Below are 144179 nucleotides of genomic sequence, written 5' to 3'. Positions count from 1 at the left end.
TCCCAGCTGCTATAATGAAGATACAGGGGAGTTAACAACACAATTTTTAGCTTCTTACTCTATAAGTATCTGCTGCATTGCCTTGGTGTTGCAACACTTCCTCTCTCTCCTCCCTGTTTGGAGCTTGATTCTGCAAGGTATTGAGTACCTTCAGCTCCCACTGACTTCAGTGTTTGGTGAGAGATCTCAGCACCTCACAGGATTGAACTTTTCTTTGCTGTAAAACTTCAGCCATTGCTTCCTTTCTGAAAATGGTCGTCCTATTATTGCACAGCTGGCTAGAGTTGAAATGTGGGTACAAAGCACTACAAAAATCAGAGGCAGATCCTCAGGTGTTGTCAATGGTCTATTGGATTCAATGGCATGACACCAACTGAGCCCAGCTGAGGACCCTTCAGTTGAATGGTAACATTTTACACCTACTTTGCACTTGTGTAAAGGTGGTGGGTAACGGCAAATCAGGTCCTCAGAGAGAGATGTACGCATGGGATCAGACAGTGTAAACTGGCGATTTATGGAAGCTGTGCATCTGGCAGGTAGCCTGATTTGCTTCTCCTTTGCACCAGTTTTACACCAGTGGAACTTCTGGTGAAGTTCCACTGGTGTCAATGGAATGTTGCCCTGATTTACCCCCAGTGTGAATCAGGCCTTGTAACCATGAAAGCAACTGACAGACAGAGAGAGGTGCAGAGAGAGGATTTCTCTATTTTTGGCACGTGTGACTTTCCAAATGAAATCGGGATGGAAGTGCATCGTCCTGCATAGGGGGGAAACATAGCCAAAGCTTGTGACAAGCAAGGAGAAAAAGGTGACTGGAGTCCAGCGCCTATTTAATAGCACAACAAAAATGCTACCGTACCACCTCGTTTTCTTGCAACCTCGCAGCTCAGGCAAGCACAGCTGGTGCATTTTCCAACTTTCCGTGGCGAGGGTCGCACCCTGCGGCGTATTGCTTTCCACGCCACACGCCTGTGTCAGTTATTTTGCTTTCACTTGATCTTGCTTTTGTTATTTCTGGGATGTTCCTATTCCAATTTTCTGAGACTGAAAATGGTGCAATCTCTCTCTCTCTCTCCTGGCTAATTGGTTTAATGCAGCCTGAATATATCTGGACTGCCTCCCTCTAACCAGTGGGTCATCATTTATTCACAGGGCTGAAGTCCCTTAAGCAGTCTCCCACTGGCCATCACGCTGCAGGGGACTGATGCTGTATGGCTAGCCAGCCACCGAGAAAGATGACATCATTTTCATGTCAGGACTGAGGCGTGCAGGGGAACAGTGGGGGGAGGGAGGGACTTAGCCCACTTATCATTAGATGTACACCTGCAATTTTCCCTTTCAATCTCATTCCAATCTGGTTACTCCCACATGAGTTACTAATATAGGACACACAACGGGGCTTCTTCCCGTCTGTCCTCATCTCATATAGTCAGCTAATTAGCTTGTTTTCACAAGGGGGATGGTATCCAAACTCCACCCTCCGCCCCTGGCATTTGGAGCCCTGGACACACAGGACCGGATCGGCAGCTGGCGTAAATCAACTTAGCGCCACTGAAGTCAATGGAGCTAGACCAATTTACACCCTCGACGGATATGATACTATCAGTCTATCACAGGGCCGGATTCAATGCCCGTTGAAATGAATGGCAACACCGCCACTGACTTCAATGGGTGTTGGATCAGCCCCTCCACGCTGTGAGGAGGGTTCTTACTCTCGCTCTGTCATAAACTTCACAGCTCTAGTGAGGAAAAAAGTGTGGGGGTGGAAGGGAGATGAAGTGACTGACAGGTTCCATTCGCTCTTGAATGTTTTCGTTCATTGTGAATGAAACCGGAATAGAAATCAGACCTCACTCTGGAGACTCAACCAATGAAGGGAGAGAGGTCAATCGCTGAACGATGGCTTTGCTCAAACGGGGGGGGGTCCAAAATCAAGTTTAGGGGCCAGATTCTCAGCTGGGGTCAACTGGTGAAGCTCCATTGATTTTGGCGCCACCTGGCTTCACGCCAGCGAAGATCTGGGCCTAGGTTTGTGCTCGACCCTGCGTCCCTCAAATCCTTGACAAAATCCAAATCCTGATTCCGTACTGAGGCTGCCCAGATACACGGCACTGGATCTGAAAGTAGGCGGATTAGTTACTGTTTGTTTGCAACGGTGCCTGAGATGTGCTAGGTGTTTTCCATAGGGGATGGTTCTGGCCCTGAGGTGCTTAGGGCAGTCAGCCAGCCCAGGTAGGCTGGGTTTAGGGGAAGAAGAACTAACAATAGGGAATTCTGTAGACAGGTCAGTTAAAATAACTGTAAGCAGCACAGTGGCAGTGGGTGTTAAAGGGTGTGTCTACACTGCAGCTGGGAGAGAGCCTCCCAGCCCAGGGCAGACAGATTCACGCTAGCTCTGCTTGAGCAAGCGTGCTGAAAATAGCCCTGTGGACGCTGCAGCATGGTCAGAGGTAGTTAAATGTGGACAAGCAGAAATCTAGGGAGGAAGCTTGGTCAGTGCTTGAATGAGGTGGTGAGAGAGATGAGAAGCCAATAATAGATCAGAACAAGCTGACTTTCCTCTGTACTCATCATGGGTGTGTGTGTGTGTGTGTTTCAGACCCTGCTGTGTTATTACAGTTCTCTCTTCAGCACTGCAAGGAATTTTATTTTTCCTCAGGAAGTGTCAACACTTGTCTTTCAAAAGCAAAGGGGGCCGAGGGAGGGGAGGGGAGAGAAGAGGATTGTGAAAACAAGTGTTGTGCAGCCCAATTTCACACCCTTACAGCAGATGAGGAGGTAAGAAAGAGGAGAGCTGCTAATGTATACACCAGCTGTGTATCGAAAATTGGCCAAGACCAGCCCTCTGGGCTCTCCTTTTGCCAATTGGATCCTTAGCTCAGGCTGCCTGAGAGCATCATCTGATAGTGCCTCAAAACCAACGAGAAGCGGCAGCAAGGCTAATACATTTGACATCAAACAGGTGCAGGGATAATGCCCTGACACAAGCCTTCTCTTGCTCTGGCCGGCCCCAGGACCACATTCTCAACAGCCAGTCTGGCAAGACGCAAAAGGTGAAACCCTGACTCCATTGAACTCAGTGAGAATCTTTCCGCAGACTTCAATGGGGCCAGGATTTCACCCCCAGTGTTTACTGAATGATAAACTGCAAGAGAAGAAACAAAAAAAACCCCCATAGAACTAGCAAGACAAGCGCTCGATATCACAGCTCAACCACCTGCTTTCACTCTGTCCCCAGCACTAACCTATGTACCTTCAGATGGTCATTTCTTTGGGGCAGGGAACAGGTTGCCTTACTACCACATCGAACTCCTGGGCGTTTCTTGGTTTTTAACAATAATAAATCTCCCTCACAGCAAATCCTTGGATTGGCAGATCTAATCAGCCCTTTTAATAATGATAATACTTTTCATCCATAGATCTCAATATTCATAGAATATCAGGGTTGGAAGGGACCTCAGGAGGTCATCTAGTCCAGCCCCCTGCTCAAGGCAGGACTAATCCCCAACTAAATCCTCAATGGCCCCCCTCAAGGATTGAATTTACAACCTTGGGTTTAGCAGACCAATGCTCAAACCACTGAGCTATCCCTCCCCCTATGCTGAGAGGCAAGAACTTATTAACCCTATTTTACAAACAGAGCAGTTGAGTTACTGAAAGGGGAAGGGACTAGCACACAGGTCTGCTGATTATGAGCCCCGGCCCCCAACATACTGGACCATGCTGCTTTTCCCTAGTCTCTTTATTTTGATTCAAATCAAAATGCCTTGGGACACATTGTTTGTGGAGCAGCGTGATGCACTCAGTGCAAGACAAGTGTCCACAAGCCATCCATTCCCCTTGCCTCTCTGCACCAGGGGCCAGTCACAATCCTACTACTTGCACCCCGGGACTGTCAAGACCATTTGAGGCTAGTCGTGCCAGACTGGCAGGGACGGACAGGGCTGGGAGTTGGTCTGATTTGCACAGACAGGACAGAGAAGTTGAAACTGGAGAGGGGGGCATATGCCGCATCGTCTGAAGGCTCCTACTAGCGCAATGTGTCTATGCTCAATCCCCATCATTGCCAATGGATTATATACCACTATGCAACAAGCCAGTAGCAGAGGATTGGCAGCAATTTAAATCTTTCACTCACCCAGCCACATAGGGATAAATCAACCACCTCACTCATTGTTAAGGGAATCTTTATTCTGCAGGCAGGTATGCAATAAAATCTGCAGCCGGACATGTGTCATATGAGAAGATTTATGATTCCTTAGGCAGGGAATGAGTGGTTAATTACCATGTGCCACTGCTGTTAACCTCTGCAAATATGTCTAATTATCACAGATTAATGAACAGAGCTTAGGCACATCTAAAGAGGCTTCGCTGAGGGTTTTTCATACCCACATTTCATTATCTTCATAAGCACCACTGTTCCCCATGCACGCTATTATACGCATTTTATTATGATTTTAGCTGTGCCCTGTGAAATATCAACAGCAGGGCCCGTGCACTAATGGGAAAATTCCCATTATTGTCAATGGGTGTTAAATCAGGCCCTTGTACAAGGCATCAGTTTCCCAGAATCCTCGAGGACACCTGGCAGCTCAAACCCAGGTCATGCAATCAGATCTGTTAGCACAGCTTTCCCATTGATTTCACAACAGGGACTCACATGGGCACAGGGGGCTGTGCTAGCAGATCTGACTGCAGGATCAGGGGGCAAGATGCTTTTTACTCTTCATTTTATTGATAATTTAGCTGAATATAAGAATTCAGCAAAATATTAGCTGAAAGACTGGGGAGAGGGATTGAGTTTGCAAAACTCCCAGAATTGGAGCAATGTGATGTCATTTTTAATAGCGTTTTTTCCCACTCTCTGGATATTTGTGAAGCTTGAAAAGCCACTTATAGTTGAAAATTCATACTTGTGAAATAAAGGAAAAGAGATGGCAGTGGAGGTGTTTTTTGCTTTTAATGACCTGATTTGCATATTCAAATATTGCTCACATGCACACACACACATCTGAATTTTTGTATGTGTGAAAACGGCTGAAAATTGCATACACACACAAAAAATCTTGCAAGAGCAAAACGGTGGGAAGAGCCTTAGGCTTCACTCCTGCAAACACACATGTGGGCAGGACTATTCAGCGTGGCCCGCTCTTGGGATTTTATCTCACGCAATTTGGTGTTTTTCTTAGCCCCTTGTCTCCTGGAGGCCAGTGATTATATGAGAATCTCAGCTTTCATTTTTTTAAAGTACATTTCTAGTTCTCATGGTTGCAGAGTGCCTGCTACAGGCTCAGAAACCAGATAACAAAGAAGAGGAACCTCACTCGTTCTTTTTTTAAATCTCATGATTTTTAAACCACTCACAATTTGTTTTAAGCCTAACTCATGATTTTTGAACATTTGACATTGGTCGTCTTGCATGCGCACAATGACTCATGCATACGCGTTTGCAGGATGAAGGCCTAAGAGGCCAGAATGAGGACATTTTGCAAATGTGGACCAGAAATGGCAGAGACACAAGAAAGATACTAGGTGCCATTTTCCAAGCTAATGGCATTAATAAATTATAGGACTTTGAGATCATGTCAGGAAAGCTTGCTCTTCCAGCATTAAATAATGAAACATTGTTAGCGACTCTGGCTTATTTTCAACACTGCTGAAGCTTTGTTAGGGTTGCTAATATTGTCATCATTACCTTCCTTTTAACTGTCTTAGATTCAGATAGATTATCTTCATATGCAAAGTGTATTCTCATGCTTAACTTTTGGTTTAACTTGTATTGTACACCCACAGTTTCACTCTTAAGATCTGCAGAGAGAATTTCCCACAGCTGTGCGGGTTCTTTCAATATTGTGCCCAGACTAGAAAAGTTTGTTGAGTTACATTCACAAGCTGCATGGATCACAAGAGACCACAGATTTGCTAGCAAATAAGCGATATTCAGATACAATTCTGTGCTTCCTTTGAAACCGACATCTAACGGCCTCTTTGCAGCAGTGTTTTTGGTGGCCTCAGCTGTGTCTGGCTTAAACATCTCCTATTGTTTCCCTCATGGTGATTTTGCTGCTTAACAGCACAAAATCTCTGTGTCGTTGCTTTCATGGAACACATTTCAAGATTCTAGACAGTATGGAAAAAATCAACAGATGTAGAGGAAGCTGACTGGGCAAATTAATGGTAAAATAATTGGAGCCACAATTTCAGACTTGATTAGTATGTTGTTCAAATTACAGCTCTGTCTCAAAAAAAAAAAAAGCAACAGTGATTTAATAATAATGAAACTTGTAAATAATGTAACACTCATTTAAATTGTTCCTCATACAAGATCTCTTGAGAGCTAGTGTAAGGGGCGTCTTAATTTTTGGGACAGGATTGCACATGTGCTGTAAGATGCAATGTATTATTAATCACCTCCCTGATGAATTTCACTGTTTGTCAGCTATTCTGTATCACTCCTCTGTGATATTTCCAAAAGCTGTATGGTCCAAAAACGACATTCACAATCAGCTGCCGTTTCAATATATGACAGGTGTCACTCCTTAGATAGGGTCCGGTTAGATCAGGGTTAAGTACAGAGTTTATGTCAGGGTTGAGCAGCTGTGCTGTACCTATTCTATGGATAAACAGGGCAGTTTATTTTTTATGGCTGTCGATCTGGCAAGCTTTTACAAGTCTGGGACACAATTTCCCTGCCCTCTGTCCTATGCAGAGTTAAGGAAACACCTTTCTGTTTTATTTATGATTCTCAATAAGCCAAGAACACTTTACTTGCTTAAATGAAAACATATTTAACCTATACAGAACATTCTCTTCCATTCAAAAATTATGACACTGTCACACTGAAATTGCCTCATTCTATTTACTTAATTATGTGTTGACATCAAAGCTGTTCTGCTTTGTGCACTAGAAATCTCACACCTCGCATGCAAAATTATCATAGTATGCAAATATCGGTGGGGTTATTTTTAAAGGCCAGCACCTAGATTATCTGTTTGAATCAATACCTTACAGCTGCTATGAGAATGACTGTTGCTATGGGTTACTGCAAGGCACATGGCAACGATGGCCTGAAACGTCACATCCTCCACTGAGTTAGTGTCTCTCTGGAGGGATGACCTTTCCTTTCCTTTCCTTTTTTGTCCCCTGTTTGTGTATTGTGTGTTAAAGAGAATTTATGTTGAGAGAAGAAAGAGAAAGGAAATGCAACACTACTCTTAAATGCATTAGCAGGCTTCCTAGGGTATCCTCGCATCTGTCCTGTCCTAGTGTTCTCCTGAAATGTGACCATCACCTGCGGTACCTGCACCTGAATGCAGCACTCCCATTCAAGCTCCCAGAATCTGCACCACAGCACTACACCCTGGCTCTACAAATAGGGCAGAGCCATGGGAAATGTCGAATGTGATTTTTGTTTTCCTTACTCCATTTGCCTGGCTATTTATCTAACCATTTCTAGTGTTCCCTTTGTCATGACAGCAAATGGAACCCACAGGGAAAAAAAATACAACCAAAAAGCCTGACCAGCAGTTGCCATCAAACGCAATAAAAACCAGAACGACCAGAAGTCTAGTTTAGACCCTTTGTTTTCCTTATTTTTTTATTGCTTTAACATCCTGTTGCCAGAGTTTACAACCTCAAAGGTCCTCTGGATTTTCTTCTGCCTGCCTCCTTGGCTTTATTTATTGATATATTCAATAATTCAGAGAAATTCTATTTTAAACCCAAAGGGCAGAATTTGCCCCCAGGTTTAAAAACAAATCCCATCCCATCTGGTAAACTGATGGACAAGGAGGCAGACATAAAGCCCAGACACACTAAAGATATACAATTGCATATTAAAATAATATCTACAGACATAAATATTCCTTATGATTATTTTCTCATCTGGAAATAAAAGCATGCTTGTAATGTTGCTGTATTGATTTCATTGGTCCTGAAAATCCTGTCATTGGAGCAATCCTTAATCACACACTTAGACCTTTAAGCAGTGAAAATACTTCCTATGTCTACTTGGCGTTCAGTTAGACCCCAATTCAGGAAAGCACTTAAGCATATGCTTAATTTTAAGCAGGTGGATAAGTCCCATCGTGCTTAGATGCTTTCCTGAATTGTGGTCTTAAAGGGACTGGAATAGAAACACATGGTGCCAAAGTCAATAGAATTGCACCAGGGATTAATTTGGCCCGTGGTTTCTATTGACTATATGCAGTAAATGTATTGTGTTCCAATATGATGCTAGTTAGGGCAGCTATATAGATATATTTTTAAAGGAGCTTTGTATAACCCCACGTATATTTATTTTTCTTTTCTCCTGTCCCCATTCACGACACAATCTCACACTTGACCAATTCTCCCTCGCCATCACCTGCTATGTAATTGTTATGGTTTGTTTACATATAATTGAGAAAGAAATGTAAACTCGCGGAGATGATTAAGATATACACAGCTGGTGTCAACAGAAACTGAGAAAAATGAGACAGTATTGAGTATGTATGAAAGAAGTGCCTGTGCTGGTTCATAATGACTCATCTATGACCCTTATCCCCCAAATTATGCCAAAGGCAAGTGAGCTGCATTTCAAACCCATGGATCCATGCCTTGTGGGATTTTTCATACATTATCATTTTCATCTCATTGCTGCCAGTGCTAAAATAAATGTGTACATCAATACAGTAACTACAAAGAAGAGCCTGTTTTGAAAAGATGTGGCATTGCCTTATAAATGTCACCAGCTGAGCAGCGGAGTGCGAAGTCAGATGCTATTGCTTCTATTATTTACCTTTTATTAAAATTACATCTCACAAATAAATATTCCAACTCAAAAACAAACGACCAACAAAAACCAACCTCATCCTGTATTTCTGGCAAATCTTTAAAGATCTGTCTAGAAAATTGAAGTTATATGTATTTTTACATCATGTAAATGTAATTTAAATTTGCTTTTTAAGTAAGATAGTAAAAAGTGAGGATCTTTGTAAATATTTAATATCAGTGTTTATTAAATCCACTGCATGATGTACATTTTTAGCATTCTGGAGTATTTGATTATGGAAAAACACCAGGGGACTGATCCAAAGAGTATTGAAGTCAATTGGGCAGCGGGAGGGGGGAAATCTTTCCATTGACATCAGTGATTCGGATCAGGCCATATATTTTGTTTGTGTAGCATATATAATACACCTGCATGCAACTGAATGGTTGTGCCCTTCAAGGTCAGTCCTATAACAGGCATGACTATCCTGTGAATGTACTGATCGCACGTACACATAAATAAATGAAAAGCCATGGCCTGATGTGGATTACCCACTGCTCCCAATGACATCTATGGGAGTGGAAGGCCAGGTGCTCAGCTACTCTCAGGGTATACAAATAGTTTTTTTATAAATAGTTTGAGAGCCTGATCTTGCAGTCTATACTTGGCAAGATTCTCATTAACTTCTCTGGAAGCATTAGGTTAAATAAGGGTTTGGGCTCAAATTCCATACACGTTTTAAGTGACTCTTGTCTTTAGATACCATACTAGACTGCTAATGGCCTAATCCTGAACACTGAAGTTAGTGGCAATTTTTACTCTGATATCAATGACAGCAGGATCAGACAGTAGGTAGGGTGAAATGCAAGGCACGGGAATAATTTGAATCATAAATCTCAGTCTCTATGGGCTTGATCCTGCAAGGTGTTTAGCACCTGCTATGCAGCGCTGAGCTCACTCAGCTGCTATTGCAACCAAAAGCAGGTTGCAAGAGTGCTCTGCACCTTGCAAGAGCATGCCCTGTATGGCCTATCATTAGACCTGGCTGAACATAAAAACATTTTTTTCCCCAACCGAAAATGGCTTTGCAACAAAAAAGGAAAATGTTCATGTTGCCCACAATTTTCTTGTTTGTTGATGAAAAATGGAGCAAAAAATCAGATTCAGTACGAAGTTAAAATTTTAATTGTTCCGTGTTTTTGTTTTTGCTGCTTTTGTTTTACCGAGGATGGTTTTGTTTTACTGAGGATGGTTTTCAAAAATGATAAAAATCCCTTTTGGTTTTTCCTCTTAAATTTTATTTTTCTGCAGGAAATTTAGGAAAAAATTGAATTGTTTAAAAATTTCCTGTGAAAACTAATTGCTATTTTTCATCCAGCTCTACATACAAGCTCTCAATTTGAGTATTTCTCTTCCCTTTTACTTATCTTTTCTATTGCTGCTTTATTACTTCAGTCCTTTACAAGGAGTCTTGGGAATAAAATACTTGTAATGTTTTAGGAGGTAAGCGTACTGCATGCAGTTTACTGTACAATTTAGAATGTCATTGATACTATGACCACATCATCTGAGATGCTCTTAAACAGCAAATTCCCATGCTTTCAGCTGTTTACATTTACTTCCACTTATGCACCAATAAAAAACTTTACTACCACATCTTTTATAGAAATTCAAAAGGAAATTGTCACCCATACGCACAGAAACACCAAATGCTGCAACACAAATGCCAGTCCTATTAAATCCTAAACACCAGACATTTATAAAATATCCTGTTGCAAATCAAATTGTTTTATGGTTAGAAGAGCATTTAATGCATGATGAACAGTTTAAAATTAACATTTTGCATTCAGAGTGATTAATGGCACCATATTGTATTTCAATTACTACAAGATACTTCTCAGTAATAAACAATGGCAATAATATTCACATTAAGTCAATAAAAAGCATCTTCAAAGTGTGATGTATAAGAGCCATTAACTTGGCATAATTTGATGGCATCATCCAATGAATTATCAGCATGGTTACAAAAACTGGGGCACTGTTGCTTCTGAGCGGTATTTACATGCACAGCTTATAAGCATTATAGGTTATCCAGGTGATTCCTGTGAGTGTCAACAGGTATCAGACTCCTTCAGTCTCCTCCTGAGCAACATAGACGACAACATCCACACTACAGGCCACACAAGCGTCTTTCCTCCCATCTTCCATTTTGCCCAGCAATTTTTGACTGAAGTTTTATTGGACTCTCAGATGTGGCCTCAGTGATAGATACAGAGAGGTAACATTTCTTAATTTCGTCTAATATTTTTCAACTTCAGTCCAGAATGACCCAGTGGCACAGCCAGAAGCTAGGAATGACCAAAAAGGTCCTTAGTTCTATTGAATAAACAGAGGGTTCCACAGAAATGTAGAGATGTTCTGTAGCTACTACTCTAAAAACCTATAGGATTTTATCATAGGAGCAGAAGCTATGAGAGGGGCAGGGACAGGGGAAGGAACAGAGCGGGGGGTGGGAGGGAGAGGGTTAAAGAGAAGAGAGGATAGGAACAAGTGAGAAGGGACATGAGTAGGAGCCAGGAATGGGAGACAATAGGAGCAGGGGTGGAGAATATTGGGCAGGAGTTGGTGACAGAGAGAGGAACCAGGAAAGTTAGGGGACAGGGCAGGAGTAGGGAGTGGGAAATAGAAGCAGAAGAGAACAGAGAGAGGTGGATGTGAATAGTACAGAAGGATCTGTAATATTCTTCTCTAGAACTTGGATTTTTAAACCCATTATTCCCAAGTCACGACAATCCTTTGCTGTGTAGCTAATAGCTGTGAAACCCACATGCCCCTCTACACAGATCTATGTAGAAGATAACAGCCTTCTACTGCTACCAGTTACTTTGTTAGCTCAAGTGGTAGAGGACTATTCTGTGGAGCTAAAGATTCCAACTCTCCTAAGGACCAATGGGGGTGGGGGAGCAACAAGGTTCGACATGATGAATTTTTTCCCCAAATATTTAAGGTTAAAAAAAACCTTACAAATATACATTAAAAATGACACTTAAAGCTGCCAAGTCAGAAGTTAGGAAATGTGGGGGGAAAAACACTATGTGATCATATAATTAAAAAGATGCATGAGGCTGCCAAATTAAGATTGCACAGGCACCATAAGGGGAGAACGCTGCCCACCTATGTGGCTTGCAGACTTTCTTGTGGATGAGGAAATGGCCATGTGAGGCAGCGAGTAGTGTGGATGTTATGCATAAACTACAGGCTCAGAAAGGCAGTGAGGAGAGGAGCAAGAAGTAAAGGGGAGACATAGCTAATATGGAAGATGGTTAAAGGTGATCTGCAATGAAGCAAAAAACAGGGTCTGTGTCCTATTTTACTTCTTTATGACTGAGAGGAGTTTTCCAGGAACGTTTTTCATGATTATTGTCTTATATTAGAAATTCTGGTCTCTTGTCTACCCTCTTTTTCCTGAAAGACCCTATAGACCAGAGAACTAGTTTCGTGCCACTGTACAAATGAAGCCTGATCAACTGAGAGGGAAAGTTATTTTTGTTCAGACTGCTTTTTTTTTTAAATTGTTAGCACCAATTTAACTCAAGTGCCTGAGAGAAGACATGGTGAGAAAATGGAATTACCATTCCGGGGGAAATTTCATCATTTTAAAATTTGTTTTCATTCCAAATTAGGATAAAGAGTCAAAATTTACCATGGAATGGAAATTATAAAAAAAAATTCAGTTTGAAACACAAAACTTTTTGTTTCAATAATATCAAATCATTCCTTTTGATAGTGTCAAAATGTTTCATTTCAATAAGGTGAAACGTTTACAATATAATATAGACTTAAATATAATATTAAAATTATAATTTAATATGTGAAAACAAAATGAAATAAAATGTGACAGTCGAAACGAAACATTTTTACCTTACTGAAATGAAACACTTTGACATTACAGAGACAAAATGAGAAAGTCGAAATGATTCATTTTGACAATTTTCCCATTGAAAACTTTTCCAAATCAACATGTTCCCACAAAACATTTCAATTTCAGTGAAAATGCATTTTCCCACCAAAAGTTTGTTTTGGTGGGAAAATGCATTTGGGAGAAAGATGCCTTTGTTGAAGTTTCAGCACCTCTATCCCTTCATTTACATAACCTCACCTGAGACCTCCAAGTCCTCTGACAAAAACCAGTGAAGACCAGACTTGACATTGCTGATATTTCTAAGGTAAAAAAATAAGCAGCACCTCCCCCAATTTACACCCTTTGAAAAATCCTTCCATGCCACCTTGCACATCACAAAGCAGCAAAATAAAACAAGGGCACAAACCCATTTTTTAAAATAATTTTTCTAGCTGATCAGTTTTACCGAATCCGCTGCTTGACAACCTCTCAGTGAGCCTTATCTGTAGATCACTGACACAGCAGACCATAAAGGCCTCTTCTGAACCATTAAAGTCTATCGGGTTAATGTGCATTTAGGGAGTTCTTCATCCTCCCGTCACTGGCAGGAAAAGGGATAATGCTCCTTTGGAGTTACTGCAGTCTAACCATGGGTAGGGTGTCAAAATTATTCTATGAGAGGAGATGAAGGGCCTGTTTTGCTAGGGTTCAAAGGCTAGGTCTGTAGGGCCACAAAGGAACCTCCTTCCACAGTGGAATTCTCCCTGGTGTCAACGGGAGATTTGCTGTAAAGATCAAGGGTAGAACATGGCCCTGAGGTAGCCGCTACATCTTTAGGGCCTGTTCCAACTCCAAGTGAAGTCAATGGGAGTCTTATGGCAGAGTACGAATGGGCCCTTGGTGAACATTAGGCATCAGTGATGAACAAAAGTGCTGACAGGGCCCATTTGGGCCAGCTGTGTCTGTCCTTTGATTCTCTTCCTTCCCTATCTCTTCCCACTCCCAACCCCCAACCCCGCAGTTTTGGTTTCTAGTCAGCCCCCTCTTTCTGTACATCTCTTTCTTTCTTCCCTACATTTCTCTTCTCTGGGCTCACTTTCCTCCATTGTTCTTGTCTATCTGTTCTTTCCAAAGGCAGAGCTGACTTCATATCATTGTGGGGCTCGAATTCTTTCTCCTGCTCTCAACTTCACTCCCACACTCTTCCCCATCTCACTCGTCCCTCTGGGCTGGTGCCCAAGACCAAGCCTCCTTAGGGACATCAGGTGGTAGAGTCTCTTGTCCCCATTCTTTGGGCCACTAATGTATACCACTGCCTGTGGGTTCGCTGTGCCTCCCACCCAGCTCCCTGTGGTGGCTGGCTCACTGAGTGGGGAAAGAGCAAAGAGGTTGAAGAAGGAGGGGAGGCATCTAGCAGTCCTAGGTGAAAAAAGCACAGCAAAATCAGCTCTTCCACTCCCTCCTGACCACCTGTCCTGAGCACAGCAGTGGGGGAAGCCCAACAGTGGCTCATTTCTCCTTCCTTGGCTCCTGCTCTCAGGCAGAGGACGGGGCAGACAAAGCAGCACTGCAGAGTTTGGAAAAGTGAACTCCTTTAATCTGATTGGGATGGCGAGTGGCCGCTCCTGATAACCACCTCCCGCCTCCTGGGATAAACACATTAGCTGGATGTGATCAGCAGCCAGCGCGTGCCCACACTGGGGATTTACCTTGTTTCCTGCCATCTGCAACTGGTGTAGCTGCACCCAGGCAAACCCCTACTGCATGAAGACAGGCAAAGTCGCTCCACCAGTGCAAAGAGAAGTTCCACCAGTGCAAAGAGCAGCTTTGCCTGCCCACACTAGAGATTTTCACTGGTGCAGATACACTGGCTTCTGGCTGGAATCTGAGCAACCCTCCAGTATACACAAGGCCTTTGACAGCTACCAATCTTGCTATTTAAAGTGACTTAGCATCAATATCCCATTGAGATGAAAGAGGCAACTCACGGCTCTCTTAGAGCCATAGTCCCATTTGGGCTGCCTACAGCACTGTACTGTGCCACATCCAGAAGATTTTCTTCCCAATCATAAGGTCTGAACACGTAAATAGATGTACATATATGTTAATATTACATTCCACACATTCTTCATCTTCCAGGGAGGCCAGATTAATACAAGCAGGACAGATCCTTTGACTCCCATGGTCTAATTCATCAGTGCATGCCGCTAAGGATCCACTGTACTAGCCGCACCTTCAGAATGGTTATGGGTTTACTGCCAAGACGGGGCATTTTAACCTTAAAAATTGAGAGGCAACGTGACTTACTGGATAGAGCACTAGACTGCGACTCAGGAGTCTATTCCTGAGTCCCGCACTGGCCTGCTGTGTGACTTTGGGCAAGTCACTTCCCCCCTCCAGACCTTCCCCATCTGTAATACAGAGATAATGATACCGAGCTTCATATAGTGCTTTGAGATCTATTGATGAAAAATGGTATATGAGAGGTAGGTATAATTATTACATGCAAAGAATGTGCTATCCTTACTGTGCAGTAACCATATGGACTAAAAACTCTATACGGAAAGTATTCTGTATGTTTGATAGCAAACGTTTTTAGAAACCTGGACATCACAACCATTCCTTTTTATTAAAACAAATACTCAGAGGAATCAGACTGAGCTAGAAACCTGAACTGCCTCCTGGCAAATCAAGATAACCCATATTATACCCCGACAGAAAGCACTTTATGCTCTGAGACATAAAAGCAAAGACTTTCTGTACATCTGGGAGTCTTTCCCGATCCACTGTTTAAGTACCCCTGAACTCAGACACTCCCCAGTGAATGTGTGACTGAGATCTATGTTAATCACTTACAGACAAATGGGAATAAACCAACATTGATTGAAAATCCTACAGCATAGTTTGTAATTTTCAGGGTTGGGCAAGATGCTAAAAAGTCTCATATGCTGAATAGGGCATTTTTTTGTACTTTAGTTAGCTTGTTGTACTCAAGTAGAGGCAAAAGCATCCAGTAAATTCTAATCTATCTCCCTGTCTTATCTGTCTTAGGTACTTCTAGGGAGTCATTCGCTAAGCGCCAAGCTACTGGAATAATGTCAATGTAATTTTATTAGCTGTCTCCTCGTTTCTGAATGCTACATAATGGCTTCTTCAGGAAGGCTGTGTTTGTGCATTTTCTTTCTGTGGGCTGCCTCATTTTACATTCCTAGAAAATTTTATAGTGAACTCATAGTGTGGAAGGGGAAAAGAAACTCTGGAACTGTTCTTTTCCATGTAATAACAATGACAATGGAAGTGGGGGAAAAGCGTTTTGTTGTTGGCTGTTTTAAAGAGGGTGATATTAACTTTTGTAAAAAGAAGAACAGGAGGACTTGTGGCACCTTAGAGACAGATGGACATCATACCAAAAGGACTAAAGGTAAAAAATCCATTACAATCTACATATCACACAGACTATGCTGAGAGACTGTGTCACACACTCTCAAAGTATAAATTTGTTAGTCTCTAAGGTGCCACAAGTCCTCCTGTTCTTCTTTTTGCGGATACAGACTAACACGGCTGATTAACTTTTGTGTGACTCTATATAACTGTTGCTGAGGATTGCAGCAGGACTCTGGGTTTGATTATTGGAAATACTGTGTTATATTCATGGATTTCCTTTGCGACACAGGGTATGTGTCCTTGATTCACTGTTGATGGATGGATGGTCACCGAAACAAAATCACCTTGTCCGATTCCAACTATGATTGACAACACTGGCTTACAACTGGTGCATCACTCCTCCTCTCCACAGGAGCCATACCACTGGGGCCAGGAAAACACCGACCTCGCAAATAGCTTCTCCAAAACAAAAACAAAGACTGCAAAAACATAAAGGGACAAAACCTGTCCTGACATACACCCTCTCCAAAGCAATAACTTGAAAATAACTGATAGATTACAAAAGCAATCCCTATAATTAATAATACCTATAGCAGCTACTATTAAAAATAGCAGTTCTGCGATAATAATAGTTCCTAGCACTTTTCAAAAGAGGTCAGCATCATTATCTACATTTTACAGATGGGGAAACTGAGGCACAGGGCAGTGACTTGACAAAGGTCAGCCAACATGCCAGTGGCAGAGCTGGGAATAGAACCCAGGTCTCCTGAGTCCCAGTCCAGTGCGCTATCTGCTAGGCAACACTGCCTCTCAATTTTAAAGTGTTATGATTGGTTTAAGGCCAGATCATAGAACCATAAGGTTTAGACGGGACCGCAATGGTCATCTAGTCTAACCCTCTGCCAAGATGCAGGATTTGTAGTGTCTAAACCATCCCAAGACAGATGGCTCTCCAGCCTCCTTTTGAAAACCTCCAGTGAAGAAGCTTCCACAACCTCCCTAGGCAATCTGTTCCATTGTCCTACTATTCTTACAGTTAGGAAGTTTTTCCTGAGATTTAATCTAAATCTGCTATAATGTAGTTTGAACCGATTGCCTCTGGTCCTGACCTCTGTGGGCAAAAGAGAACAACTTTTCTCCATCTTTTTTATGGCAGCTTTTCAAGTATTTGAAGACCGCTATCATATCTCCCCCTTAATCTCCTCTTTGCCAAGCTTAAACATACACAGTTCCTTCAGCCTTTGCTCATATGGCTTGCACTCCATCCCTTTGATCATCTTTGTTGCTCAACTCTGGACCTTTTCCAGTTTTTCTACATCCTTTCTATACATTGGTGACCAAAACTGGACACAGTACTCCAGCTTAGGCCTAACCGGTGCCAAGTTGAGCAGTACTATCACCTCCCGTGACTTGCATGCGCTACCTCTGTTAATGCAACCCAAAACTGCATTTGCTTTTTTTACAACAGCATTGCGTTGCTGACTTATGCTGAGCCTGTGATCCACCACAACTCCCAGATCCTTCTCAGCAGTACTGCTGCCAAGTCAGTTTTTCCCCATTCCACTTTTGTGCATTTGGCTTTTCTTCCCTAAGTGTAGCATTTACATGTGTCTTTGCTGAATTTCATTTTGTTGTCTCTAGTTCCAAATGATCAAGATCCCTCTGAATTTTATCTCTATCTTCCAAAGTATTGACAAACCTGCCCCCGCCACCCCACCACACCTTTGTGTCATCTGCAAACTTGATCAGTATGCTCTCTATACTGACATCCAGGTCATTAATAAAGATGTTAAACAACTGGACCCAGAACAGATCTATGTGGAACCCCACTTGAGACCTCCCTCCAATCCAACATCATTCCATTAATAGTTACTCTTTGTTTGTGGTTGTTTAACCAATTATGTATCCACTTAATGGTAGTTCTGCGGAGCCTGCATTTCTCCAGCTTACTGATCAGAATGTCATGTGGGACTGTGTCAAAAGCCTTGCTGAAGTCCTGGTATATTATGTCCCTCACATGCCTCCATCCACCAGATCAGTTACCCTGCCAAAGAAGAAAATCAAGCTGTTTTGGCCAGGGCCGGCTCCAGGCACCAGCCCACCAAGCATGTGCTTGGGGCGGCGCCTGGAGGGGGACGGCGCGGCAGGGCGCTCCGGCCCAAGAGCGGGGCCGCGACTGGGCTCGCCACCCTCCCCGCAGCGCTCCGGCCGCCAGGGAGAGCGGAGCCGCAGCAGGCTCGCCGCCCTCCCCCCGGTGCTCTGGCCGGTCGGGGAGAGCGGGGCCCCGGCCGGGCTCTCCACCCTCCTCCCGGCGCTCTGGCCGCCGGGGAGTGCGGAGCCGCGGCGGGCTCACTGCCCTCCCCCCGATGCTCCGGCCGGTCGGGGATTGCAAGGGGCAATCAGGGTGGCAAAAAAGCCAGAGCCGGCCCTGGTTTGGCATGATTTGTTCTTGGTAAATCCATGCTGGCTGTTAGTGATTACCCCTTCATCCTCCAGCTCTCCAGCTATTTGCAAACTGAATGTTTTATACATTGCTCTAGTAGCTTCCCAGGTATTGAAGTCAGGCTAACTGATCGATAACTCCCCAGCTCCCCCCCCACACACACACACACTTTTAAAGATAGGCACTACGTTAGCCCTTCTCCAGTCTTCCAGAACCTCTCCTGTCATCCATGAGTTTGTAAATGTCATTGCCAGTGGCTCCCAGAGTGCTTCAGCTAATTCCGTCAGCACCCTTAGGTGAATAGCATCCAGTCCCGCTGATCTGAATTCATTCAAATTGGTCAGAAGATCTCTGACATGTTCTTTACTTATCCCAACCCGCATCCCTTCCCCTTTAATGTCTATGGTAACTTCTCTAATCATCTGATCACACGTTATTTTTTTGAGAGAAGACTGAAGTAAAGTAGGCTTGGAGCAGCTCTGCCTTCCTATCATGTTACCAGCTCACTTTCTCCACTCAGCAGTGGACCCACACCATCCTTGATCTCTCTTTTTTGTCTACTATATTTGAAGAACCCCTTCATGTTGTCTCCAACATTTCTTGACAGCTGTAACTCATTCTTTGCCTTAGCTTTTTTGATTTTGTCCCTACATGCTCATGCTATTCCCAGGTATACTTCCTTGGTGACTTTCCTCTCCTTCCATTTCCTGTATGATCCCTTTTGGTTTTTAGATAGCTAAAAAAGCTCCTTATGCAGCCACATTGGCTTCCTGCAGATCTTCTTATCTTTTCTCTGCGTTGGAACAGCATGATGTTGAGTCTCCAGTATTACATCTTTTAAGACTTGCCAGCCCCCTTCGACTCCTTTTCTTCCTAATTAGTCTTGCCATGGGATTGCCTACCATTTCTCATGTCCTCCTTTCCATAGGATCTTGAATTCTATCAGAACATGATCACTTCCTCCCAAGTTTCCGACCACCTTCACATTTGCAACTAATTCATCCCTGTTGGTCAAAACCCAATCCAAAATGGACAACACCCTAGTTGTTTCCTCAACTGTCTGAATCAAAAAGCTGTCCCCTCTCTTGCTCCTATCCTGTTTAAGTCAATGGCAAAACTCCCACGGTCTATAATGAGAGGTGGCTCTTAAAGCAATTGTTCTTCTCAGGAGAATGAAATTGGCTCCCTATCAGATTCTGAATCCCAATGTTTCATTTCCTGGGACATTTGATAGTTCACCTTGTTTTACAGAGTTGGGGGGTTAGGGTCAGGGCCTGATCCAACTCCCATTCAAGTCAATGGGTGTCTTCCTCTCGACTTGTACAGGAGGCAGACCAGACTCTCAATGGTGTTGCATTGAGTGCAAATCAAAGTGAATCAATATATTTCTTCTCTCAGCCAGAAAGGTTTGTTTTTACCGGCTGCTTTTACCTCCAGCCCAACTGAGTGTGATATCATGATGTGTTCCCATGGAGAGTAAAGTGATGTCAGAGATAAAAACAACCACAAGGTCACCTGTTTCCAAGAATCTAGGAGAATATATGAGGTGACACGTCTCTCTCTGTTCTCTCCTGGACTCTGCCTCACTTAGTTTTATCTCTGATTTCAAAAATCAATATGAATCCACCGCGCACACTGAGATCTCTCTTTCGCTTTATAGAGCTCCAGTGGGAATGATTACACAACACGTCTAGCCTCACTTCTGTAAACTCACTCTCAAGTCAGGGAAGTGCAGAGCAAGAATCGGATCATGGCTACCACATATCACTTGCATTGCCTTTTTGTCTCTTTTCCTCTGAAAGAACAACCGTCAGGCTAACATATTTACCTCCTGTTAAAGAGCAGGAGGGAAGCTGGTGACCTTCATTTTATAAAATGATTTCCCGGCCTCCTCCCTTGTAAAATAATCTCATAACATTCCCTGTGGCTTTAATAGTAATAACCAATTACTCACTGATGGCAGCAATTGCTACTGGTAGAAAGGGCAGGGATGACAAACTGCAAGCTACCCGTCTGAGCATCGCCCCGGAGGAAACGACAGCTCAGCCGAGTTCCACCGACTGGCAAATTGACACTAGAAATCAAGAGTCTACCCCCATCCAAGAGTGAATGGGAGTCTGGGGCTCCAGGTGAAGGAGGAGCAAAACAGATGTAGTGCAATGGCTGGGGCACTGGTTAGGACTCGGTCGAGCGGGGTGCTATTCCTGGCTCTACCAGCGACCTTGGGTAAGACTCCATTTCTTCTCCCAGCGTTTGTCCATTTAGACTGCAAAGCCCTGATCCTTAAAGGAATGTAGGCACCAAACTCTCATTGATTGCCATGGCAATTGGGCTTATGCTCTTTGTGGCTAGGCCTGTCTCTTATTCTGTGTCTGGACAGTGCCCAGCACAATGAGGCCCCAATCTGAGCAGAAGCGTCTAGGTACTACTGTAGTTCTACCAATAATAACGTATCCATCAGCATAATCAGACCTGTCCCCTCCACTTTCAGAGTTAAACAGGGGCAATACACTCTCCTGAGAGTGTTTTATGCTCAAGGCAGAGTTTCTGCCTGCAGGTGCAGGGCAGTGTAAAATAAGGCACCGAACACATGAGTTTGCAAACGAGGTTGCACTAGGGGGTGTGGAGGAGCTCTGCTGCTGCTCTGTAGCTTGAAAGCGAGACAATCTCTCTCCCCGCCACATACCATTGAAGAACACCCCATTGGAGCTGAGTGCTGGGCTCTATTAGTGGGCAGAGGATAGGTGAGGACAGGTCCATCAATGGCTTTAGCCAAGATCGTCAGGGATGCAACCCCATGCTCTGGGTTTCCCTAGCCTCTGACTACCAGAAGCTGGGAATGGGCGACAGGGGATGGGTCACTTGGTGATTACCTGCTCTGTTCATTCCCTCTGGGGCACCCGCCATTGGCCACTGTTGGAAGACAGGATGCTGGGCTAGATGGACCTTTGGTCTGACCCAGTATCGCCGTTCTTATGTTCTGACCCTTCAGACAGGAGAAAATCAGAGCAAAAGAAACCATATAAACACATCATGTTCCAGCATGGGGCACTCCAGGCAGACAGACACACAGATCCATCCCCTTTTCAGTGCTGGTAATTAGCCACCTCAGTGCGGCCGGCTAGGTACAAGGGGCAGAATGCAGCTTGTGCCTTGCACTTGGAATGGCACTTGCGAAAGGCTGACATTAATGCCACCCTGTTACCCCACAGCACAGAGCCCCCAGATCCTCAGAGCAGCCAATGGAGCTGCGCTGATTTACACCAGCTGAGGATCTGGCCTGTGGCTTGAATAAAGGGATGTGGATTTCCCCTTTCCTCCTTACACATCTCCCCCTTGATACTGGGCCCGGGCGCCCTCGTCGCGGGTGCATTTTTGGCCAGGTTGGGTATTTTATTCCCCACACCTCTCCATCAGGAAGTCTGAAGAAAGACTTGCCAGGCTAGTGGCACGTCTATTAAACCTGGGTGCATCCAGCGTGACTTGCTCTGACAGACAAGCCGGGAGCCTCTACTTTCTTTGTCGCACTCGAAAATCTCCTCATTAATTCACACATCCATGCTGCACCGTGAGAGCCGTGTCTTCAGCAGCTTGTTATAAGGGACAGCAGAGAAGAGAAACCCCCCCAAGGATGTGGAAACAGCTCAGTAATAGACTCTGGCAGCTCCCGACTGGAAGGCAGGTTTTAGTCTGAACACTTTGCATAGCCTTCATCTGAGAGTTGTTTAGAAAAAACCAGCAGCATTGTTTTAACCTCTGCTTCCTTGAGAATTCCAGCCTTTCAGGAGGCAGCGAGCGGCACACGGATGCTTACTGTCTCGCTGTGGTGAGAGCCGCACACATCAAACATTGGTCGATGCGTATCCTATCTATGGAATAATGCCACCACTTTACATAAGTCCTGGGCTGATGATCAAAAAAGTGTGATCCACCAGAGGCGCTGTCCCATGACTCCATCCGCTGGGACCTGCCAATGTTCCTTGATTTTCCTGCAACGTTTCCTATAAGTTATCTGCGAGTCAACTGGCTTGGTTGTTAAATGTATGAAATCACAGGCACGCACCATGTAAACAATTCCACCTCCTCTTTGAGAACTACCTTACAGTACCTCCTGATGCATTATTTTCCACAACCTTTGCAACACGGGGGGGGGGAGGGATAGCTCAGTGGTTTGAGCATTGGCCTACTAAACCCAGGGTTGTGAGTTCAATCCTTGAGGGGGCCACTTAGGGATCTGGGGCAAAATCAGTACTTGGTCCTGCTAGTGAAGGCAGGGGGCTGGACTCAATGACCTTTCAAGGTCCCTTCCAGCTCTAGGAGATGGGATATCTCCATTTATTTATGGGAATGAGGGGCCAGGAGTGTTGCCAAGGGACTTGATCTGGCTCCCTCTGAATTCAACAGTGACCCAAACTACGAGAGCAGGGTCAGCCCAGCAGTAAGATAACTACTGTTTATGACCCTATCACGGCATTGCCATATCAGGCACCTTATGTTACCTAGTCTGTAAGCTCTTTTGGGGCAAGGACCATCTTTTCATTATGCGCCTAACACAATGGGGCCCTAATTGCTGACGGGGACTTCCAGGCACAGCCGCAATACCAATTATCACAGTGACTCTGCAGCAGGGATGGCTGAACCAGGAGAGCCAATCGGAACCATCCCTCAAAACTCAAACACAACTGTTTTCGCAGGTTATTATTATTTATTGTTCGTAGGGCAGTAGAACCTACGGGGCCTAAGGAGGTGCTCCAAGCCCCACTGTGCTTCGCACTGGACACACGTAGAACAAAGACAGCTGCTACCTCACCCAGGGAGAGCCAGAAACATTCAGATAATGTGGATAAACAGTTTTAGTTCTGACTTTTTTGCTCGCCCTTGTACTTCCTAGTTTTGTGTTGGGCTGGAGGTAGACGTACAGCAAGGAACGATGTTCTTGCAGTATTTCTGGTCTGGCGGGAATCAGGAACTATTTGATATCTCTGGAGAAAGCCTGCCCTTACCTGGTTTACAGACTGGCCTACAGACCCAAGTGGTTTGGATAGTAAGATAAGGTTCAGATAAGTGAGTGAACCTTTTAGTGGGGAAGAATGGATCAGTGGTTAAAAGCTCAGGACAGGGGACCTCAAGTAAGCCATATAAGCTCTCTGTGCTTCAGTTTCCCCAGTTGCAAAATAGGATAATGCCACGGTACCGATTGACAGATTTAATCCATCACGAATCGGTGTTGTAAAGTGCTCCGAGATGACTGGATGGTGGATGCTGTTTACTTGCAAACTATTATTATTCTAACCCATTTTTTGAATCTCATCCGTTGGTTGCCTGCATTCAATTCTAAAACCAAAATCACAGAATGCCTGTGCCAAAGCCCACTGCAGTTAATGGAAAGACCCTCACTGAATTCCATGGGCATTGGAATGAACCCATATTAAGGAGTTTATAATTTAACATAATGGATCAAATTCATTGCTAACTTACACCTCCACTGAGACAAAATGGGCAAGGTAATATCTTTTATTGGACCAACTTCTGTTGGTGGAAGAGACAAGCTTTTGAGCTCCACAGAGCTCTTCTTCACCTCTGGGAATGGTAGTCAGAGGGTATGTCTACACTGCAATTAGTCACCTGCAGCTGACCCTTGCCAGCTGATTTGGGCTCTCAGGGCTCAAGCAAAGGGCTGTTTAACTGTGGTCTAGATGTCCAGGCTTGGATGCAACCTAAGCTCTGGTGTCCTCCCACCTCACAAGGCCCTAAGTCCCAGGCTGAGCCCGAACGTCTACACTGCAATTTAAACAGCCCGAGCCCTGCGAGCCTGAGTCAGCTGGCATGGGCCAGCTGTGGGTTTTTAATTGCAGTGTAGATATATACAGAGTGTCACAGCTAAATACAAAGTGGAACAGATTGTTTAGCATAAGTAGTTAATGCATATTCTAAGGGACAATTCAAGGTGAAGTGGCCCATCAATATGTCTGCCGTCATAAGTCCAAAAAAAAAAAAAGCTTGAAATAGACAGACAAATAAACTGGTCCAATGAACCTCACCTACCTTGTCTCTCTAATATCCTGACACTAACATGGCTACAACAACATTGCAACCTCCTCTGAGGTCAGTGGGCTAATAAATCAGCATCAAATCTGGCCCAAATCAGCAAAATTCCAACTAAGAATCTGTTAAACTCAACAGGTGTTTTCCTATTGACTTTGATGTAATCAGGATCAGGCCAATCCTGAAGTCAATCCTTCCTTCCAGGATGCCACTTGGTTCACACATTTTACTTAGGAGTCAAAGTCACTGCAAGTGATTTAAAAACCCAAGAGCAAACTAAGTAGGAAACCAGCTTCAGCCTGGCTAAAAGTTTTTAAAGGGGGAGAAATCCCTTTTTTCATCCACCCCACCACAGACCCTTGTGAGAGCCTCCATCGCCCCATCTAGCTGATATAAAACATCAGGCCAGATCTCCAGCTGGTCTCAATCCATTTCAGTCAAAGCAGCTGCACCTTCACCTATATCAGTTGAGGCTCTGGCCCAAGGTGCTTTATCTGAATCTGTTATTTAATAACGCAGGCCTAAGATGCTTGCTGGTCAGTGTGGATATGTCAAATGTCTGTTAAACACGTTTTACCCAAATAGCGCAAAGCCACGCTATGGAGCAGACGCAAAATGAAGACTACTAGATCCAACTGAAGTGAGAGGGGAGAATCTTAGGGTGTAGGAACATCATTAGCTGAGCTGGAATTTGGCCAAGACACTGGGGTAGTGAAAGCAGTTCTCCAAAAGTGGCTGCATTTCAGCTTCTGCCTAGACTAAGAAATTAGAACCCATGATTCCCCAGAGGTGCAACTCCTCCATCGGTAGCCAGAGTGAAGGATGTAGCCTAGCCAGGGCTCAGTTTATTGCTACCCCCATGTCACCTAACACAATGTAAGAGCACCTGAGTCACATCGACTTTAAGCCACGTTCTGATGTCCCTGATACAAACGCAGCCACAGAGACGCAGGCTGATCTTAATATGAATAACGAGAACAACTACAATTAGATGAGCTAAAAAGCAATTATAAGACATATAAACACTTTAGGGCATATAATCCAACCATTAATAGATGGCAACGTTATTCTGTAAGAGCTCAATCCTATGAGGAGCTCAGCACCCTCCACTCCCATTGAAGACAGTGGGAGTCAAAGGAACTCACCCCCTTCCAGGATCAAGCCCACACAGTACGGTTGTTTTTAACCTTACACTGAACCACCTGTGCCTGGCCTCTGTCAGAGACAGACGGCACTGAGCTAGATGGACCCCTGCTTTGGTCTGGGCTGCACCTCCTATGGGCACACTCAGTGATTTGTGATTAGTTTGCAAAGTCTGTTAAGCTCTTTGGATGAACTGAGCTAAGATTGCCGGGTTAAGTGCGTTCAGTCTTACCTCTGAAGGGCGCTCATTTGCTGCATAGCAATTAGAGCCTTAATGTTATTTTGCCATTTCATTTTCCATGGTTCAATGATTTGAAAGGTACAGAAAACCAATTATGCCCATTTTAGGAATTAGGGAAAACATGGGAACCTCATTATGCCACAGAATAGAAGTGACCTGCAGTCTGGGAAGGATTCTGCTAACCATTCTGGTCCCTACACATCATGTGGCAGCATGGGGTTGGGAAGCAAGGCCCAGCTCAGAGGAAACACCGTAGGTGGAGCTGGGGCAGAAGAGAGTGGATTGGGGTGGGAGTGGGGCAGCTCCTGATTGCTCCAATTTATACTGAAGGTCACACTAAGTGCTAGAGCAGCCAAGCATCCCAGGGCACAAAGGTGACTGAAAGCTACCTTCCACCTTCCTTCCCTTGGGCTATGCCTTCTGGGTAGCACCTGCTGGACAGGGAGGACAGAATCCCAGCCTCTGTTTTTTAACAAGTCTCCAGCTGGGACCTGATCTCTCAGCAAAGTAGAACAGAGGGTCAACACACCAAGATTTCAACTTCACTGTCTCTCTCCCTTTCCTATCTCAGCCTTTGTTCAGAGCAGCTGAGCAGGCTTTCTCCCTGGGAGAGCGAAGGCAAAACAGCTGCGTAAGCACTGGGTCAGAACACGCACATTCGGTTAGGGAAATCAGGGGCTGGCAAAGACGAGCTTATGCAAAGTGGAACCAGTTTGTTTTCCATCGAAAGGTTGTGCCCCAGGGTGCACACTAATCCTTTTAAAGAGGTATCGCTCTGGCAATTTAGCAAAGACTGAAACAAGGATACAAAACATATCCTCAAGAAAAGAACCCCAGAGAATATGAGGAGATGAAAGTCTCCATATCCGCAGAACAATTCCAGAGATGAAACTGACTTTTTTTAAACAGAAGGGGCAACGAAAGGTACATGGAGAACACGCACACACACACAAATACATGCAAAGCAAGCAAACACCTAGAACCGAAGGAAGCCTCCCCTTTGTAGTAAAAAGCTATACAAAGGAAAAAGCTGTTTTCAAAGAGGAAAGAAGAAACTGCAGTCTCGCATCCCGTCAAATCCAGGCCCATTTGCAAGGTGAAACACCAGCGGTGTGTTGATTGAGTGAGGCTGGATGCGCCATACAAGGAAGAGGCAACGTTTACCTCCATGCTGCAAAAACACCTTCACTTATGGCTCCCAGAGACCCAGAAGGTAGCAGACTGCCAGTAGCCATAGCAACTAGCTCAGACATGAAAGGGATCTCATGCAAAAACCCAGTGGCAGTGGATGGCAGGGGGTAAATCTGGTAGAGAGGCAGTGCAAGTGAGGAAAGTGAGTGGCCAATAGGAATGCAGTCCCAAATCCCAGGGGAGATGACAACTCATTTACAAAGTGTCCTGCTCTTAGTTAAAACCGTCTGAAATTTTTCCATTAAAGCAAACAAAGCAACCCTCCCGCCCCAAATTGATAACAAAAGAATAGTTAGTCAAAAGCTTGATTAAACCTAACAGTCTGGGGCTCTACCAGGACGTGAGCTGCAAAGGTGGGATCTTTCAGCTGAAAATATCCTGCTTCTGCCATCTTCGGAATTCTAGTATCACAGGTATCTCTCTGGACTTCCACTGTGACAGCGGATCATGGAGGAACAATCCCTTTGGTAACCAGATCCCAGACCAGAGGGTTTTAAGGATTGTCACCTGCACCTTTAATTGGATCGGGAACAGAACCGGTAGCCAGCGAAGAACAAAGAACACAGGTGTTGTGTGTGCTCACGGCAACAAAACCCACTGCGTTCAGCTGTTAGAGGTTCCACGAGGGCCACCCCAAGGAAAGCACGTTCCAGTCCCCCAATCTGAAAGTGGCAAAGTAACGCTGCAAAAGATCACAGTCTGCTGGCAAGCTGCACACGAGACGAAGACACTATCAGCCACCACTGCTGTCCACCTGCGGAGCAGCAGTGAGGGACTCTCAAAAACCACCAGCCTAGACAATCCTAGAAAAGGGTAGCCATTCTACAGTGCGATTCCCCACAAAGTTGTGCCTGGAGAATAATGCTAACTGCATCCCTGGGAACCCCCCCAGATATGACATATGCCAGATGAACTCATGTGTTGTGCCCCACGATGAGCCCAATCCAGCAGACTATACTATTATTACCAAACTCAGGACCCCCTGGTGCTAGGCACAGTACAAACTCATAGTAAGAGACAGTCTCTGCTCCAAAGAGATTACAATCTACAGAGACAAGACAAAGGGCAGGAGGGAAAAAGAGAGACTTGCTCAAGGCCATACAGCAGGTCAGCACTAGGGATAGAACCAGGTCTCCCGGTTCCTACACCATGGTTCCATCCAATGGGCCCCACCACTTCCTAATTTTCCTCTGATTAGGCAAAATTCCCATTGATGTTCATTTGAGATGCTCCCCAGTCAGGAGGGATAGCTCAGTGGTTTGAGCATTGGCCTGCTAAACCCAGGGTTGTGAGTTCAATCCTTGAGGGGGCCATTTAGGGATCTGGGGCAAAAATCTGTCTGGGGATTTGTCCTGTTTTGAGCAGGGGGTTGGACTAGATGACCTCCTGAGGTCCCTTCCAACCCTGATATTCTATGACTGTGAGATCAGCCCTTCTGGGTTACAAACAAGTGAGACGACACATGTGCACAGAGATATGTCCAGCCTGCATGCTTTGTTCTTCAGAGGAGCTGTCCAACAGAAGTCTTGCATTCCCTGCGGACATCGGAGAGTTCAGGGGCCCTTTTGGACACAGAACGAGGGCCTAATCAGATTCCTCTCTCATACAATCTTGCCTTCCGCCAATCGGAATGGGGACAGGGCCATCTGAAGAGGGCACAATGGTGTTTAAAGAGCTATCCTGGAGAAATACCTTCAACTAAAAAGCAGAAGGTTAAAAATTATGGGCCAACAAGGATTTCAGTGCCCTAGAAAACCAGATTTCTCACTGTGCCCCCTCTGCCTCCACCCTACCATCTGCGCCAAAGACAAGGGTCAGAAGAGAAGAGCATGAATTCTATCCCAGCACTCAACATTGCTAACTCCCTCTTGGGGCACGTCTTCACTACCCGCCGGATTGGCGGGTAGCGATCAATCTATTGGAGATCGATTTATCGCGTCTACTGTAGACGCGATAAAATCGATCCCCGATGGCTCTGCCGTCGACTCCGGAAATCCACCGCAGCGAGAGGCGGAAGCGGAGTCGACGAGGGAGAGGCAGCAGCCAACTCGCTGCCGTCCTCACAGCCAGGGAAGTCGACCTAAAATACGCAACTTCAGCTACGCTATTCACGTAGCTGAAGTTGCGTATCTTAAGTTGACTCCCCCCCCCGCCCCGTAGTGTAGACCTTTGGTCTGGTCTAGCTTGGCCGTGCAGTCATTCAAATCAGCGCACGTTTTAAGAGAACATGTTTGGAAACTTGACATACTGAACTATCCTCCCATTCACTGAAATGCTAAGGGGTGGGGGTGGGAACTATAAAGTCCATCACCCTTCTGACAAGAAGGGGAAAGCTATCAAAACTTAGAGGAAATTAGGGACTTCAAGGGCCTGAAGAAAAATGTTTGGTTCTGGGAAAGGAAATTGTCTCTTTTATGGCTCTTTACTGTTTATTAGGATTTTGGTAAAAACTGCAGCTGTTCAGGATCAGATTTAGAGATGTGGAACACATCCGCGCTGGAATCAGATAGCACTTAATCAAAACAGCAATGCTTTCCCAGGGTCTGATCCCCCTGCAGTGCACCTTGGGCAGTCACTTATACCTGTGCAAAGAGGCTGTAAACAGCTGCCAAATCAGAATTCGCCACTCGCACTGACTGATGACAGAATTTTACACCGGCTTTGCAAAACAGGAAATGGCTGCACCAGCAGAGAATCAAGCTCACAGTGTGTACAGAGTGTTTTTTATCCTAATGGACCCCCAATGGCCCCCAAGCCTGGAAAGGCACCCACAAGTGCAGACCCATGCGAAGACTCACTGACTTCAGGGAATACGTGCCTGTGGGTCCCTTTGCAGTATCAGGGCTGATATACACACAGCATCTCTGAATTGCAGTCACTTCTGGGCTGGAGCAGGGCAGATTAATGATGCAGACAGCAGCCCTGCAGATGTGGAGGAAGGGCAAATTTTGGCCAAGACACCTGGGCAAACTCTTACGTGTGTGGAAAGTGCCATGGGATCATTTCTGGCCATGTAGAGCAGACAAGATCGCAGGCTTTAAAATCTCACCATGAAAACCCACCCAGTGTAAATGCACAGAATTCAGTTTATTTCTTAGGAATGATGCACAGCTAAGTGAGAGCGGCCAGAATTCAAAAGGGCCATCCCAATGTAATAATTAGATCTCTAAGAAACCCTGAATTGAAACCTAAACTGGTAACAAAACCAATATATCCATCCAGGAGTTTATACCATACTCAGCATAACATCCCGGCTCTTTATCCTCATGAAACAAACCACACTGTGCCCTTGCTAATCCAAAGTAATACAATATAGGTGCAAACGTAAATGCTCCGCACAAACTGGAATTTCATAGCATCTTACTGAAACATTCCCCAGCGCTGCTCCAGGGCTCAGCAAGGCCAGGCTCCAATGTGCATGAAAGATCATCCTGAACAAAACACCAGGAGCCTGAACAGAGCTACAGAAATAATCATTATTATTATGTGTGTTACAGGAGCATGTAAGGGCCCGGCCAAGCTCAGGGCACTGTTGAGGAGGCAAAATGACTTAGACCCAGATTCTCACAAGTATTTAGGTGCCCAACTCCCACTGAAATCAACGGAAGTAAGGCACCTAAATATCTGTGAGGATCAGTGAATAGGGCCCTGGGCAGGGACTCAGGGGACCTGGATTCAATGTCCAAATCTACCACTGGTTTCCTGGGCGATCTTGGGTAGTCACGTCCCCTCACTGTGCCCGAGTTTCCCCATCTGTAAAATGGGAATAATGATACTGACCTTCTTTGTAAAACGCTTAAAGCGAAAAGCACTCTAAGAGCTCGGGATTCTTATTACGGCACAAATAGTAAGAGACAGCCCATTTTTGTTATCGTGACAGAGGTTGGGGCGGGGGGAGGGGTAGTAGTCGCTGCCTGAGGTGCCAGAATGGGAGATGAGGCGTTCAAGTAGCCACCAAAAAACATTTACCTCTGTCCTTACCCAAAAAACCAGAGGCCCCAAGGAAAGACATCCCCAGGACTAAAAGCCACCATTGCTCTTGGGTGCCAAAAATGCAAATCAAAATCAGTGGCGCAAACCGCTCCCATTGCCAAAGTGGTCATCCGATTCGCTGAGGATCAGGTGGTGACTCGGATGACGCAGCTGGGCAGGGGTGTAAGGGGTCATGGGATGCGCCCCAAACTCTTGAGCAGCCTCCCTGGACATTGGGTCTCCATATAGAGGCACTGTGGTCCAGATGCTCAAATGTATTTAGGTGCCTTACTCCCATGGGAGTTAGGTACCTAAATACCTCTGGGGCTCTGGGCCTGTGAGCCCACTAATTCCACACCCACAAGCATGGCTTGTGGAGGCAGTGAGGCCTAGTGAATAGAACACTGGGCTAAGACTCGGGAGACCTGGGATCTTTCCTGGCTCTGCTACTAGACAGCTGGATGACCTTGGGCAAGTCACGTCCCCGGTCTGTGCCTCAGTTTCCCCATCTGAACACTGCCTCCTTTGTTGAGCACTTTGCGATCTACTGATGAAAACTAGTCTGTAAGAGCTCGATGTTACTCAGTGTGCTGGGAAGTGCGGCTGGGTCATGGGAGGAGGAGTTGCACTTTGCTAATGGTAGTGACCAGTAGCAGATTACCACCCCTGGAGCTAGGGTGGCGCAGGAAATGACTCCTTCCTTCACCGCTCTCTAATGACTCCTTCCTTCACTGCTCCTGACCCAGCACAGTTGCATGGTGCGTTTTGCACAGGGACGCTTGTGTAGGCGAAATGTTAGTTCCAGGTTCAGACATTTCCAACACTGTCAAAGGATAAACCCCATCCAGCTTTAAGAGAAAGGCAGAGCCTGCTTTCTGAACCAACGTCTAAGCAGAATATCCACAACGCTGCAGACAATAAAAATTAAACACCTTCCTGGAATCCATGGAGTGATGCCCTTTGAATCATTTCCAGGCAGGTGGCCAGAATCTTAGCATAGAACTTCACATCAAGGCTTAAGGCCAAATTCTGCCTTCAGCTACAAGCATGCAGTCCTTCTGAAACTAACGGGAGCTGCATGCCTATATCTAATGGCAAAGTCTGGCCTTTAGTAACCATGCAGCCTGATAACAGGATTGGGGACTTCAGCAGCAGAGTCCAGGGAAGGGGCGGGGATGGTTTTATGGCCTGCAGCGTGCAGGGGGTCAGACCAGATGATCATAATGGTCCCTTCTGACCTTAAAGTCTATGAGTCTATGATAAAAGACTGCGGGCTAGATTCTCAGCTTGTGTCCAGCAGTGTAGTGCCCTACTTGACAGCAACCTTTTCCAGGAGGACGGAGATATAGTAATTTCTCCATGTGCAGTATTAGCCAGAGAAGTTTGAAAGAAATAAAATCAAAACAAACAATGACGATCCAAAGCAGAAATCTCTGACGACAGGTAGGGCAAGAAAGTGAAATTGATCAATACCGTATCACAGGAGACTCCTATAAGGTCGTCTGTCAGTAGGGACTGACAACCTGGACCTTAGAGCAATCTATCCCCAAGCCGTAAAGGCCAAATTCTGCTCTCACTTACACCCATACAAATCTGGAGTAACTCCATTACAAATCTGCACTGGGGTAAGTGAGAATGGAAATCGCCCCTTTCTGAAATCAACGGTATTACTCCAGATGGGCATGACTGTATGTGAGAGGGGAAACTGGTCTAAACGGAGGCCTGGAATACGGAAAAGATCCTCTCTTCCTTTTAGAAATGGAAAGTGCTGAAACAAAGCCACAGGTTAATCATTGTGAAAGAGGAAGTCCTTAGCTCTGGGGGTCCAACTGCTCAGCACCTTGCTTGTTATTAAAATTGTAGATACTCACAATTATTAAAAAGCCACACCTGATTCCAGGCTAGAGGTGTGGTGTAAAGTGCTTTTTCAGCCCTGGGAAACTCTTAAATCAGTAGATAGAAATGGAGACTTAAATAGTCCAAATTGTGCAAATTCAGTAGCCTTCATCTTCTGTACCCTTAAACAGGCCAAGGACAGCTTCATTACAAGTTTCTCGCTCTGAAATCATGTTCCAAAGATGATCTGTGAAGGACAAATGCTCACTGAAAGCTTTTTCTAAAACAGGTTTTTCTTGGTACAGTAGCTGTGTAACAATTGTCTTGTCTTGTTTCCTATCATATTTGACCCTCTTGGTTTGGGATTCTCTCTTTTCTTGTCCTTTCATTAGGATCTTTACCTGACACGTCATTCCGTGTGCTCAGAAAATCTGTCACTACTCTGGGAGACCGATAAACCCTGGAAACTGATGACTTCTATACTCAGAACACTTTCAGTACAGATACAGCCAGTGCAAAGCTTCTCTTCTCCTCTGCCAAATGGGGTAGTTCTTTTACAATGGGCTAGTGAATGGAGAGAGAAAGGCAATGCTTTTTTTCCCCACACAGGCCTTTGAACTGCCAACAAACTGTAACTCACCATCACCAATGAACTGTGCAGGCTTCAGACATGAAAGACTGAGCACCCTTTGATCAAGCCCACGAACCATCCAACTATTTTTCAAACCAAACCCACACTCTAAAAGAATGTGTACTTTCGCAGTGCCAAGACATTTATTTTATAGTCCCCCCAAACCCATCGCTCCTGATGATTATTTACAGAATCCAAAGTTACATCTCCTCCAAACATAAATTTCAGCTACAGAATTATTGCATTTAATATGAAGTCAGTGCTAGAAAACAGCATTCCCCATAATTTGGCCCTGATTGTCTCTTTCTGTGCAAAAAAACTCGGAAGGGGACGAAACACGCGCAAAAATCATTACTGCCAGACAGTTTACTTTATACCTGAACATTACTGTGAGCTACACTTACGGGGCCAGATCCTCAGCTGGGGTAAATCAGTACAGCTCCACTAAAGTCAGTGGAGCTATTCCAATTTACATCAGCTGACAATCTGGCCCAGGAACTCATGTTGGGTTGCAGAAATAGATGGTGGCTAAATGTGTTCATCTTATTCACGTAGGGGCAGAAAAGTGGTGATGCAACTGTTGCAAAACCAGATGGCCTGAGAGCACATGGCAGCATCTATGGCAAAAATTGTTTATGTTGATAACCATTCCAACTCTCACACTCATGGGTCCCTAGCAAAAGGGCACTGGAGGGAGCTCTGCACGCTGACTGATGGCAGGATATGGCCCTGGCTGCGCATCTGATGGGACTCATGGGCCCTTTGAATTTAAGGGAGACAAAGAGAACGTATTTCTTCTATTACTGGAAAAAAAACATCATCTTTAAATTAGCACAGTCACACTTCTGCAATCATTCCAAAAGCAGAAATGCAACTCTGCCCAGCTCCAAGAGCAATTTGGGGAAGCTGCCATCACACTAACCATTTACGGTCAAACAGCTCACTAGCTAACCCAAACTAGTATGCAGGAGGATCAGGTAACAGCTAAGCCTGGTTAAATGCTTTGATGAATCTCTATTGACTTAATAAATACATGTACATTTATGGAGGTATTCCAGCCTTATTAACATTCAGCACTTCTTGCTTCTCAGAGGCTGCATTATCCTTGTTTGGGCTAGATACCCACAATATACACAAGTATCAGAGGGGTAGCCGTGTTAGTCTGAATCTGTAAAAAGCAACAGAGGGTCCTGTGGCACCTTTGAGACTAACAGAAGTGAGGTTCTTACCCACGAAAGCTTATGCTCCCAATACTGCTGTTAGTCTCAAAGGTGCCACAGGACCCTCTGTTGCTTTTTACAATATACACAGACACTGGGCACGTGTCTAAAACTCACTCCCAAATCCTTCATATTCCAACAGATTTCACACACCTGCTGTAACGCTATTTAGTCTTCCCCTCTCACCCCTTACAATTTACACATCAGTCTGACGTGCCCTCTCTCAATCAACTGTTGACTGGGAATCGGAATTTTTCTACAGATCCTCCCCCTTCAGTGAGCAACCTGGGAAGAAAACAAGCAGGGGCGCTCACATGGTACTCCGGGCAGAGCTGAGTTAGGGAGCTGGCGAGCAGAAGACTGGCTGTAGCTAAGTCTGCAGAACAGGGTTAAATCAGAGAGCCTGGATTTAACTATCTGCTTTCCTTCTCTGCTTACACTGAATGTCTTTCTTCCACTACCTCTGCACCACGTTCTCCCCTTGTTCCAGTCAAAGATTTTTTCCCGGTGGCACGTTCCAGAGAAGGGCTGATACTCTCCTCCTGGGGCGGAACAGACAGCTAAATGAAAGAAACCAGAAGCCAGATCCTACTTCCTTCGGAATAGGAGTTTTGCCCTCCCCTCCCGGCTGTGCCTTGTATTTTAAGAGTGGCGTTTTTCTCCTTACACTGGTAAATAACGAGCAAGCCCTTCTCCCCGAAACATTTGGCTTTTGCAATTAAGATGCCACCGGAGGCTGCAGCTTTCAGAGCCGTGGTGCACCCTTGGTGGGATAGGGAGGGGGTGATGTTGTGGGTCCTTTTGTGTGCACGCTGCTGGCCCAGCTCGGCGTGGGAGCCGGGCACGGGGAGAGCTCCTACCTGCCGTGTCTCTTTACGGGGCTCTCTTTGCAAACCTCCCCACACTGCTCGCCCACAGCCAGAGCCCGTGTCTCTCCATCACCCCCTCTCCCATCCCCAGGCAGGCGCGCGCAGCCGTGCGCCCCTTATATAGCCCTCTAAAAATAGCTCGCCTTACACTGCCTTGTAAGGCAGCGGGGAGATCAACCCCCATCCAATCCGCACGGCCCTTCCGTGCCAGGCTCCGCCTCCGACCCCTTCTCTTTGGCCCTCATTGGGCTTCAGTGACTTCATGGGCTCCCCCCACCACCCCCTCTTCGCCTTACATGGTCACGCGTTGTCTTAATGGACAGCTTCCTTCAAGAGCTGACGGCTGCGCGGAGAAAAGATGGGAGGGGGACGAAGAGAAGGGGGGGCTCTGAGCTTGCAGGATTGAGGCGGGGGGGGGGGATTGGCTTTGAAAGGGGGGGACAATGGGGGCTGAGAAAAAAAGCGATCGCGAGAAAAAAAAATGCAACCTCCCAAAAATAAAGAGCAAAGATTGCACTGAGCAGCGAGCAGCAATGCAGAAATAGATGGCAGTTTCGTGTCAGTGAGTTTGCATTCCCCCTTCCTGGTCCAAGAAGTGGAGTGATTAGAGCCCTGGAAGGGAATTGCATTTACTACAAGTGGAAGAGTCCCCCCTCTTTTGCTGGCTGCTGTTTGCACTGTACATATTGGGTGCATCTAGCCATTCTCACTGGGTTGTTTTTTTTCCCTCCCCTCTCTTTCCTGAATTGATTTTTTGGGGGGTACAGTGTGACAGAAACAAAACAAAACAAAAAAAAGGGACATTGGATCTATTGTTGTTTTTTATGCTCAAAAACAAAACCCCACAACAAACAAACAAACACAAAACAAAACAAAAGGGTTTTGTTCAGCAGCAGCATGGATGTGTTGGCTAGTTATAGTATATTCCAGGAACTACAGCTTGTCCACGACACCGGCTACTTCTCGGCTTTGCCATCCTTGGAGGAAAACTGGCAGCAGGTGAACCATTTAAATTACTCCTGTCAATCTTTTAAGTGCAGACAGTCGGTGCGTCGAGGCTGCATTTCTGATTTTATTTTATTTTTCTTTCATACTTAATTTGGAGGTTTTTTTGTGTGCGGGGCTAACACCTTAATATATTTTTTTGCAGTTAGAAACAGAGCAGTCCATTCAAAGCTGTCTGCATTCCATAGGGTGACCAGATGTCTCGATTTTATAGGGACAGTCCCGATTTTGGGGTCTTTTTCTTATACAGGATCCTATTACCCCCACTCCCTGTCCCGATTTTTCACACTTGCTGTCTGGTCACCCTAGCATTCAATCATATAAACACACCAGGCAGTATCTGAGATCCGGTGAAATTCTTTGGGTTTTGTTTTTTATTATTATTCGTAAAGCTTAGTGATTTTTTTTGTTCTTTGAAACAAGGCTGATCACTTGTTCCAGCCAGTGTTGACAACTGGCAGCTGGTGGAAACGGAATAGATCATTCTTTTTTTTTCAGGTAATTAGTATGTGTCAATAAAAATCCTACCTTAATTTAGTGATGTGGTGGGGGTGGGAATGGTATCAATAGCAAAAGACACTAAGTGAAATCTGGAATAAGAAAGATGATTTATTTTTGAATTGTTCTGGACACATGAAACTTCTTTTTGTATCTTAAACTGGCTTAAGACAATAACACTTCAGGCTGGTTTCAACCACCAGGGTGTATTGAGACACTATAGGGTTAATATGCAGAAGGAACTGGAGTACTTCTAAAGGTGGAAATCTGGTATTGTGAATGCATTAAAAATGATGGGTGACATGACTAAATAATATCAAGGGGAAGAGTAGTTTATAGAGAAATGGGCACGGTGTGTAAAAGTCATGACCAGCCCAAATACAAACTGACTATAAATAACTGTCAACTGGGATACTGGAGGAAAAAACAGGGGACTCCTCATTATAGCAGGATACAAGCTAAGCTACTGTGTTGCTTGACGTGATTACAGGTTTGTCAGATTGTCAACATTCTGTAAGTTAGTGTCTCTTAAAAAAACCGACAAGTCTATAAGAATAGTCAGGTGTGGGTAGAATGGCATGTGGCACTCATGTAACTTACATACCCCGTGACAGAAGCAGGTTAAGACTAATGAGGGCTGGATTTCATTTTGCATTGATCCAGTGCAATATTTGCCTGCGCAAGGCTAGCATGTGTTAGTTCTCTAGTAAGTGGGCGGTAGGATTTTTTGTTTTTGTTTCTGGGTGGATGATAGGACTCCAGGACAATCTGTGGCATTGTTACCTACTTGGGCTGTGCTTGGATACTTGGAGATTTACCTAGTAAAATTATATTGGCTTCAGCTTTCTTTTATGAAAGGCTTACTGGCAGCCACAGGGCAAACATTTTCAGATTTCATTTGCAACTGGACAGTCCAACTTTGCTTAATACTCCAAAGGGGGAAACACTTTTTGTTATTAATATTCAGTCTGCACCTCAGTGACGGTCACATCTGGTTTCCTTTAGACTTTTAACATGCTAAATTAAACTGAAGCGGTTAATATGATTTCATTTTAGAATCCCCATTTAATTCTGCATTGTCCTTGCTGTTGAATCAGTTGCATATTAATAACAGTCTAGACAGTTCAATGTGAGATAATCTGTTGACATAGCCAGCATGCCTAAGGCAGATACTGTATGTGATACTTTGTCTACTGCTGCCTGACTTCATACAAGAAAGGGAAGCAGTTCACTTTCTGCAATAGTGTATCAAAGCAATCCTATTGTAACAGCTACATTTTAAAGGAACACCATCACTTAAAAAATCTAGCTAATTTTTAGAAAAGGAGCTAAGACCATTTTCACAGGCTACCTCTTCCCCTCAGTCCCCTGGCCAATTCTTGTTGTTTTATAATACATCCTATTTTTATAATGTTTTTCCTCCCCTGTTGCTGTGTGAAGTCTCCACGCAAGCAACTGGGGGAAAACTGGCTGACACAGGGAACAGTAAATCTGACTGGTGCCCAAGGTGCTGTCAAATGTACAAAATAAACCAACTGAAAAAGAGAGGTGGTTTTTTCCTCCTAATCTCTTTCAGTTGTCATAAGCTTAGGTTAAAAAGCTTTCAGGGAGGTGTGTGTTTTCCATTTGTTTCCCTTTAAAAGTGGTAATCTGGAGACCATGCTTTTGGGAGACAGCTAACTAGTAGTAAAGTCTGTCTTTGCCTCTCCTCTTCCCGGGCAGTAATCCATTACATGGAGCCCCCCCCCAAGAATGTAAAGTAGCCACCTTAATTTTAAGTGAAAGCACTTGAACTGATCATTCTAACATCTCTTCAAATGAAAACCCGGTGCAATATAAATACTACAGTAATGATCCAGAATACTACCTCTTCCACCAGCAATGCAGCAGTGTTTTGGAAGATTATTCTAGTATCTTTTAAGATGGCAACAGTATAGTTGTGAGGATGAAGAGTAAGATTCTTTATCACATTGTCAGTAAAAGTTGTTTCTTGTTTAACATGCTTATAACACTCGGAGTAGAGAGGTTAGTGTATGCCACTTTAAAAACTCCTTGTGAGTGATATCTCCTTCTATACTATAAAGACACATCTGGGCTGTTGATAGTTTTACCCTAAAGCTACATGAAATTGTTGACACAACCTTCTTCCTTTTGTCCCTAGTTTGGCCTACTGTTTTGTGGCTGCTTGGTGAAGTGTGTAGTAGGGACAGTTGCATGCAACTGCTAGTGTTTCCGATTATGAAATGTGCATCACTAATTGCAGTGATGGCTCAGGCTGGTTGCTAAACACTTGCATGCACTCAACTGATCTCCCCTCCCCTCCCCCGCAACAGAAGTGAGAGGAAGTGCTCTGGTCAAGTGTAGTATCTGTTCCTATTAGTTTAATATCTGTGCTTCTCTTAATTAGTGTTGGAAGTTAAATAAGACCGTCATTAGACAGCCCAACCTGTAAGTGCAAAGTGAACAGATTTTTGGTAGGAGGAGATTAAAAATGTATTTATATGTGTGGATTTCAAGGGGGAGGGGGAGAACATAGCTTAAATTGTAAACGTGGGAAGGCTTGTGTGTTTGAAATTTAAGATGGAATCTGAAGGCACTGTGTGTTTAGATTATTTTCATGTACATTTTTATGTGGGGGTATAATCTTTGGTGCCTAATTCTTGTTAACTAATGTTGCAGTTCCTTAAGGCCTGATTTTTTGTCAGGCAAAACTCCCCTCAGATCAGTGGGAATTTTGCCTGAGCAAGGATTGGAGGATCTGAACCACAATTCACCACGATATTGCTATTTCATTGACAATAGATGTGGTAGGGACTCAGAATGTTTAAAAATCAGGCCCAGGGTGTATTTCGACTGCCCGGTAGCTCAGACAGATTCTGGAAATGGCCCTCCAGTGCATCACTGTGGCTTTCATTTGAACCATCTTCATTGGTATCCATTCCTATGAGCTGACTACATGTTAGGAGCCTGTTCAGAGGGGGAAGCCTGAGCCGGCATGAATCCTCCCTGCCTGACCTATGCTGTAAAGAACCCTGGGTTCACGTGCCCTGTTATTGTGAGGTATTCACCAGATGTGGCACTCTGGGAATATCGAACGAGACCTGTAGAGGGTGTGAAAAGTAGGTTTCAACCAATAAAAGGCCAGGAGGTCCCTTTGATCCACAGCATGTTACCCCCAGTGGAGGGAAGGGATTCGGAGGGATCTGCCTGATCCTCTGCAGACACCGGACTAGGTGAGCTGTGTGCAGAGGGGATCATCCACTTGAAGATGTGCAGCTCCATAGGAGGGAGGCATCCGCTGCCCCATGACAACCACCCCTCCCTTCGTTGGGCTTTAGGAAGGACTTCCCAGGGCGCAGGATCCACCAGGGGGAACAGGTCAGGGAACAGCCTGGGGCTGCATTCCTTTTTCTACAAGGCCCCTCATCCCCTTAAAGGAGGACCCAAGGGATAGCCTCTGGCATGGAAAACTTTGGTAGTGCGACTAAAGTGGACCCCTGCTGTCAGAGTAGGGGAGCCTGCCCTGGAGGATGGGCCAAGGCACAGGGTCTCCATGCTTATGGCCTCAGTCTTCCAGGTATCAGAGGGGTAGCTGTATTAGTCTGGATCTGTAAAAAGCAACAAAGAGTCCTGTGGCACCTTATAGACTAACAGACGTATTGGAGCATAAGCTTTCGTGGGTGAATACCCACTTCGTCAGACGCATGTGACGACGAAGTGGGTATTCACCCACAAAAGCTTATGCTCCAATACATTTGTTAGTCTTTAAGGTGCCACAGGACTCTTTGTTGCTTTTTACTCTTCCAGGGGAACTCAGAAATTAGCGGAGTTTGGGTGTCAAGCCCTTCCCATTCTCCCAAGTTTTGTCAGGGGTGGGGTCATAGGTCCTATTGGCCGGGAGGACTGGAAACAGGATCTCTTCTTCTGATAAAAAGAAATATGATTCCAAACATAGGGGCTGATGCTTATAGTTTGATTTGAATTCCTTCTCTCTGGGATGATTCATTAGTTCTTAGATGAACTAAGCTTTGGTTCCTCTTACACTAGAACAGGAAGAAAGGATGAGTTGAGACATTGAACTGGGACTCGAGAGATCGGGGTGGGGGAGGGGTTGGCTCTGCTGTAGACGCCCTTCCTCTGCCCCCCAGTGTGTCCTTGAACAAATCTTTGTGCAAATGTTTTCCTCTCTGTTAAATGAGTGATGATAATACTTAATAATACTTACTGGGGCATTGTGAGGCTAAATAGTTTAATGCCAGGAAAGTGCTTTGAGATCCTTGTGCAGTGTAAGTGCAGCATGTTATTATGATGTGACTAATCTAGAAGAACTCTGTTAGTTGATTCTGATTTATAGTTGGCAGATGGGGTCAGTTTCAGGCCTGAAGGAAAAATTTCCACTGCCACTGGAAAGGAATAAATTACATTGTAGAATGTTCCTATCTCCTCACTGTCCTCTTTGTTCTAGTTTAATGGCATACTTGGCCACAACATAAACTAAACCATCTCTTCTAATATTGCTATTTCATCTTGGTTCCAGTCACAGTGAAACACATTTCTACGTGCTTATAGTACATCAGGCCTCCTGAGGATAACGTGCAGAAATGGTTGACTTCCAAGAACAGCCACATGTGTGATTCAATGTACTGGGACTGGGAGCCATGTTCAATACCCGCATACAGGCTCGCTGTCTGCTAAAGGAACTGAAAGCAGGCTCCTGGCACCCCCCAAAAATAAATTTAAAAAAATCAAATCAGGAAACTGGAGCCACTGTTCATATCATATCATTTTACTTACAGAAAACCTTGTTTATGTTATCACTTCTTGGCACTTAGTATTGCTGGTATAAATGTGTAGACCCGAAGGAGACCTGCAAACTCCATTATAAGGGTAAAAAGCTGATTTAATGTGTGACTTGGGTGTGATCTTCAGATTGGGTACATGTATTTCTTTTAATAGTGTTGGTACTAAATGGGAAAATATTCTCTATTATTTAGTATAGTTAAAAAGAGACAATTACCAAATGCATCTTTTTTATAGTGGAAGCTCATGGTCATGAAATCAAATGGGTATTTGTGCTTTAAAAAAAAATAATATGGAGTCTATACACACACACACACACACACACACATATATAAAAACTATTCTAATGTGAGATTGTGCATGTGTGCATATATACAGCCCGCCCGCCATATACATACCTCTGTCTCTTTCTCTCTCTCTCAATACATACATGCGTGCACACACACAGAATATACACAGACTACATAGAGGTACTATCATTTTGAAATGTCAGGAGATTTTCAGTTCCATGCAGTTATAGCTTCACATTTTGGCTTATCAGGGTGGAGGTGAATTGTCTTTAATATTTTTTTGTATATTGTTGAATCCTTTGAGGCCTCATTACATGGTTCTCCATTGAGGGGAACCCTATTCTCTATTAGCACATATTTCACAGGGCATGGGGAGGAAGCAGCTTCCATTTAAATCTGTAACTATATTAAGTTATTTTTAATTCTTTGTTATAGAGAAGAAGGCAGCTTGTTCATCTTCTCAGGAGAGTATGGCATTGGGGTTCAGTAAATTAAGTGTCAGAGTAGAAGATACAGATTTTATTCCATGTTAAGCCTGTTGCACTTGGACAGTTGGCCCTCACCCACAAAGAGGGTCATTCAAAGCCAATTGGCATCCGTGAGAGTTTTTCCATTGACTGCAATGGATACTGGCTTAGGACCATAAAGCCAAACCAAGCAGGTGATAATGGAGTTTTGTAAGAATGGTGCTCTGCACTCTCTCTCTCTCATTCACACGCATCATCCGTCCCCGTTCCCCCCTCCCCCCGGTACTTTCAGGTGCCTATGACTATCATCCTATGCTACAGCTTCTTCTAGAAACCTGCAAAACTTACCCCCTCCATCCTTTCTAATAGGAGTGGGCAGGCACGGCCCAGGAATGACGAGCGTCATTTCTGTGATTTCTACCCCCTGCCTTCAAACTTCAGGTGTCCCCAGAAAGTGTCCATTTCCTAGGCCTCCATTAGTGCATTAGTGTCTGCTAATGATATCAGCCATCATCTTGGTTAGAATGAGTGCGTATTTGGGGTCAGGACTAAGGAGCTCAATTGGCCCAGTAACTAAAATCTGTTGAGGAAAGAGCTCCTTCTCTCCTCCTCCCTCTCCTGATTTTGACTTGGCTGGAGAATGTGTGTGAGAGCCTGTGTGAGGCCTGTGTTCAATTTCTGCTCCACCACGGGCTTTGTATGTGACCTTGGGCAAGTCACTTAATCTCTCTGTGGCTCAGTTCCGCATCTGTACCATGGGGATAACAGCACTGCTCTAGCGCCCAGGGGTGTTGTGAGGATAAAGACTGGGAGATGCTCAGACACTGCAGTGATGCAGACCTAAGATAGCTAGCTCCTTCTGAGACTTACTACACTATATTCCTGGTGTTTAATTTCCCACATCCGTTGGACTGATATCTGCTGAAACTGTGGGACAGCTCCCCGTCTCTGATAGCTCTCAGCAGTGCTCACACTCTTGCCTCTGGTTAAAAAATTGTTCTTACATGTAAGCTTAATCCCCCACCTTCACTGCTCCACCTCCCAGAATGTATGTAATTAGTCTAGGACATCTAGGTAGAACTAACTTGACCTAAATTTTGCAGAGAGGTAGAGGTATAAAGGAAGGTGGTGAGTAGGAAACTTATGTCAGACCCTGAAAGAAAACAATCTATTGATCTTTCAACATGCTGTGGCATTTAAAGTTTTTGATTGGGATGGGTGCTTACTTTCTCCTTTTCTGTAAATCTAAGGTACCCCCTTCTAATCCAGAACGGTTCCACACCTCGACACTCTTGTATGTAATTGTCTGTGCACTGCATATATTGCTTTAGAGCAGGGGTCAGCAACCTTTCAGAAGTGGTGTGCCAAATCTTCATTTATTCACTCTGATGTAAGGTTTCGCGTACCAGTAATACATTGTAACGTTTTTAGGTCTCCTTCTATAAATCTATAATATATAACTAAACTATTGTTGTATGTAAAGTAAATAAGGGTTAAGAAGCTTCATTTAAAATTAAATTAAAATGCAGAGTCCCCCGGACCGGTGGCCAGCACCCGGGTAGTGTGAGTGCCACTGAAAATCAGCTCGCGTGCCGCCTTTGGCACACATGCCATAGGTTGCCTACCCCTGCTTTAGAGAGAGCCATAAGGGCACATATGGCATTCTCTAAAACATGCAAAAAGATAAGGATATAATTTTCAAAAGCGCTTAAGTCACTAAATCTCATTGAAAGTCAACAGTAATTAAGCACCTAAATGCCAAAGTCGTTTTTAAAAAATAGGACTTTGGGTAAATACTTACATCACCGAAGTCAGAGATTCCGAGGCCAGAAGGGACCACTGTGATCACCTAATCTGCCCTCCTGTCTAACATAGGCCACAGAACTTCCCTGAAATAATTCCTGTTTGAATAGAGCTTCTCTCTTAGAAAAACATCCAATCTTGATGTAGAAATTCCATGCTTTGAGGAGTTTAAAGCTTCAATCCCACAGCTGAATCGCCAAAGCTCTGGGCAGCTGTGGATCTAACTGAAGAACTGGGGCCTAAAAATCATATCTATATCTATCTATCTATATGATATACAGGGGAACAGTTCCGACACAAAAACAAATTGAAGCGCAGTGGTAGAGCATAGGAAGGCATTGTGGACAAAGTGGATTTTCAGGAGGGGTCTGAAAGAAAAGGACATTGGCGAACAGAAAATTGTTCCAAGATGTTCCAATAACTATCCAGATTTATAAATTCTTCTCTTATGTACAAGTATCTCAAGGTCAGCATCAAAGGGGCAATGCCATCAAGTCTGTTTAGCCATAAATTTAGACTTTGCAAATAAGTATAGCTCTTACAAAGCCTACTATCGATAGAAATATTTCCATGGGAAGCAGAATTTTAAAGGAAAAAACAAAACAAAACAATGAACTCAGCGCAGCTGCTGTTTTCGCAGGGCCAATGTTACAGCATTCCAGCGCTGTTAACTGAAAGTGAAAGTGACTAGTAATGAAAGTGAAAGTGCCTTTGTTGGTTTTGATTGCCCTGCTGGGAGAAATGCACGGAGCATGACAAATAAATTAGATTTTCAAAAATGCTTTTGCTTCTAATAAGCTAATGCGCTGTTAGTCATTTGGTTTTAATAATGTGACATTTAAATGGACAGAGTCCCTTTCCAAGTGCAAGCAACCACTTGGAGCCCTGCTCTTTTGGGCTCCCCGTCCCTTCCAGGTTCTGCAGTTCACTGACCGTTCCTCACCCCTACGCTAGATAGCCAGGAATCAACTCCCCATCAGATTTTCTTCTGCTGGTGGGAATGAAGAGAGAGGCTGCTGATTGTCTCACTTGACCCCCTACCCCTTTTCCTGGAAGCTTGGGCCCAGTTGTCTGTTGCCCTATGAAGTGTAAGGCTTGGCTCTGCTGAGGCTTCCACTTTCGTGCCAGTTCCTTCTTGTCCCTAACTTAGGAACCTGCTGTCCCTGAATGGTTTGAGGTTACTTAGAACCTTCATGCTGGTTCCTCTTTCAACTGTATGGGGGGAGATGAAAAGCTCCCTGTTTTTGTTCTTCTCCTGCAATTGCACAGTGGTTTTACCAATGCATTGGCCAAAGCATAGCTGACCCTACAAGGCTTAATTCAGCCAATGAACTGGTTGAAACTTTTTTGTAGCCATATATTGCCTTCCTTGTCAGGCTGGAAAACGCACACTGCTCCGCAAAACCAGCCCCCTCAGCTGCAGCTACTAAGAGCTGCCATGTGAGTAAGGAAGTATGAACAAGGGTGGTTGGGGGGTGAGGGAAGGAAGATGAGCTGGTGCTTCATATGGAAAGCAACATACCAGAAACTGCTTTGTCTCTGACATGTTACCAGTGGAGAGGCTGCCTTCACTGTCTAATGGAATTCCTATGTAGTGCCTGTTTGGCAAAACCTTTTGTATTGTTGTGCGGATTGGATGGGTAGAAAGGTGTGGTGTGAGTGGCTTTTATTCTCTTTTTGTGCATTTGAAAACAAGTAATTGGGGAAGCAAAGTGCAGTGCATAAGATTGAATAAGATTGCTTCAGGGGGTATAAAAACCGAGCAAGTCAAGACAGGTTACACCACCGTCCCTGCCTAGGGCCTAGAAGAGATTAATACCAGTTTAGATAATTCTATACCCCTCTACTCTTACCAGAAACTCACCTCCCACTCCAATACTGTATCACTTGTCAGGGCCCCACAAAATCATGAGTTTAAAAATGGGAGGTTCTTCTGGTTCTGAGCCCTTTGTGTGTAACTAGGTCATGTTTGCAGGCTTTTCTGCACAGCCATGAAAGCTAGAATTGTATTCATTTCTTAGAAACATGAAAGCTGAGATTCTCACATAACCACGTACCTCTAAGAGCTGGCATTTTAAGGGAAATATCATGTATTGTGAGATTGGCAATAAAATTGCCAGCGTTGGCAATACTGCATGTCTGCTCAGTATGAGAGCAATGAGGCAGCGATGCAGCTTAGAGGTTGCCTGTGTCTCGGGGTGGGGAGAAGAGAGGTGGACGGGTATGGGGTTAGTGTGACAATGATGTATGTGCTGACTGAAATAGCTTATAAAAGCCCTTTTAATGGCTTCTGTGGCTGGGAGCTTTGGGATAAGTGGATGTCACATGGTTCTGTACAAACTAAATCTAAAGAGGAATCTACCTAGTTTCCTGTGAAAAATAGGGCATATGGGAAAGTCCTATAGAATAGGAAGTGACAAGCTTTCTATAGGTTCTCTTTAAACCATGCTGTTGAATTTAAGTGTCTCATTCTTTCTCTAGAAGTTTTTTTTTTTTTAAAGGTGATCACTCTGTAGGCTTTTCGAGTAATATCTATAGAAACCTACAGGTTTCACCTCTGTGTGGTTCTACGGGATCTTTCCATTCAGAGAAAGGCCTGGTCTACACTGGGGAGAGGGAGAGGGGGCGGGGGAATCTATCTGAAGTCTAAGTCGAAGTACTTAGATCTGTTTACCACGGTGTCTTCACTGTGGTAAGTCGATTGCTGACGCTCCCCCATCGACTCTGACTGCACTTCTTGCTCTTGTGGAGTACCGGAGAGTGCTCGGCAGTCGATTTATCGAGACTAGACGCGATAAATCGACCCCCGCTGGATCGATCGCTACCCATCAATCCAGCTCGTAATGTAGACATGCCCTCAGTCACTTAGGTACTGATCCTGCACAAAGTTAATGGCAGCTTTGCCATTGACCTCAGTGAATGTATGATCAACCCTGTAGGTCCCAATTCAGTAAAACACTTAAACATTTGCTTAACTTCACTGATGTCAGTGGGAGTTAAAGCATGTGCTTAAGTGCTTTCCTGAATAGAGATGTTTCCCTGAATTGGAGCCCCAGGAATTATGATACTTCTAGGTTAAAGAATTCTGTCCACATAGAGCCATGTGAGGAAGCTATGCTAATTGCCTCAAATTCAGTTTGGGCTATTCTACAGCAATGCTCTCTAGTCCTTCTTTGGCTAGGATGACTTATTCTCTATGTTCATTCAGCCCTGATTTTCCACTTTCACGAGACGGCTTTATGGTTTCAAAGAGTGACTCCTGTATTGATCTTTCTTGAAAGATATCAGATAGGTTTTAGGGTACCCTGATTAAATATTCTGTGTTAGATGTGCCGGCTTGCAGTAGGTTTTTCTATTTTGTTTTTATATCTGATATAAGCCCCAAGTGTTTTGAGAAAGAGCAGAGAAATCAAAATGCCAAGTTGAATCCTGAAGTGAGGAGTTCACCACTCCAAATATATAGTCTCTAGGTACTGAAGGAAAGGCAAAGCGTGCTTGCTGATCTACATAAAATGGTATTTGAAATATTTTTGTCCTACTACTGGCAAATGAAGAAGAGCATTACAAATGCCTTTTCTTTTTAAAGATAAGAATTTGGGGGGAGAATGATGGGAAGATGGGCTGAGATTTTCATCTTGAAACACCTCAAAGGTCCATTGTTTTCATAAAGGGCTGAACCACCCACCCACTTTCTGAAAGCAGGAGCCATTTTTAAGTTGTCTCCAGTTGGGTATTAACAAAAATCACTAATGTCTTTGGAAAACCACAGTCATAATATTTAGGAGCTGACTGAGTGTGGAAAGCCCATTGCAGCATTAGACAGAAATTATTGATAACTTCATTGCAAAATGTTGCTGCCTGAGCTTCTTGTCCAGTCAACCTCAACCTTGATTTGCAGGGATCCTCAACTCAAACTCCATTTACCTTTTCAGTTCATCTGTATTTTCTCCTGAATCAATCTAGAGTGTAAATCTAGCTAGTTACACAGGTGGAACCATTAAACTGAATGCATATTCGGCTTTACACTTGGCTTTTGACTACAGTGGCCCAAGGTGCAGGCTGAATGCCATGAAGCTAAATTATCTATTGAGTTACCTAACCTCCCTACTGTAATCTTGTAAACTATTCTACTGTGGTTTAGCAGGAGAGTACATCTTGTAGTAAAACTCAATTTTTTGCTATTCTTGAAAGTACATGCTTAGTGTTGAGACCATATCCTTTTCTAATGTCCACTGCCACCATTGGGACATTTCATCTTAGTGTCTTGAACACTGCTTTCAAGAGTGAATAGGACGTTGTCATTTGGAGACCCTCAACTTTGGGACACTCTTTCTTGCTGACTCTCCATCTTCATCTGGAGCTCCGCCCCAATTACACATCCTTTTGTTTGTTCAGGTTTTTGCCTCTACATACTTGTTTCAGTTTGTTCAACATTTTAGGCCAGAAGAGACTTTATTAAAGGGTGGCACATTTGCATCTCTTTTTGCCTTCTATATATTTGAGGGGAAAGTAGTCTCATGCAGTCAAGAGACCTTGGGCTGGTCAGTTATGCATCATTTCCCCCCCCTCCCCCCATAACATGAGAATAGTAATGCCTCCTCTGCAGAAGGGTGTTACTTCTAAAATGCACCAGCATGCTGCGGGTGAGCTGGCCCATGCACACCATGCTCATTGCTGCCCCACATAGACAAGCCCTGATAGACGTCTGTGACTCTACATCAATTTCCATGGGCCGAGGCTGACTTACATTAGTTGAGGATCTGGCCTAACATCTGTCAAGGCATTTGAGCCCTCTGTGTAGAAGGTTCTACAGACAAGCAAAGTATAATTAATCACAGCACAGCAACTAGGTGCTTTCATTCTACACACTATCCAAGACACAGAGTAAATAGAAACAGGACAAAAATAATATGCTCATTTTAATGATTGTTGATAAAGAATATAGCAGTTCCTGGTCTTCCATAACTATTATTTCCAGTGGCATTTTGGCAGGAAATAGAGAATAACTTAACACTGTCCCTTGACCTTTAAGTCACATCTGACTGTTTGGGCTTATTTCTAGTGAGTATGGCCTTAGGAATTCTATAAACATCATCCGCACCCTTTTAGGTAACAAATAATGGGAAGAAATACATACAAGCAAGGAATTTTCTTTCTGGGAAAAAGTGGTAGCTCTTCTTCCTGTGACGAAAATGTGTGTGGAGGGGAAGGGGCAGCGTACACACAGCCTAACCACATCCTTCTCCCACGTTGGAAGGGTGGGGAGCTATCCGGGGTGTACATTGCGTCCCTTTGGAAAGGGATACATTTTTGTGCAATCAAAACCAAACCCAAACCCCAAACTGCAGAACTTGTTTCCTCTCGCTCCCTATGGCCCTTCTAATCGGTGATACCTTTCTCCACAGTTCTCACCCAGCTCCTTTCCCAGCTGGGTTTCAACTTTATTTAAACCTGGCCCACTGTCCAGATGCGGCCAGTTAGCATAACAATATGCTAACAATGATATAGCTATAAAACCTTAACCCTTTCCTTGCCAGTGTGGGGTACACACCTCATCATGGGCCTTACTACAATTCTCCAGCAGGATATGCAGGACAGTCAGTGAGTCAGGCCCACGTGGAGGCACCTCTGCACCGCGAGTGTGGTGCAAAGGGGCCTTAGTGTAAATGAGAATCAGGATTTGGATTTATTCCAGGGTGGATAAAAATCAATGGTTAACCAAAAAAAATCCGATTTTTAAAAAAAAAATTTTTTTAAATGCATCCAGCAATCATCCCTCCTTAATGCCAACTATAATAAACTTCAGAGCTAAGGGTGAACCATTTAAGAAATATATGTTTGCTGATGATGTTTTAAAGAAAGTCACACTAGTGAACTGGTGGAAGTCACTTAAGCACTTGGATTCAGAGACTGTTGAAGTGATAATCTCACTTTTAACAGCAGTAGCTTCTTCTGCCAGTGTAGAAAGAATATTTTCTTCCTTTGGACTAATTCATTCCAAATTGAGAAATGGTTTGGGACCTGAAAAAGCAGGAACGCTTGTTTTTCTTTTCCAGATTATGAACAAACCGGAAAATGGAGATGAAGACAACTGAGTTAGCTGCAGAAGCCAATATTTTAAATTTCTTATGTTGACCTGGCTGACATAGTAAATGAAATATTTAAAAAAATTAAATCTAACTATTTTTTAGTTAAAACATTAACAAAAACAAACCTAATTTTAAAAAACTTGAATATTTAACTAAATTCAAAAATTCATATGCTTGTTTTGTTAAAATATTATATGTTTGCTGTTGAAGAAAAAAAATCCAGAATACATAACATTGTTGTTTTAGTTAAATAAAACAATTTAAATGTTTGTCTGGTGATGTTCTCCTAATACAGCATGGCAAAAAAATCCTCCAAATATTAATGATTAACTTGTTGAATTGGAGATATTTATGAAGTCATTGGGGGGTGAACTATCTGCTTCAATTACCTTTGGTCAATGAAATAACCAAACAATCATTCATTTTCTGATATAGATATAAAACTAATCTGAAAAGTTTTCAAAATAAATCACTTAAAATGTATAGTGTGTACCTTCTAAAAATGAAACCTACATCTATCTCTGAGTGGTGAAGAATATGTATTAAGGTTATAACAACCAACAAGAATGCACTTTTATGTAGAAATCTAGGATTAAATCAAGTCTTCCTGACTAGTGATTTAAATCAAATCCACCCTGATTTATTCTCAGAAGATGTAGGGGATGGTGGGTGTGTGCATGTGCGGGTCCACACACAATGTTTCAGTTATAAAATCAGTGTCAAGAGAGTACATTGTATATAGCATCTGAAGTGGATCTAGAAGAAAACCTTTTAAGGAAAGCCCACGTTTATACACAATGGGTTTTGGATTAAATCAAAATTCTTTAAAGTCAATAGGGAATCTTGCCATTGATCACAAAAACAACAAGGAGTCCGGTGGCACCTTAAAGGCTAACAGATTTATTTGGGCATAAGCTTTCGTGGGTAAAAAACCTCACTTCTTCAGATGCATGGAGTGAAAATTACAGATTCAGGCATTATATAATGACATGAGAAGGGAGTTACCTCACAAGTGGAGAATCGTTCCTTGTTGTTTTTGTGATACAAACTAACACGGCTACCCCCTGATACTGGACGCCGTTGATCACAGTGAGCTTTGGTTCAGGCCCGAGGGCCTCTTCTGCCTATGGTTAGAGTTTGGCCCAGACGACCAATAAATATCTGGAAAAGGCGAGGGTTCAGTCTGAGAATCCACCTGGCTGATTCTGAAGGCAAATGAGCTGGGAGCGTGCAATGTGAAAGTCATATTGTCCACTGCCTTCAGCCAACAATAGTGAACAGCATAACCATCCGTAGGTCATGTGTGTCAGTGCTGCAGAATTGGGCCCATAAACAGTGGTGCACATGTATAATTTTTTTATTCAGATCATAGAAATTGAACTGGAAAATCCCTGTTACAATCATCTAGTCTTCCTGCCAATGTGCCATTCCTTACTGTACACTGACAATACTTCATCCGGTCTAATAGACCTCATTGTTACAGGCTGAATATCAGAAAAGACTACTTCCCTTTCCTTAATTGAATCAAATTTCTCCTATTTATATTTCCTTTTACTTCTCTAAATAATTCCACTGCCTCCTTGCAGTTCAGACCATTCAAATGGATCTAGACTGTTCTCAGTGGTACCAGATGACAGAACAAGGAGTAATGGTCTCAAGTTGCAGTGGGGGAGGTCTAGGTTGGATATTAGGAAAAACTTTTTCACTAGGAGGGTGGTGAAGCACTGGAATGGGTTACCTAGGGAGGTGGTGGAATCTCCTTCCTTAGAGGTTTTTAAGGTCAGGCTTGACGAAGCCCGGCTGGGATGATTTAGTTGGGGATTGGTCCTGCTTTGAGCAGGGGATTTGACTATATAACCTCCTGAGGTCCCTTCCAACCCTGATATTCTATGAAATCTTTATAGACTTATGTCTCCATTCTATTAGCCGTTGCTATACATAAATTAGCTCTCTCAGAGACCATCTTCTTGTTAAAGGAGTGTGCAGTTCCTAGCACTATTGGGACCCTGATCCCTGACTGGTGAAGTAGCTATTGCAATACAAAGAATAAAGTGTTCTCCCCAGCTTCCTAATAATTCCTGTTGCACTTTTCTGGGCTCCTGCAATTTGTCTATATACTGGTCTTATAGTGAGGTTCACAGAAGTGAATCTAATATTTCTAGGTGACATTGTCCTAGAGGTGGATCCTGCTCCATAACGTGTATGAGAATGCATCCCAAAAATTAAACTGGCCTTTTTATTGCCATCTCCCATTGTAATCTCACGTCTTTTCGGTTTTTAGGTCCCTTTCAGCATCTGACTGGCTCTCTCCTTCCCCTTGAGTATGCATGGCTCAGATTCGCCGAGTCTCCTAGATGTATTAGTCTGCATTTTTCATAATTGAATCTCACCTACTCATTTTCTGCTCATGTCTCTGCTCACTCTGTGGGTCCCTTTATATAATCCTTTCACTGGCATTGTTTAAAGACAACACTTTGCCCTTTTAAGATTTTTCTCTGCTTTCTTTGTTTTCAAAGAGAGCTTTATATTACCTTCCTTGGGTTTTTAATTTGTGTTGAGTATTAGACTCACACGTGTTCTCTGTTTGTTGTTAAATTTAGTGATGTGGACTAAAGTAACTGAATTGTTTTAAAATGTCAATTGCCTCCCACCCCACCCCCCTTTTAAGACAGAAAAGATCATAAGGAGAGCAAAGTCACATCTAGTACAGATGATATCTCTTGTAACGTCCTTGCAAATAGCCAGTTCTGAATGCTGACCACTGATGGCAGACAGTGGAAAATCTCAGGGCCTAAAAATGTGACTTGTGTCTGGTTGACAGTCACAGCGTGTAGAGGAGCAGGGTTCCTGGTGCTAGAATTTTTGTTCCTTCCATACCAACATCAGCAAGTTGACACTGGACCTACCCCACTGTTTTGCATGTTTCTGCTTGGCCTTTTTGACAGGTGCAATATATATATTTAAACTAGACCATTGAGTAGGATACCTGAATCTCCCTGCCAGGATTGAGCGGATCTGCTTTTTTACTTTATCTAGAAGGTGGAGGTGGGGTGCAGTTTTTAATTTGGCTAAAGTGCTCTCCTAGCTGACCAGAGGAGAAAATCCAGACCCAGGAGTTGAGGATGTTGTATAACCCTTGCCTGAATATTAAACCTCCAGAGTCCTAGATCAGTAAGGCCCCAAGAAAGCATTGGGCTACTGTTGTTTCCGAGAGTGCTGCTCCTGCGTGGACTACTAAAGGCTCCCTGCATGGCACTGCTAAGCTTAAAATACAAACAGAATACTATAAAGATGCTGTTTCAAGCTAGCGCTCTGGATGTTATTGCCAGATGGGCACTATGGACCTGATCCAGAGGCTGCTGATAGGGTGACCAGATGTCCCGATATTTGGGGCTTTTTCTTATATAGGCTCCTATTACCCTCCATCCCCATCCCGATTTTTCACACTTGCTGTCTGGTCCCCCTAGCTGCTGAAGTCAGTGGAAATCATGGGCTTTGGATCAGGCCTGACAGAGATGAGACTAATCCTGATCCAGCAGCCCTAAGGAAACGTCTGAGCCTGCTGACAGCATAAAGTGCCAGATGTTTTGAGCTTTGAGCCACTCTTTGTTGAGGCTGGCTACTAACTGCAGGCAGAAGAATCTCCTGACACGCTCGTCTGTCTGTTTCTCTCTCTCTCTCTCTCGAGGAATTTGGGCTGGGTGCTATGGAGGCTTGCAAAAAAGATCTTCCCTGTTTTTAGGAAGACGTGTAGTACCAGTCTATCCTGTGTGAGGTGCAACCAGATAACACAGGGTTTGGCATCTTATGCTTGTAACAAAGCAGCAGGACCTCACTGGAAAATTAGTGCACACCTTTGGCTAGATCAGAGGAGCGATGCAGATTTACATTAGCTAAGAATCTGGCCCTATATAATTTGGACACACAAACTGTGGTCTGTTCCCTCTTCTCAGCAAAGCTTCGAGAGTGAGTCCTCTATTCTAGGGAGATCTCAAGGATACCGGTGTATTGGGAAGTATTATCAGAATCAAAGCTAAAGTACATCCTGCAACGGATTATCCTTTTGGGTTTGTTTTGTTTGCATTCCCCTACTAACCTGCAAACTTCAGCCCTTTTCAGTGGGTCTCCTGGTGATGAGGGCAAATTAATGCAGGTCTAATGTGAAATACTTATACTTGAGATGTTAATCTAACAGAAAGCTCTTTCAGGGAATGATCTTGTAATCACGTAGAGCATCTACATTGGATTTTTATCTGTGCCAGGCACAGGGATTCTGTGAATACACTTCATGAACGACATGCCATGTGTCGGAATTACTTAACAGTCACAGCTACCGTTCCTATAGACCAGGACCATCGTGCAAACAATGCAAAATGATTTGTTAGCATTGAGGATGCCAAACAAAGAAAGTGGCTTAAACACAGAGGGAGCATGTGTCATCCTCAGAACTGATTGGCATGACTGCCCTGGTCCAAATACTGGGTGTTTCTTACTATTTTGCTACTGACTGGGAGAGATGAAGACCCAAGGAGATGCTATAGGTCCAATAATCCAGCCAGTCAGTAACTACTAAGAAAGGCCAGATCCAAAGGTAAAATGCGAAGAACATAATTGTGGTTGAAAGTTAAGATGCACGTTGGCTTGGATAGGTAGCTTAGTTTACAGCAGTTTAGGACTAGTAGCAAAGCAGAATTTCATCATCACTGTTCCATTAGATTTATAGTTTGGTTCAACAATGCAAAGCAAGGAAATCATGTGATTGTCACATGTGACAATCTAGTACCTGATTACCACAGAGAGCACCCCGGGGTGCTGGAGCAATTTGTATAGTGGGGGTGCTGAGAGCCATTGAACCAAACTGTAAACCCTGGTCAATGATGGGATATTAAAAGTTACTACAGAGAACTTTTCCAGAGGGTCTGGCTAGAGAATCTTGCCCGCATGCTCGGGGTTCAGCTGATCACCATATTTGGGGTCGAGAAGGAATTTTCCTCCAGGGTAGATTGGCAAAGGCCCTGGAGGTTTTCCGCCTTCCTCCGCAGCATGGGGCAGGGATCGCTTGCTGGAGGATTCTCAGCGATTTGAAGTCTTTAAATCATGATTTGGGGACTTCAACAGCTGAGTCAAGGGAGGGAATTATTCCAGGAGTGGGTGGGTCAGCTTTTGTGGCCCGCATCATGCGGGAGGTCAGACTAGATGATCATAATGGTCCCTTCTGACCTTAGAGTCTATGAGTCTATGATATAATGGAAACCACTTCAAGCCAGGGGATGTGGCAGCCCCCCCAGCACCTGTAGTTCCAGCACCTATGCCTTTTATCTTGTAATCTTGCAAATCAAGCTTGGCTGGAATGCTCTTGCGGTCAGTTTTGGAATCAAACTTTGCAGGACCAGTAACAGCTGTCTCAGTAGCGAGACCCTTCCCCTCCCCGCTTCCCCCACTGCACCCACTTTTGAAAATGGCTCCTCCTCAGATGCCAGGCATTCTTGTTTGATCTAGTGGTCATGCTTAGCATTCACATCATGCCTTTTATTCATGGATCTCAAAGCATTGGGAAAGCTTCATTTTGCCTATTTTAGAGGTGGGGACACTGGGGCAACTCATGAATCTCTATGTTCTGTTGTCACACAGTGAGTCAGTGATACAGCTGGGAACAGATCAGTCTCCTGACTCCCAATTGTAATTAAATTATTTTTGTAATGGTCATTCTTGGCAATTTGGTGGCTGAAGCGTGGGTTAGCGGATGAAATTGTGGCTGCAGTTTTGGCAGTAGGTTATGGGCCAGATCCCCAGGCAGCAGAAATCAACATAGCTTCATTGACTTCCGTGGAGCTCTGCTGATTCACAGCAGCTAAGGATCCGGCCCTAATTTATAAACTGGGGGCAGCTTCGTATCATTTGTGTTTAATTTTTGTCCATCTAGACACTTCTGAAGCCCCCCCATCACTGGAGTAACCAGGTGCTAGCAGCAGCATGAAAGTACCATGCGGGTCTGGTGAAAGGTGCTTAATAAACGTGTTGCATAGAGGCAGGGCTAGGCATGTATGTGTGCACACACTAGCTAGACTTTTTACTTTCTCATTTGGGTTTTGAAAGTCTTCTCTGGGGAGGGATCTCTGGGTGTGATTCATTTGCCTCCTGTAGGGAACTGGTTATCACAGCCCCCTTGTAGTTTTTATCCAAGTTAGTCTGAAGCAAGGAGGGCAAAGGTGACCAGATGTCCCGATTTTATAGGGACAGTCCCGATTTTTGGGTCTTTTTCTTATATAGGCTCCTATTACCTCCCACCCCCTGTCCCGATTTTTCACATTTGCTGTCTGGTCACTCTAGGGCTGGTGCACAGCTAGCGATTTCAGACATCTGCCGTGATGCCTCCTTCCAGCAGCAGATGAAATACCTTTCCTGTTTTGGGCTTTAAGGCTCTTCACACCTTGCTGATCTGATAATTTACTATGTCCCTGACCCCTACCTTTACGCCACCAACAGTCTGACTACTCTCCACCTACCAGTCAGCTTCTCCTTTAAACACCATGAGTGTTTCCTCCTACCCTGACCCTTGTGTATTCGGAGAGGTGCAAGAGAAGGGAGATTCCCTGGTATAATCCGTACAGCCACTTCCTTATCCTCCTTCAGAGACTTGCCAGGGCCCTGAAGCCTACAAAACCTTTATGCCTGCTGCCGATTATGAAGGATCGTCTCTCTTCCCTTGCCATACTCTTACTAATTTCTCCATTCCTCTCCCTACCTGCAGTTACGAAGTGTAAAAACAACAAGACATGTAACTTACAAAGCTGTGCTGTTTTTCCAACATATTCATTTGCTTGTATGATGTCACCATCAGCTGTTTTGTGTCTTTTAGCTGTAAGCCCTCTCTGACAGGGCTTGTCTCTTATCTTTGTTTGTGCAGTGCCCACCACAATCCAGGCTGGCACTATTTGAGCGCTACCATAATATGCTTACTGCTAATAATAATCCCTGTTGCATTTGACCCAAGTCCTCCAGCATAATGGGAGTGGTTGCCAACTGTCATGATCTTATTGTGAGTCTAGTGATATTTGCTATGTCGTAAAGCCCCAGCTCCTGGAATCATGTGATTCCCCAAGACTCTCAGTCTTACACATTTCCTCCACACCTACAAAAAGTAAATTCTTAGCGCTCATGGTTGCAAAAAAAAAAAAAAAAAAAAAACCAGAATCCCTCCCCCCCCCCAATGTTATTATTTACAGTGTTGTGATAGCCGTGTTGGTCCCCACATATGCCGAAAGAACCTGCTTCAATATAGGAATAAAACCCTCTGCATACCCCTAGTTGCCACTTACCACCCCACACTGGAACCCATTATTCAATGGGAGCCACGTCCTGAAGGAAATCTTTCCCTCTCTGGCTTTAGAACAACCCCTCCCCCCCAACTCATTCTCAGATGCAAGCTCCCTACGGACCAAGACACACCATGTCAAAGCAGCACCAGCCTGCGCCATAACATGTAAAGCCTGCAGACATATCTTCCCTGCTACAGTGATCAATACCCCCACCCTGTCAATATCCCTGGGTCCTAAACCTGCCTGTCACACATGGGGTACCTCATCCAATGCTCTAAATGCCCAAACAACAACGATGTGAGTGGCAGACAATCACTACGCTTTTGCATGAATTCATACAGACAAGAACACCAGGTCACCCATGGGTAAACACTTTTCACAAAGCGATCACTCTGTATCTGACCTCTTAGCCCTTGTCCTCAAAGGAAACCTGCAAACCACCTTACGGTATGAGCCTGGGCGCTTACATTCATAATTTTGCTAGACATTCAAAATCAAGGACTCAAAGACACTGGATTTATGGGTTATTACACCAATCTGTATCCCACTAATCCCCCCCACCCCCTCTTTTTTTGCCCTACAACTGCAGAAGTGTTAACTGCCCATTCCACCTTGAATGGTCTTTTGCAACATGTGTTAACTCCTTATGCTAAACAGTCTGTTCCACCTTGTATTTAGCTGTGACACACTGATTAAAATCCTAGAATCATAGGACTGAAAGGGACCTTAAGAGGTTGTCTAGTCCAGTCCCCTGCACTCATGGCAGGACTAAGTATTATCTAGATCAGTGCTTCTCAAAGCCGGTCAGCCGCTTGTTCAGGGAAAGCCCTGGTGGGCCAGGCCGGTTTGTTTACCTGCCGCGTCCACGGGTTTGGCGGATCATGGCTCTCACTGGCTGCGGTTCGCTGTCCCAGGCCAATGGGGGCTGCGGGAAACGGCGCGGGCCGAGGGATGTGCTGGCCGCCCTTCCCGCAGCCCCCATTGGCCTGGAGCAGCGAGCCACGGCCAGTGGGAGCTGCGATCGGCCGAACCTGCGGACGCGGCAGGTAAACAAACCGGCCCGGCCTGCCAGGGGCTTTCCCTGAACAAGCGGCGGCCCCACTTTGAGAAGCACTGAGCTAGACCATCCCTGACATTAGTACATTTGCCAGACCTGAAGAGCTCTGTGTAGCTCAAAAGCTTGATGTTGATCCAATACAAGGTGTTACCTCTCCCAGCTTGTCTCTCTAATAATATAATTTTTAAAGCCCTGGTGATTTTTAAGCCAATGTTGTGATATTTGGTGGACCTGACTCGTGATTTCAGAACCCTTGGGGCTTAGCAGTACTGGCAAAATTGGGCTCTCTCAAAAAGGAACTTGCGTATGGAGGAGGGGAGGGAAATGTTGTCATTATGAAAAACCTAACAATTTAAAAATGCTTTTTCCTTGGAGAATAGCCATAGTAATTTTCTTCCCCTCCTCCCAGGTTCAGTAGACACCAGCAAGCACTCCTGTCCTCTCTCCTAGTATTGCAGTGTTAATGTTGCTGCTGTATTGATTGAGTCAGGCTCCGCTGCCACTGGGGACTGTTGGGGGAGGGAGGGGGGAATTGTTTTTAGTCTTAGCCCTGTGCTTCCTCAAATGCATTTTTTAGCCTTTTCTTGGTAAAGGGGCATTTTGAGCTTTTATTTTTTAATTGGCTGGGGGTGCGGAGGACTTCGGGGTGCCCCATTGCTCATTGGCCTTCTCAGCCACACTTTCAGGTAACTCCTGAGGCTGCTCCGACTTGAATTGGCCCCGTCTCAACTCGAGGAACGCTTGAAAACCAACTCGGATTCTGTGCCCTTGAGAAGCTCCTCAAGGAGCCTGTTAGCGAGCACTGTCAGCTGCTGGAATATGGATAAACACCGAGTTACGGGAACAGGAGAGGTTTCCTCTTTGTTGTTTTGCTCCCTTTCTAAGCAGTCAGAAAAGCAGAGTGCAAGAAAAACATGCCCAGGGTGGGGCTTTCCCGCCTCTCCCCAAGCTGCTATTCATGACCTTGTTAAGCAGCTTGGTCTGCCTCAGACAGCGTAAGTGGTAGTTTTAAGTGTAGGGAGAAACCAAATGTGGCTTTTATTTTTCCATATGACAAATTGCCAATCGCCGGTTTTACTTACAGTACATTTTGAGTTGTCTCTGGAGAACGCAGTCACCTTGAGGGGGTATTTATGAGGAAAAATGACACGAGAATGAAAGTTCTTAACACTCACATAAAAATAGCTTTATTGCAGATTTTTGTCTCCAGCCAGGATCTTGCTTCCAGGAATGGATGATTTTGTAAGGGGAGGCTGGCACTAAACAACTCTTGATGCTGCTTTGGCAGATGAAGTGAGGGGCGGGGGTGGAAGGGAGGAAGGGAAGGGAAAGTATGGCTGAGACATTAAAAATGAAGGCAATGCACTCTGCATGCACATTACAGCTTCCATGGCACTTCTCATATGAGCAGATGTTTGCTCTCCTACCCTTTGGCCAAAATCCTCCCCCAGACTACCTGTTTCCTTCCCGTAAAAGATACGCAACTTCCCAGCAAGGGAATGTATTTGTCCTCTGCTCATATATTAATAATTATATATTTCTGGGGTTTGCCTTAGCTAAGTACATCATGATGCTGTTTGCCTCACATTTGGTCTTAGGGAAGTCACTTAAGCCAATGTTTAAGTCTGGGCACCCAACTTGAGACACTTGGGCCCGGACTTTCATAGGTGCTGAGCACCCACCATTCCAGTTGTAATTAAGGTGCAGGTGCTCATTGCTTGTGAAAAAAATCAAGCTCTTTTGGGTGCCCCAAGCTAGCCACCTAAAACTAGAGGCACCCAAAATTAGGCTCACGCCAAACATTCAAAAAATGGCCATTACCCGTGTCTCAGTTTACCCATCTGTAAAATGGGGATAATTACAATTGTTCCACCCTGGAAAGTCCTTGATGTCTACGGAGAGACAGTGTTGTAAGTTATGGTTGCTGCGACTTTTAACGTGCTGCCTCCGGGAGCCTGAGAACAGATGTGAAGTCTCTTGTGACAGACAGGAGGGCTGATCTTTATTTCTGGCCCCTGTTATATGAGGTAGGCGAGGTTATGAGTCTAGTGACTACTGTGGCATCTCTTACCTTAGAAGAGCAGAGATAAATGGAGCAAGGCAAGCTAGTTGCAGTCCTAACTAGGCCTATGGTCTGGTTTGTGCCTCCTGCCCCTAATATGAGCTGTCAGCTGTTCCGTAGCCAATCTAACAGCTATGAACAGTGACATTCATGTTGACACGCTCTGGGTGAAATCCTGGCCCACTGCAGTCACTGGCAAAACTCCCATGGACTCAATGGGTCCCGGATTTCATGCTCTGACTCCTACTGGATTCAGTGCGGATTCAGGCTAAATTCATTGCTGATCCCTGCCGTGAGTTAGGGACAGCTTGTGCCTGGCTCTTGTGTGTGATGGCCACCATGGCTTGAACTGGGACCTCCAGAGCAGGAAGCCTGAGCCACTAAGCCAGACTCACATCCTCTGTGGATCAGGCACAAAGGGGAACATGTAACACACTGACCAGGGGGTGACATGAGGAAGGCGCAAGGAAATCTCACCTCCTTTGGATGCCTCCGTGTGATGGGGCTCGGCCTAATTACAGCCCCTGTGTTCTCTTGAGTGCAGGAACTGCGTTCTCAGAGCACCCTCTGAGTTTCTGCACTGCCCCTTACGCGGATCTGTGCCTATCAGTCCTGGTGCTTGGATCGTAAGCTCTCTTTTTGTTCTGTTTGTACAGCGCCTAACACAATGGGGTACGGCAATACAAATAAATAATTATGATGGACACCCTACATGGATTAAATAGATGGATCAGCAGGAAGCCAAGATTTTCAGCAGTGACAGGGGAAGGCTCTGTTTTCGGATGCTCAACTTGAGACACCTTAAAGAAACTGACCTTTGACGGGGTCTCAGGCTGAGCACCCAGGGTGACTCATCTCTCCTGAAAATCTTGGCCTGAGCACGTAGGACAACGATAGCTAGAGAAACAGGAACCCATGAACTCTGATCTCGGCCTTTCATTTTAAAATGCATTTATTTTATTTGCAATTCTGGGGTTTCCCACACCTCCTGTACCTAATTTGGTTACTTCATCCCTATTTGGGGAGATGAATATTTAAGAACTTTAATTCTTCCATAGTACTCCGACATTGTAATGGTGTTTTTGGAAGCTGGGCCCAGCTAATATTAAAGCATTAAGGGCTTCCAGAAATTGTACATGCAAAGGATAGGTGGTTGTCCTGTGGTCTCTGTGCTGTGCTTCTGCTGGAGTCAAGGTAACTTTTGTATGTTTATATCCAAAATAAAATTGCAGCTCTTGAAAGCTGCAATTTGTACTTGGAGAAAATAATGTTTGTGTTTAGCTACTGCAGGGGCTGTACAACAGCGCACTAGCAGGAGTCTGAAAACTTTTGTGATGACAACAGAGTCTGCTTTGGGGGCTACTAAAAATGGCTTTAATTGGGCAGTACTGGTGATAAACAGAGTGTCAGAGAAATATACCTTGCCGAAGAGGTCCCCCTCCCCAAACTATAGACTAGATCTGCTGAGAGAGAGAGAGAATGCTCTTCCACTCTTCCCCTTGTAGCCTTCTCACAACTACATCGGGGCTTCGGCCCTGTCTCAGAAAGACAAAGAGGGGAGAGGAAAGCAAAACCAAAAGAGGGAAAAGCAGGCTTCGTGTAGTGGAGGCTATACAGAAATAAACCGAGGTAAATGGAAAACTAGGGGGAAATGCAGAATTTAGATAGGAAGTTTACAACAATTGGAAGGACTAGAACTATTTAAAAAGGGTGGCTGGCAGGAGGACATCAAATCATACATTAATTCTCATAGTACAATTATAAAATCCTGCTCCTACATCTAGAGAGTATGATGTATGTATACAGGATATTAACATATACAACACACTCTCCCTCTTTCCCTTGATCGTAAGTAAGAGAAGTGGGTTGCATAGGTTTGCTTTCTGGGGAGCGGTGAGGGAGAACCGTGGACGGTAGAACAAGGCAGCCATCCCCATCTGTACAGGGTCAATGGTTAGCGACGATGCTCTTGCACATAAAAATGAATTCAGTACCAGAGGGGAAGATTTAATTGCCTAAGCAGCAAACTGCAAGATTTTGGATTCCCAAGAGCAACATGTTCAAATTCCAGCAGCATCAGCTCAGCCTTTTGTCCCTGAAAGAGACACGCTGAGTTCCAGGCCGTTTGCTGGGAGCAGGTTTCTTCGGGACCTTAGTGACCGAGAATCTTTGTGCTCTGCATGGACATTAAAGAGCCTGTGAGATTGATCTAAGAGTTGAGGTTTGCCTTTGGCCAGACCCTCCTCCCCATGCTGTCTCCGTGCTATCCAGTGGCTGCGTTTCTGTTTTCAGAGGTGTTTGGTGAAGTATTCTGGGATCCTTTGGGATGAACGGCACTATTGTGCGCAGCTATGTCGTTTTGTAATATATTTTGCAAGGATAGTCTGCAATAAGCATAAAAACAAGCAGAGGTGGCAGGGTTTAAGAGATGCAGTGACCCTCACCTACACGTACGACTTCCAGTAGAGCAGCATTTGAGATATGGTCATTCCTAGAAGTGAAGATTCATGATGGGAGCAGCAAGTGGGAAGGGGGAGGAGGTGGCAAATAAGATCAGAGAGGTAGAATGGAGCAAGACTTTTTTTTGGCGGGGGTGGGGAGGTGTCATGAAAACACGGGGGAAAAGCTTGTGACTTGGAGACAGACAGGTCCCCTCATTGACATGGCTGTGCTCATTAGGAGAGAAGTCTCTAAAATCTTAGTGTCAGAGCCAGGGCCGGTGCAAGGATGTTTCGCGCCCTAGGCAAAACTTCCACCTTGCGCCCTCCCCAAGCCCTGCATTAGCTCCCTGCCCTGAGACGCCCCCCTCCCGCGGCAGCTCCTCATCCCCGCCCCTGCCCTGAGGCACCCCCCTGTGGCAGCTCCCCACCCCAGCTCACCTCTGCACCACCTCCTCCCCGAGCATGCCGTTGCTGCTCCACTTCTCCCGACTCCCAGGCTTGCGGCGCCAATCAGCTGTTTGGCGCCGCAAGCCTCTAGGAGGGAGAGAAGCAGAGCGGGGCGGCGTGCTCAGGGGAGGAGCGGAGCAGAGGTGAGCTGGGCGGGGAGTTCCCCTGCGTGCCGCCCCCCTCCCCTTTACTTGCTGCAGGCGGCCCTCCCCGCGCCCCCCTGCCCCAGCTCCCTCCGCCTAAATGCTGACAACAACCGGGACGGCCGAAGATCTGGCCACTGTGGTTGCCGCCGAAGAAAATGCCGCCACCGCAAATGCTAGCGCCCTAGGCGACCGCCTACGTCGCCTAATAGGTTGCACCGGCCCTGGTCAGAGCTCCATTGATCCTGGATATGCCACCACCTGGCCTCTCTCCTTGGCATCCTGCTTCCAATAAACCCAAGGACTCCGTGCACTAGTCTGCTGCCTCTCATATTGTATTTCTTATAGGGGCAGAGAAAGTGGGGAGCGTTTTTGGGGAAGGCATGTAATAATGGATTTATCACAATTACACGACCTAACAAAACACCAGCACATCGAGATGTCTTGTCATAACCGTGGTAGGGTATGCAACATGGGCACCGTGAAGTGCTGGCTTCCAGCAACAAGACGTGCATCCCTTCTAGGTTTTGTTTTTACTGACTGCTGCTATTCACGTTGCACTTAAATAGCACTCACTCTTTGGTAGATCTCAAAATGCTTTATAAACCTGGGTAAGGCCCCACAGGCCCATTTCACCAATAGCAGTGTCACATGGCATATGGAGCTGCACTAATTTACATCAGCTGATGATATGGCCCAGATTGCTGAAGTGGCTTGTTCAAAGTCATCCAGAAAATGAGTGGCAGAGCTGGCAAATGGAACGTGGGTCTCCTGACTCCAAGTCCCATGCTTTAGCCACTGGCTGCAGTGCCTGCTAGACAGTACATTAACAGAATAGTGATGAGGTACAACTGAGAATTAAGCAATCCCTAGTCAAATGCTTGGCAGGCCAATCCTGCACTGTGGGTGCACCACCGCCAGGATTTAATAATTGGACTGTATTCACAGAGGGGCAAATTCTTTATAAAGCAATTTTAAAAGAGAACTACTTGAAAAACAAACCTGTACAACAACTAGCATCACATGCCATACAAAGAGAAGGAAGAATCAGTGAGACGGTGGCCATGCACAAGTGATTAAATCGATGACTGGCAAGTGACACTGTGTGATGTGCATGTGCAGGTCACCTTGTGAAATCAGGACGTGCAAACTGGTCCCTGTGCCTGTAGTAGTTGTGGGGGTGGATAGAAGGGAGCCATAACATTCAAAACCAGTGTGTGGCTGCTTTTATGGATTTCCTGTTTTCCTTTTTTGGTAACACTGGTATTAGTAAAATATGGGAGATTTATCATCAAGTAGAATCATTCTTTTACAGAACATGCCAAATTCTGCCCTCACTTAGATCCACCCAACCACAGTGACTCTGTCTGGGTCTAACCAAGGGCAGGATCTGGTTTGGAATGACTAGAGGCCAGATGCTTAGCTGGTGTAGGTGGGAGCAACTGGAGGCAGTGGGGTGTTGCCAAGTTACACCAGCTACGGATATGGCTACCTTTTCCATCCTTTAGAAAACAAAATCTGTTTTTTTTGCTCAGTGTAAGCAAGTTAGAAGCTTGAAACTAATCTGCTTTTTCTTCACTGAGATTTGTGTTTTATCCCCATGGAACACACATTGTCTTGCATTTGTGAGCTAGCTAATGGCTTTCAAAAAAATTACCACCACAAATTACCCAAAAGATAAAACAAAAAGGGCAAACAATTACCTTTTTTATTGATTTTGATCTAAGAGTTGTTGGGCTGTTTGAACCTCTCAGCTGAATTCAGACCATTGATCTTAGTGTAACTGGAGTTATAGTTTAGCTCCCATGTGTTCGTTATGATTTAGAAATGGTATAAATGCTCTTCATTCTATTTGTCCTGACTGTGTTCCACAACACATTCCTCTCCTTCCCCCTGCTTCCTGTTTCCCAGGCAGGTTCCCCCCACCTCTTCCTCTCAGCAGCCAAAAATAATACAGAAGTGAACAATTTTTTGAGCCATAAGATTTAACAGTGAATGGGCATTGTGGAAGAGAGGACTCACCTGGTGGCAAAGTTGGTGTAGCAGCTCTGTCTGCTCTAGCGCCTCCTGCTGACAGTAATGTCATCCTGCAGTAGGTTGCCTCATCTTGCGACTCAGCCCTCCAGTCGGGTCACATTTTAGTTCCGTGCCCCGTTCATGGTAACAGAAAGTCCAAACAACTCCATAAGACTTTGTGTCAGGTCTCTGGCCCCTGACTCTGGGTGCAGCAGTCCTTACACCCTTCTCTCTCCAGGCTCTGAATTGTCCTTGTTCCCATTACATCAGGGGGCTTCATACCTCCTTCCCAATGGCTGGTGAGGGAACCCAGGCCCACCTTCTGGGTTCCAGTCCAGGGACGCTAAGAAAGCAGCAAAGGTCCGCACCATCAGACACCTTGCTGCTGCCTCCCTGGACTCCTTCCTACCATTCGTCTTTCCCTAGGCGTTTCCCCTCAGTCCCTTCCAGGGTGCTTGGTAAGAAGCAGCATCTTCCAGGGTACTCCTCAGGGGTCCAGTTCCTACCCTTGCAGCAGGATCAGCCAGAGGCGCTTACTGCAATCTGAGTCTTCCAGACAGCTCCAATTTCTAGTGCTCAGAGAGGAACTGTAAAGTTCTTCCCTCTCCCTCTGCAGCCCCTCAAACTCCAGTCCAAATGCTCCTCAGGTTTTACTGTTCCTGCCTCTTTGGATTCCTCACAGTTCAGTACAACCCACCTCTAGCCCCAGGCTTCACTATTCCTAGTTTCAGACTTCTCTTAGCCTTTAGCTACCTTTTCCCTAGGCCTCCTCCCTAGCCTTTTTCATTCCACTGCCCTCTGCTTCTGCCTTTCTGAAGCCCCAGCTGGGTTTGATCACCAATTGTGCCTGACACCCCTCCAGGTGCCACCCAGTGGCCTAATTGGGCTCAGGCTCCTGTTAAATCAGAATTCAGATTGAGAAATCAAACCTTTGGGTTAGGAATTTCAATTTAATGCTGCTCCTTGTTGATACACCTAAAAACTAGAGCAGAGGAAATGATTCATAACTAATAACTTACTTCAGTAACGCTTCATATTTTGAGTTTATTCATCAAACATCTTCAGTTTTTAGTTTATGGCTTGAGTTTGACTATTCACAATTTTGAATACAGTACAGAGTGAAATCTTAATTCGCATATGTATGTCAGTTGATGGGGAGGAAATTTAAGCTACTCATGGATGTTAATTAACCAGCTCTAAATAGTACATTATGAGTCTGTGAGCCAGTCCAGAGCTATCCACCAGCATGGATTCTTGCCCCATTGCCATGCTCCATGTGGGTAAATCCTATTGTGGGATCAGGACCTGGAAGACGGTTCCACTTTCTAAAGTTCTCAGCCATCAGCACCATTTATTTAATTTATGTATTTATTTATTTGCAAATCCACTTCTGATGGCATTTTTACTGTGCTCTCTGGGAGCTCTGGCAACCTGATCCATTGAGTACAGTGGGAGCTGGATTGAGCAAGTGTTAGAAGCTAACTGTCTTTTCTGACTATTTATAACGCTAAACAAGAGATGGGCCCAAACAGGAAACAACACTGAAATCTAAAAATTAACAAAATGTAGGTGAAAGTTTGCAGCTAGGCCCAACTTTGCAGCTTAAGGCCATGTCTTCTACTGGGTCCCAACCATCCTGGTTTGTTACGCAAATAAGAGGACTCGTCATAAAAAGTCTAACACTGTATTTCCTATCTCTTATATTATCCTTATTTAGCTATCTGCAATCTATATTACCCAGTTGTGCTGGTATGTGAGATTGTGTAGGAAACTCTCGTTTGTATGATATGATATTTCTGTACTGCTATTTGATGGTTTTTCTGGCTTATGCAGAAGGATAGCATTACGTTGGAATGCTCAGGTGTAACTTTTGGAAGTTCTTTACTTCTGAATGCTTGTTGTACTAACATTACTAGTATTTTTTTGTTTAATTTTTGTTTTTTGCATGGTTGGTTTTGCATGGAATTTTTCTTGGTTTCTTTAAAAAAAAAAATCAACAAAAATACCCTCCTCTATTCTGTTTGGAGTCTGACCATTTCTTTAATCCAAAGCTGTTTATCCAGATACCTCTGGAATTCAGCCATCCTTAACCAAAGCATCTTCTATGCTTGGTCACACCCCAAATGTTATATATATTTTAATGAGCAAAACTGGCATAGCCATTTGGGACCAGGTTTGTTAGACTGAGTTAACAATGACCAGGTTTGGATATGGCTTGATTTGGGATGGTCTGCATTTGGTAGGATCTAGGTTCTGACTGGTTTCTAACTGAGACACTTGGAGCATCCCGGGTTTAGGACTCATTGGCCAGATTCTTCCCTGGTATAAGTTGGTGTAGCTCCATTGAAATCAGTGGAACTTTCCCAACTTGTGACAGCAGAATATCTGGTCCTTTCAGTTTATTAGGATCCTTGGAACCTGGGATATCCTTGGTTACATCCTGAAATTATGTCCCCACAAGAGACAGAAAAACTGTATTGTGAATGTGTAAAATGGTGACTCTCTGTGCATTAATTAAAGCTGCAGGACTGTTTTTATTACAATTTATCTTGACTGCCTTAAGTCTCAAGGAGATCTACAAAACAAGCCAAGTTTGAAGTTTCTAGTTTCAGCCTTTTTATGTTCTCATAGATGCCAAAAATTCTGTTTGTAATACCTGGGAAAAGTATAGTATTTTAATTGTGATGGGAACAGATCAGTAAAAAATGTGTTTTTGCAGTTGAATTACACAGTGGCTATTTTTGCCAAATACATTTCCTTGAAAGTTCGCCTTTGGGGTGGAGACCACGCAGGGAAAATTTTCAGCACAAAAGGAATTTATTGTGAGCAATAAGCCCTGTATCCTGTGTGACACATTAGATCTAAATTATGCAGCAGAGATCACAGACGTATGCAGCACTGCTTCCCCCCCTTTGTTCCCATCTAGCCCAGTCCAATCCAATCAGTGTCATGCACTCCGGGTAGCTTATTTTGATATTAAATTCAATTTATTTTATGCCCTCTCAAATGTTACACTTTCAATGGGCTGCAGATTTTTGCATTGATAATTAACAACTGCACTAGAGGAGCTGCCAAGCAGAAAAGCTGGAGGTTTTGGCAGCTGGGTGAGGGACAGATGATGGTTTTTGGAACCCAGGAAGTCGTGATAGCTGGTATTGGCTTATATTATTCAGGAGGTGGTGACGCCTTTTGGTAATAGGGAGGAGATGCATCTTTTTAACTCCCTCTTTTGGACAGCAGCAGAGGGAGATTTGCATTTTGGGGATGGGGGCTTTGCCTAGAATTCCTGATCCCCCACTCCACCCACTGGCTGCCCCGCTGTACTCCATTCCAATATCTACCGTTGTGGCCAAAAATGAGAGAGCTACATTAGCTCGATGCTACTGCCAATCTGATCAGCAGTGAACTAGAGTATGTGGGCACTTTATGCTGTTGTGTCAGACTGCAGGGGAGGTGGCAGGGATTTTACAGGTCTACAGATTATTGTTTCAGGCTGTCTGCAGATTCAGGCAGATGTCTCGGTTTTCACGTTCTGAAGGCTTTCTTTGCAATCATGAGACTTGTGCAGTAGTTTATAGACGAGTCCTTTTTTACATGCTACTGGAAAACAGGAATTAGAAGGAGAGTTGGAAATCGACCTTAACTAGAGCAGGTGCTACCCAGACGTGCTCTAATAAACTCCCCTACAGGAAGAATTCTTGTAACTAGTGTAAACTGAGTCTGTAGTTCAGACCTGCATATACAGCACGTTCAACATTTTCATTTTCTGTGTCAGCCTAATCCAAGTACCACATTTATTAATTAGGTTTTGGATAACTTCCAGGTTCAGTGCTTAACGTCCCATTATATGTGCAGTAAAATAGCACTTAAAAGTAGCTAACTAGCACATTCCAGATGAGAGAACTGCCCATGGTCTGCTAGAAAAATTCAAAATCAAGATGTAATAAAATATCATAGTATCAATAAAACAGAAGAATCAGCTGAACAGAGTGAGTAGGTCCCTTCTTGATTTTCTGTCCTAAATTCCTTATAGGTATTTGGGCTCTTGTTAACCCAGTACTGACCTTTTACACCCCACCTCCCTTGTGGCTCCCATTCCCAAAACAACTCAGAATTTTTTAAGTATTATGAAGATTCCACAGAGAAACTAGATGCTTCTGAACTGAGCTCACTTTCTGTGAGGGCTCACATGTATGGGCCAAATTCTAATGCGTTACCCAGCTGTAAATGTGGAGGAACTCCATTGCCTTCATTGGCATTATCTGAGATATACGCTGTTGTCACGGAGGTTGTGTCTACACATGAGAGTTAATCCGGAGTAAGAAGGGGTATGAATTTAAAGTGGACTAACTCTTCGTAATTTAACTTCAGGTGTGGTTGCTCTTATTATGGAATAAAGATGTCCACAATCAAGACTAGCTCTTCTGGAATAACTGCCCATGTAAACAAACCTGTAGAGTGCTATTGGGGCAATAGGATGGGATTTGACCGTGTTCTGTGTTGACCTTACTCTGCTCCCGTTGATGTCAGGGGTAAAACTCCCTTTAACTTCAACAGGAGCAGAGTTAGGCTGGTGTGGAGCACACTTGAAAATGGCACCCCATAATATCTCATGTAAGTTCCAACTCAGAGAGACAAGCACCATGGCTTTTCTGGCTTTGTGCTGTACAGGGCAGAGTATACTGACGTGTTTCAAGCAATAATAATTGTTCTGTACGGAATGAGAGCCAGAGGTAAGGCAGAACATAAACTAGACAGCATATGTTTCTGGATTGATATTGGATCAGTGCTAATACAGCATCTTTAGGTAGAATCACAAAATACAGGCCAGGTCCTCCGCTGGTGTAAAATGGTGTAGTGAAGTAACTGGAGCTGCATTGGTTTACACCATCTGAGGATCTAGCCCTGTACGTTTAAATTGAATTCCAAAGTATGCAACATCTGCATTCACTTGGGTGCTATATAGGCCACACAGTATTTTAGGATACGTTGTAATTTAAGAAACCAATTGGCACTGGTAGGCATCTGTGTGGGGGCACACAGGGTTCTGTCTCTGTGCGGGTTCCTAGCATGTGATGTTCAGAAAGCACTTCTCTTGCAATTGTATTTCAATGGAGAAATCGGGCTGAGGTATTTTAGGAAATGGCCACACGCAAGATTGCCATTCTCTGTTAGCCAGCTCCTTGCGTGAGTATGGAGCCTAGTACAATCACATCCTGTTTGTCGCCCATGAATCATCCTTACTTTGAGCTGGCTGAACTGTGAAGCAAGGTGCAAAGAAAATGATCCCTTGTTCATTGCGGCAGGTGGATTGAAGCCTTGGGTCACTTTTTATCCCTAGCCTGAAAAATCACTGATGGCAACCACTGGTCTCCTGTATGTTCGTATTGCATACCTGATGGGAGCTATTTTCCTTTTCGAGTGGGAATCTTCAGAGTCTTTATTGCTGTAAATCTTACAGATACTTGCTGATGTTGGCTGCTGAGGTCCAGTAGACTTCCTGCCCCTCAGAAACCTGAAGTACACCAGACAAACCTCTCAGTGGACCGTGATAATGGACTGAGTTATTCAGTCAGGACCTGAATTCCCCTCTGTCCCATAAAAGCACATTCTTGCCATTTGGAGACAGTCTGGTTGTCTTAAGGGATTGGCCATCAAAGAGAGGACACTTCACCCATATCCTGTCCAACCAAGGTTCAAAATCAGTCCAGCTTGATAGTGAATGAAAGCCGCCTCTGATGGCTCTTCAGAAGATGAGTCTGGTAGTCAGTCCAATTCTCAATGGACGGGTCAACATCACACCAGCCACCACCACAAATGACAGTAGCGGGTGCACTTGCTGGCAGGGCAGCCAAGGACTCAGTGGGCACGGAGACAGAGGTGCCTTCTGACCTCAAGAACCGGTCAATAGGATCGGAGCTCGGCATCTGACTCCCTTCAGTCCCTTGGACAATCCCACTGTGTTTCTTCAGGTCAGGGCTGAAGGCAGAGGCTGGACTTCTTGAGCCTAGCAATTAACAACAACAATGCATTGTGAGGGGAGTGAAGGAAAGTAGCTTGTTGTTTAACAATACAACAAGCGAGCCCAGCAGCCAGAGCCCTACCTCCCCCAGTGACGCGGGGTAGAGAGGAAAGTCAGGCAAGGTATTCAGCATGAGCAGAAAAGGGCGAGCGGGGGGTAAAGAAACTTTGTTCCTGCACCCAAGTGCCAGCTCTTAGCAAAGGCAACAGCAGGTAGGACTGTGGTTGGGGGTACAGGAAGGAGGGTGCTGGAGCTCTCTCTCTCCCTTTTGCTAACGGCTTTGTCTCTAATGCTGAATAGAGGGAGGCCTTTCTTGGCTCAATGTTTTTTTTCCCTATTGCCTTGGTGGAAGAATGAGGGTTGGAGTTGGGTTCCCCCCTTTCCTGCCCATTATATTGTTTCTTTTTCTTGTGGTTGTTTTCTTTCCCTCTGTGGGGAGATGGGCTCCTTCGGCTGGTTTTGGATTTCAGAGGCAGAAGGCAAGACATGACCAGCTGGTGTCTTGAACTGACACAGGTGCAAAGACGGCGGGGGGTGGGGAGCCAAGAATAATTACAGGTTTCTGAAGCGTCAGGCCTTGCCTGAAAAGGGCTCACCGAGAAACTGCTCTTTATGGAAAATTAATGGTGAAGCTGAAAATCTGTCAGGACCACTATTGTTGTCATGGGGGGGGGGAGGGGGGACTTAAAGGGACAGTGCCTCTCTGTTCCTTCTGTGGGAAATGAGGCGAGAGGACACAGCCTCTCTAATGTCAACGCAATTGAAATTTCATGTGACTGTCATTGGATTTAATGGCCTGGTGTCTCTGTCAGTGTCTCTTTGCTGGAACCTAAGATTATGCTCTGTCTCTCTCTCCGGAGCTTTTTATTTGTTAACCCCTGAATCTCTGTGTCTCTCCCAAGAGACAGTGGGTAGCTGGAAGAGAAAGAGAAAATGAAACAAGCAGCAGGCGAGCTGACAAACTTGTTTCTTTTTTTTTTTTTTCTAAGGGGGGAGATTTTCAAAGGAGCCCACCTCATTCAAAGTCAATGGGAGCTGGGTGCCTGACTCCCATGTGTGCCTTTTGAAAATCTGCCCCCACTACCTGTTATCATGCATCTGGAGAGATTTGGGATCCCAAGTTGGATCCACTGCTGGCAGTTCCAGGATCCTAGTTTAAATAGAAAACAGGTCTCTTCTTTTCTGAAGGGTGCCCTGCCTTCTTATTGTCTAGCAAATGCACGAATAGCCCAGGGACAGTGGCTTTTGTGGTCCAGTGCCGCGGATTCTCCCTGTGATTCTTGATGCCTCTGATTTCGGTTTGCTGAGAGAAGTGGCAGAGTAGGACTGTGAATGACAGGCTTATAAAATTGTTACTAGTGCCCACAACAGCAGTATCCGTGGGATCTGTAACTTGTTCAAGAACCAGTTGTTCATCTTGCAGCTGATCAATGCTCTCTCACTAGTAGCGCACATTTCTGCTGTGGCTTGTATGATTTATCAGTGAGGGGGAGGGGAAGAGTATGTGAATATCGACAGACTGGGCCTTTCCCTCAAAAGAAATCCTCAGCATTCATTTAAAGGGGGAAGGCCTCAGCAAAAAGCATGTCCGACAATCACATGTCGTCAGGGAAGTTAGGTAACAGCAACATGTGACGCTGTTACAACTTGCCCAAGTGTTTAATGCCGACTCCAGGAGTTTCAAGCTTCCTCTTCTGTGCCACAAGCAGGGAAACCTCAGAGGATGAAATGGGCGGATGTTCCAGGGGCTGATTTGCATTGTGCAGCAGGAAATGGGAACCCTTCCAAAGAAACTAACTGAAGGGGGTCGAGGAGGGGGGAAGACAAATAAGCAATTTCTCGACTCCTGAAACAGGACCGTCAGCGGAGCCACATATCAGAAAGATCTGACAGAAGTCTCAGGTTCTTAGCATCTGTTTTATACCAGATTAGCTTTCGTAACCTCATTCTTGGATTTTGCAAACTATCAAACTTGAGGGCCTGGTTTCAGCGCTTGCCGGCCACACTGTACTTGAAATGCTAACTGAAAAATAAAGGGATCAGCTGCTGGTTGCCGTCTCTTCAGTTCCCTGTGGAATATAGCACCTCCAGTGGCAATACAAACAGAGACCCCCAGTGTATGCCAGGAGCTACCCTTCCAATATCTCCAGAGACAGGTGCTCTGAGGTGAGGGCAGTAGCTTGGGACTTGGGAGATTTGGATTCAATCTTCTGCTGCACCACAAAGCCCCAGATGTGACCTTGGGCAAGTCATTTGGGGTCTCAGCTGCCCATGTGATAAATAGGGATAATAGCGCTTCCCTAACGAAGAGGATAGTTGTGAGGATAAATACATTAAAGATTATGAAGCACTCACATACTAGTGTAATGCAGGCCATGGAAGCAGATAAATAGACGTTTAGAAATAGCCTGTGTCTGCACAGGGAATTAGCCCCCGTTTCAGCAGCCAAGGTAGCTGTACCAATGTAGACAAGGAAAGCCTTTGCATGGGTGCATGAAATGATTTGTATGGGTCCAACTGCAATAGTTGCTCAGATTGGTGCTAATTCCTATAGACAAGGCCTGAGAGAGCTTTATGAATAACTGTGCTTTATCCTCTTCTTTTGACCTCTCCCCCCTTCCCATCATACCGGGTGGCAACCAAAGTCAACAGAAGTACAATCATCTCTGTGAAAAGGGCGTGTGCTCTTTTTGGAGCAATCCTATGGGATCAGACGTTTACTCGGGGTCCAGGACTCGGCTCAGGGACATGGTGTGCGCTACTCAAGCTCCACATACGATTAGCCAGGCCTCTCTGCAGTCAGCAATGAAACAATTGACAATATTGCTATCTGAACAGTCACTAGAATCAGCATCCCAGTAAGAAGACAGCACTGGGGTCAGGTCCTTGGCTCATGTAGATAAGTACACATCCATTGACTGCAGTGGAATTACACTGATTGGGGTCAGCCGAGTTTCTGGCTCAGCATTTCTGTTTATTTGCCGATTCAGTGATTGTGTCTACACTAGGCATAATTACAAAGCAGTTCCAGTCAGGGCTACTGATGGGAGCCTGACAGTGGACAAGGCTCTGGAGGGCAACCTCCTTTTTATCGTCATTTTTTGTTAGACTTTCTTCGAGGCAGGTTCTGCTAAATGGGGATGTTGACTAGAAATGTATCCAGCTGCGAGAGCCTCATTATGCCAGGGTCCTGTTGGTGCCAAAACCAATTGAAATATTTTGTTGTAAACCTTGCCCAATATAGACAGGGCTGTAAAGACAGCATTGGATTAGATTCCCTTTGGAAGATGTGATTTTGACCCATTAGACTCTAAACTGTTTGGGCCAGTGCCCAGCACCAGGGGATCCTGGTTCATGACCAGGCTTCTAGGCACTATGATAATACAAATAATAATAATAAGATAGCTGAAAACCCACATTTTAAAAAATGGAAGCTCTACCTTGTGCCAAAGCCCCTGATGGGGCTGCAGGGAAAGTGTTAGATACTGGCTCAAACCTTCCTCTATCCTGTTGTACACGGCCACTACAAAATACAGAGTAAGGCCAAGATTTTCAAAAGCAACTAGTGATTCTGGGGTGTCTCAGTTTTTGGGTGCCCAGCTTGACACAAGGATCCCAATTTGCAGATAGGACTGAGCACCCGGCTTTTCTGACGTGTCTCAAAATCATTAGTCACTTCTGAAAATCCTGGTCCTCTGTTATTAGTGGCGGACCACACCGTGTTCAAAACTGGGAGAATCAGTGCTTAGCACTTTATTCTTCAAAGTGCTTTACAAACCCTGTTACTCAGAACACCAGAGTGGTGGATAACGAAGTAACACCTCCATTTTATAGGCTGCAAAACTGAGGCAGAGAGAGAAACGATTTGTTCAAGACTGGGGGAATAAGAGGTCAGAACCAACTAAGATTTGATCTGCAGAGCTCCTGGCTCCAGCCCTGTGCACAGAAAGGTGACACATAACACACATCCATGTGATCCACTGCAGCGCTATGTTACTAACTACTTATTGTGCAGTTTTGACTGCCTGACCTGCACTATACCCATGGCTCCATCTCTCTACTTCAGGCCTCTAATCTGCTTCAAACAGCTACCATTTAAAAACAAATTAAAAATGAATTGCCTGCAAAATCTTTCCTCCTTTCCCTAGCCATGACATTTCTCCTGCAAAATTACATGTGGAATAGGCCATATGCATTCCTAGATCCATGATGGGTTAAAAGTAACTCAGACACTTCCCAGAACTGTCAGTGGGAGCCCTTTATACCCCTGCTGATGGGACCTTTATACCATCAAGCCAAGAATCTCTCACCTCTCTTCCTGTTTCGGATGGTTTGAAGCTTTTGTTTCTGGCCCAGGTGTTGAAAGGTACTGGATTTACAGGCTTAGATTTAATTGGGCATCTCACCCTAATAGCCCAACCTTACCATCTGTGGTAAGAAAGGATGTGGACAAATTGGAGAGAGTCCAGCAGAGGGCCACGAAAATGATCAGGGGGCTGGGACACATGACTTATGAGGAGAGGCTGAGGGAACTGGGCTTGTTTAGTCTGCAGAAGAGAAGAGTGAGGGGGGATTGTTCCCTGAGTATAATGGCTAATTAACCCACCCCTTTTGCCCCATAACACTGTGCTCTGCACACTGCCATCTCAGGCAGGAGAAGCACCCTGTAAAACAGCAAGGGGAGAGGGATGTAGTCCCAGTGCACCTTGTATCTGAGCATTGGGGTGATGGAATACCACTGAGCAGAGAGAGCAAACACTAATCAGATGCTCTGGTTCTTTTCAGATTTTGGTGGGAGGGATAGCTCAGTGGTTTGAGCATTGGCCTGCTAAACCCAGGATTGTGAGTTCAATCCTTGAGGGGGCCATTTAGGGAACTGGGGTAAAAATCTGTCTGGGGATTGGTCCTGCCTTGAGCAGGGGGTTGGACTAGATGACCTCCTGAGGTCCCTTCCAGCCCTGATATTCTATGATTCTATACCTGAAGGGGGTTTTCCAAAGAGGATGGAGCTCGGCTGTTCTCAATAGTGGTGGATGACAGAACAAGGATCAATGGTCTCAAGTTACAGTGTGGGAGGTCTAGGTTGGATATTAGGAAACACTATTTCACTAGGAGGGTGGTGAAGCACTGGAATGAGTTACCTAGGTAGGTGGTGGAATCTCCATCCTTAGAGGTTTTTAAGGCCTGGCTTGACAAAGCTCTGGCTGGGGTGATTTAGTTGGTGTTGGTCCTGCTTTGAGCAGGGGGTTGGACTAAATGACCTCCTGAGGTCTCTTCCAACCCTAATCTTCTATGGTTCTATAATATGGAAACACTCTCTCAGGGATAATTTGTAGAGGTTTCAAAAATGAATCAGATAGATGATTTGTCTCATGCCAACTCTTGTAGATTTAGAATCAAGATGCGAACACGGCCAGACTTTTCAGGCTGAGGGGTGTGAAAAATAGCACTAATTAAACTCTGTAAAACTTCCCAAACTATTTCTAACTATTTTCTGTAAAAATAAGGAGAATACCTGATGATGTGATGTGCTGAAAGGCTTTACTGGCCCTCATTTGGCCACTTTTAAGTCAGGTGGTCATCGCGACCTTAGGCTGGGAAAGTCTTTGCATTGCGTCCATGCTCGTAGTTTGTTACAGAGAGGTGGTGGCAATCTTTGTGTGGTGGCCACGTTAACTCCACCATAATCAAGTCTTTTGTAAGTAGTGTGTGTGTGTGTGTGTGTGTGTGTGTGTGTGTGTGTGTGTGTGTGTGTGTGTATATGTGTGTGTGTGTATGTGTGTTTAAGTAAAAGCCAGGTGTGCGCCACTGTACAGGGAGCCAGAAAAACCTCTAAAAATGACCCAAAGTTGCTTTTCTGTGCCTACATGTCACATCTTCCATTGGGTCAGGACCTTCCAGGGTTGAACAGCAAATGTTGGGTCCCATTGGGAATCTCTCTCTTCTAGTCACCTGCTTCTAGCCCTGCAGAGTTTCAAGATAGTGGACTTCAAAACTGTGCCACTTTTAGGATCAGACTGGGTCCTAGCTGAGCAATGCTTTGGACTGGGGTAATTTTGGGGGTGAAATCCCACATTTGTATAGAGAAAGAATAAACAATTCTCTGGAAATGTTACTTTTTAAAAAACTGATGGCTATCTGAAGCTGCTCAGAGCTTTGGCTTGTTAGAATAATTCCATGTGGAGACAGATCAGTGGGCAGAGTGCAGGTGAGGCGATCAAAAAGTGCATTGGACACTTTTCCTATGGCTCTGCAGTTTATCACATGCATCACAACGTAGTTCCAAAGCTGGTCTGTACCATAAACCTACTCCTATCGTGTTTCTTTCTGCATGACTCCTTTGGTGTGTATAAATGCTATCTCTGAACTGTTCTGGACACAGAGAGATTACCACACCTCGCCTCCTGCTCCAGCTGGGGGTTAATGCTGAGATGGGTTTCTAATGATGGTTTCTTTCCCTCCCTCCCCGTCTCCCCTGCAGACATGCCTTGAGTTGGAACGTTATCTTCAGACAGAGCCAAGGAAGATCTCAGAGAACTTTGGTGAGGATTTGGACTGTTTCCTTCACACCTCCTCTCCTCCAGGCTCAGAGGACAGTATCCGACGGCTGGACCCCATCCTGTTGCCAGTAGAGACGAGTACATGCGACAAAAGCACCAACATGGACCTTATCCTCTCACGGGACAAGCTGCTGTCTGAGACCTGCCTCAGCTTGCAGCCCACCGGCTCTTCCATAGAGGGTTACGCCGCTGTCAACCAGGCCCAACTCAACGCAGTGACCTCATTAACGCCCCCTTCCTCTCCTGAGCTCAGCCGCCATCTGGTAAAAACCCCACAAACTCTCGCCGCAGTGGACGGCACGGTGACGTTGAAATTGGTGGCCAAGAAGGCGTCGCTCACCTCAGTCAAGGTGGGAGTGGCGGCGGTGGCAGCAGGAGGCACGATAAAGAGCGGGCAGAATGACAGCGAGCAAGGAGGGGCAGGGGCCGAGGCATCCCCGGAAAACAAGAAGAGGGTTCATCGCTGTCAGTTCAATGGGTGCCGGAAGGTTTATACAAAGAGCTCCCACTTAAAGGCTCATCAGAGGACTCACACAGGTACTGGTGTAGGATGCCTCTCTCTCTCCTTGTTCTCCTGCCACCTAGCCATTACGGTCTCCTTTTATTTCTCTTTTTATAAAGGCTTCCTCTCTTCCTAAAAGTCAAAGCCTCTAGCTATGAAATGGGGACCGAGGTGGAAAAATGTTGTAGGCCTGCATCTGTGTCTGAAGGGAAGGGGGAATTCATGATTTACCTGTTGTTGTCTTATGTGTCACAGAGATCTGCTTACTGGGTTTTGGTGCAGAATCAATGCAGGTTGCCTAAGGGAATGGGATGCCCAATTCCCATTCAAATGGTTGTTACTGAAATATGGGATTTGGATGCCTCGTTCCCACAGGTGCCTTTTAAAATTTTAATTTTAGTCAAGTCTTATTTGGTTGAAATGGAAAATATTGTAGGTAACTGTAAAAAAAAAATCAAAAGATTGTATTCTAAATCTGAAATATATATTTTGTGTGTGTGTGTGTGTGTGTGTGTGTGTGTGTGTGTGTGTGTGTGTGTGTGTGTGTGTGTGAGAGAGAGAGAGAGAGAGAGAAAGAAAACTGGCTAGATACACTCATAAATTCTGGCTCTGTTTGGCTGCTCTAGTGATGCAAAGCAGCCAGAATGTACTGGTGAATCTATCTCAGCTCTGTGTGTGTGGGTATGGGGAGAAGGGGACAGGAGATTAGGCTGTAAAGAGGGAGATTAGGTGGTTGTTTTGGGTAATATTTAATAATGGTGTGTGTGAGTTTCATTCTCTAAGCTACTTTCAGCATACCAAATTGCCTTAGATTTGGCGATTCAGAACCCCCAATCCCCTGTCATCTGTTTATAGTCCCCAGAAGCTTTTTGGTTGGAATGTTCATTGTCGATTTCACAGTTGTTACTGTCTAGTGTCACTGCTTTGTTCTAAGCTTCACATGTGATGGGGATGATAAATTCCCATTAGCGCTATCTTATCATGTGATTATTCTCGTTTCCAGAGGGATTGCTGTAATCAGTTTCTTCAATTTTACATTAAAATGTGTGGTCTCTTATGAGAACTACACATTTAATTCACGATCTTGTCATACAAGCGGATTCCTAGACGCTAGGTTGATCCTGCAAGGTGAAAACAGCACGTAGGACCAGTGCAGTAAATCAAACAAATCTGTGGATTGTTAAGAGAGCTGCATCCCTCTCGCTCCCAACAGCATTTAAGAAGTTACATGGTGTAAAACATAAATCGTAATGTAAAAATGGAATTGTTTTTTATCATGAATATGGTCATTCTAAATGCTCCCAGTGGTGGGAGCCATCTTGCCAAAAGTAACCTCACTTGTGACCTAGCCAATCTCCACTTGAGCAGGAGGATAAATGTTTTACCGCCTCTGGCATTAGGCTCCATTTTGAGAATACTTTGCAGTATGATAGACACTGTCAGACTACATATATCGGTCAAAACGCTTAAACTGGAGAGAGTGCCCACACCAGAACCACGAAAGTTGAGCAGGTGTGTTTCAGATTTGAAACCCTGATCTCTCCGGAGCCAACGCCACTGTAGCTTCTGCTCTAAAACCAGAAGTGACCTATTTTCTGGATCCACTTCAGATGTCACACAGGTTAGCAGAGAATGTGACACATTTCACAAGGGCTGCCCTCATGAAATGTTCATTATTTAAGATTGTGGGGGATGGGGAGGAGGGGGTTTGCAAAAGCTACCGATCTTGTGAAAATTCCACTGTTTGGAGTCAAAATCTTGCAAGAACAGCCCACCATGTTTTTGATGCTTTTGAACTCCAAGCCCTCAGCCTGGTTCAACATTAAGCCTGAACTCCAACCTGTAGCCAACCAAAATCTTAACATCATTGCCTTAGCCCATCTGTATTTCAAATGTTTTATAGTTTATAGGTGGGGAGACGTGTTTCTCACTATGGCCCTGAATCTGGAGAGCCTTTTTCTGATACCTTTACCTGTGCTGAATAGAGGTCCTAGCCCACAAATAGTCCCATTGGCTTCAGTGGGTTTACTCATGGACTGAAGTGCCAATTGGTGTAAACAAAGATATCAGAATAAGATCACAGATTATTTCTTGGCTTTTGGAAGAGGTCCTACTGGGCTTTCACAGAGAAAGGCCGATGACAGAGGTGGTTCTGAAAGCATGAAGAATACCTAGCTGTGGAACTTTCTCCATGAAGGTCCTGCCTGTGCTACAGATACAGCCCTTGTGATGGACTCAGTTACATCATGGCTATCCCCAGGAACAGTTTTAAAGCACGGTTCCGTTGTGCCATTGTGACGGGACACCTCACCTCATTTTAAGAGCAGTGTGAAAGCCTGGGCATGGTTTGAACCTTCGGTGCATTGTAACAGGATCTCCTTGCATGACTGCATGTGTAGTATGAACAAGAGCTTAAATCTGATCACTCTGAACAACAAAGCTAGTGAATCTAACACAAGGAGAGAGTCAAACTGCCTCCAAAACAGAGACCGTAAATGTTAGAGGGGAGTGAGCTGGGAAATTCTGGGCTATATATTGTACACGGCTCAAGCTGTCTCCTCCCAGCCCCCACACCCAAGATTATAGACAAGAAGCACTCATCTCGCTTGGTTCTTTGTTTTCGCATGCAGCCTGCTTGGATCTGTCTTCAGTATAACGTTGCTGTTGATTGTGAATGCGTCCGATAGTGCCAATAGCCACTAGCCACTTGGCTCAGTCGGTAGCTGAACTAGAGGGTCTGAAGTGATTGCAAGATATTTTACTTTGGCAGGTAGCTCGGGTGTGTAATACAAGAGCCATTTGCCAGTTACTGCTCTGTGCAGAAAGGGCAGGATGGCGCTGACAGACAAAGAGCTCGCAGTATGGGGTTCAGACAGAGCAGAAGGAGGATCACCCAACTCATGTATAAAGACAACATGCCAGATCAAAATGATTCACTCCTTTCCCTGAAAATTAAAACCATGTCTGTTGGAGGAAGGCTTGCATTCCTTTTTGTTTGTATGTAACACTGACTGGACACTTGGCTGGCTTTCTTTAGTGTGTGATGATCCAAACTGAGCTAGGCATGCTACAAAATAATAGCAACCCACTAGATCTGATTTTTTCTTATATAGTGTGTTTATATAATCAATAACGCTTAGAGGTTTCCGGTCAGGATCAGGGTCGCAACATGCTAGGTGCTGTACAAACTCCTATTATACTGCTGCACCCTATGTAAGAGATTCAGGAGATTATTATATGGCACACTTGAGGCAACATTTTCACTATGAAATCATCAGCCTTTGGAAAGGGATGAACAACTATCTGTATGGAAGAGAATTTAATGTGGAAGGGACAGAATAATCTGAAGAAAACAGAAGGGAATGGGGAATACGGAGTAAATGGGGAAATTAAAATGGAGGTTGTACAGACTGAAATGGGGGAAGCCAAGCAGTGGATAGAAAGACATGTGTGACAGAGAACTTTAAATGGCAGGAAAAGGTGAGCTGTGTGTCGGGGAAAGACGTGCAGCTAATGTGGGAGTGAGGTGTGGAATCTAAATGGCATAAATGGAGTCGGGCTGGCTGCAGATGTAATCCAGCCTTAACACATTCACTTGCACTTAATCACATAGCAGACATCAGCGCAAGCAACGACAGTTTGTCTCTTTGGGAGACAGGGATTTTAGCCCAGTCTTAACAAATGCATAGAGCTGAATTACCAATATAGCGGGGAGCAGAGGGGGAGCTAATTGGAATGCGCCAAAAAAAAAAAAAGTACCGTCATCCGCTGCCTCCTAAATTAGAAGACAGGATATTGCTGGCGAGGGTCTGGATGCAAACACATCTAGAAATGAACTGGCACCTGACCTAAAGAAGGGTTAGTGACCCCGATTCATTTTTGTCCCTAAGCTCAGAGGCCAGTGGAACAGATAAGGCTTGTCATATTGGACTTCCTTGTACTAATATGGGCGGGGGAGGGGGGGTGGAGGAAGTATAATGATGGGATGGAGTCTTTATGGCCAAAAATAAACACCACTGATGGACTTGCAAGGAAGATCCTTAAGTAGGGGATTTTATTCAAGATGTCCCTCTGATAGATCCTGCTCAGGATTCCTTTGTGTGTCTTTTGGGATGTTCTGGGGACTTCAGGTTTTTGTTTTTTTTAAATTAGGATCTGGTGAGATCTAACTTCCCAGTGCTTTCATTTCCCCAGGTATCTTAAGGGCTTTAAGCAGTAGCCTGTCTCACATTGTCTTCCCATTTTACTATATAGTGTCTTTTATCCAAAGTGCTGCGTAAGAATAATAAACCCAAACAAACCAACCACTAGTGGTACTGCATGAGAACAAATTATTAGAGTTACAAGAAGAAGAAAAGGGAGACATCAGATCATTAGAAGCAGCATTAAACAATAGGAAGGGAGAAAGGCTTCGAGATGGGCTTGAAGATGACAATGGGGAAGAGATTTCCAAAAAGTAGGGGATAGAAGAGGAAAAGTATAGTATTTAGAAAGGGCAAGAGAAGAAGGAATAGTGGTAAGAAGAGTGAGAGATAACGGGAAGGAATAGGAAGTCAAGGAATAATTGGGGAAATAAGATGATTTGATAGCATGAGACAGCAAGACCAGTGATAGCATTAGCCTGTGAAGTAATATCTACATTGTATTAATGAGATAGCACAAGTGGGTAGAAAGCCAGCCAAGCAAGAGGAGAAAGATATGAATAGCCAAGCAAAGCAAATTGGGGAAAGAAATTTGGAAGAGCTGCACTGGCAGCATGGAAGAAATCAAGACAGGAGATTGCCTGCCTTTGGCCCAGGATTACTGCTGTGCCAAAAGAAAGATTCACAGCTTCATGTGATGTTTAGAAGATAATCTGCAGGGGTTAGCAACATGAGAAGTGGGAGGGCTGGAAGGGAGACCTTGGTCACAGATAATTCCAAGCTTCCCTATGTGTGACAACAGAAACAGTGGGAATACTTAGTGAGACGAAATCCTTTCTTGGTTATGTTTACTTTGGAGTAGTTGGCTGTACTTTTGCATTGCTAAACTTGAAGGGGTTTTTTGGTTTTGTTTTTTTGTAATTTGAATAGAAGTGAAACTAGAATTCATCTAAACTGATTTAAATGAGCCTAGTTTGAGTTTTCCCTTCCTGAGTCTGTTTAATGTTCAGCTAGTTTTGGAAAAACCTTGCCATTTCACTTTTGAAAGTGCCCAAGTCTTATGCCAGTGAGAGCTGTGACTGTGGAAATGGGCCCTTCAAAGGTACTAGATCATAGGAGAATATCTACATAGACGTAAATTACCAATAGACAGAAAAAGTTTTAAAATGTAAGTACTTCCTCTACAGACCAGCTGCAGCACCATGCAAGGTCCTCCATGTGACATGCCAATCTGCTTCAGGGTACAGGAGCCACCTCTCGTGTCCCTGGGTAGCTATCTCCATACCCATTCAGTCCTTAGTCTCTGCTAAGGCAGAGCAGATAAAGGAGTCAATTACATGGACAACAATTCTCAAGTAATGGGACAGAGCCCTTATAATGAGACCCTTGTCTCATTTCACATAGATCTCGATATGACCATTGGCTCATAGTTGCTTTTGGTCACCGCTGTCCTGAGCTGGATTAGAAATAGTGGCTGAGGGGTGAAAGACTTTCTCCTGAGCAAGTGACTTCTCTGAAATACACGTTCGTTCTGATAGGACCAAATCCTGTCATGGTACAGATGGGCGGTGGGAGGAGCCTTGTGTGGAACTGATGAGTTTTTTTCCACAGAAGTCTGGCGACTGGGTGTAGGGAAGTCACTCCGTAGGTTGTGCTTAGTGCAATGCCATGGGGGCTCCTTGTTTGCTGTCATGCAGGGCAGCTTGGGACCAGGACCTAGACAAGGAAGATAATTCCCTTGCCCTTCCCTGTGAGCTGAGAGGGCATGGTACCGCTGGAGATGCCGACTCTTGGAATAGATGACCTCCAGTGGTAATCTAAGGTCCCATGGCACTTTCTGTAAAGCTAGAGATGCTAACTCTGTGTTCCCAGCCATAATGAAGTTCAGGTAATTGCTTTCTGCTTACCTAAATTCTCCCTGCAGTTTCAATTCACCTCCCGTTGTGTAGTGGGATTATGCATTGTTAAAGAGTTGTCGTGTTTCTCCTGCAGTGTAACTGCATTTCAGTTTGTGGTGCCTCTGTGTTCACATACCCAACTCACGGAGGTGATGGGAAGCTTAACCTGTGAGATCATTGGATTCAAAGGCTCTACGGACACAAAACGTAGTTGTGAACTGTTAAGGTTTCACAAGATTCTCTCATATAGGAGCTAGGGGACAGAGCATGATATCTACTAAGGAGATTTAATAAAAGTATGTGACCAGTAGTAGGGGATAACTTTGGCTTTGGCAAAAGAAGAGCTGGGGCTGGAGAAGCAGAAGCAATCCTTTGAAGAAGCATCAGCAAAAATAAGGTCATGGAACCAGGTACATCATCACAAATGGAAAATACAGATACCAACACCAGCCACTTAAAAGCAGAAGAGATGAGCGAGAGTGATCTGGCCAGGAGACAAGGCCTAGATAGCAACAACATTCCTGAACCTAGTAGGAGAAGAGTAATGGGGTACAATAACTTCTGCCTAGACAATCAAATACCTAGCAAAGGGAAGTAATGCACTGTGCAGCAAAGCTAAGGGGGAGATTCTGATACTTGTATTCCCTTTGGGTGTCACCTTACTCCTTGAACCATCCCATTGAAATCAATGGCACTTCCTGCAGAGTCAGGCGCCATTCAGCAGGAGTAAGGATATTTGAGTCTGGCCCTAAACTGTTTCTCTGCATCGTTTTTTCAACAGAGGATGATGGAGAAATCTCTACTCTGGGAATGCTTTTCACACCTAGCAAAGGTGAGAACCAGTCAGAGATGGAAACAACTGAAGTTGTTAAAATGCAGTCACAGTTACATCACTGACTGGATGTGACTGATCTGAGCATTTCAGAGGAAACCAAGGTTGAAGCATCTGAGCCACTAACAAAACAATGTGCTTGAAAGTGAAGTGCCTGGGTAGTGGATGGTGCCCCATGTATTGCGTCCACACTGAAACAGAAGCCTGAGGGTAACAGAGAACTGTGAACCTTACGTTAGCACCCATTGGGAAAATTAATTTAAAGACAGATAAAGGACCTGGATAGGTTGGGGATAACCCAGCATTGTTTTTGTAAGTTATAATTGTGCCTTTCTAACCTGCTGTAGCTGTTGGAGCGTGTGGTCAGGACAGGGTCTAGAACCAGCGGGGATCATTTTATTTACTTTTCAAGAAGCTGTTGCTTAAGGCCATGTGCAAGGAATGTTGGTAACCGAAGAGTAAGCGATCATGTGCTGTAATGGATTAAAAATGATTAAGAGACAGGGGCTTCCATCTAAGGAGAGTTTAAATAATAGACTAGTCAGTTTGGAATGGAGAAGGTAGAAGCATACAGTACAACCCAAATTATCCAGACTTCTTAGAGGGCATGCAAAAACCTTTGTATGACTGGGGAATCAAGCCTAGCAGGCTTAAGTCTTTCTCTGCTCACAGCCATCTTTATACATTACAAAGAAGCCCAAAAGGGCATAAACCCAATTGTTTTGCTTTGCAAATCAATTTTAAAACAGAAGAGAATACTCTTTTTTTTTTCTTTTTTTTGGGGGGGGGGTACATCTGATTAACTCATGCCACTTATTGCTACAAGATCTTGAGGCAAATGCCTGAGTACGAATTAAAAAAATTAGATATTTATGGGCTAGAGTTTTACAGTTCGATGCCTAAATCTGTGTTTAGGCATGCAAGTGCTACTTTAGACATCTAAACCTTTAGTTAGGCACCTAACTGTTGAACTCAGATTTGAAGGTTGGGCCCACAGTGGAAAACATCTGCAGTTCTACTAGCTAAGATAACCCTTATTAAGGGCTCATGTTTCAAGATAAAAGCTGATCACCAGCTGGGCACCGAATGAACTGTCCCCTCACAGTATAATATTGCACAATCAGAAGTATAATAGGGATTTTACACCTTTCCCTGAAGCATCTGCTCCTTTACCTCTGACAGAAGCAGCAGGATATTGGGATAGCTGGACAATTGAGCAGTCCTAGTAGGCCAATTCCCATGTCCATACATGATTATTAATGCAGTAGAGACTTCTGGAAGCAAAATGTTATTTAAAGGTGGATGATTGTATATAAATGCTTGTGTATTTAATAGAACGTGTATATTTTTGTTTAGTATATTATATGTTGAGCTAGCAGTAGACATTACGGCTTCTTGCATAAGCTTTCAGTCACCTTTTAGTTTGCAAAACGTTCACCTTTTCAGGTGCTTGGTCTTTACCCAGTGGGAGTGGTGGTTGTTTTGTTTTAAAGTTTGAGCAAAAAATGTTGTTTTTGTAAAAGAGGCAGGAGTATTGGGGAGGGACAGGACAGGAAAACACTTTCCCCTTAGAAAACAGTTTTTAAAAATTGTAACACTGTAAGGACTGGGGTTGGAAATTTGGTATTGGTCATGGCAATAGCCCTTATGTAGAAGACATACCTTGAAGCATACCTGGTGAAAACTGGTTTGGATTGACTGAGTTATGATTCATTGAAAATTGCTCTTCACACATGTGCAATACAATTAGTACAATTTTATTAGCACTTTTAAGTGTTGTTCGGAGTACCCTGAATGGCACAGTCTTTTCACTGACTTTGTGGGCTTTGGATCAGGCCTAGCGAATGGGTATTATCATTATAAATAAATTTCTCTCCCCCCCCCCCTTATCATAAGGTCACTAACCTGGTAAAGTTTCTAAGTCATCAAATGATACACATTCTTAGTGCATTTGTGTCATTATTTATCACAACATAGTTAATTACACTTGATGGAGTTAATTACTCCAGATGATTTATGAGCTGGGGTTCTCATCTCCCTTAGAACTGAAGAGACTTAACCATGCCTGTTTCCAAAATCCAGATGAAATAATACAATTCCTAATATAAACTTCCCAGCCAAGAGTTCATGCATGTTGAACTAAACCATCTTAAATTGGCTTGCACAATACACCGTAGCAAAAGACTACAGCCTGGCATCATAGTAGAAATGATTCAACATTTTTAACCACATTTTTTTGTTCATTCAAAAATGGCCTTTTTACTTTTTAAAAATCAGATTTTTTTTTATAAAACTGGAAAATGAGAAATTCTAGGAAGTTTTTGATTTTTCCCTGTCTCCTTTTTCCCCTCTCCTCCTTTTTTCCTCCCTATTTTTCAGAGGCAAACGGAAAAAAGGGGGTACAAATGAATACAAAAGAATTTCAAACAAAAAATATGTTCCCTTTTCAAAACTTGCAGCACTAAAAAGAATTTAAAATGTTAGCATATTTTTGTGAAAATATTTAACCATTTTTCCACCAGCTCTAATCACTGATAAGTCTTCCTGTGTTGCCTGGAATTTCTCAGAGAATCTATATGCACAAAACGAAAGTCCACGCACTATAGATCTTTGCCACAGAGTTGTGCATTGTGGAAATTTATGGTGTGTTATAAATAGCCCTTTTCATTACTGGCTCTTCAGTGTAACTTGCAAACAATATATATCTATTGTAGGGTCCTGGAAAAATCTTTCACGGTGAATTGAAATCTTTGAGGTTTTGCCCCCCTCCCCTTTCATCTGTTTATTTTGCTGTGGTCACCTCATCTTGCATCTTGAGCTTTTAGAGCTAAACTGAATTTGAAACTAAAAGCTCTTATTAGAGGAGATTTTTTTTTTTAAGTTCTTCCAACCTCTCTGGGGACAAAAATAATGGCAGCTTGAAGCAGCGGAGAATCAGTAATTAGGGCAAACAGCAATACCTAGCATGACTGGGGGAAAATATGAGGAAAGGAGGAGGAGAGTGCAACAGACAGATTTGTACAGCCTGTTACCAGGAAACCACATCAGCATTAAATGCAGTCTGCTAATTGGCTAGCAGTCACTGCCAGGGTACCAACCTTGGCCTGCTACACAGCTGTTTCTGCTCTCTGGTTGCTAGGCAACTGAATCCGCTCCCCCCTTCCCCCACGCACACTTATTCTAGAGGCTAATTGGCTACTTTTGCTGCTGGTGTTGCTGCTGGGTACCAGTCTGGGCCTGCTGCTCTGCTGTTCTCCCGAGGGGTCGGGGAGTGGGGGGAGGATATGTTGGCAATTAATGGAGCATAAGTGCAAATTCTACACAACGTCTGGCACCTGTGTCCCCAGTCCTGCTCTTTAAACTAAATCCTTCTGCTCTGAGCACACATCAGAATCCTGGAGCATCTTCCTTGGCTAAGCTTATTAGACTATATTTAAAAGAAAATCAGAATTTAGAAGGCTTTATGGGAGAATAAACGTGGTATTCCTCAGGCTGCTTTGTGTTCAGCGTACGTGTTGATGGACAATGGATATTTAATAAATGCTTCTTTGCAAGGAGGGTAGAAAATGGAATATTTTCCTTTCTTTGAAATTAGTTACATGCTTTGAACCTTGTTGGTTATACACCTGTATGTGTGTGTGGGGGGGGGGGGGGGGGAGGTGTATGTATATAGGAAATAAGGTAGAATCCAAATAATATATTTTCATGCATTGAATGACTACGTGCAGAAAACTGCTGTGTGTGTGAAAGACTCTTATTGGGCCTTTAATTTCTCTTTCCCCACTTCTAAAATGGGCATGAATATAGCCACCTTTATACAGGCACTTTTGGGATGAAAAAATCTATACCATGTATATGCAAATCAGCTCTAATTTTAACACGTAATCATCCCTATTGACCTAAAAAGAGTCACAACCTTGTCTCATGGTGTATTTGACACTCCTGTCACATTCTGCCTAATGTCCGTTTGCTTTGTACTGTCACCTTTGAGGCAGTAGTTATCTTTCTGGCTGGTGCCAAAATGGTACTGAATAAAACAATTCTTGTATAGGCAGAAAAGAATGATGAAACAGTTCAATACTGTCCAGTACTCTCTAGTCCTTTGTATATTAAATAAAAAAATCATTTTCCATTTCTCAGTGAAAATCAATTAGAAGAATGAAAGGACCTTAAGAGAAGCTGAAATTGATTTTATAAGTAGTTTCACTTTTACTTAGTTGAGGAGAGGCACACAAGTTGCAGGACAGAGAGGTTGTATATTTAACCTCTAGAGTGTGTGTCTATGTGTCTTTTCAGGAGACTTTTCCATCTCAGCTGTGTGAGCCATACAATTGTAACTTGTGTCCTCACCTGAAACTTTGTCTGGGCAGCCAGCAAAGGATCTTGGACTACTCCAAATCTGTCTCTAGAGAGACTGGGGTTCACAAAACCCCATGCGCCATGATGGAGTAGAATGTGCACAGTGAAATGAGAGGTGGGTAGTGGTGGTGCATAGGGCACAAATAGGCTTATTATTAAGGTATGAGTCTTTTGGAGGCGTCCTTGAAATCTGTCATCCTTTCTGCAACATGCTGATGCTGAAGATCATTTGGCATCTTTCATAGAAATAAAGGTTTGATCTAGTGTTCTTGACCAACAACATTTCCTGTTGTGCAGTGTGCTGGGTATTCTGCCTGTTTACTACCCTTGCTCCAGCAAAGGCTCTGGTTCACTGGTACGCTGTAAAGCTCTCTGGGATGAAAGGTAAATGTAAGATACATATAATGTGATTATTGTATTAGGCTTCTTATTGTGATACAATAGGGTTTTGTTATTAAGACAAACAGCGAGCAAAACCAAATTCATGTATTACACATCTCCTCAAGGCAGTGTGGGTTGGGAATCATTCACCACTGAAATCCCAACCCCACCACACCCCCATCTGGAATTCTCTTGTTACTTCCTGTTTCACTAAAGCAATCCCAGAATGTGTTACTCTGTGACCTATGCCTTGGATTGCATGGGTTTCAGTGACACTGGCACTTCTGCTGTGTGTGATGGCCCCTTCTAGGCTACTGTCTGTGAAACAGCAGGTACTAAGGATTTTGCAGAAGGGGTGGGAAGGAGAACTATTACAAGGTTCTCTAAAAAGTTAGGGAGGCTGCTCTGGTCCTGATCCTACTGACGTAGCTTCCTGCTGCTCGCCCCCCCCCCCCCCCCAGTTTGCTTAGGGGAGGAGTTCAGGAGAAAGAGCCTGCATTTAACTCCATATTCAGTTTTGCTTTGCAGTTCACCTTTGACTGTCTCTACACGGAAGCCAGTGGAACACAAATTTCTAGCAGTGACTCTCAGCCCACACAATGTCTTAGCAGCTCAGGCTTTTGAAATTGTTTTTCTCACAAATAATCTGATTTTATCTCCAATTTTTAAAAAGGGAAAGAAAGAGAATTTCCAGTTTTGTACCCGTTAGAAAAATACACAATTGTGGGTCCTGAAACTGTGTGAAAATAAGTTACAGTGGAAGAGCATATGCTGACTTTTTATGGAGGTTTTCTAATTTTATGTTTTAAAGGTGCCTTTACATAGTATTGAAGAGTAAAAGTGATAATTTTTTAATTTAAATGAAGTTCAAAATGTACGTCATCAAGGATCTATTTCCCCCTCCTCCCCATTCTTAAAATATTTTGGCAGACTCCACAACACTTGAAGAGAGTCTCCTTTCTGTCTCACAGGGGCGAATTGAGAGAGATCATAAGGGACTTATGCCTGCATGTTGAAAAGAGCTCAGTGTGCATGTGGACCCCATGAACGCAAGGATCTTCCTGCACAAATCAGGGTCTAATACTACTTCAAATAAACATCATGATTTCACAAAAGACGTTGCAACCGAAATATTTTGACTGTTGCGGGTGTGTGTGTGTGCGCACTCATTCCTGGCCTATTCATTTATTGTTATTTTAGAAGTCATTGGGAGTTTTGCTATTGACTCCAGTAGAGCCAGGATTTCTCCATGTACTTTCTTACTGAAACAGAAGAGCACATGGAATTCATCTCTCACCATTCTTTTCTACCATTGCCACTAATGAGATCAGAGGGACACCCCACTCCCAGACACCCTTTGTGGGACCAGTAGCCAAGAGGGGCATTTAATTTTATCTACAATGGGTAAGACCAAAGCAGCAATGAAAAGATACAGTTAGTTTTTATCCTTTGTGCACAGAGATTCTCATGGAACTCTCTCCCTACCCCCACACTCTCCTTTTCAAAATTGCTATGTGGGGGTGGGGGAAGCTAATCTCTTTTAGGTCTGTGGGGCAAGGATCCCTTTTTGACATGGCTTTAAAGGTCACAGGCTCTTTTGCCTTTCTGTTATGCCACACAGCTGACTGTAAGCAAGCAGGCTGCCTGGGAGCACAAAGGAGCGCTGTCTGACATTTGGCAGAACACGGTTAATGTTACAGAGGAAGGGAATCTGAAAACAAAACCGGACTCTATGCTATGCAAAGACACATCGGGGACAGAGCCCCAGAGCACAGACAACAGAGATACATAGCATCCCACCCAAACGTGTATTCTAGACAAGCCTAACAGAATTACTGCTGGGCTCTAATAAGCTAAATACAGCACACTACATTATGAAAGCACTTGGCAAATGTTAATTAGACAAATCCTGCTTCAGTCATAATGCTCGCTGATTTCAGGCAAAGACCACAGTATTTGTTAACAACCCTTCTGTTCTGTAGACGATTGTACGTTAGGCTGTCTGTAGCTGCCAGTTTTGAATAAGCGTTAGCGTCTCTCACTCTCTCCGTAACGTATGCAACAAAGGCACAGCCACGCAGAAACACATCTGTCTTGTTGTCTCCATTGCGAGCAAGGCATTTCTTCTCTTGCAGCCACACAAACTAAATGATTTTCACCATGCAAATTACCTCCCCCCACACACAATTTGTTACTGTGGTGTATTGCTTTTAAAAACAACGTGTTAGTTGTCCCAGTAGAGCAGCAGCTGAAGGTTCCACCATCCAGAATATGGGGCGTCATTTTTGGCTGTCCACTTTCTATGCCAGTGGAGACACAGGGCCGCATGCAAATCTTGCCCTGGATCTCTAGGGGAGAGCATGTGAGCTGTAGCACACTTGAGGGCAGTGTTTGGGTGGGTCAGCATTGGGGGCAGTGTCCGAGCCACGGCTGAGATGCACATGGGAATCACCACCAGGCCCATGATCTAGGCGCTGATGGAAATGAAAACTTTGAATGGCTTTTTGAACGGAAAACTCCTTTTCAACAAATTTGTCTCAATGGATCTAGCTTGTTCCAATCCAGCCTGTGCTATGTTTCTTCTATTTTCTCATTGTTACCAGCCAGCGGTTTCTTTAGGATTTCTTTTATTTTTACGGTCTAACCCAAAAATGGCCAGGACAAACACACCGATCAGAAGAGAATTAGGGCATCCTAAATACTACAGCATCTACAAATGTAGGCGTCTTTCATTGGCCTCTTTGGCCTAGGTCTTGCAGCGCACGAGGGACCTGCTGTTCTAAGATCGTGTGCTCTAGAGCTGTACAATGTGGTGAATGTTCATAATTGGCTTAAAATATTTGGGCTCTGTTTGATACACTCTCATATGGTATTCTGGAAAAAAAAAAAAAAAACCCAGCACCTGCCTAGATTGAGCTTCAGGGAGAATGTGATTTGAAATGAAAATCCTGCTGCCTCTTTTTTGTTTTTCCTTGAACCCTCCCCCATCCACTACCTTTTATTCTTTAGGGCCTGTAGACTGTGATTGCTTGACTGATGGATCGATCTGTGCCTGGCATTTCTCCACCTGCTGCAGCCTCATGTAGGGTTTCCTCTTCTAATAGGACCGATGCAACGCATCTTTTTATGGATTTTGCTTTTCAAACCTGAGTTGAGGATAAAAGGCTTGAATTGCTGAACTCTGGTAGATATCCCAGCCCATTCTCCTCTTCTCTCCGTGGCAGCTTTCCACTTTATCTTTGGAGCTGCAGAGCCTAGCTTGTAATCAATAATGTTTGGTAAATGACTAGTCACAGAGAAGCTTTTCCTACACGTACTGGGCCAAATCAGTTCCTGGGGCAACTCTGTTGCAGTCAATGGAGTTACACCAGCAATGAATTTAATCCTCACACTCTTCTGACTTGTCCCGTTTGCTTACTGTGGCGCTCCCAGTTTCGGACTATAACGTATTCAGATCTCTCTCTAGTGCCTGCTGAATATACTCTGTGGTCAATACATGACACGTGGAGACCTGACACGCTATATTTGGTATTTAAATCTGCTGAGAGTGAGAGAGAGATTTAAAGAAGCGCCTTCTTAGCAATTTTCAGAATTAAAAAAAAAAAAAAAAAAAAAAACTTTCCCTCCCTGCTAATAATTCCCCCTTTGAAGCTTAACAATGAAATCTGTTTCCTCAATGTGTTCTCACTCATCCCCACCTCCCCTAAGAGGCTGGATGCATTCTTATTGCTGGGCTGCTCAGGAGGGCTGGGCATAGTGCCATGGCTGCAATGTAGTAGAAGAGCATTCACACATTTGTTCTGAGGCGATGTGGTCAGTCTGTGCACACGCACGCACTTTGCAGGCCTATAATGGAGATATCCCATCTCCTAGAACTGGAAGGGACCTTGGAAGGTCATCGAGTCCAGCCCCCTGCCTTCACTAGCAGGACCAAGTACTGATTTTGCCCCAGATCCCTAAGTGGCCCCCTCAAGGATTGAACTTACAACCCTGGGTTTAGCAGGCTAATGCTCAAACCACTGAGCTATCCCTCCCCCTATAGAGAAAGGGGTCATGGGGGGGAGGGGGGAGAAGCTTTGGACCTTGACAACATCCATTCTAAAATGGAGAGTACCGTCCTTGAGGTCATGGGTGCTACACCAGAGCTGCATTTGACCCCCAGAAGCTGGTTTGTGGTATCAAATGGGGAAAGTGAACACAGCGGAGCGGATTCTGCACTGACTTCCAACCCCTGCAGCCCCACTGACTTCAAGGGAATTGCATGAGAGAGAGTTCCATGCGGGATAACAGCTGATAAACATATGGTCGGAAAGGTGCTAATCAGTCACAATCGCCTGTGGGATTAACTGATTTAAAGAGAACCCTTCTCCTCTTGCGCTTGCAGCACCAAAAACATCATTTGCACTTTATAATCAACTAAGCAGGTGCATCTAAGTGGGGATACAAGACGTGGGGTCTGGGTGGAAGGAGATGCGAGTGCTACCGGTGCGGGGGTAGGAGGGTGAAAGGCAACTCCTGAAAGCCAGAACTAGAGCAATACCTTTTCGTTAAGTGACATTTTAAGCACTGTGGGTTTAATTACATGTGCAGTTGTACACCTATTTGCCTGACATGCATGGGCAATCATGATATCTGTGCACAGGAATAGCCACTTGCATGGGTAATAACCAAATTTGTGCACACAACGCTGACTCAAGGAATTGAAAACAAGCCTACGGCAACACAGCTGTGGGGGTGTTTGGGTTTTTGTTTTTTTTTTTAAAAAAGAACCAAAACATTCTGACGGTTTTGAAATATTTCTTTCACCAAGGAAGGGTAAGAATTTAAGATGTAATGAAGTTGGGGCCTGATCCAAAGACTATTCAAGTTGATGGAAAGTTTCCTATTGACTTCCGCAGGCCTTGAAACAGGTTCAGAATGGTCAATTGCTTTTGGGAGTCTGCCATAGATTTGAAGAATCTGAGTGAATGTAAGTCTTTGGTGCTTGCGTGCTAGGCAACAAGGTGTGGGGAAAAATCAGTGGTGCTCGTGCCCTATGTGGCTAGTTGGGAGGAAACGGCCTGGCTGGCTGGGGCAAAGGAATGGGTGCTGGTGGGCAGTACAGCTGGATATGGGGAATAGGGCTGGCTGGCCAGGTGTGGGGCAAAGGGCGGGAAGGTTTAGACAGCAGTAATTTCATTGCAGTGCTGATTGATCTCTCATCCCCCTGCAGGTGAGAAGCCTTACAAGTGCTCGTGGGAAGGGTGCGAGTGGCGTTTTGCACGAAGCGACGAGCTCACAAGGCACTACAGGAAACACACAGGGGCAAAACCCTTTAAATGCAACCATTGTGACAGGTAATGCAGCCTTCTAAATCTAGTGTTCAAGCAAATGTACTGCTGGTGAAAGACAGCACACTGCCCGCCCCCAGGGACCAAAGCCTCTGGCTTTCCACATAGCATACACCGCAGCAATGCATGTTTCCTTACAGCGCATCGCCAATGTTTTTTTTTCTGCCCTGAAATCCCTCTCTTCCTCAGTGGCCAGCAGGAGTGTCAGGAGTGGTGGGGGGTTTGGGGAAGTTTGTCCACTAGCAACTGGGCTGAGACCAGCAACTAATTTCTGTACCTTTTTTTCTTCTGGATACCTAAAGCAGAAGCATGGAGTCAAGGCCAGATTGTGGTCCCAGCAAAGTCAGTGGGAGTTTTGCCATTGACTCTGACCGGAGCAGGGTCTGGCCCAATGCACAGCTTTATTTAGCAAAATCTCGCTTTAATGTACATAAACTCTACCCAACCTGCTAGCTGCAACAACATCTTGGCTTTCCCACTCCATGATCCCATGTGACTTGGGCAACAACAAAAGACTGAATTTGCAGCTGCCCTTCCTTGCTTACAAAATTGTGATTGGGCTCCACCTCTTGGCTTCCTATCCCTGTAAAGGAAGTCACCTGAGGACTGTCGAACCTCACAAACCAGTGGGTCAAGCGAGTCAACACAGCCTAAGATGGGGAGTGTGGGACACTCACAGGTTCTCAGGTGAATGGCGAAGGCACCCAAGACCTAGAACCAACCCGAGGGGACTGACAGCATTTTCCCTTTTCCACATGTTAAATCTATCATTGATCTTCTGGTTCAGTTAACTGAGCACACAGACCTATGTTTGCCTCTCTTCCTATAGGCAGTTGGAGAGAGAGTTCCTGGGGAAACAAAGGGCAACATTTTCAAAAGTGCCTACGTGATTTAGGCACATCTGAAAATGTTGCCACAAAGATTTTGGGTGAAATCAAAGGAGCCATGATTATTCACACTGACTGAGAATCTAGTCCTCTTGTCTTTAAATCACACACTTGACAACCTCCATTTTATGTGATACTGTAGATTTAATATTTTGTCATCTGTCTTTTTAAGCACCAAGATCCAGGGATAGGTACCCAAAGCAGGTTTTCCAAAGAACCCTCATCCAACAGCTCTCATTGGGGCAGCTAAAAAATGAGGTGACTGGGTTTGCCTACAGAGCCGTCTGCTCAGCATCTGTCATCCAGAACAATGGGAGCTGCTGGCCGCTGATTCCTCTTGAAAATCTGGCCTCTTCATTTAGGTGCCTGAATGGAAGCAGAGCTCTTTTGAGTATCTGGTCCCAGTTGTGGTTGCTGAACATTTTGGAAAATCTGGCTCTTTAAAATAAATACATAATTGGGGTGGAGCAAGAGAGACACTACACAAGGAATCATATCTGACAGTACTGACGTTATCAGACAATAACACCCCCCTCCCAAACTGGAGGATGGCAATGCCCACGGTGAAGGCTGGATCCAGGGTAGGCATAATCAAATAATGTGCTTGCATCTGAACATGTTATCCGGCTAATCCTATTTATATATATTTTTAAGAGGCTTAAGAAAATTACCCGTCTTTTTAATGCAGCACTAAGGTTCTCCGTTATGATAAGAAAATGGTTTGTAATACAATATAGAGTTTATAAAGCCTGTGGGCACACCAGACTGGCCAAGAGCATGCACAGAAAAATGATACATAGAACATAAACAGGGACACATCCTTTGATGGGAAGGAAATTTGATCATCTGCACATCCTGTCTTTCCAAGATCCTCATCCTCCTCTATCCCCCGCCCCCAACCAAGGGCTTCCTCTGTCTTTTATCCCTGGATTATCTCTTGTTTGCTCAGAATGATAAAGAATAAACCAAGCACAAACCCTCTGGATTCTTACCTTTTTATAAGCATCTCTGGTGTTCTTTATTTTTATTGTAAGAGGCTGCTTTCTGCTGGTCTTTGCTCTTTAAGAACCAACCAAGCCCCCCCAATTCCTTAACCCCCAAACAAGCCACCCTTTTTGGTTTCTGTTGCAAAAAGACAACAGTTGTGATCATTCAGATCCAAGGAGATCTCACCACTTACTATTAACACCACAATCTCCTTTAGTCATTTGTCACATGTCGAGTTGGAAGAATACCACCTCTCTAAGTGTTTTTTCTATAGCAGCCCCCATCACAGTTTCTATTTGCTGTTTTATTCTATGAATTTGTTCCCTTAAAATTGTCAGTTTTTCCTCCTTTGACCACATCTATGGCTAGGTAAAAAGTATTCACCAGTTTAAACTGATCATATGTGGCGTAATCTGTCTATCAATTTCCCACCACCCTTTCACCGAGTCTAGTTTGGGAAGCTCAGGGACTTGCTGTGTTCAAAGTGGTTCAGAGTGATGGCTCCTTTACTTCGCTGGGCCTGCTTTGACTTCACACTTTCTTTCCTTTCTCTTCCTCTTTCCCGCTTCCCAAGTGTGCTAACCGCCCCCTACTCCAGGCCTGGATTCAGACATGCCCTTAAGCACATACTTCAGTCCAGCCATATTCAGGAAAGCATTTAAAGCACATGCTTCAGGTTAAACAGGTGCTTTCCTGAATTAAGGTCCCAGATAGTGAGAATCCCATTTCTCCATCTCTAAATTGCTGCCTCTTAGATTTCTTTTTAACTTCTTCCTTTTCACCCGCCATTAATGACAGAAGGGTCCTTGCCTACAGTCAACATCCTGGTTTTCTGAGCTTTAAGTAGCCTTAGGTACATCTTTCAGCAGTGTCGATGTAGTGTAAACTAACTGCACACCACTCTTCAGAGGTGAAGGCGAGTACTTTGGCCAGCAGAGCATGAAAATGGTGATTGAACTACCAGTAGGGGGAGTGTTTATGTGTGTGATCCATCAACGAGTCCATTAAAAACCCCTCTTTCAGGGCTGTGGGTTTACACCACTAGCCTTTTGGATTGTATTCATGCTATTAGCCTAGAGGACAATTTTAAAAACAACACATATAGGTCGATTCAGGTGTTATAACTTTTAGTGAGAAAAGGAAGTGGGGGTGGGGAGACAAGAAGCTAGAAGTCTGTCACTTTGTTTTCTCCCTCCCCAAGTGCGCACGCGCACAAACTTTCTCTCTTTTTCAAACAACGTTGGTGACGTCTTTTTAAAGCACCGAAATTTCAGGTGCACACAGTCTTTGGTGTAAACCGGGGTGCCGAGGGTTTTGTGGCGGACCTTTGGCCTTGGGTGTAAACACAACTCTCCTTGTCATGAAAGGGGATTAACAGCTGAAGTTTCTTCTGGAAAAACAGGATCCTTTAAAATGAAGTATTTAGTTTTGCCCCACGTCTTACAGGACACAGATCGTATTGTAAATTTTGGTTGGCAAACTACCACCGATGTGAGGAGCAGCATATGTACAGCGAGTGGTGTGTGCTTTGGAGGCGGCAGGGGAGAAAGCAGAGGGAGCTGAAGTAGCCCAGAAGGAGATGAAAGAGTCCCCAGGGTGGCTGAGGCACCATAAACGTGTGGGTTATTAGCATTGCCGAAGAATTAGTTGAGAAGCTTTTCAGAACCGGGGTGACTTTACATACCCTATGTTGAGACACCCATGGCCACAGCTGTCACATGTGTTCAACTGAGGGAAACGTGATGTAAAACTCTTCAACTTTATTTTAATATATATAAATGGGTATTCTCCTTCACTGCAAGTGAAGAGCCATGTGCTCCCCTCCACACAGCTGGAGGGGTAGGTAGATTGCTCAGAGGACCAAGTCCCACTGGGCAGGATCTGGGCAGAGGAAAAAGATGGCTGAACGTTATATTCTCTTCCCATCCCAGCTGCCTCCTCAGGAATTATGATATTTTTATGCTTTGCAAGCTGTCCCTGCTAGGAACAATGCAGGGACACATGCAGCCTTTCTGAATCCTGGAGGGGGTACGTGCTGGGCGTGGGTACAACATGCAGCAATGCTACAGAGGTGGCAAAGTTGTGGAGACAGAGACCTGTCCTGTGGAAGACCAGAGATCCACAGGATTTTCCTTCCCTATCTCAGAACCTATTTAGGACAACTGCCCATTCTGGGCCAACTCTACTGCCAGCACCAGTTCCAAGAAGGGAAAATGTGGCTGGACCTCAGCAACTTAATAGCTGCAGATGTGTCTTGGGCTTTTTGAGGATAGGATTTAGCTGTAAAATTTTGTGGGGACTTACCAAAGAACAGCCATACTGGGTCAGACGAAAGGTCCGTCTAGCCCAGTATCCTGTCTTCCAACAGTGGCCAATGCCAGGTGCCTCAGAAGGGATTACCTGTTCTGTTCATTATCAAGTGATCCATCCCGTCGCCCATTCCCAGCTTCTGGCAAACAGAGGCTAGAGACACCATCCCTGCCCATCCTGGCTAATAGCCATTGATGGATCTATCCTCCATGAAGTTATCTAATTCTTTTTTGACTTTTTTTTCCAGTTGAAACTGTCGTCCTCCTCTAGGAGCCTCACCAGTAGATGAAGTTAACTGAATTACTAGCCAGGAAAGAGCCTGCAGGATTAGTTATGTATCATTTTATTAGGTGTAAAAATATATTGGACCAGAACATAACGTTATTGATACAAAACAAAGTTTTGGTTCTGTTATTAACATTAACAAATCTTGCCATGTCAGTGACTCAAACTTTTAATCAGTATTGCTTCTGGTTATTAGCAGGCATCTGAGAGAAGCAGTGGTCAGGTGGTGGTCTTGTGGCTGGTCATAGTCTAAAATGCCAGCTGGTGCCTGACTTCCTGGCACCCAGACTTGTTTTGGCAGGTGTAATATCCATAGCATGCTGCTTTCTCCACTATCCTGATGAGAGGGATGGCTGGCCAAGGACATATTTGGTACCCTGCAGCTGGACAATACTAGCTGTGGTGAGCCCACTCTCCATTGTAAGGCTTTCCTCTCTGTGTCTCTCTCTCTCTCCAGATTTAAAGCACATACTTCACCCTGGAACTTAAAAGAATGCAGGATTCCAACTCCATACCATTCTAAAATTGTTCTTTTTAATTTTTTCCTACTCTGCTTTGTAAAGAAGCATGGACCAGATCCTCAGCTGGTATGAATCAACATAGCATCATTGATTACACTGGAGCTATGCTGATATACACCCGTTGAGGATCTGGCCATGTAGGTGAAGGTAGTCTTCTTGCAGATTTTCTGCTCTTACAAACATTTATCATATTTGCTCACCCCTGCATACAAGTAGGAGGCGGCACACAGAGAATCAGAGAATAATGACAAAAGGACAGACTAAGTGCACTACCAGGTCTTTCCCCTCTGATTTTCATGATTCTTTCTTTGCTTTATGCTGAAGGCACCTATGGGACCTGTTTAACTTTTTTTTTTTTTAAAACAATGACTGAGTTAATTTCCTTACCTGCTTTTTACTGAGAAATGCAGATAATTCAATTATTGCTTTGATCATAATTTATTCAGCATAAATCTGTTTGCGTGCATGACAAATTCTAGCAACAAGCTTTTTTTAAAAAAAAAAAATAGCGTGTGCCAGTGTTTATTTTGTAATGTTGCTTTGTGTGGCAGTGCATGAATTTTCAAAGCATCACAGACAGGTTAATTCTGGAAGTGGCCTGCCACAATGTACACTGCGCTAAGATTCCGGCAACAAGCAGCAAATGTAATTTGTGGTGGATTCTTTTTATTATTACTAAATATAACTTAGAAAGTGTCTTACAGGTTAGGGTGACAAGAGTGAAGGCCAAGATTTTCAAAAGTTCCAAGCGATTTTGGGCATCTCAGGTTTTGAGTGCCCAGTCTGAGGCATCTGAAAGGGGCCTTATTTTTCAGAAAGTGCCAAGGACTTGCCCTCCGGAAGCAGTCCTCTTTAAAAGGTATCACTAGGCACTTCTGAAAATCTTGGCTGCTTTGTATATAGTGGCATTTGGGTGGCCAGTGTGAAATGAGTTGCTGCTCTCAGTCCAATTCCTAGCATATCACATTTGGCATTAATGTTCTCTCTTCCTTTTGGAAATGTTAGCAGAAGGGTCAAGGATCGAATGGCCATGAAGAAAGAATTGCCCATTGTCCTCAGAAGTTCAGTCACAGTGAATACAATTCGGTGGAGCAAAGCACTGTGTTAATGTTGTGATTGGAGAGAGGTTTTCATTCTCTAGGGCTCTCATTCTGAGAACCTTTCATAAGCATGAACATGCATCTACATTTGTACCAGTGCCAGCATGTTTTGCACGTGGACTAAAAATAAGATGGCCTTGGGGGATAAAGCCCAGAACTGGGAAGTGAAAGACCTGGATTCTGTTGCTGGGTTTGCCAGACTTCCTGTGGGACCTCAAGCAAATTCCTTATCTCGCTGTGCCTCAGTGTCCTCATCTATAAAATGGGGATAATGCCTAGCTTCCTCTCAGGGATGTTGTGGTACTACCTTCATCAATATCTGTATTGCACTCATTCTCAGAGAGAAGGCTCTATGGGCCTTATTTTCAACAGAGCTCTGCTTCGATTTAGGGACCAAAATGAGAAGCTCAGCCCTCAAATCTGGCCTCTTATTTTGATGCCCAAGTGGGTGCTGAGGTCTTTTGAAGATATGCCCACACCTAAGGGTGCTGAGCACTTGAAAAATCTGACCGTATAAAATATGCAAAATTATTTAATTTTATCACTACAGCTACTTGCTTAATGAGTTAGCTTGCCCATTGCCCAGTTTCTAGCAGTATGAATCTGGTGGGGTTGGAGTGAGGGGAGCATAATCTACTAACGAAGAGCCAGCATAGCTACTTATCTTGAATGGTGGAGGGGAAGTCACCTTGACTTTGTGACCACAGGTGGCATGTTCAAGGGAGCTGCTGTAAACCTGGGTGAACATTGTTCTTGTGCATGATGGTGGAGGAGCAGAAAGGCCTGTTTTGTAAAATCCTTATTTTGTTTGTTTCGCAGGTGTTTTTCCAGGTCTGACCATCTTGCCCTCCACATGAAGAGACACATCTAAGTACCTAAAATCAGTCAGCATGGCATAGATGTCAGCTGAGCTAAAAGACATGGCATGAAGGGTGGAACTCGGTTATAACCCGCTGCCTTGCAGAAGAAGAGAACTTGATCACATGTAAACCTCTGTACACAGACCACACACTCACACTGTCATGCACCCAACTATACTTAAATACATACATCTGTTCTTTATGCCTTGCCCCAGCTGGATGGAAGAAGGTGCAGGAGAGGAGATGGGGTAGAGGTGAAGTCAGTAAGATAGAACAATTGCTTACAGTACTTCATCACCCTTGGATTTGGTTCCAGCTATTGCCAGTAGAAATCAAAGTAAATGGAAGAGGCTTCTCTGCAGATGGACAGCAAGTAGGAGGGGCTTATTTAACTCGCTTCTCAATGCAACTCCATAGGAGAATATGTCGTCTTCAAGTTGCATATTTGTAGCACTAACTTTTCTTTTTAAATAGATGGGGGGGAATAATGACCTAGAAAACCAAATCCCAGTTTGGTAGCCAAAATTAACCTCTTGGTTCCTTTATTCTTTGTCTGAGAATTCCTAATGCTCGACACGTCAAACTTCTCACAGACACTTTGATCTGTCTTGGTTTTGGTTCTTCCTAGAACTGAGCTATTAAGATCCTTTTAAGTCAATACCAATGGCCTTAATGGCAGTTGACTGTGGAGTGACACCTGTGACATATACATCATCTGTTTGGCCTGAGTTTATGTAGACTTCATGGAGGATGATATTTTTGTTTGGGTATTTTTGTGTTAACTTTTTTTTAAGCTATTGCATGCCCTATGCACTGGTAGGGATTATGGAAGCTGCTGGCATGACTGGAAAGCAGCCAAAGAAAGAATCCCTGAAACACCACGTTATATCTCCATAGGCATCACCTTATTGCCATAGCTAGGACTTCTTGTTTTGTCTAATGAAAACTTGAAAAGCTCATATGGAAGCTTAGACATTTTATCTTTTCTCCATGAACAAGTGATCTTCAGAACTTCTTTTCTTCACCTGCTTATCTGTCTTGGACTGGCCAATCAGGCATGACTACAGATTTCCTTCAGCACCATGTGAGCATGTTGGCTACAATCCACAGTGATTGACAAATTGTGTTGCGTGTTCTTGTTATTCTATTGACCAGTTTAAAACATTGACTTTTATTTGTTGAAAGAGCACCTGCAAACATTTATTTTCTAAGCCTAACTTTTGGTTAAGCATCTTACAAAAAAAAAAAAAAAAAAAGCCAAAAATACTACTCCGGTCCCAGAGTGGGAAAGTGAGACCCTCTTCCAAATAAAGTGGCTTCATTCAGCATTAATCTTTTAAAGTAAAGATCACAGTCCTCCTTTCCCATTCATCAAGGTGATGGTATAGCCCACTGATATAAAAAAATTGTAAGAATATTTAAAGGGTGAATGAAGGATTGGCTTTTGTGCACAGCACTGAGGATTTTCCAAGTGATCGGTCTAAAGTATTGGTAGCATGGGTCCTATTCGACCTTCAGTCTGTACCATCTAGGATCAATGGAAGCCTCATGCTCACCCTTGAATCCTGTAGATAATTTGACCATCTTGGCTCAAAGTGGACTAAATTTCTTGTTTAAAAAAAATAATAATATATATATTATATAAATACAACTTGCATTTATAGCAAGTTGGCACTGGCCCTAACTCCAAAGACTGCCTTTAGGACCATATAAAATGGCCTATGCAAGCAGGTGGGGTGGTCATTAGGACAGGTTGTATATTTTGTATATTCTGGGACCCTCCCTACAAGACATGTCTAGAAATGAAACAAAATGGCATGTGGTCCACAAATGGTTGCTGCTCTTTTATACTGTACTAGCCAACTGCCCTCCTTTGACTGTTTTGACTCATTGACTGTTAAATATTTCCCTTTTGGGATACAAAACTGAACTTTTAAAAAAAATCCATAGCTGTAAAACGTAAGAGCAATCACTGGAATCATTGCAACCTTTATTCCAGTCAGAGATTGAATCTACCTGAAAGATGTTTATTTTGCTCACAGTTTTTACAAACACTGACTGTCAGTTGGACACTTTGGTGGGGAATAGGATATCTGGCCCATACGGCATGAGATATGGACCAAAATCTAACCATCTTTTTGGGGGGCAATGATGTAACAGTGAAAAAAGTAAGAGAAAATTGAGTTTTAGTCCAAAGATTTAAAACTAACTTTACTATTAAAAAAAAAAAATTACTGGAGCACTGCTTGCTGACAATCTCGTAGTTCTCAACTTCTGTATTTGCATACTTCTTATGGCCATTCCATCCAGGAGTTCAATTGGGTTCTGAGGGCCCTACAACCCAACTTGTGTTTGAATATGTGGAGCATCTTACCAGGATGTCTCATGGGAGCTTGAGGATACTTGAACCTCAGTTGCGTGAAACTATAGAGCATCCATTCAGTGCATTAGATAAAAATATAGAAAACTCTAGAAGAAGTTCATTCCCATAGTATCCTACAGTACATGTGCACATACCCACCACTACATTAGTCATTGGCTATGAACCTGTATAAATATTCTCTTCAGAACTCTAGGTACTCCTGCCTCTAGAAATGTTACTAATAGTCCAGAAGACTTAATATTAAAGGCAATTAAAGTACAAGGCTCTATTTTAAAAATGAAAAAAAAATTGGAGAGAAAATATTTGCTTCCTCTTGTCACTTGAGGTCTTGTTCACATCTCATTTAAAATATAGCAGAACAAGGGCCTTTTGATAAATATCAAAAATTTCTGAAATATTTGGAAACTCTTGTCTCTACAGATAGGTCTAGAGGTGTTCTACAGACCTCTATTAGTTTCCTCCATATTAAATTCTATAGGACTTTTCTATTAGGAGAGAAGTCTTCGAAAAGAAAAAAGTTATGGAAGTCCCAGTATGACTCTGTCAGCAGACATTACTGTACCATGCAGCCTATCCCTATGTCTTGGGTCCTTACCCGACACATTGGAGTTAAATTCCATTAGATCTAAAGTAATTTACATCACTGTGCATACGCACATTAGAATACTATCTTTCTTCTCATTGGCAGCAGGCTTCACTGGAATCTGATTTTTTATTTTTTTTTAAGGCAAGCACCATTTTGCTTGATACCCTGAAACCATTGACCAAATATGAGAGAAGAGGGTGAATTGGAATGTAAAAGTGGGATCCGCTCGTTGCTTTCAGGACTCTGTGTTTAGTTTAAACTAAAAGCAACAACTAACCTTTGATGTCCTGCCTAAAACTGAGACAATGGATGAATATGGTGGCTAGTGTGACTGAATGTACCTTCTCTGTGACTTGATCACTATTTGCGAACTCAGAAGCTCTCTCTCTCTCTCTCTCTCTCTCATTGTTCCCCATTTTGGGGCATTTTCGTTTCTTTAGCAGTTTTCAGTACAAAGATTGCCCCCCTATTTAAGCTGTTGGTATCTTTGCTTCTCTATGTACTGAAGAGATCATAACTGATGCTTGCAATATAAGAAACAAATCAAGCTTGTTTAATTGTTTCCTTTTTTCCCCTCCACCTTACATGTGTCAACGTATAAAAAAATATGAGGGGAAAAAGTTTGTAAATAATTTCACTTTCACAAGGCCAACCGCCAGTGGCTCCAGGGTTTTTAAATCACGCTTTTATTCATGCCTCAACACATCTGGGCATCCCATGCAGTAGGATTTTGTATGTTTAAGCTTTCATATTTGTGGGCAAAACCTCTAACCCAACACTCCCTTAAAATACATTTTGTTGGTTTCTGGTAGATCATATATTTTAAAAAGAATGTGAAAATAACTCTATTCAGTATTGGCTTGAAAAACAAAAACATGAAAATCCTCTTCTTCATAAGATTTTACACCCCTTGATCGAAGAGTCTTACCTTCTCTTACTAGCATTATTTCTAGTCCCTTGGAATGATGATTTCACAATGAAGCTAATGTGGTTAATCTTCCAAGTGTTGCATTAATAATAACCTGGACAAATTCTGCGATCTTACTCAGCCACAACATCTCAGTGGCAAGTTTTGCCCAGGTAAGAACTGCAGCAGTTGGCCCCCACACACTAAGGTCTCTCTTATGTAGTGAAACTTTTCTCCCTTCGTTGAGAAAGAGGTCAGTTATATTCAAAAATGGACTTACCTAACCGAAAAGATTCAGAAGCAGGTGTTTTCAAACAGGGTTTTGGGTTTTTTCCCCCCTTAAAGCTTATTAGTAGCATTTTTATGTAAAAATTAAAGTTGGACTGTTCATAATTTTCAAAATGAAAGCATTTACTTTTAAGTGTTTTGATTCCAACTTCTGTATACTGCCAGAAAACAGGTTCTACCCCCTCCCTCTGGGTGTGTATGTACAGCACATACTTACATGGAAGGAGAAATTGAGCTACTGACATTTTCAGTGTGGTAGCCAACTGTGCCTATTACCTTTGGTTTGGGGAGGGTGCTTACTGTTGCCAGTGCATTTTAGAAATAGCATGGGCTTACATAGGAAGTTTTCAACCGTATTTGTTGCTGTGTATTGTGAGCTAGGCGGCTGCAAACTAGGGGGCGGGGGAAAGGAGGGCTCAGACTATATACCCTGAGAGTGAAACAATGGAGAGAGATGGCATTTTTAGCCTTTATCTTTGGACTGTAGAGAAAAATAAAAACCAACACAGTCCCAGAAAGGCCTGTTGGCTGCAGGGGTTGATCCTTAGCTTATATTTTAACCCCTCTCTCCTGTAGTTTAGAACACGAGCCCTACAGGCCCTGAGAGTAGCTTGAAACACTGGTTTAAACACTACTTTGTTATTGGGGCCTTGTTTCTACCAGACAAGTTGCACCAGTTTTATTAAATCAAGCTAGTTAAACTGATACAAAAAGCCACTACATAGGTGCACTTAACCTTTGCTCAAGTCTGTTTAGTTTGCATTGGTAACTTTTAAGTAATCTTAACTGATGTAAGAAACAGCTAAGCTATTTTAGGTGCCTTTATATTGGAGGCTGGCTCTGGTTTAACTAGATTGATTTTAAAAATCAATCCAGATGAAATGCTGTAACTTTTCTCACATAAAACAAGGCCTTAGTATTTCCGCTCATTTAAACAGGAAGTAAAAAATAAGGCCAAGATATTTTTCTTTTATAGCAAAGTTTACTTTCTGCCCCCCCCCAAGGCCCTCCCTTGTTTAAGCTCTTTCTTGCTTCCTACCATATCAGTCTTTCCTTTAACAAAAACAAAAATAAATATGAGTGCTCCCCATTTGAAACAAAAACAACCCTCCCCCCCCCACACACACAAACAAGATAGCTTGAAGGATGTTCATTTTGCACTATAATTTTTCTTTTGCCAGATGTGTCTAACAAGTGCATTTGGAGATGCCCTCGGTCACATTCTCTCAGGCCTACTCTGGTATTTCTAATATATCACAGAAGTACCCAAATCTTGTAGCCCTCAGTTCTGCCTTTTTTTGACATTTTATTTTTTTTAAGCTTTTTATAAATATATATATATATAAATATAAATATATTACTTTGTCAGTTTTTTTGCTGTACAAAAAGTCTTAAGATTTAAAAAATATTATTTGTATTATATGATGGTGGTATGTTAATGTTACAAAATTATTAATGAAGAAAAAATTTATTTTTGTTACTGGTCTGTTTCATAATTCTTTTTTAAATTGGTATATTGTAAGATATCTATGCAAAAATGTTATGTGATGCATTTTTATTTAAGAATGTAATATGTGTAATAAACAGTAGAATGTGTTTGGCCTGAAAACGGTCAGTGTGTCCTGAATGTTATTTCTTTATCGGAACTTCTCTGAATGAAACCTCTTCAGATAATACGGCCTTAACACTGCAAACACATACATAGAATCATAGAACCATAGGGTTAGAAGGGACTGCAAGGGTCATCTAGTCTAACCACCTGCCAAGATGCAGGATTTGTTGGGTCTAAATCAGGGATCGGCAGCCTTTGGCACACGGCCCACCAGCTCATTTAAACAGGAAGTTAAAAAGTCGTGGAATCTCCTTCACTGGAGTTTTCAAAAAGAGGCTGGGAAGCGGCACGGGCCGAGGGATGTGCTGGCCCTTCCCACAGCCCCCATTGGCCTGGGACGGCGAACCGTGGCCAGTGGGAGCTGTGATCGGCCGAACCTGCGGACGCGGCAGGTAAACAAACCGGCCTGGCCCATCAACGGCTTTCCCTGGCGGGCCGCGTGCCAAAGGTTGCCGACCCTGGCCTAAATTATCCAAGACAGATGGCTATCCAGCCTCTTTTTAAAAACCTCCAGTGAAGGAGATTCCACGACTTCCCTAGGCAGTCTGTTCGATTGTCCTACTGTTCTCACAGTTTGGAAGTTTTTTGTGAGATTTAATCTAAATCTGCCATGCTGTAGTTTGAACCCATTCTCTCTTGCCCCAGAGGGCAGGACAAGAGGCAAAAATTTTTCTCCATTTTTTTTATGGCAGCCTTAAAGTATATGAATGGTCCCATTGAAATCAGGATCAGGAACTAAATTATCTACTTCGTTTTTAACCTTAGACCAGCTGAGTGTCATTTACATACATGTCCTCTACATGCCTGGTTTGGGAGAGACACCCTAAAGATATTCCCTTGATTAAAAATGTTCCTGATCCTCAGCTGGTATAAATCAGCATTACTCTGCTGGAGCTACGCCAGTTGACACCAGCTGAGGATCTGGCCCATGGCATTTTTATAACAACATACAGCACTTGCATAGCTCTTTACATCTATAGCGGTCCAAACACTTTATCAAGTTAAGTAAATATGATGATACTCTTTTACAAGGAGATTCAGTGACTTGCTAAAGGTTGAACAGCTCAGTGGCAGAGGTGGGGATAGCATTGAGGTCTCCCGACTTCCAGGCCTATGCTTCTGTCTATGGAGCACATTCCATCTCAAGGTACTATAGAGCAAAATGTCCATCTCCACTCTCACTTAGTCTCCCTCTTTTTGTGGCTGCAATTTTGCAGACACAAGTTAGTTCACTTGGATGTCCCAGCCCCGACTGTACCAACAAATCAAGTACTTGGCTGGCCAACGACAGTAATTGTGGACAACACAAATAATGATTGGCCTAAAATAAAGAGGTCAACTTAAAATCTGTCTTGAATCCCTTTACGTTTATGCTGGTGGAAGTACATATTCAAACCCACCTGCTTCATTAGAAATTGCATGCACTCATCTGATGGACTGGTTGGGCCCCTATGATGCAATCTATCTGTTTTTCCTCCCTGGGACAGCATAGCTCATTACCCCAGAGAATTACTAATAGCACTATTAGTGTTAGACACTTGGGAACTGATCATCCAGTCAGTTGCATGTGAACAACTCCAGTGACTTCTATGAGATCCCCATTGGGCTTTGATGCTGGTAGTACATCCATGGCTTGGTTTTGATCTCAGTGATATTGATCAAAACTGATGTAAGTCTACTACAGTCATATCTGGGGGAAGACTAAAGAGGGTACCCACAGTATTTCCAATACCCGTGGGTGGTAACTACTGAATGAGCACTGTAGTATAAGCGTACATTTTTAATAAGGGCTTCTGGTGAAACATAAAAATGGTGGGTGCTTTGTGTTTTCGGTAAGAGAAAAGCTGTCATTTTAAAGTTCCACATAGACTTACGGGGCTTGTGAAAAGAGGCATTTGCGGCGGGGGGGGGGAACGTCATAAGCACTCAGCACTGATTTAACTCTTTTTCCCATTTAGGTCAATGGTGAAACTCCCAACGAGTATCATGGAAGAAGAGCTCGGCCAATACTGAGCACTTCTGGAAATCCCGCCATAGGTTAGGCGACAAAGATTCCAGCTGGGTGGATAATCAGCAGGGCTTACTTTGTAATGAAAGAGGTGCCAGGGCTCAACCAAGCCGAAAGACGGTGGGGCTATGAACTGCCAAGCCTAGAGGTGCCGGGGCTCAGCCCTACCACAAATTAAGGACTGGTAATCAATATGATGGCACAAGTCAATGCTTCATATTTAATGGTGACCACTACATGTCCTATCTGGGAGTATATTATTAGTTACACTTGTGCCAACAAAGAATGCAACACTTGTTTAAGTGTTGAGGTTGCATTCCTTTCTCTCTGCTGATCAAATAATAATCATAGAATATCAGGGTTGGAAGGGACCTCAGGAGGTCATCTAGTCCAAACCTGATGTTGCTTTTAAAATGCAATGTTTTTTTTTAATGAAATATTTTCTTACAGTATGTGTGAAATATAGTCTTAGTAGTTTGACATCATGCCACAAAAATACAAGGCTGAAACACTTGTCCATTTATTATAGGTGGAAATACTTGTATTATGTGGCTATAATTATAGCAGTGTACATAATTATTTCAAATGTCTACAATATATGGAATTATAACCATATAATAAGCATTTTATAGCATCTTTCATACAAACCTTATGCCCAAATCCTTAACCTCTCTCCCCCTGGGTGCTGTGGAAGTTTTGGGTTAAGTAAGTGTAGCCGTCATCACTAAAACCTTTGGTGCAATTTGACTGACTTCTGCCTGCTTAGCCTGTGATCAAGGACTGAGCCAAGCCTTTGACTAGTGTATCAGATGCATAACTCTCACTTACAGGTAAACATTTTAATAATTTTGTTCTCTAGGAACTGTCAGAAAATCCTATCCTTTACCTTATCATATTTTGTTTCCTCTTAGGAGCCGCTACGTACTTAGTCTACAAGAATAACAGTCACATGCTTCCCTGGGCTTAAGGCCAGGAAAGCTGATCATATAAAGAAACATCTTTCCCCTCAAACTGCTCACTAACAGAAAGAGAACAAGCTCCTTCAACAGTTTCCACTACCAGTGCTCTTCCTGCCGTAGGGCAAATTCCAGTACTGCATTCGCTCCATTTAAAACAAAAAAAATCTGCATCCATTGATGCTATGGTCAGTCCCCCCTTGTTTCCCACCCAGATTAGAAGTGATACCCTCCCTCCAAATACTCCTCCAAGGCACATCAGCTGGAAGAGGGTGTGGTGAGAGCAGAACTGGTAAGGCTGTTCCTTCAGGCTAAAGGAATCCAATCATCTCCTGAATGAACTCAGCCTCTTCCTAGCCATGACTCCAAGAGTATAAGGCTATCTGGTGAACAGTACAAAGTGTCATAGAAGGCTGCCAACTTGCATTTGTTTTCTAGTCAGAAATTCGTCTAGATCTGGTTGAAACAAAATGCGGGGATGGTTTGGCAAAAGAAAACATGAAGAAACTATAAAAATGAGAGAGAGAGAGAGAGAGAGTGTGTTACTTTTTCCTCATTTTCTCTCACCTTTTTCCAGTCGAAGGCTTTCCCACCAAAACTAAAGAAAACGTTTGAAGGATTTTGATTTTTTTTAAATCGTTTTTAAATTGTTGGCAAAAATGAAGATAAAAAAACAAAAACAAAAAACCCTTTTCAATGAAAATTTGACCAGCTTTCTCCCCCGTCTTTCCAAAGACCCTCCACATCGCTGAGTTAAGTCAGTTCTTTCTCCAGCCATGTCTGCTGACCCAGCATTGGCATGTGTGTCTTCACCACAGTGTAGGGAGGCAATCAGAGTAATCAAAGCAGAGAGTCACGGGGGCTCTTTAGGGCAAGGGGTTGCCGATTTGCTTTGTTTCCTGATAACGCTATTTTGCTTCAAACTACGTAGGAGGTTTCCTGTGTTCAAAGACCCTTCCTTGGCATCCAACTGAGCGGATTCAAATTCTTTTATTGCTTACATTGCTTGGCTAGTGTCCAAATTATAGAGGTACCAGCGCAGGTTGTAGTGGGTCTAATCATGTGGATTCACAGCTCCTCAGCATTTGTTTTTTCTTCCCCCAAATGCACTCAGAAACTTGATGAAACTCACCAGAAGCTGCTGCATTTCATCTGGAAACTATCCCAAACCATAAATCTCTACCTACACTGTGGGGCGGGGAGGAATACCCTCAAACTCAGCCCGCGTTCCCAAAGCAGCAGAGTGTTGACTTCAGGCTGAAAGCCCAAACCTGGCAGATTTCATAGAATCATAGAATCATAGAATATCAGAGTTGGAAGGGACCTCAAGAGGTCATCTAGTCCAACCCCCTGCTCAAAGCAGGACCAATTCCCAGCTAAATCATCCCAGCCAGGGCTTTGTCAAGCCGGGCCTTAAAAACCTCCAAGGAAGGAGACTCCACCACCTCCCTAGGTAACGCATTCCAGTGTTTCACCACCCTCCTAGTGAAATAGTTTTTCCTGATATCCAACCTGGACCTCTCCCACTGCAACTTGAGACCATTGCTCCTTGTTCTGTCATCTGCCACCACTGAGAACAGCCGAGCTCCATCCTCTTTGGAACCCCCCTTCAGGTAGTTGAAGGCTGCTATCAAATCCCCCCTCATTCTTCTCTTCTGGAGACTAAACAATCCCAGTTCCCTCAGCCTCTCCTCATAAGTCATGTGCTCCAGACCCCTAATCATTTTTGTTGCCCTCTGCTGGACTCTTTCCAATTTTTCCACATCCTTCTTGTAGTGTGGGGCCCAAAACTGGACACAGTATTCCAGATGAGGCCTCACCAATGTCGAATAAAGGGGAACGATCACGTTCCTCGATCTGCTGGCAATGCCCCTACTTATACAGCCCAAAATGCCGTTAGCCTTCTTGGCAACAAGAGCACACTGTTGACTCATATCCAGCTTCTCATCCACTGTGACCCCTAGGTCCTTTTCTGCAGAACTGCTACCTAGCCATTCGGTCCCTAGTCTGTAGCAGTGCATGGGATTCTTCCGTCCTAAGTGCAGGACTCTGCACTTGTCCTTGTTGAACCTCATCAGGTTTTTTTCGGCCCAATCCTCTAATTTGTCTAGGTCCCTCTGTATCCGATCCCTACCCTCTAGTGTATCTACCATGCCTCCTAGTTTAGTGTCATCTGCAAACTTGCTGAGAGTGCAGTCCACACCATCCTCCAGATCATTAATAAAGATATTAAACAAAACCGGCCCCAGGACCGACCCTTGGGGCACTCCGCTTGAAACCGGCTGCCAATTAGACATGGAGCCATTGATCACTAACATCTGGTCTGGGGCTCATTATGAAGTTTCTGAACATTACTAGAGTACCGCAGTATTCATGATACATCCCCAACTTAGTATCCAGCGGTTCGGAGAGAAATAATTAGGAAACATTAGGAAATTCTCCCCAATACAACGACACTGATGGAAATTTACTTAATGACAGGGCCTACATTTGGTGGCATGATTCTCCTGTCACTCACCCTAGCGTGAATCAGGGGTAATCCCTTTAAGTCACTGGAGTAACAGTGGTGTAAAACTGGTCTAAGCTGGAAAAGAATCAGCTACAGTGGTTTCAGCCCAGTCCTCACTAGACTGAACAATAGTCCAGGGCAGAGTATGTACTCGAAGGGAAGTATGGTCGAGTGGTTAGAGTAGAAGCCTGAGAGTCAGGAGACCAAGGTTTAGTTTCTTATGCTCTCTCCCCTACCCCTCCCCACCCCCCTGACAGACCCTTCCCCTGGGAGCTTAGAAAGTCACGGAAGCCTCTCTGTGCCTCATTTTCTCTCCTGTAAAATGGGGGTAATAGCACTGCCCTACTTCACAAGGTGTTGTGAGGCCAAATTCACTAAAGACTGTGAGGTGCTCGAACACTATGGTAATAGGATCACATAAGTACTGGAGATGGAGGTGCTAAATGGAGCACTATTTCAAAACTGAGGTGTAAAAGTATGTTTGGATGCTCAGGAAGGATTTCTGAAAATAGGCGGCTTCTTACTCTCCAAAAAACTCCACTTATCTTAGGAAATAGAAAGCTGTGCCACAGCTTTCTGAGTCAAAATCTTAGCAAAAAGAGCCTTGAGTAATAGAATCTCTCTGAAAGGCCAAATACAAATCTCTCTCCAATGCCTTCCTCAGACCCTGCAATGATATGGTTAGCAGAGGACACAGGAAGAGATCTGTGATAGTTGAGCTAATCTGGAAAGGGGAAGATAAAGCAGTCCTGGTAATCAGAGCAACGACGCGTAGCACTGTGGGAAATGTTTATGAACAGTGTTTATGTGTTCATGAACTCTCCGAGCACTATTGGAGAGGAGGAAGGGTTCCTTTTACCTCTCCATATAAATTCAAGATAGTAGCTCCTGGACAACTCCATCAACTCACATAAAGCCCAGATCATCTCAGTCATCACTCTATCCTCAAGTGAATAGATTATAATGCTTTGCTTGTGTACATCTGTTCCAAACGTTTCTCAGCTTCACATTAGCCGTGTTGGTCTCAGGATATTAGAGAGAGACAAGGTGGGCAAGGTACTCTCTCTTAGTGGACCAACTTCTATTGGTGAGAGAACAAGCCTTCGAGCTCCACAGAGCACTGGATAGCTTGAAAGCTTGTCACTTTCACCAGCAGAAGTTGGCCCAATAAGTTTTATTAACTCACGTAACTTGTCTCTCGAATTCATCTCAATCTCACTTGGAAGTGTCTCATCCCTTGCTGCCGTTGAGTGAATTTCAGGTTTTTAATATTGCCTGGAGAAAGAACACATTGGTACTTCTGCCAGACTTCTTCAATAGGCTGTTTCCTTCAAGTTTAAGAGGCTCTACTTACAGGGAGCACATGGGCCGCCAAGAAACAATGGGCACAGTGACCTGGTCACAGTCTCCACAGCTCAGTGAAGAGAACGATGTGTTGCTGAGTCAGTGTGAAGAAAGCCTAAGTGTGTGTGTGTCAGGTAAAGCAGAAAACTTAGCTGCTTTGACCTAAAAATAAAGAATGAAGGAGAGGCAGATTTTCACTATACGTGCACTGTATCAATGGGCCATTAATGAATGGTGAGTTCTTCTAAGTGCCTGGGAAATTCGACATCACTAGAAGGAACTTCCCTAGGAGGACGCAGCTACACTGTCCATCTATGTATTTATATGGCCTTCATCCTCATCATAGTATCTGATTACCTCACAGTCACTAATGGATGTTATCCTCCCTACCTGAAACTGATGTTGTGAAGTATCATCCCCCCTTTATAAAATGGGAAACGGAGGCACAGTGTAGATTAAGTGAACTATTCAAGATCACACAGGAAACCCATGGCTGAGCTAGAAATTGAACCCTGGTATCAGTCCAAGGTTTTATCCACTGGACCAGCCTTGCTCCACTGTGGTATTTGTGATACAGCTGTCAATCTTCTCTCCCCTCCTCAGCATTCCTCCCTCTCTCCACACTGAAGTGTACACACAGTCCTTCATTCCCACAATAACTAGCGCTCAGTGTAGTGAGTTAAAATTCTTTTGTTGCTCAGAGATCCCTTCTCTATAAAGTTAATTGTTTTCTCAGCAAGCCAAATAGCATTACCTCTCCTAGGTGGACATGTTTACAATTTTCTTTGCTAAGTGCTGGGGTTATTTTTTCCACATTAGAAACCTAATTTCCTGTGATTCTTGGAGAGTACGGGCAGGAAGAGGGGGCAGGAAGCTCAGCACAGAGTGAGGCAGTGATTAAGAGAGAGGGCTCATTTGCTTTCTCTTCCACCACAACTGTTGGAAGGAGTTTTGTATGTTCCTGACCAGATAGCATTTAGAATTTCCCCAGTTACGGGCACCACCTTGTAGCACCTCACATAGCAGGGCCCGGGCAAAGGCAGAGAAAACAAAATACTAAATTGCACCCCTCAAAATATAAAAGACAAGAGGTGGGAGAGGGCACGTATCACCCCCATTTCACAGACAGGGAACTGAGGCACCAAGGCCCAGATCCTCAAATTTATTTAGGCACGTATCTGCCTCTTTAGGAAGCAAAGTCCACCATTTAGGCCACACTGACATTTTCAAAACCACCCCTCACGCTACCTAACCTGAAAGTTTCTGCTGGTGAGCTTTTGCAAAGGCTGCTAAACCCCCATGCCGTCCCACAGCTAACAAGCAGCTCTAAGCCGTCACTCGCCCTGAACAGGGCCGGCTCTAACTTTTTCGCCGCCCCAAGCAGCAAAAAAAAGCACCGCCCCGCCGTAACACTCCCCCACCGAGTGCCGCGCCGCCGAACCCCCCCCGCCGAGCGCTGCCGAACAACCGCCGCCCCCCCTGCTGCGCTGCCGAACATCCCCCCACCCCCGCCGCGCTGCTGAACCCCCTCGCGCAGAGTGCCACCGAACACCCCCTGCCGAGCGCCGCACCGCCAAACAGCCCCCGCCCCCCTGCCGCACTGTCGAACACCCCCCGCTCCGTGCTGCTGAACCCCCCATCGCATGGAGCACCGCCGAACAGCCCCCACCCCCGGCTGCGCTGCCAAACACCCCTCGCCCCCCGCCGAGCGCCGTGCTGCCGAACACCCCCCCCCCCCGCGGAGTGCCACACCGCCGAAACCCCTGCTGAGCGCCGCGCCACCGAACAACCCCCGCCCCGCCGCCCCGCTGCCGAACACCCCCGCGCCCGTGGAGCGCCACGCCGCCGAACACCTCCACCCCCCGCGCAGCGCTGCACTCCTGAACCCCCCCCCCGCGCGGAGCACTGCCAAACACCCCCCGCTGAGCACCGCACCACCGAACACCCCCCGCCCCCGGCGGAGCACCGTGCCACCAAACACCCCCCGCCGAGCACCGCACCGCGTTGCCCCCCACCACCCCAAGATTGGCCGCCCCTTACCAGGTGCCGCCCCAAGCACGTGCTTGGTTGCCTGGTGCCTGAAGCCGGCCCTGGCCCTGAAGCAGGGTTCTCAAACTAGGCGGGGGGGAACACCTATCTCGCCCAGCAGCAGGAGGGCTAGATGTAGCCAGGGTAGGAGGAGTAGGCAACAGCACAGCACGGACACAAAAGAGACAGTTGGAAAATGCAGGGAGAGAGCGAGACGGGTATCGAGCAGGAGCCGGAGGCTGTTTCAGATGCTAGGACATGGGCTTCCTAAGTAGCTCACCTGGCTTAGGTGCCTAACTCGAGGAGAGTGTTTGTGGCGGAGGATTCCAAGTGAAAGAGGGTGCCTCTCCCTGTCCCATCAGACGGGCACCCAAGGTCGGCTGCTGAGGTGCCTCTTCCCACCCCTCTCCTCGCCACCTCGGGCAACTCCCCACTCAGCTTTCTGGTTTCTGAGGATCCCTTTCTTGGGCACCTAATTCTCCCCACATATTCTATGGGGAGCCTGGGCACCTGGCTGAGGATTCCACTATGGGTTAGGTGTTGCAATGCTGCGCAGAACAATCCCTCGGTACCTTTGGGGATCTGGGCTCAAGAGATTAAACGACCTGCCCAACGCCAGGGAAGTTTGTAGCAGAACTGGATGGATTGAACCCAAGGTCAATGCCTTAACCACCAGGCCTCTCTTCCTCCTGCAGGAAAGCTATTGAATTTGAGGGTGGAGGGAAATTACTACATGGTACATGAGTCCTGGGGCTCAGATCATGCCTCTCTTGTACAACCAACACTCCCTGACTTCAAACGCAGGAGCTGGCCCTGATCCTGATGGCTGGTTTTGAGGAAAGCCTGAACACTTCTTTAACTAGCTGGAAATCGCCGCAGAGGTAGCAAGACCTGTGATGGCGAAGGGGAAACTGAACAGGAAACACAGGTGAAGCCAATCTTTTCACAGAATGTGGAAATCATGCCGTTCTCTCCCTGCGCAGCCATTTGATGACCTTCCCCACCCTCTCAGTTTCTTGTGGTCTGTTCCCGCTGCAAAGCCAGCTGTGCTTGTTGCTGAGTCTCGAGTTTCTCTCGCAGGGTCGGTTACTAAATAAATTATAAAAATGCTGCAGTTGGAAATATTCTTCTCGGCCTCGATTGTTATCAACCCCTTCGCTGCTGGTCTCTTTGCCATGCTGACATGCTGGCACTTTACAATGGACACAGCTAGTATACCCAGCAACACAGCCTGGTGCACCAGTTACAGTAGTTGCTACTGAAAGGCTGGGCTCACACAGACACTGGCGGACTGCACGGCTCCACAGGCTTGCCATTATTCTTAGAATTGTAAGCAATTGTTGGCCTTTTAATGGTGACCACTGCATGTGAGGGAGGACACAAGGGGTGTATGGGGAGCCGAGCCATGGTGAACAGGTGTTACCCTCAGTACCTGTTGCCCCAGGGTTGAAAGGTGACCGGTCAGTGCCCCAGATACAGCCTTGTACAATACTCAGCAATGCTGTTATGGCATCCAGGCACGTGCCAGACCCCAGCAGTCAGGCTTGGGATCGCCGAATTCTTTGTCTTGCTGTACTTTGAGTTAACAGGCAAAGAGGAGGGAGATCCAGAAGGAGGTGTGGGAAAGAGTGGGGCAACGACAATGGGAGGGCAAACAAAACATCCGGAGACAGAGCAATATGTTATCAAGAGACAGAAGCAGCCCCTGGTCAGCTGCTGCTCAGCCAGCCTAAGGGGGCTCTTCTCCCTTTGACATTAGTAGGAATTGCATCACGCACATACCAAGGGGAGAACATACCCCTAAGCAATCAGTAATCACTGGCAGCAAGTCTGTATGTCAAAAGGGGTTTGGCCAACCCCCTTTAAAAGGCTTAATTTCCAGTTGGAAAAGAAACCAGGAGGAAGCTGGTATGAATAGATTAAAAAGAAGTCAACAGCTACAAGTACATTGCTTATATGTTTGTGTCCAGCATGCTTTCAACATGGGGCACTCTACTTTAATAGAGAAATAGACACACCTCAGACTTGGGGATTTTTTGCAGCTGTTGGCCCAGGGAGAGGAACGAAGCGAAAGTTAAAGAGAAAAGATCATGCACAGATTTAGAGACAGTGAGACCCCAGCAGAATTTTGTGGTGAGAGAGTGGATTAGGACTCTGGAGACGTGAGGTCAGTTCCTAGCTCTGCCACAGATATCCTGTGTGACCTTTGGCAAGTCTCTTAATCTTTCATTGCCTCAGTTCCCCATGCCCTCCTCCATTTACGTGCTCATACTCAACTAAATGAAATAATTCCCCTCATATTTAACAACTCCAAAGTCACAAGCTGGTAATATTTGCCTGAGACACCTCATCTGCTAGCAGATAAGTGGGTTCTGCTGCCTCACTAAAGTAGGTGGCTTGTCACCTAACCGGAATATAAGGAAGGTGGAAATGACTTGCTAGAACAAGAAGATCTAGGGTGAGGGCTGAGCAATTGAGAGAGAGGAACCCTAGGAGCAACCATGCCTGGAAGAAGTTTTGAGCTCTTATTTGTTCTAATTTATTTCCGTGTTAACGAATCCAAAATTGCAGGAAGGGTAAGTTTGGAGTCTACATGGCATGTGAGTTGTGTTTGACAGCAGCTTGGGAAAGGCACTTCTCACTACCTAGTCCAAAACATGTATTACAATGCGATTCATTGTTTATATAGCAGCCTCTGACACAGTTTTGGAGGAGAGATTTCAGTCATTCCTGTATGGTTTTTCTGAAGAGATCTTGTAAATAATCACAGAGAACTCACTGTTCCAATTGAAGGATGTTTTCCTTCATGCACCTCTGCTATTCTTCTCTCTCTGATTACACTGCCAACTCTCTTATGATGAAGTAACATTGAAAACAAGAGCTGCCTGTTGCCCACACACCCTCCCCTCTTGTAAGGGTTTGGTTTGGTTTTGTTGTGTGTGTGAATTTATTGCTGGTGAAAATGCTAAGATTCCCTGTCCAGAGAAAAGAACCTTCCTGATACCTCACCACCGATGTGCCTCTACCCTGACACACAGCGACCTCCTCTAGGATTGAAAGGATAATTTAATCTCCATTCCTATTCAGTCCTTGTCTTTGCTGCTTTGGCTGCCTACAACTGTGCCAAGCAATGCCAATTGTGAAGGTAGATACATGTCCAGTAAGGGAAGGTCTGCTCCAGGGGTAGGCAACCTATGGCACACATGCCAAAGGTGGCACGTGAGCTGATTTTCAGTGGCACTCACACTGCCTGGGTCCTGGCCACCAGTCCGGGGGGCTCTGCATTTTAATTTAATTTTAAATGAAGTTTCTTAAACATTTTAAAAACCTTATTTACTTTCCATACAACAATAGTTTAGTTATATATTATAGACTTATAGAAAGAGACCTTCTAAAAACGTTACAATGTATTACTGGCACGCGAAACCTTCAATTAGAGTGAATAAATGAAGACTCGGCACACCACTTCTGAAAGGTTGCCGACCCCTGATCCACTTTTTTGGTGGTGTGTAGAGTACTTATACTAGACATCCGGCTAGCTCAGGTATAAACAACAGTGTAGGCGGTGAGGCACTGCTTAGGTGGGTAGAGTGCACTACACACCTGAACCCCCAGGGTGTGTACCCTACATGCCTCTCTACATTCTCAGGCAGTACCTTGGACGGCCATACTGCTATTTTTAGCAGTGTAGCGTTCTAGTGCCGACTCACGGCCAGAGCCTTTCCCCACTGCCTCTCCTCTGCCAGAGTCTTTCCTTGCCAGAAGTGAAAGGCTCCAGCAGCAGGAAGCTGCCATAGCTTTTCTACTCTGCCTCCCTGAGCCAGAGCCTTTCACTGCCACTTGTGTCCACAAGTGAGCGTGGGGACAGCCTGACTTTCACTGTGGCATGTAGCTAAATGTACCATATGCACCGCCACAAGTATAGGCGAACGTAGACAAGGTCTAAGAAACAGACTGGAGTTACCAATCCATTTGATGGGTGTAGGACACCAATCAGCTACCAGATAGTTTACAGATGGTCACTACATTCCAACTCTAGATTCAGACTGGAGACGTGGTTGTGAAAATCCCTATATCCTTTTACCTCTCCTCTGGCGCTGCCATCTGTCCTAACATTTACAGGACAGGACAGATAATCTTATGAACTCATGCATCATCATGGACTCATCGTGCAATGTCACAGCATCAAAATGTTGCCCTGGAAGATATCAAGACAGGTAAGATGGCAACACCATCTCTAGCCTGGTTTCCGGTCTCATTCTCCCACCCCCACTCCTACTTGCAGCAAATGAAGAAGGATGATCCAGTGGTTATGTTAGTCTAGGACTTATGAGTTAGATTCAATTTTCTGCTATACCAGAGACTTCCCACATGACCTTGGGAAAGTCAGCTGCCTCAGTTTCCCACCAGTACAATGGGGATAATACCACTGTCTTACCTCACAGGGGTGTCATGAGGACAAATACCTTACAACATGAGGTGTTCACATGCTATAGCAAGAGGAGCCATATAAATATACTGGACAAAATGACACCTCACTCACCTCTGACTTTTTCCCTGGCCTGCAACACCCTCCCCCAAGCCCTGGCTTCATTCATATCCCTCCTAAACACCTACTCCTTTGTTGACTAGAGAAACTACTTAATTTACCATAAAATAAGATTAAAGTTAATGGAAACATCAGGGTATGCAAATACCGCAACTCAACAACCCTATTCCTTCCCCATTTCATGCTCGCTATTGTTTGTTACTGTCGCTTGTTGCATCACATCTAAAAGCTTTGCTGGGCAGTGACAGTATCTTCGTGTGTGTTCTGTGAAGTGCTTAGCACGCTTTCACAAACTCTATACACAATAATAAACCTGCTTGTACACCATGTACTTGTATACCAAACTTGTACTTGTGCACCATCCTCTCATGTGAAAGCTACAAACAGCAGGGAGCAGTGGATTGATTTTGAGGCCGGGAGCTCTCGAGTTTCAATCCCAGCTCCTGCCACCAATCTGCTGCATGGTCTTGGGCCAGTCATGTGGCCTCTATACCTCATCTACAACATGGGGATGAATATCTGCTTAAGAGGGGTATTTTAATGTCTATACAATGCTTAGAGGATGCTTTACAAGTGTAGAATCATTATTCCTAAGCCTAGCTTCGATGCCTATTTGTTTGTAGCTGTAATCTAGAAGTAGATCTTTGCAGAATTCACAAATCTCAATCTGCACCAGAAACAAAACATGAACCCGGCTGCTTCCATGAAAAGCTTTGAGATCCACTAATGCATCGTGTCCCTCCTAGGTAACAAAGAAGATACATATGTGAGGAGCGATGAGTCGCTTTCTGCAGCATGTGTGCGCTACATACTTGCCTCAGGAGTGCTTGAGCACATCAGTGTATGCTTCAATCTTTCTCTTTCCTAGAGCATCCTGGGTAACAAGGAATTAAAGCTCATGGGCATTCCACACGTATGGGCGAGGAAGAGGGAGGCGGAATACTTTTGCAGCTATTACTCTGTTGGGTTATTTGGGGGGGGAGGGAGGAGTGTAACCATCTGCAAGGAGAGGGAGAGAGAAGCTCAGTTATTGCATCTCTGAGCAGCTAGACACAGTGTGCAGTTTTCAGGTGCGAATCAGATACAGCGCTCCCGTGTGTAAGAATTGTTGCTAACTTGGAGCCTGATCCAAAGCCCACTGGGGGGAAAAAAACCAATGGAAAGTCTCCAATTTACTTCAATTGATTTTTGATCAGGCCCTTAATTCTTGGTGCTGAATACTGAGACTTTCCTTCCCCATACCAAGCTTTTCCAGCTCTTTTGGGGTCATAAAATAGAAACAAAGAGCAGATAATTTGACTTGACTCTCTCTGTATGCACCCATGAGCCTAGTCCCCCAAGCAGCAAGGTCTTGTGAAGACTCTGCTCTTCTGCACAATTCTGATTTTAATAAGCACAGCTGGAGACAGAAAGCAATGTTTTCTACAGGGACCACGCCAGGGCTCAGCGTTAATAATGTAACAAATTAACAACATCCGCCAAGGACTTCTCCCTTGGGTGATGGTGACCCAGTGTGCTCAATTTCCTACAAAATTATGGTTTATGGCAAGAGTTAGATTCCTTCCAAGTGCATTTGTAGCAAATGCTCCAAAATGGTGCTGAACGTACTTTTTTTTATTCCACATATTTCCATGTGGCAATAATGAAGGACATCTTTTCCAAGCATTACAATGACGGTGACATGTTTTTTAATTCACTCTGAGTGGTTTTCTTCTCAGTGAAGCTGTGTGAAATCTTTCCGGCAAAACCTGAAGCCCTGTGATAGTCTCCTGGAATTCATGTTTCATGTAGACTCTCAAGCTGAGAGAGCCCTTGGGACAGAGCAGTGGTTCTCAACCAGTGGCCCAATCAACACAGAGCTGCGGCCCACGTGACATCCTCAGGGCCATAGAGGTAGTATTGGATGCAGCCCACGTAACACATTGTGGGCCTCATATGGCCCACAATGGTAAATGGGTTGAAAACCACTGGGTTAGAGTGAGGCACTGACAGAGTGACCGGAGCTTGGCGCGCGTGGGCATTCAGATCTGAGGGAATGGGACTGCTCAATTAGTTGCTAAGGGAACTAAGGAAACTGCCACTTTTTGTGTGAAATTAAAAAATAAAACCTGTTTTTCAATTAAAAAAAAATCAAAACCAAAAACTGAAAAATGTTAGTTTCTAAAAACCATTCTGGTTTAAAAAAAAAAAGTTTATTTTAAAAATGTTTGAATTTCAGCTTCAGCTCAGGCCTGATAGGCTCGCGTTCTGTGAAATGCTTTCAGTTTCACCCACAGAGTCAGCTTAGATACAGGGAAAATGAGAGGTGAAGTGCATGGATGAGATGATAATGTAATTTCCCCCTCCACCTTTTCACTGAAAATGCAATTTCCCCCTCCACACACACTTTCAAAATTCCTTTTTTAATGAAAAATGTTGAATACAATGAAAACTCATTCCTTTTGGCAGGAAAAAAATAATGTCAATGTTTTCCAGATTTTTTTCCACAAAGACTACCACTTTCCAATCAGCTTCATGGAGACGTCAATAATAGCATTAGTCAAAACGTTTCACATCTGAAAAATTTTCAATTTTCATTTTAAAAAGTCCTATATTTTGACTAGCTCTAGGATATCGCTGCTCAAAAAATGGTTTCAAAATTCATTGATGATAAAGGGAAAGCATTATTGTGTGTCCCCTGTTTGACCAGCTTTAGTCAGTAATATAAAGGCAACTGTGTACCCAGTAATGAGGGATAGGAACAAGAATGGCAGCTGACCTTGAAAAGGGAGAGGTGGACTGAGACCATGTTGTGGAAAAGTAATAACGAGTCAGGCAAACATAGTTGTTTAAAAATAGATACATAGTCAAAAACAAATATTGTACATGTCTATAAATCAGAAACATAAAACTGCTAACAGGTTAAGTAGTGTGCCTCGCAATGGAAGAAGCATTTGACATAACGGGCATTTCTGAAAAATGGTGAAATGACAAATCAATAAGCTATTGTAATACTTATCTAACCTGGACAGCAAGGACAGATTAGGTCACAGAGGTAGGAGAATAACGCTAGAACTGAAAGATGCCATAGGAGATAGCATTTCTGAGTGGTAAGACCAGACAGTTGAATGTGTATCTGAATCCTGTTCAAAGTACTAACTCTCACTGAGCCACTAAATAAAACAACAGCGTAACTCTGTTTGACATCCACTGGGGAAGAGTCATGCCAAGATCTAGCATGGTGTTATTCAACTTCAGTAAGAGGAATCTAAAAACGTAGATGCTAGTCAGAAAGATCTTACAGTCTCAAGTGCGGACATTCACTTCCGTAGGTTCAAGGTGGAGGCTATTCGAGTACCCCCAAGAGTCATAGGCCACAGGGGAAAAAAATAAATAAATCAAGAGTGCAAGGCCTGTCTTTTCAGAGCTCTAGATCTATCCCCACTGATTCCCTCCAGACATGGGGAGCCTTACTTATATCTGCATCAAGGGCAGCACATAGCGTCTTGTATTAACTTGGGCAGTAAAGGGTTAAAGAGAGCAGTCGTTAGGCTCCGACCCCAGCGTTACAAATGAGATTTTGTTAGAAGGGATTCTTCCTACCCGCGTTCCCATTATGTGGCCCCTGAACCAGAACACTATCCTGTTAGTGATAGTCCAGCTGTCTCCCAGATGCTGGCAGTGTGTGTATGAGAGTCCCATGCCATCAGGAGGTACATACAAACTACATCCCCCGTCCTACAAAACCTAACTCATGATTAACTCACTCTGAGCAATCCTACTGCAGCCAATGAGTCCTTCCTACTGAAGTCAGTGGGGCTACTCACAATGAGTCCGGTTAAGCCTTTACAGGACCGGGGCCTATAAGGGTATGTCCGCACTGCAACAACTCCCCCCCTCCCCACCCACATGGCACCGAGCCTCAGAGCCTGGGTCGGGTGACTCTGGCTCTCAGGGCTTGGGCTGTGGGGCTAAAAATAGCAGAGCCTGGGCTCTAGCCTCAGTGTCTACACTAAGACCTACCACCTCCCCTTGCAGGTTCTCAGAGCCTGGGCTCCTGCCCTGAGCCTGAATGTGAACACTACCAATTTTATAGCCCCCAGCCCCAGCCCGAGCCTGCTAACCTGGGCTCTCAGACTTGGTACAGCAGGTTTTATTATTGCAGTGTAGACATTCTGGTAGAGCACATACAATAATCAATGGGATTAGTCACCTAGGTCAGTGCTTGACAGCTGTGCAATATGGCCCCAAATGTTCACATTAAACTAAAAGAACATCAAGTAAAATCCCACAGCATCAGCTATAACCCCCTTCTCCCAGCTTAGCCCCTGAGTAAACAGATGCACTGGGCACGCTCCGGCAGGTGGTCAGCAGACTTGGGCTCTATCAGGCCACAAGGGGAAGCAAATTGCAGAGTTAAGGTCATTGTAGCCAAAGGAGTGAGTAATGAATGCAGGTTATAGTCCCCACTTGGTTTGTGTATCGCGAGTGCTTGTGCTATGTATAGACTGTTCCAGGAAGTTTAATATCTTTTAAAAAAAATAAAGTAATAGACATTGTGGAAGCAGAGAAAGAACTGTCATGCATTGCATCCCCTTCCTGTCAGTTCTTTCTCTGCTTCCACAAAATATTCAGGAAGAACAGAAATAGAAGTAGCAAAAATTTAAATAAAAAAATCCCTTAAGATTACTTTTCCCCATTCTAGAGGTTCAGCTATTAGTTTCTATCAAAGTGACACACAGACAGGGGCAATATTTTCAAGAGTGACTAGTGTTCTGGACGTCTCAAGTTTTGGGTTCCAAGCATAAGTGCTGGAACTAGGGGTGGGGGTGGGGCTGCACCCCTGGCTTGAAGTGGTTTCCATCATATACAATTTGGTTCAATGGCTCTCAGCACCCCCACTATACAAATTGTCCCTGGTTCCAAGTGAGATTCTCCTGGATTCATGTGGATTCTCAAGCCACGTGCCCAACGGGTAAACCACTATCTCCAACCTGAGACACCCCGAAGAGTGACTTTTACAAAGAGCAGAGCACCTGCCCTTTCCTAATCAGTCTCCTTTAAGGTGGCTCAAGTTGGGCACTTAAAAACAAAACAAAACAAAACAAAAAAATACCTGAGGAACTCAAAATCACTAGTCACTTTTGAAAATCTTGGGCCCAGAAATCTGAATCTAAAATGGTCATTTTCCTCCACTGATTGTAGGGACTGATCATGATTCTTTGAAAATCAGAGGCAAATCTTACCGTGACTCATTGTCAATAGGAGCAGGCTCTTGAGGTGCAATTAAAGAAAAAAGCCTTCCTTTTTATTAAGTGTATTAAAAAGCACTGGAAACATTTTCCCACACATTAAAAATGTCCAGAAGAAATGCACCGTGGCAAGTGTCCAAAAGATGGCCAAAACCACCCAGAGATGACTCAACTTAAAAAAAAAAATACCATGCAAGAACTTATTATTTGTTAGTCTCTTTGGTGCTAATTTATGGCTTTCTAAAACATACTAAACTGGTGTATTTATAGAAAAAGAACATCCATACAAAACTCAGATCCTGGGTCAGTATGTATGTATATTTAGTTCTCAAGCTTACAGTGAACTTGAAATGATTTAGAAACACAAATTCCTCTTTAAAAAGCTGGGAATGTGCTGTTGTTTTTATAACCTATTCCCTAACTTACTATTTGAATAAGTTGCCTCCCATGGTGATCCACCCACCCACCATATTTAGCAATGTGAAAAGAGAAACTTTTCAGAGATCCATTGTACACAATGGGGCCGGGGGGGAAGAAGCTCTATAGAGCTAGAGAATGGAAAAAGCACTTAGGGCTCCACTTCAGGAAGGCATTCCTATTCTCAAAGGGCACTTAGACACGTGCTTAAAATTAAGCACATGCTTAGAGGCTTCCCAGATTCAGGGCCTTAAATGGGATCTAGGAGGAAATGGCATCCCTAGTAGATAATCCTGTTTCTATTTTCTGAAGTTTCTTCTTGTTAATTTCCTCCTTTTGTCTTTTCTATTAGACTACAAAGCCCATATCTATAGGAAAGGACAGAGCTAGGCTCTGGTAGCCAACTGTTGGTAGCGCATCTGAAATTTTCCTGCAGCTGGGTAGCTTTTCGCTACAATTCCCCTATTACTGAGGAATCCAGCAGGAAGTGTCTTTGTTGCACAGGAGCTGTTCTTTATGTTCCTGATTTTATAAATGCAATGGAAGAGATTAAGAACAGACCATCATTTTATGCAGTCATTTTTGCTTACAAGCATTTGGTGCTACAAAATAGTCATTAAGGGCCTGATTCTCATTTACATAAAGGCCTTTGTACATTGCTCTAGTAGTATAAAGGGCCTTAAAGTGGGTATAAGTGACAAATTATATCAATTTACTGATTCCATCAAATTATGGAGCGGTGTAAAGGGACCTTAGTGGCAATGACAACCAGGCCATGAATCGTTTATATTAGGGCTGCTAGAGTTAGAGAACAGCACATTAAAATAATAAAGGTGGCGCAGGATTCGTCTTCAGTATTCAAGTCAGAGTCTAGAGAAAAGTCAACAAGGAAGACCAACCAGTTGATTTTGACAATCAATCTGGACCTTATTCTGATCTCATTTATCCTGGTGTAAACCAAAAATAACTCCATCCAAGTCCATGCAATTACACTAGTGTAAACCTGGGGTCAGATCAGAATTTGTCCCAGAGACAAATCTGCAAGGGTTGCTACTGGAAGCGTTATCAGCTGCAGCAAGGTCCAAGTGAACATGTAGCAGAAAAAGACATGACAGGGAGGAGGGAGAATGCTTGATGACTCAAAAAAATAGTTTATCAGCTGGGTAGCTATCTTTATTTTGAAATTCAAATGATTTTGTTGGTTAATGCTGGACCATCAACTTGACTGTCAGAGGAAGCTTTGGCAGAAATGAAGAACAAAAAGCAAGGTGTCTGGTGCATCTATGATCTTGGCTGACATATTGGGGACCGAACCGGGGACCTCCAGAGCTAAAAGTGTGAGCAGCTACAACTTAAACTAATGCTCTCCAGTTGGGGCTCTATAAGACTCATAGCCTCAGTGGATTGGGCATAGAGGGGGACCTGTAGCCCACATGGACCCAGTGTGTCACAATGATCATCATTTTAATTGGCAAGATGAGTTCTTGGTCAGCAGGATCTTGGTAACTTCTCATATAAATTTAAGTTTTTGCACAGATCTGGCAAAAAACTCTTCTCAGATCCTCACTTTGGATTTTGACTCCAATATTCTGGATGGGGTTTCATTCATGCAATTTGAATTTCCATGCATGTAAGGAGAAATGAATATTGGACTCTGGGCTTCCTCTCAAATCGGCTTGCAGAGGAGTGACCTATTTTAGTTGCCCATGGAAAAATGCTTTTCTCCTCCCCCCCCTTTTACACACACAAGACCAAATTCTGCCCTTTGGAACACAGAACAGGGTGAAAAATGAACATGACAGTAAGCAAAGCAAAGCAGCAATTATGAATAACCTGTAGTAAGCCCTATCCGATCCGAATTGCAGCTTCTACGGTCAGATCTGGCTGGGAGAAGACCTTGGTATGGATGTCTAGCTCTGTACATCTGAAATAGATGAACACTGTTCAGTCAATACCTAGTCCTATATTGGGGTCTAACACCCAGGCACTTATTTCTCACAATGTTCTTTAGCTCTGGCTTCCTTCCAGACACAGAAGGGACTCCCTAGCCATTTCATTACCATAAATTATAGTGATCATCTGTCAAACTGGGAATAGTATGATCTGAAACACAATTACGTATATGCAAAAGACCAAGGGACCAATGGAATAATCTGAAGTACTATTCCATGGCGGTGCATCCTAGACAACATATCAAAAATACCCTTATTGCAAGTAGGATAAATACCATGAGGATCCCGTGCTGTGGTTTGCATGACGTTTAGGGTCAATTCAGACAACTTGGCCAAACTTGCAGTCATAGGAAGTCTCCAAGGACCCACCAGCAGTAGCGGGAAGTTTACTGCTCATGCTCTAGGGTTACATGGCAGAGCCATGTAGTAATTAAAAAGATAAGCCCTTTAGGAATTGGTAAGTCTCATTTATCTCTGGCTAGAGCAGAATATAGCTTCTCGCTCCTCCTGTTCAATCCACTATCCTCCTCATTCCCTCCACAATAAAATCAGACCAGATCTGGGTGTATTGCTTATTCCTTCTCTTGCAGGCAAGGGAACCCCCACAGCCAGCATAAAAGTTTGGGGCACATTTATCATCTGTTTATGTTACAATAGTGCCAGGCGAGACAAACCAGGATGGAGGTCCCTGTTGCGCGAGGTGCTGTGCAAACACATAGTAAGAGACAGTGCCTACCCTAAAGAGCTCACCAGAGTCAAGACAAAAATGCCACAAGCGGGTGGAACAATCAGAGCAAATGGAGATGGGGCATGGGAAGATGAAGGACCAACATGGTGACGCAGCCTCTCTTTGGCAGTGTAAAAGGGCCTTAAAGTGGGTATGAATTCTGAGCCCCCACCCTTTGAAAATCCAGGCCCCTCTAAAGGTACACCTCTTCCCTGATCGAACACTGTCCTCGGGAGCCAAAAAATCTTACCACGTTATAGGTGAAACTGCATTATATCGAACTTGCTTTGATCCGCCGGAGTGCGTGGCCCCGCCCTCCCAGAGTGCTGCTTTACCACGTTATATCTGAATTAGTGTTATATCGGGTCGCGTTATATCAGGGTAGAGGTGTATCTTTAATAGGGTAAAAATAAAAAAAAGAGGCACCCAAAATCAATAGTCACTTTTGAACATCTTGGCCTTCAATCTTAGCAATGAAGTTACAACTGTTTTCACTGCAAATGGGGGGGGGGGGGGAGAGTAGGTTAATTTGCCAGATACTTTCCATGTGTATTAAATACAAAACTACTAGAGCATTGTCCCAAATGAATTATAGCCTCTCAGACAATGATAGCTCTAGGAAAAAAGAGCAAATATTGACACTGCAATAATGTTTGCCCAGCAATCAGAGAGCTGTATACAGCACTCAGTGCATCTTTGTTACAGGAATCAATTAGGAAAATGGAGAATTTATATCCTCCAATTAGAAATATATAGTAAATGCTGCCATTACTGAAAATGTCCACTCTGCACCTCATTTTGAAGCCACTCATTTATTGATGCTTCGATAGATCTCTGGGTTAATAACTGTCTATTCTACAGCATCTCAACACCCAGACCTTATATCTGAATGTGTTCTCCAAGTCTGAACATAGAAATTACCATACTGGGCCAAACCCACTAGTTCAGTATCCTGCCTTCCACGGGGCCAATACCAGCTTCTCCAGAGGGAGAAATCCTGCATTAGGAAGATTTGGAATCACCTGCCCCGAGGAGTTGTTTCTTTGTATGCCCAATAGCTAGCGATTGACACATGAAATGGGCTCTCACATACTTTGAATAGGCCACAATCATTCTCCTCCTTCCAACTATGATTTCCCTCTCTGGGTACTTGCTAACTAGTGTAAGGATCCACTCCATAGACAAGAATTTTGCCATTTAAAAATTAAGGGCTAGATTCATGAACACATGCCGGCTGTTTTATGCTGCTCTGGCAATGCAAAGTCGTCACTCACAAGCTCACTTTAACAAACCAGGAAACTGGGTTTATGACTGGTTTGTGTTCCTGGAGTGGCTCAAAGCACTAGAGTGAGCTGGTGAATTTGACTCCAAATATCCAACCTGGTTACAGTAGTTCATACCTGGTCTGGTAGATTGCTCATTATAGACTAGATGAGATTCAAATTCCTCTCCGTTTCACCTGCATACAGTAGCTACTCTGGATTTATAGTGGTGGATCTGAGAGCAGACTTTGGCCAAATGAGAACTGCTGAGCGAAATGGAACCATTTTTAACAGGTCAAATCTTAGTGACACAGGAGTCAATTGACTTCAGCAGGACTAGAAAGAATCAATCAGCAATATACAGTCAATAGATCAAAATTCAGTATCCTCAGGTATCATGACGTCTATAATTCTTCTATTACATCTTCTGTAGTTTGTCTCTACTCTTCATAGGGCAAACATTTACTGAGAAAAATGAATCTAGTTGGGCTGTTTTTTAGACCATAGTTCTTTACTGATAGCATCGTTATTGTTTTTGGCAGCTGATTCACTGGAAGATGTTACACCAGGGGTATTTACAGTATAATGAGGTTCAATGGAGTTGAAAGATAAAGTTCATTAGCCTCACATTTAAGACTATTAGAGCAGAGAGGCTGTAGAGAAATGTTCGGTCTGTCATTTACACGCTGTGTCTGGAAAGCAAACAGCCTGGGTTCTCTGGCCAGTTAATGGCTGCCTTTTGAGCCTCCCAGCTTGCTTTCATTTGCAATGAGGTCCGACTTTGCAGAATGGAGATTGATGGGATCATTTGGCGGCGTGTCAGCAAGTGTGCATAACCTCTGCTCTGACCAAAGTTACTATGAGAATGACTAAGAAAGGATTTGAGCTAGGGATGGTGCCAGTACCGTAGTGACCAAGCAGTTGCTAAGGATGTGATTAGCATTCTGATTGCAGGAACTGGAGAGTTAATTGCTATGTCCTCATTCCATTTCTCGGGGGGGGGGGGGGGGGGGGGAAGATACCTGTTTGCCAATTATACAATGGGGGGGGAGGGGAAGGGAGATTTTTTTAATGGCATCTGAAGCCAGCAGTACAACATTGAACATCCCATTTGTGAAAGCTAAAATATGTTATTTATCCAGCGACAGCAGTGCACAAAGTGTTAATGAGCATCTATGATTTTAAAATTGTCATTGCTCTCTCTCTCGCTCTCTCTCTCTCTCTCTCTCACACACACACACACACACACACACACACACACACACTTCCCTTTAGATGTCTGAGGGGTTTATTGTTAAATCTGGAATTCAGCCATTAAGATGAAGAAGGCTCACAGAAATGAACTGAGATGTCTAGTAAGAAGAAAAATGGTAACACAAAGATGAGGAGGTGGGGGCGGGGGGAGAGAGAGAGCCCAGGGTAATGGAGATAGATTGAGTGATCAATCTATGGCCTCAAATAAAACTGATTGAATTTAACATGTTAGGTTACAGTTAAAAAACCAAGTTGTTTCAGCCAGTGTAATACAGTTTCAGATTATCATGGGGAGCCATTTATTTATTTTTGCATTTGTGAGTCATTTAGTCAGTCCCTTATGTGAGTGAGAATACATTGATTTTCCCACTCCCTGCTGTTGTGTGTTCTATTAATATCACACTAGTTGAAATAGACGGGGGCACTAGAAACTATTTGGTGCTGAATTTGTTTTTCAGATTTTTGATGCATCTATTTTTATGAACCAGTCCAAAAACCCTCAGGCAATTTTAAAACAAGTGCTAGTTCTCCTCCCCCACTTTTAACATGTTGGGCTTAACTCAGCAAACAACAACCTCAAGGATACAAGCGTCCATGTAACTCATCGGATGCCTTTTAGACTTTATGTGAAATGAAGGTGATGTATTTCAGAAACCTGCCTAATCAAATAATAGGATGCTCAGAAATGACCCAGCTCATACTGCTCTTCTCATAAACGCAGAAACAAGGAACAATTTTAAGACAATCTAGATAGACAGACTCTGAAGGGGAAGTGAGTCTAAAATAATAATATCATTTATTGTTTGTATTGCAGTCAGGAACCAGGGCTGTATAAACACAATACATTAAATTAAAAAAACAAAACAAAACAGGCCCTACCCCAAAATGCTGGCAGTCTAACCAAACGAGAGACACTATGTCAGGAAAACACAAACAGGCGGGAGGTCAAAGTACCCATGAAATGATCCTACTTGGTATAGTAAAGGGAGGCAGCACCGTTTAGCAGATATAGCACTGGACTGAATACCTGGCTCTACCATTGGTCTCCTGGATGACCTTGGCTACATTAAGTAACCAAGCCTCTCAGGCCCATTTCTAATTTCTGGTGTCTAGGAGCAACACGAAGGAGAAAACCTGGAATCGTGTCTGCACCCAGAAGAACTCCAGCCTATACTATTCGTGTCCCTCTTTTGTCAACACTCAATTTACACATGCTTATGTTTAACCGACAAAAGCACGTGCCCCTCCCCGCTCCCTGCCTGCCCAGCAGAGATGCTGAAAAGCCACTAAAGGTGGGGAAGGACTGCCTCCCAACTCTTCAGTCGGAGCTGTTGGAGATATTGGGGCGGATTTTAGGGATATTCACGCACCGGGGAAAATCCGGCTGTGCCGTATGTTATATGCTTATCTGAGGTGAGGGTGTTCTATTGGTAACCAATTGCTGTACAAGCTACCTAACGTAAATCACCCAATAGTGAGTACTTCTAAGGGGCTTGAACTCACACGAGTTGCTCTATGCCAAAGACTCCAATGGGAGCAGGACTGAGTCCAAAAGGAGCACCTTTTCATCCCAGTAGCAGAACTAGCAGGCACAACCCTATCAGCTCTACGGCTACGTCTACACTACGGGAGGAGGGGGGAAATCGATTTCAGATATGCAAATTCAGCTACGGGAATAGCGTAGCTGAATTCGACGTATCTGATCCGACTTACCCCTCTGTGAGGACAGCGGCAAATCGACCGCCGTGGCTCCCCCGTCGACGGCACTTACTCCTACCTGGACTGGTGAAGTATGCGCGTCGATTCGGGGATCGATTGTCGCGTCCCGACGAGACGCAATAAATCGATCCCCAAGAGATCGATTTTCTACCGCCGATCCCGGCAGGTAGTGAAGACCAGCCCTTAGAATACGTACACAAAAATAAAAAAAATGTGGTCCTCTATCTGTGACTGACTCCATAGCTCACTAGGACTTTGACTCTGTTCAGTGAACCCGTCTCTGCTATTACCTTGCCTTCCCATCCCTCTCCCCACCACACGTCGGCTTATTCTCCACCTGCGTATTGTCTGTATCCTAGACTGTGAGCTCTCTGGGACATGGACTGGCTATGTGTTATATGTTTGTACATGCCTTGTACAACGGGGCCCTGACTTCTGTGAGGAGCCCTCAGGAGCTACTCAGTAGATCCACACACCCATCTACCATCTATCTAGCCACTCCAGAACCCACCACCTTTCCATTTAAAAAGAAGAGAACAGCAGGATGGTCACAACTTCACAACAGTTAAGTGCAACAGCCAGGTTGACAATCCACAATGTAACACACTGCTGTCTTTTCAATACATTATACCATTATATGCATTAGCCCTGCTGGAAAGTGCTTTCTATCTTTCTGTTTTTGCTTGATCATCTTATTGGATACTGTTTTCGTGTGCTCTCTACCAATAGAATGGGAGCATTTTTGGAAGTACAATAATAACTATTTTACACATGATTCGGACAAATCAATAAAAGCGTTGGTTGTTTTCAAAGATGCGGACGACTACTGGACTGTAAGCAGATGTTCTATAAAGGGTAACTACAGATAAAAAGCCACCGAGACTTTTGTGCTGGCTTAAGCAAATAGATAAGCAGACACAGACTTCCTGGAGAGAGGAAATAAAAAAAGAACAATCACAGGTGGCAAAAGATAGCAGCTAGAGATTTGTGGGGAAAGCAGGAAATTAGGGACAGATATGTTGGGATCAATCCTACTTCCCTTAAAGTCAATGCGAGTTTTGTCACCGCTTATAATGAGGGCAGGATCAAAACCATAAAACATATACCTATACAGCATACACGCACATCACAAGTATTATCTGGTTTCTTCAGTGCTTTATTGAAGTCTAGAAAGTGAGGCCGGTAGATTATTTCATAGCTCTTCACTGGAAATTTAGTGGGAATGTGCTATTAGCAAAATCACAAACATCACCTTACTGAATTATTTGGTTGAGGGGGCCAATATTTTTTAAAGAAGTTCTACTTCCTAATGCCACGTGTCTTGTTCTTAAAGCCTCCTCCCTCGTTCTCAGGGGGATTAAAATTAGGCACCTAAACCCTTATCTAGCTGCCTAAATGAGTGATTTTCAACTACCAAACACCCAAGAGCTCCCATTGAAGTCGATGTATTTGGACCTTTCGAAACAATCAGGCCTCAGTAAGAAACACCATCACTGTAGAGGAGGAAGCTTCAAGTGATGGGGCGGGGAGGGTATTTTTTACACTGCATAATGTTTGTTTTTGTCTTTCTGACAATCTCAGGGTTTTACTCTTGGTTTCTCTTCAGAGAAGTGTAGTCCAGTGGATAAGGCAACGGACGGACTCAGAAATTGTACTCCCAGCTCTGGCACTGGACTACTGGGTAAGCTTGGGCAAGTCAGGGCACCTCTTTGCCTCAGTTTCTCCATCTGTAAAATGGGGATACAAAGGAGGTTGTACTGACCTCCTTTGTAAAGCACTTTTAGATCCATTGTTGAAAAGTCCTACTGTAAGTGTTAGGTATTACTTATTAATTACTATATTATACTTTGATGTTAACACCGGATGCCAAATTCAGAGGTGATGGTGAGTATGGGTAAGTTAGATTCATGCCATTCTCCCCCATACAGTAACTTAGACTCTCTTTACACACCCTCTAACATCAGGAGTGGGTGTAAGTAGTGCTAAGCTGATGTTTGTTACAAGCCAAGCAGTTGAAAGAAGCTGTCAATTAAATTAGGCTCCATCCCACCTTAACTCACACCTTCCTCTAGCTCCTCAATGCATATGTTATACCAGATTAGACTCCCTTACACGGGGTAGAGTGGCTCTCAACAGGCCTAAGGGAGTTTCACTGTGCGTGAGTGCGCCTACATTACCGTCAGGGCTTTTAACATACAGGTCATCTATGAATTTGGCCATGGGTCTGTAGGTAGAGTGACTGTTACAAGACAGCTCTGGCTGTACATATATACAAATATTTAACAAACAAACTGCCATATGTGGCATAGTTCCTGGGTTTTGTAGACCAACATATTTGTACGCACAGGAAATGGCTTTCTTCACGCAGCTCTGCACCGTAACGAGGGATGTTCTTTCCGAAAGGCTGGCTTGTAGGAAGTGCTGAGTGCTCTCACCTCCCCCTGAGAGAGTTCAGCACTTTACGACTCAGACCCATGCTGACAGGATTGGATCTTTTTTTAATTCCGTGTTATAATGAGCAATCTCCTAGCAGCAAAGCAGGTAGGAAAGAAAAAAAAAAAATCCAGCAAGGCTAATACTGAAACAAGGGGAAATCCCTGCGTGAGTCATTATCGAAAAGGGAGTTTTCTATCCCCTTAAGCCATATGATACTTACTCGACCAAATAAGCTGATCAAGACTATTAGGTATGATCCTGTAATCTACTGTAGGCCAAGGATATAGGACTGGTGTAGCTCTCCATGACTCTATAGCAAAGCACCCTTAATGGTTTCATCTCAAGGCAGTTTCATGGGTGCAATGGGATGGCTCTGTTTTTAAGGCCTGGCAGATACACGCTCAGACCTGATTCAGATTTTACGCTGCAGTAACTCCAAGGACATTTGCAGCCTTACTCCTGCTTTACAATGGGTGTAAACAAGATCAGAATCAGGCCTACAACATTTTAGTCATTCTATAATTGCAGCAGCTGTTTGGTTCATTGTCCCCTATTTGTTCATTATGGTTTCCTGTTGTCTCTCCCCCCATGCTAAGACTGTGAGCTCCTCTTTATTACACAGAGTAATAATGCCTAGCACAATGAGGGCCTGAGCTCTGGTTGGAGCCCCGTTGTGTTACTGCAATACAAACTAATAATGTAGTGTAACAACGTAATCAACAGCCTACGAGTGTTAAGTTTCCATGAACACAGACTGCTGGAGGGTCATTATGCTAGTGCAAGGGTGGGAAAACTTTTTGGCCCGAGGGCCACATCTGGGTATGGAAATTGTATGGCGGGCCATGAATGCTCACGAAAGTGGGGGGTGGGGTGCAGGGTGGGGTGGGGTGAGGGTTCCGGCTGGGGATGGGGAGTTGGGGGTGCATGAGGGTGCTCCAGTCTGGGACTGAGGGGTTTGGAGGAAGGGGGAGCAGGAGGTTGGGGTGCAGGAGGGTAGGGTTACCATACGTCCGGATTTTCCCGGACATGTCCGGCTTTTTGGTCGTCAAATCCCCGCCCAGGGGGAAATTCCAAAAAGCCAGACATGTCCGGGAAAATAGGGAGGGGTCGTGGGGCTTGGAGCCGCGCTGGGGCCGGAGTCGGAGGCGCTGGGGCCGGCGGTGCTCGGCCGCCGGCCGGCGCCGCTCAGCCGGGGCCGGTGCTAGGGCCGGTGCCAGTGACCCGGGGCCCGATCCGAGCTGGAGTTGCCAGGGCCGGAGCTGCTCGGCTGGTGCCCCGAGCTGGAGCTGCCGGGGCAGGCCGGAGCCACTCGGCCGGGGCCAGCGCGCTCAGCCAGAACCAGGGCCGGTGCCCGAGCCGGGCCGGAGCCAGCAGGGCCGGGGTCGGTGCCCGTGTCCCAGGGCCCGAGCCAAGCTGGAGCCACCAGGGCCGGGGCGGGCTGGGGCCGGTGTGCTCCGCTGGAACCGGGGCCGGTGCCCCAGGGCCCGAGCCGCTCGCCCAGGGCCCGTGCCCCAGGGCCCGAGCCGAGCTGGAACTGCCGGGGCCAGGGTGGGCCGGGGCTGGCGCCCCAGGGCCCGAGCCGAGCCAGGCCTGAGCCGCTCGGCCAGGGGGCCGGACTGGGCCGCGCTTCCTCGCGCCCCCCAGCCCCAGCTTACCTGCTGCCTGCCTCCCTGCCTGTTTCAGGCTTCCCGCGAACATTTGATTCACGGGAAGCAGGGGAGGGGGCGGAGTTGGGGCGGGGCGTGGCCCCTTGGAGTGTCCTCTTTTTGTTATTTTAAAAAATGGTAACCCTACAGGAGGGGGACAGGGGGGCAGGCTCCGGGTGGTGCTTACCTCAAGCAGCTCCCAGAAGAAGTAGCATGTCCCCCGCTCCGGCTCCTATGTGGAGGCGCGGTCAGGTGGCTCTGCACGCCACCCTGTCCGCAGGCGCCGCCCCTGCAGCTCCCAAGAGCCACGGTTCCCAGCCTATAGGAGCTACAGGGGCAGCATGCAGAGCCCCTTGGCTGCCCCCAAGCGTAGGAACCGGAGTGGGGACATGCCACAGCTTCTGGGAGCCCCGGACCCCACTCCCCAGCTGGAGCTCAAGGGCTGGATTAAAACGTCTGGAGGACCGGATGTGGCCCCCAGGCCATACTTTGCCCACCCCTGTGCTAGTGGCTGGATGACTGTATGGAAGAACCATCAGGTACACTCCAATGCACACAGCACCTCTTTCACTACATTTTTGTGTCAGTTGCCTTCCATGGATGACGTATCTTCACAGCAAAACCATTATCTAAATTATCATCCGTAGGACTGAGACCCTATGTTGTTATGCTGAGAAAGATGTGTGTGGGACAGAAGATTGTGTCTTTGTTGAAAGAGCTTAGAGCAATTTGTCTGCACTGAACTGGGGGGACATAAAACAACATTCAGATTACAATCTGTTTGTCCTGGCGTCCTTTAGAGCCTTGCCAAAGACCTAAGGATCTTCACAAAGGGCTCAGTCTAATGCCCACTGAAATGAATGGGAGACTTTCCCTTGACTTCTGTGGGCATTGGCCAGGCCTTGATTCCCCTGTTCCCTCCCCTCTAAACTGGCATGTGTGGTAATCATTCCCTACTGCCTGAGAAATGGATGGGAAGAGCCTCCTGTCAGTCTGTTGGCCTAGTTCCTTTCCTTCAGTCAGGGGATTAACTAATGATAGAAGGCACTCTCCCTCAAATGGCTTTCTGATTGGATGGTCCACACAGTGTCCCCAGCCCGCACTGAGAAACTGGGTAGTAAAGTATTTGAAATCAAACTCAGCAGCACTCTGAATAGTAGATTAATATTCTGAGTTTGTCGTTATAATAGGTTTAACATATCCGCATTGCCTGTTCTAGTTACAATCATTATCCTGCTTTCGCTATTTTTTTTAAAAAAATATCTTGACTTAGGTATTTGATTAACACTTACTCAATACTCAAAGTACATTTGCTTTCAAAACAACAACAACAAAAACCACTAAAAAACAAAATCATGCACACCTGTCCAGTTTTTAAAAAAATATTAGCATTTGATAAATTTGCCTGGCTTGATAAATATCAGAAGTTTCACTTAATTTAATAAAATCTCCAGAAAACAACATGTTCTGGGGAGTGTAAAGAGACTCACTCTACAATATAACTCCCTTTTAAATAGACAGAGCTGACAATTCTATTACTGTATCAATATTTCTCTAAACAAAAGTCCTCTGTTGTAATTATCATCATTTTGTCCATGATATGCACATAGCACTGTTTTGTAAGCCTGTGAATACTTCCTAAATATATAAATAGGTTAAAACAATGTTAGAAAGAGCCGCCTGGTACCTTTTTTTTTTAAAAGAGGTTTCTTTCTTTTTTTCAAATAAAAACCTGAATTTTCATCTTAAACTTAGTAGACAATATTCCTTAAAGCAGTTTCTATGTCACAGCTCATCTTGGTGTTTGGAAAACACTGTTCTTCAGAGAAGAGCTTGCTGAGACGCTAGCCTTCTGTGAGGTCAAACCTCCCGCATGGCTTGTTGCGGTCTGTTCCTGGCCCATGAGGATATTAAAGTTCATTGTGGATTTTGCTGAACTCTGTGTGTTTTGAAGCTGGGTATTAAGTATCAGTGGAGATTTTACAGAGAGGGGTCCGGATTTCATATAGCACTATACCAGGACATCATTTTTTGGAATCCCGAGACTAAGGCAAAAACTATGTGAATAATGCTACATACAGATGTGAGTATAAGACCTGCCTCACTTTTTGTCTGGAAATCTAAGATCTTGATTTGGAAATGTCACCTTTAAATAGTATTTATTTACTACAGTCCCTCTCACAGTTATTGTGAGAGCTTGTCATGGTTTTTTTTGTAACAATGAGATGAGAAGTGATTAAAAATACCAAGTAAGAGAACTGTGCTATACAAAAAAAAAAAAATAGATTCAAACTGAAATGCTGTGATATTCAGAAAGTACATCTGGTGCTGCTAGTATTTGCTCCTAAATGCTAGTGTAAAAATCTGAAGTTGTAAAGATTTGTTTTAAGCTTTGTTTGTGACTAAATATTAATATTGTTACTACTAATGTTAGCGAGGCAGAGTCATCTAGAGGATTGAGCCCTGGAATGAGATTCAGGAGACCTGTATTCTAGTCCAAGCTCTGACAGTTGTCTGTGGGCAAGCCACTTTCCCTGTTTGTTTCTTCTCCCACCCTTTGTCTGTCTTGCTCATTTTGATATTCTCTCGCTATGTGTTGGCACAAGGCTGCCCCAATCTAGGTGCTCTTGTAATGCAATTACTACTGTTGGTGCTCCAAAATATGTACTAGAAAATGTATAAATGTTATTGGCCTGGCCTCAGAACCCTAGTCATGAGCCATGCCTCCATTGCGCTAGGTGCTGTACAAATGCAGAAGAAAACTATGCTCGTCCCAAAGACCTTACAGGCTACAGCCTTTCTAGAGCACAGGTGGTATTAGCTATCCCAGCTACATTGCATCTAAACAGCTTCTCGGTGCAGGCCCTTATGCATGAGCTACCCAGGAATGAAAGGGCCAGATCTGCAAGATTTACAAGCCTGTCAGCATTCTACTCCAGGGCTTCCTGAGCACAGCACAGAGTGAAGGACAATACCAGCTTAGCCCCAGCCGTGCTGTTGGGCTACAGGTCCAAGGGGGCGTTTCCAATCTTCCAAGCAGCTCTATAGACTTGAGGAGCCAAAGCCTCAGCTAATGCAATCAGCACATTTAGGATGAATATCAAGGAAAACGTCCTCACCGTGAATGGATTACGCCAGTGATTTACCACCTTTCACATCCCATGAGCCCTTGTTACAACAGAAGGCAGCTCTGGGACCTCCCAATTCCTATCCATCCAGCCACAAGGAAAGGGAAGACGGTCCCGACCTTGGAAACCTGTTCACCAGCCTTCCCCCCCCAGGAGTAGTTATGACCTCCAGACTGAGAACCCATGGACTGAGCTATAAGAACAGCCACCACCTGGGGGAGGTCATTGAAGAAGAAACCGCATCACTTGGGGATTTTATGACTCAACTGGACATTAAATATGCAATAAGGAGAAATATGGGACACGGTGAGGATGTTTTCCTTGATGAGCATCTCCCATCTCTGATTCTGCATCCTGGCTGTGGAGTCCTTTAAATAGAACAGAGGTCTCGCAAATCTCTGGGTGTGTTCTCATGGAGCGCACAATGGCAATCTGCTGTGTACCTGGTGTCAGATAAGTTTTATTGCCTGTTTTAACAAGTACAAGCTGCTTTTGGATTCAGTGCTCCCCAACACCCCCGTTCCATATATTCAGCCATTTCTTAATTGCTTATATTTCATGCCTTTCCCCCTTGCAAGATATATGTTTTAATTTTATAATGTTTCTCATGCACTAAAACAAGTACTAAGTCAAGCAGTTACCAGGGCTAGAGGATCTAACCCTCCTCCAGTCAGCATGGCTGTGGTATAATAGCCATCATGTTAACTTTAAGTATAGATTATTATTATTGAGCTTGTATTACCTTGGCTGTTTGCCCAGCATGTCCTTGATAACTCAGGGTCTCTCTCACATACACACACACACACACACAAATGAGTAATACTCTGGTCCTACTCAATAAGACACAGGATAAACATGATTCAAATGGCTTTAGTATTCAAGAATCCTTAAATATTGGACTTCAAATTAAATTTTAAATGATTTAGATTGCTTTCCATGAATAATTACTATTAACTCTTACTACTGTTTTTGCCCCTTTCCAGAGCCCTTATTGATTCCCTATTGCTCACACACTAAAGACTATCCTTGGGTAATGTTTTGGAGATTGAAGGTACTAACAAGAGTTTGTAAAATTAATGGGATTCTGAAGTACGAGGCAAAAGAAAATTGGATTGATTTCTTTTGTGTGACTAATTGGATACCTGCCTGGTGAGCTGGAAGCAATGCCAAACGATGCATTTCAGTAGCAAAGCTATGATGCAATCATTTGCTCCATGGGATCATATCCTGTCGGCACTGGGGGTTGTTACCCGGGCCCATTCTGAGCGCTTCCCAATTAAAAGTTTGACAGGGAACTGGCCCTCCCTGTCATTCACCTCCATGAAGCGCTAGCCCATGTTGTTCATGCTAATAATTAAATCTCCCTTTAAAATGGGTGTGCAATCATTGTCGCAGGTCCGTATCACAAGCAGTTGCTGAAGAGAGTAAGGCTGCCTTCAGTACTGAATCGCATTTCACAACTCTTTCATTACTTCGCCTGGATGCTGTTAAGGACCATGCTGAGCACAGGCGGGTCCAGCTTTTAGATTAATTAAGCTGCAGACATTTCGTTAAATTGTAAAAATCCTAGAAAAAATACCCCACTTTCCTCTCCCTGGGATAGTTACTGAAAAAAACCTTGAAAGCCTGAACTCTGTGCAGTAGGTGAATGGAATGAGGAGGAGAATCAAGATACTGGATTGTTAATTATGGACCGGATATGGTGATATTTTTCCTATATTCTGGATTCTCCATTAGATTTTAGAGCCTCTCTCTCTTGCTTACCACAAACCTCCTGGTAGGAACAGAGACATCAGGTGACCATTTCTTTTTTTGAGTGCCAATCACCTGCAACCTAATGTTGCAGCTTGTGAGAGTGCTAGGCAGTCAATTGTAACATGAGTGATCTACCTTGGCATTGGCTTTAAATGCCATCAAACCTACTCTGCTTTCTCAAGATGGGCACTGATACAAGACTCACCGTCTCAGAGCGTCCCATCACAGCAAGACTCAGCATTGCAGCACTCTGCCTCAGTTTCTCCACAAATATCTTCAGCAGCCAACCCATTTTAAATTATTCTACTTTCTGCAGGGTTACAGGGTAACAGAGTCCCTTAGTCCAAGTCTAACACAACATCATAGCAAAAGAGTCTTCAGCCCCACTGGGTTCAGCCTTTAGCTCCCTTCCTTACAGGTGGGCTCCCAGCAGCAACGGCC

The 144179-nt window shown here is 44.4% G+C and overlaps 1 protein-coding gene across 3 annotated transcripts; it reads left to right on the top strand.

Annotated features, from left to right (window-relative positions):
- Positions 1–35917: 35917 nt before the first annotated feature.
- Positions 35918–104305, top strand: KLF7 (KLF transcription factor 7). 3 transcript variants are annotated; one of them, XR_010591644.1, is made up of 5 exons: positions 35943–36627; positions 78569–79184; positions 95974–96097; positions 100523–100605; positions 103001–104305. XR_010591644.1 is itself a non-coding variant. In XM_005306069.5 (4 exons), the coding sequence occupies exons 1-4, from the start codon at positions 36526–36528 to the stop codon at positions 103050–103052; spliced, it is 894 nt and encodes a 297-aa protein (XP_005306126.1). In that variant the 5' UTR covers positions 35918–36525; the 3' UTR covers positions 103053–104305. The 3 variants fall into 3 exon arrangements, 2 of the variants coding, with proteins under 2 accessions (XP_005306126.1, XP_005306128.1); XM_005306069.5 differs by lacking the exon at positions 100523–100605 and having other exon boundaries at positions 35918–36627; XM_005306071.4 differs by lacking the exon at positions 100523–100605 and having other exon boundaries at positions 36386–36627; positions 78569–78997.
- The last annotated feature ends 39874 nt before the right edge of the window (positions 104306–144179 follow it).

The sequence above is a fragment of the Chrysemys picta genome, chromosome 11, assembly GCF_011386835.1.
Source record: "Chrysemys picta bellii isolate R12L10 chromosome 11, ASM1138683v2, whole genome shotgun sequence".
NCBI lineage: Eukaryota > Metazoa > Chordata > Testudines > Emydidae > Chrysemys > Chrysemys picta.
The sequence above is the reverse complement of the archived record's forward strand: the minus strand, read 5'-3'. Positions and strand labels throughout refer to the sequence as shown.

What these genes read in the sequence shown, in the direction of transcription:
- KLF7 (XM_005306069.5), top strand. Translation starts at nt 36,526, where the DNA reads ATGGATGTGTTGGCTAGTTATAGTATATTCCAGGAACTACAGCTTGTC. An exon ending in TGGAGGAAAACTGGCAGCAG is followed by an intron (nt 36,628 to 78,568) that starts GTGAACCATTTA and finishes TCTCCCCTGCAG; the next exon opens with ACATGCCTTGAGTTGGAACG. An exon ending in AAATGCAACCATTGTGACAG is followed by an intron (nt 96,098 to 103,000) that starts GTAATGCAGCCT and finishes TTTGTTTCGCAG; the next exon opens with GTGTTTTTCCAGGTCTGACC.